This window comes from Podarcis vaucheri (genome assembly GCF_965113315.1).
Source record: "Podarcis vaucheri genome assembly, chromosome: 3".
Classification (NCBI taxonomy): Eukaryota; Metazoa; Chordata; class Lepidosauria; order Squamata; family Lacertidae; genus Podarcis; species Podarcis vaucheri.
The window spans coordinates 100,745,510-100,878,747 of record NC_138761.1 but is presented as its reverse complement, the minus strand read 5'-3'; the positions used below and the strand labels follow the sequence as shown (position 1 = coordinate 100,878,747).

At 41.8% G+C, this 133,238-nt stretch overlaps 2 protein-coding genes and 3 long non-coding RNA genes across 7 annotated transcripts; 1 reads left to right on the top strand and 4 right to left on the bottom strand.

Annotated features, from left to right (window-relative positions):
• Positions 1 to 38,912: 38,912 nt before the first annotated feature.
• Positions 38,913 to 40,407, bottom strand: LOC309528366. The gene is made up of 3 exons (XR_014217713.1): positions 40,130 to 40,407; positions 39,655 to 39,754; positions 38,913 to 39,612 (listed from the first exon to the last, which is right to left on the bottom strand). It is a non-coding gene; the product is annotated as an uncharacterized lncRNA (long non-coding RNA).
• A 153-nt stretch (positions 40,408 to 40,560) lies between these two features.
• Positions 40,561 to 73,407, top strand: TDRP (testis development related protein). Its single transcript, XM_082215696.1, has 4 exons — positions 40,561 to 40,707; positions 41,378 to 41,584; positions 69,356 to 69,459; positions 70,249 to 73,407. The coding sequence occupies exons 2-4, from the start codon at positions 41,477 to 41,479 to the stop codon at positions 70,592 to 70,594; spliced, it is 558 nt and encodes a 185-aa protein (XP_082071822.1). The 5' UTR covers positions 40,561 to 40,707; positions 41,378 to 41,476; the 3' UTR covers positions 70,595 to 73,407.
• Positions 72,650 to 77,248, bottom strand: LOC309528381. Its single transcript, XR_014217728.1, has 2 exons — positions 77,120 to 77,248; positions 72,650 to 74,861 (listed from the first exon to the last, which is right to left on the bottom strand). It is a non-coding gene; the product is annotated as an uncharacterized lncRNA (long non-coding RNA).
• Positions 77,249 to 82,158: 4,910 nt separating this feature from the next.
• On the bottom strand, positions 82,159 to 102,007 carry FBXO25 (F-box protein 25). Of its 3 annotated transcripts, none has more exons than XM_082215610.1 (11): positions 101,876 to 102,007; positions 99,845 to 99,987; positions 93,882 to 93,982; positions 92,751 to 92,800; positions 92,134 to 92,226; positions 90,057 to 90,150; positions 89,403 to 89,587; positions 87,358 to 87,540; positions 86,698 to 86,841; positions 84,858 to 84,884; positions 82,159 to 83,279 (listed from the first exon to the last, which is right to left on the bottom strand). In XM_082215610.1, exons 2-11 carry the CDS (start codon positions 99,979 to 99,981, stop codon positions 83,190 to 83,192), a joined length of 1,104 nt encoding a protein of 367 aa, XP_082071736.1. In that variant the 5' UTR covers positions 99,982 to 99,987; positions 101,876 to 102,007; the 3' UTR covers positions 82,159 to 83,189. The 3 variants fall into 3 exon arrangements, with proteins under 3 accessions (XP_082071736.1, XP_082071737.1, XP_082071738.1); XM_082215611.1 differs by having other exon boundaries at positions 101,859 to 101,938; XM_082215612.1 differs by lacking the exon at positions 84,858 to 84,884.
• Positions 102,008 to 127,040: 25,033 nt separating this feature from the next.
• LOC309528320 lies at positions 127,041 to 128,874 on the bottom strand. Its single transcript, XR_014217658.1, has 2 exons — positions 128,760 to 128,874; positions 127,041 to 127,795 (listed from the first exon to the last, which is right to left on the bottom strand). It is a non-coding gene; the product is annotated as an uncharacterized lncRNA (long non-coding RNA).
• Positions 128,875 to 133,238: the final 4,364 nt, after the last annotated feature.

Genomic DNA, 133,238 nt, shown 5'->3' with positions numbered 1-133,238 from the left:
CCCACTTTTCTTTAATACTGGGATAGTTGGAAACATGGATGTGGTTCCCAGGAAGTCTCCCATACCTGCTTAGCAAAGGAATGACCTCACATCCTTCAGCTCATACCCTGGGATTTGCCCCCTTACTTTAGTTCTCCTCCTCATTCTGGTGCCTTTTGAGGAGTGTACCTGAAGGCAGGTATTGAAGATACAGCTTAAGTTTCACCATACAGCTCTCAAAGCTTTTCAAGGCCGTGCTGGGTCTGTTACCTGGAGCATCTGTAACCTGAAGCGTCTATAACCCGAGGTACCACTGTATTAGAGCCACAGCTAAGAGCCGAGTGCAGGGTGGGGAACAAAAGTGAAGAAACTACCCCAGAAGGAGCATGATGTGTTCCCCACTGGAGGTACTACCCCTCCCTTATCACCCCTAACACCCCTAGATCCTGACATTCGTTAATTTATTGGGTTTAAGGACGTTTCCCTCCCCCCCAAACTTACAACTTCATATATTAAAAAGTATCTTTGTTTCTTCATGACCTCTGTTTTGTGACTTCTGTTCCTACAAAGATTAAAGCAAGATCGCACTCTCATTTTTCTATGATCTTCCAGATAAAAAAGGTTAAGGCCTAGTAAAGAAGGGTTAGAGGACAGCTAAATACAGACAGAAAGAAACACAATGAGAAAGAGGATTTGTGACACTTAGGGAAGAAAAATATGAGCTTGTCCGATTTGTCAAATCAGGATGCAAGAAAATAACGTCAGAAGAGGCATTGAAGTGTGGCATAGTTCTTAGTCATGTCCAAACCATGTGACAGTGGTAAATCTTTTCCACCACACCCCATAAAGCAGCTCCTTCCCTCCTGCCCCCCCCGACAGATTTTCTGCTAAAATGCTAAACAGCCCACTATTTCTCAAAATCCCCTACATCTTCATTTTCCTCAGGCACAATCTGAAGTGTAGATTTTAATTGTTTCCTTTCTCCTCCACCACCACCACCATGCTATTATTTTTATATTCTCTCATCATCGGTTCCTCTTGTCCATATCCCAAAAGGTCAATCATAATTAAAATCTGTCAAAATCAAAACAAAATATTGTGGGGATGCATTTTCTGCTTTACAATTAATGCATTTTCTGCTACGAAGAATTCTTGAATTAGCCACGGAAAAGAAGAGTTCAGCCAAAGGGCAGCATAATATCCCTCTTACTGAAGATCATTTCTAAGAATACCAGCCTGATCCAGTAGTCCCCAACTAGGCTGGCCCAGCAATGCTATTCCACAAATAGGTACCCTTGTTTTAACAGATTAGGATATTTATCCATTCAACAAGAATATATTATTCATTTGGAAAAGAGAAATAAGTCATCAGCGTTGTTGATAGCAATCCCACTGCGAACACTGGAGAAGAAAATCCATTCCTAAAAGAATGATTCCTTATTCAGTCCATTTAAGCACATTTGGCCCACCTCCAAACCAGAAATCATAATTCATATTAGTAGCATGAGGCTGGAAAGCTGAGCAGATACTTCGTAGATGCAGTCCAAGCATTCTTGGCTAGATTAAAATTTTAAGAAGTATTTTAGAATGCACGAAACATTGGCACTGACAGCTGAGTGCAAAGAATGCTGTAATTGTGCATTTGGAAGTCTAATCACTCTTTGGTAATGCTTGTACAAACAGAGCTCCTGAGTGGCCGCCTTCGTGCAGCAGCCAATGGAAGAGGTGGCTTCCACCCCAATTTGTTAATCCATAGCGTGAGCACTCACACTGGGCATCTATCCAGCCAAAGGTAAGCACATTTCGAGTCTCATCGATTTGAGCAGCAGAGATTTAAACACATGCTTAGCTCTTCCCAATCAATGGGACTTCGGAGTGTTCAGCCTTGGCTGGAGCATGCCTAAGATAGGTCAGAACACCTTAAAATACAGAACAAATGCCACTGTTCTAGGCACAGTGCCCAATCTACCCCCATCCTCTGCACAGTAGCAGCAAGGCGGCCAGAGGTGCAACTATCAGCTCATTAATTTCCAACCATCCCACCGCAATTGCTGGCAATGTTAGTTTCCATTCATATGGTGCCTTGGACTTCAGACTCCGAAAGGCACTTAACAAATGACCTACATTAATCCACACAACCAGTACCCAAAAATGCAACTGTCTGGGCTGCAGCCAGATTGCCATTATATATCAAAGGGCATTTAAGGAAAGAAGAATTTTGTGCACCTTAAATCTTGCAGGAAAGGAAAGGAAACAAGCCTGGAAACGCAGGTGTTCAGACTGAAGATTAAAGAGTGAAACACTCATGGGGGGCATCTACTGAGGGCCCACTCCCCAGCAGGGAACCACTAGCCCCACAGACTTGCTGCAGAGAAGTGGATAGGGGGAAGGATGCTAATCGAGGGGACCTTGCTCAAGAACTCTCCAAAATCTGGAGCCAGCAGTGCCCTCTCTCCACTTCAGTAATAAATCCTCTTCAGTAATAAATCGATCAAAAATGGTGGGATCCTTAATCATTATTGTTGTTATTCTCTAGGGCATGAGACTCTTAATCTCAGGGTTGTGGGTTCAAGCCCCACATTGGGCAAAAGTTTCCCACATTGCAGGGGATTAGACTAGATGATCCTTGTGGTCCAACTCTACAGTTCTACCATTCTGTCATTTGATTTATATACAGCTTAAGGCAAAATAGGCTCCTGTGAGATTTACAAGCACAAAAATCAATGACACAAACATTAAAATATAAACATCCATAATAAAAAGAGGGGTTAAAACAATCCCATTAAAACCGCTATTAAAACATGGAACTCAGCTGGGGTATCAAGAAAATGCCTTTATGAGCAAGGACATATTCAAAAGCCGGTGGAATGCCAATACTGATGGGGCCTCTCATATTTCAGCAGAAAGTGCATTGCATAACACCAGCACCAGCATTGAAAACGCCTGCTTCCACATCACCACAAGCTGAGGATTTTAGGCCATTGCAAGACTTTTTTTGGGGGGCAGAATCCTCGTTGTTCATCTTTAGCACATCTCAGGGCCACTGATTTCATATGACTGTGTTGAATGACCCTGGACTTTGATGGATAACTTGGTCAGTGTTTATAATAAAACATCTATTCTGTATATGAATGTCTCAAAGATGTCATTGCACCCTGCTTGTAAGTTTTCAAGAAGCACCTGGCAAGCTACTGCTTTGGGAAGGGCAGAAGCCCTCAATTCGACTGATCTTAGTTTTGACCCAGCAAAACTCTCCTTATGTTATGTTTTTTACTATTATTATTATTATTATTATTATTATTATTATTATTATTATTTATACCCCACCCATCTGGCTGGGTTTCTTCAGCCACTCTGGGTGACTTCCAACAAAATATAAAAAATAATAAAATGTCAAACATTAAAAACTTCAGATGTTTTATAGAAGTTGTCTAATTCTTTATCTCCATGACATCTGATGGGAGGGCGTTCCACAGTGAGGACACCACTTCCAAGAAGGCCCTCTGCCTCTGAATGTTTTATTCTCCCTTTTTTCTCTTCTTTTTTTGTCTATTGCTGCCTGCATGTGCTGGAGACATACTTACATAGCTATGAAAGCTGACATAAAAGGATATTTCAGACAACCTGGAGATCACATTGCATTCATTCTTAGAATATAGAAAGCTTGGCAATCACCCTACTAATGGTACAAACCTCGCTAAGGTTGCTGTCCCTAGCATAATTTTTTGGAATCAGCTCCATTAAAAATCAACGGGACTTGCTTCCTAAATAAATACGCTTCTCAGCATCAGGGTGACTTTGCTGAAGACATGCTCTCTGCCCATTTCTTACACTGGACAGCAGCATCTAAGCACTTGAAGTTGGCTCACTTCCTTTGTGATAATATTCTTGTTTAAGGGATTAATGTCCTAATCCATTAAAACCACAGTGCTTATTTGGGGAACGGCATTGTTGTGCCAGCTCAGTTGGGGACAACTAGATCAGATCCTTATTCTTGGAGATAATCCGCAGGAAGAGGTACATTATGTTGCCTTTTGGTTGAACTCTACTTTTCTGTGGCTAATGCAAGAATGGTCCATGGCAGAAAATGCATTAATTGTAAATTAAACCTTTTGAATAGAGGAAATGGGGGGAATGCTTTTGTATAATGTCTGGCTTTCATTTAGACAGATCTTCACTATGATTGACCTCTGCAGGCGTGGGCAGGAGACTCTATAACATGGGTAGGCAAACTAAGGCCCGGGGCCTGGATCTGGCCCAATCGCCTTCTAAATCTGGCCCTGGGATGGTCCAGGAATCAGCATGTTTTTACATGAGTAGAATGTGTCCTTTTATTTAAAATGCATCTCTGGGTTATTTGTGGGGCCTGCCTGGTGTTTTTACATGAGTAGAATTATCCTTCTATTTAAAATGCATCTCTGGGTTATTTCTGGGGCATAGGAATTCGTTCATTTCCCCCCCCCAAAAAAAAATAGTCCGGCCCCCACAAGGTCTGAGGGACAGTGGACCGGCCCCCTACTGAAAAAGTTTGCTGATCCCTGCTCTATAAAATCAAAACAGCTGCTTGCCAATAGGTTGTAGTTATACAACAGGTTGTTTAAATATATAGGTTGGCACAGAGGATTCAAATCCAGAGGCAGTTTTAGAGTGGAATTAATAAAAATAAATCAATTCTTAGGCTGTTGCGCTGGGATCTTGTACTCAACTAACTTTTAATCAGAGCAGAACCCCTGCAATTAATAGACTTTAGTTAGCCATGGCCATTAATTTAATTGGGTCTACAAAACTAGCTGAATATAATACGTAGAAATATATATTGCTGTCTACCTTTCAGAGTAGGGTCAATGCGTGAGTTACTTACAGGCTTCTTAAGAGTGGAAGTAGAAGTGACTAGCCTTTTTCGGTTTCCCAAAAGAAGTTTTGCCCTTCAAAAAGAAAAGCCAGCAATGTCAAGCTGGCCAAGTTTTAGCCATCATGTTAAATCTAGGCTATGTTCATCACACGGTCTATGGATGGACACACCTGGTGTTACTGCTATCCCACAGGGCTGGGGGTAATGAAGAGGGGTGGCCATGGACTTCTGCCAATCTCTTGGGCAGCTGCCAGGATGTTTAGAATAAAGCAGAAGTGTTTCATTTTGTTTCATGAAAACCACCAGCATTATTCTCACCTAGCAACGTGCTCACAGATGCATCCCCCCACCCCCAAAAGCTCAACTCCAGCTCATCATTTCACATATTGCAGTTTGAGAGTCCACCTGCGACCTTCTCCTTCTTTTGTAGCCACTTTCTGTGAGTTCTGTTGAGTCAAAGGAAGGCGGTTGCCAAGCAAGTGTAGCATAGCAACACAAGAAGGTGCCTTATACCATTGATCCAGATTCTTCAGTATTGTCTCTACACCGACTGGTAGACCTTGACACTACAGGGGCTAGCACTTCTGAGACGTTCTCCATGCAAACCTTGAACTCTACTCCTGAGCTACAGGCCTCCCTCTAATGGCAGTGGCTGCTATCAGGATTACTCTTGTGCCCAGATTCTTCTGCAGCGTCTTCAACCCACACTACAAAGCACAGGTTTAGGCTACTGTATCAGCTATCATTTGCCACTGGAATAATTGTTGCCATTGGCTCTGCTCATATTAAGAGTCCACCAAGTTTCACCACCATCCTGACTAGTCCCAGGCTCACTCACTCACTAACAGAATATCTGAAGTTCTAAATAACCTCCAATAGGGATGTTGATTTTGTTACCTGTTTGCCATATTCCCAATCTTCAGTTCTCCACATGTCCATGATTTTCCCATTTCTTTTTCACAAGACATCATGAAAATTCACCAGCCTCTTTGTGCGAATTGCTCCTAAAATATACATTTTTGTGCTACAAAACTATGTGCATGGTCTCTTTTTTCAGGTCACAAAATCTTTAATAAAAATTTTGTGTGTGTGCGTGCGTGTGTGTGTGTGCAATTTTGCCTGATTCACACATTTTTTGCAAAATGTTTTCCTGGTGTAATGCATTTTTGTACAGCGTTTTCTTGACTATATGCATATTTTTATGCAAACTTTGCCCCAGTATGTGCATTTTTATGCACTTTATATGGCTGGAGAAATTCATTGCAAAATTCAGAGAAGATGGCTCTTTTTCAGTTCATTTATTGTTTCAGAAAGTAAAAATAGGGTAGGCACACCTTTAGAGGCAAACTGAATCAAATTTATCCCCCATCCCCAGTACAGACCAAAAAAATGACATGGCACTGCTGTAAGAGACAGGGCAATTTGCAATGTTGCAGCTGCTTCCTTTTTTAAAAAGAAGAACTGTGTAAGTGGCCCAGCAGGGCAGTGCTCAGCCTCAAAAGAGTGGCTTAATAACTCAGACCTAGCGGGAAATGAGAACTGGCATTTGCTATAAATGTGACAGAGCAAAATGGAAACAGTTTACCTTTCCACACCTGAACAAGTTTATCAAACACTAATTTTAGTTCATCCTCTTAAAAGCTCCATGCATAATACACAGACAACAGCGAAGCCCATAAGTCAGCGCAATCCAATTTGTATTGTTACATCTCTTCAATGACCTTCTTTCTTCTCTCCCCTTCCTTACCTTCTTCAGCACAATATATAACCTTTCTGTCAAAGGCTTCAGCCCTTTTGCCCCTAAAGCTCATTAACCCTTTATTTGCTTTCCTAATGAGCTTGGTACATACCAAAAGAGCTTTCTGATATTGTCAACATACCTTGCTCCAGGCAGGAGTGTCAAGGCCTTCTGCCAATATTTAAGCTTTGCAGATGGATGACATGTGACAGCTTATATAATTGGCTTGGGCTTTATATACTAGTTGGACACTGGGATGCAGAGGAAGATCTGTTTCCAGGTCTGGGGGGGGGAATACATGTTTGTCCAACCTGTACAGATCTCTCTGATAATGCTGAGTGAAGTGTTTTCAGGGGAATAATAATATATACCTGCATTATATACCTATGTGGAATTCTTGATTTCATCTACCAACTAATCCTAAAAAATAATTCTGGTATCTTAGAAACTGAAAGTCCACTAAAGACTTGGATAAAATGGTTATACTTCTGCGGAGGATCACACCAGGCTATATCAGATTACTGCAGGTAAGACAGTTGTATCTACCTCTCCCTATCCGTCTGTTTCTGACTATCTATTTTATTTACGCTTCTGAAATGCCTCTGTGTTGCTCACGCAGCTTATAATATGTGCTCCACCCACCAGAATGACTTGGTGAAACTAAATTTCCCATCTATTCATGAATGTCCAATTAAACCTTTTCCGGGAAGTGCATTTGCTATAATGCATGGTAATTGGTATCATTCTAGGTCACACAACGCAAGAACGTGTATGTTGGCACTTTCTCTGGATTTAAGCAAGGGCTGTATTTTCCTGGAGGCAAACTGCAAAGAAAATGGGCATTTAATATGTGAAGAAAATGTTAATAACGTTAGTATGGCAAGACTCCAAACCCATTAACACAGACAAGCGGTGAAATGTTTCAGTCTTTAGCTGATGATGATCTGATCTTTAACAAATACAGATGAATCACAGCCTAGGGGAAACCAAATGATTTAGTAGTGTACACACACACACAGAGAGAGAGAGAGAGAGAGAGAGAGAGAGAGAGAGAGAGAGAGAGAAATTCCCTTAGGTAAATGTAGCAGTTGAGAATACAGTAGCAGCATCAAAGATCTGAATTGAGGACTTTGAGGCATCTCCCACTATTCAATTTCACGGCATTTACAAGCACTCAGTATTCATTGATCAGGATGTTCCACAAATGTTGGCAGAATAGTTTATTATGCCAACAGTTAGGGTTTCTATAACAATTAATATAGAATGACTTTCTCGTCACCTTGTATGTCTCTGTCTCTTATTAACTAGAACGCTCACTCTGTAGCCTGTGCATGTCCTTATGAATCCTTGTTTATAATGCCTTAAAGCATCAGGGGCATTCACCAAGGCTAAAGCCATAAACTCTCGTTCTTTAAACTGGCGAGGAATGATGATGAACCAGGCCTATGGGGCGGGGGCAGCGAAAAAAACTAAAAAACTCTCCCTGGCACTCTGCTTCATTAAAACAGAGTTCAGCAACACACTGGTAGTGTCTGCGCGAAGATGCTGATTCACACAAAGTTTCTGCTTAGGAAACCTGGGCAAACTTGACATTCCATAATACTCCATAATGTACACACTCCTGTTTACATCATGGTGTACACACACACAGTGGTGTAGCGTGGGGGGTGCAGGGGGGCCGGGCGCACTGGGCACAACATCTGGGGGTTAGGGTTAGGGGGCGCAAATCCACGGGTTAGGGGGCGCAAATTACTTGCCTTGCCCCGGGTGCTGACAACCCACGCTACGCCACTGCACACACAGTCCATATCTATCCTGTAACCAGCCTGTCTTTTCTTATGGAATACTGTGTTTTGATATGTTTTTTTCTGGGGGGACGCATACCCCTAAACTTTTTGTGAATCTAAGTTTGGCCCTCATTGAGGGGCAGTATTTCAATGCGAGTAGGAAAGTGAGAGTACCCATAGACTTTTTTAAAAAAAGAAAAGGCGCTGGTTTAACCCCCAAACCAATTTCAATCCAAATTGAGAAAAAGAATGACCTAGCTGGGTTTTAAGCCAGTTGGTCACAACTGGACCTAATGGTCAGGGGTCCCTTTACCTTTACCTTTTTATGTATACAGCCAAAGTCAAAGAATGAGGAAAATAAGCAGCGGCTAGATACTTTTTCCAGTTTTCTTTGAGTAAAGAGGAGACTGAAGAGTATTCAGCAAACTGGACATACAACTTTTCATTTTTTTGATGGATGATGTTAGGTCGGAGTACAAGCCAGTGAAAGGAGATGGGGTGGTGGAAATCAACTTTCCCTGTATTAGGGAACTCAGATGATGAGAGCCAGCATGATTTGGCATTTACATGGCCACTGAGAAACAAGAGGAGGGGTTTATCAAAATGCATGGGGAAACAGTGAGGGAGCAACCCCTAATTAAACCAACTCAATGAGAACTGAGCATGCTCAGAAGCTGCAGAATGTTGAGTGCAAACAGGGGCTGGGGGAGTGGAATGCCAGGCTCTGATTGGAAGGAATGGCTTCCTTGACACTGAACATCACAGCTGTTCTGAGGGAGAATTCCTGGCCACATTTGGTTGCGGGTCCCGCTGCATATTCCAAGTTCAAAAAACATATCGTATTTTTTGCTCTATAAGACTCACTTTTTCCCTCCTAAAAAGTAAGGGAAATGTGTGTGCGTCTTATGGGGCAAATGCAGGCTGCGCAGCAATCCCAGAAGCCAGAACAGCAAGAGGGATCGCTGCTTTCGCAGCGGTCCCTCTTGTTGTTCTGACTTCTGAGATTCAGAATATTCTTTTTCTTGTTTTCCTCCTCCAAAAACTAGGTGCGTCTTCTGGTCTGGTGCGTTTTATAGAGCGAAAAATATGGTATATATTTCTCTTTGCATCACCTTCAGATGATTCCAACCTATCATGTGCCATGCTCTCTTGCAGACCCAAGCTGCTGGGAAAATTGTCATCAACACGACAGACACCGTGATGCAACGTGCAGCTGTGCTCTTGGGCATGTTTGGAGTCAGTATGTCCACCTACAGCTCACTTCAGCTTGCCCATAAGAAGCGATTCCCACTGACCTTTTGACCCGCGTCCTGGGAACTGAGGCTGAAAAGCACCCATTTATTCCTACCAACTGCTTCAAGCCAGTGCGAGGAGGCAAATATGTCAGTGAAGAGGAAGCCCTGTCCTCCGCTATCATTATGGAGGTCATGAGCCCTCAGTCTTGTGCTCATCTATTTCCTTTCTGAACTTAAAGCGATGGAAGAAGAACTGCAGATCTTCCCAGGAGAAAAATAAATGACTGCTGACTGAGAGAGACATTAGATTTTACCACAAGACAGAGTGCCTCCAGAATGTGATGGATTTCTTTTGCTCTACACAATACGTATAGATAGACCTTTATACCCAAACAGGAAAAATGAATAGGCAAGCAAGTACAGGCTGATCGTCTCTCTCTCTCTGTGTTGCTATGTTCAATTAGGATAATCTCATTATTTAGCCTCAGAAAGTCATTTTGAACAGAAGGTCTTGCTTGGAAAGGGAGGAAATGCTTAAGACGATCTTGGCAAGACAGAGGAAGAATACCCACAGTCACCTTTTTCCTTGTATTTTTTTTTTTTTAAAAAAACATTGTAAACATTGGGGAAGATCAGTACAGTAAGAGACTTCAAATGGCGTTGGCCAGCAATACAGTTAACCTGGGAGTTTTGTGCAAAGTAACATTCTAAGAAAATGCAAAGAAAATGAACGGACTTAAACCACTCTGCACATGTCAAGAGATCTGTGCTTACTAGCCGGCACAGTTAACTTTGAAGGTGCACATTGCCTGTAAGGTTGAGGGTTTGGGAGCCTGAAACCTCTGGCCATCGTTTGGGCAGTGAATTTGCAGCGCAGGAACACTATGTCGCCTCCCACGACCACTTCCAGATTTCCCTTAGGTGCCATTGTTTTGCAGGAACAAAATCACTCTCAGAAGAGTGATCTATGCACACAAAATACATTGAGAGGCACTGAAAACATAGAAATACCAAAAATTTCTGGAATTTTAAAAACCGAACTTATGCTTTGACTTGTGGTTTTGCACTTCAGTACTCTGCTTCAGTAAGATGAGGACAGCATGCTTGATCACTTTCCCTCCTGTAGCCTGTAGATCTGACAATACATCTTGATTCAACTGGGAATTGAGTTTGCCTCTTCGATGCATCATATTCACAACAATATGGTACAGAGAGACAGCAATCATTATTTTGCAGGCATCTTGCACAAAGACTGCTTTCATCTGTGTTTATAACATTGATGTTCAGTGAAACAATATTTTTTTCTTTTGTTAATGATACAAATTATTTCCTTTTGTAAACAGTATTTATGTTCAACCACTGTGGGGCATCACACATGTCTTTTTTTTTTCCTTAAAAAAAATATAGACTTCAGCGTTGTTTAATGCGGCTTTATAAATCACAGAAAGGCTTATCCTTAAACGCTGCAGTGCTTTTTCTTTATATTTGGAGTATTATTGGATTCAAATAAATTAGAAAATTAGGTTTTCAGAGTTAATTCTCTGGAAAATTGTCTAATTCATTGTATGTTTTGTTTCTGCTCCTTAGAATTATTTGACGAAATGTTCCTTCTTCCATCTCTACTCTTAAGCAAGCAGACAAAGATAATACATACCATCTAGGAGTATTTGGAAATACTTAGCAATAGTGGATATTACAACTTGTCCTAGCAGACAGGATTTTTAAAAAACAACAACAACAATGTTTTTACATCAATGCAAACAATTTTAAAAAGTTAAATTGTTGTGGGGAACTTATTTTCCAAATATTTCTCTCTAGCACAAAGGTGACGATTAAACTGCCAGAGCGTCACCATGTTCAGTTCCTTATTTATAATGGATTTGATTTTTCCTTAGCTGGGACACATCATGCATCTCATCTGCTTTCAAGTCTTGCAAATGCAATCAAATAAACATTCCACAGTGGGGTGAGGTGGCTTGTGATAATATGTGCTTGTTTCATTTTGTTATTTTTAAGTTCTAATCCTTTGGGGGAAAGTTCCTAATTACAAAACAGGTCTGATGCTTTGATTGAACCATGGTGGGCTTAATAACTCGGCGTACTAAAGACACTGATTAACAACATAGTGAAGATATTAGTTTTATATTTATTCCGTATGCACACAGAGACACAGGCCTGGGGTTGTACATACCCCATTGGGAATAGTAAGCAATCGAGGGCATAGCAAATACAGCACCCACTGGACTTCTGCATCCAGCCTCCAGGGCTGTACGTGCAGTTCCTGCTACTGAATTCGGAATCCAGTTTGCATTCTTGATCTGCTCATCGGCAGGGCAGATTTAACAGAACTACCAAGCACTGATCCTGCAGAGAAGAACAAAGGCAGCTAACTCCAAACTCTCAACCACTCCCAGGACTCAGCTATACAGCTGCAAATACAGTGGTGCCCCGCAAGACCAATGCCTCGCAAGACGAAAAACTCGCTAGACGAAAGGGTTTTGCGGTTTTTGAGCTGCTTCGCCAGACGAATTTCCCTATGGCCTTGCTTCACAAGACAAAAACGTCTTGCGTTTTTTGCAAGTTTGTTTCCTTTTTCTTAACACCCTTAATACAGTTGCGACTTGACTTCGAGGAGCAACTCATAGAACACGGTGTGGTAGCCTTTTTTGAGGTTTTTGGCGATTTTTGAAGCTTTTCCAAAACTTTTCCGAGACCGTGCTTCGCAAGACGAAAAATTCGCTAGACGAAAAAACTCGCGGAACAAATTAATTTTGTCTTGTGAGGCACCACTGTAAAACGTTTTAAGTGTGTTATAAGTGCAATATACAGTTTGACACTAGATAGCGATAGTGAGCCTTATGGAAAATTCAATGTATTTTAAAAAACACTAAAAAAAACATTTTCAGAATGATTTTTATATATGTGTAGATTCCACGCCAATCCTTCTCAACAGGCTTATCAGGTATACAGATGCTGCAACATGTCGCTGCTCAGGGCTGAATGCATACTTCACTGACTCAAAGTCACTGTATATACACGTCACAGGTGGCACTGTGGTCTAAACCACTGAGCCTCTTGGGCTTTGCCAATCAGAAGGTCGGCAGTTCGAATCCTCACGACGGAGTGAGCTCATGTTGCTCTGTCCCAGCTCCTGCCAACCTAGCAGTTTGAAAGCATGCCAGTGCGAGTAGATAAATATGTAGCACTGTGGCGGGAAGGTGAACAGTGTTTTTGTGCGCTCTGGTTTCTGTCACGGTGTTCTGTTGCACCAAAAGCGGTTTAGTCATGCTGGCCACATGACCCGGAAAGCTGTCTGTGGACAAACGCCAGCTCCCTCGGCCTGAGAGCGAGATAAGCAACCCTATAGTCACCTTTGACTGGACTTAACCATCCAGGGGTTCTTTACCTTTTTGCAGGGCTACGTGCTGGTGTTATTCATCGTCTGGGTGTGAGACCCTTTCACATGACAACTCATACCCCGTGCACTATTACCGAATTGGAGAAAGCATCCCAGAGAGTAGGTGTCACAGCAGAAAAGACCCTATCTTACGCGGTAACTCACTGCACTTATCTTGGAAGGGGAATACAGAGCAGAACATCTGAGGATCCTAATATGGGCCAGGCTGGAGCAAGGCTTGTTGTGATTTATTCAAGGTGTTTTCATGTGCCCGGGAGAGGGCTCTGAACACAGGCCTGCAACAGCTGGGTTTGCCTTTGTTCAAGGGATGAGAGGGAGGGGGGGAGGAAGGAAGTGGATGGATTGCCCTTAAAGAGACAGTGCATAGTGAATTCATTGTGCCTGAGAGCACAGAAAATGGCTTCCCATTGGTTTTGTTGTATCGGAAGCTTCCTTATATATCCATCTAAAGGAGGACAGCCAGCTAGATCAAGCATCCATTCAAGGTCAAGATCAAATTACAGCAGACTGCTAATGAAGAGGTGAGAAGGAGAATGTCACTGTTGTAACCCAAGGGCACTTCAAATTCTTAAGAAGAAGACAAAGGCCTCCCTTGGGTCTCAGTTTGGGCTGCTGCTTGGCTCTGGCAAGAGATCTCTCATCAAGCAACTCCATTTTTCTATCCCCCTCCCCTGCTTGTCTTTTAATTTGCTCGCTGATTAAACACATTGCTCTAGGCCTTGAGCTTGCCTAGAGGATTATTTTTCTACATTCTTCTCTTTCTGAGAATCTGATGCTTAATTTGATAATATTCAGTGGGTTGGGTGCTGAGTGAATGAATGTAATACAAAACCCAGAAAGGGATAAGGGGGCACCTTCCAGATCTGCCCCCCCCCCGATATTTAAAATTACAATTCTGCCTGTAGGAAGTCAGTGCCAAACTTAATTCTCACGTGCCCATATAGGCCACTTTCTCGCCACCTCTTTCCTTTATTAACTCTTTTCCTTTCTCAGATGCAGCTCCCAGAATTAAGAGCACCGCAGCACTGCTATGCCAAGGGGTGAACATAAAGGAAATGAGTCCCCTTGCTACTGGACTGAGGACCATACTGTGGGAGTACAAATTATTCACATATAATGGGAGACTTATGCTGGAGGTTAGCTCAGTGAAAACATAATATCCTCTCCCAGGAAAGTTACTTGGCACAATCAGACTGAGCCTTCAAGTGTTATTGGTCCAGGCTTGCAGATGCTCTTTCAGTAGTGATTAGCAGGCATCTTCAGAATTGATTTTGAAATGTTTACTAAAAAAAACAACCATATTGTTTATGTTGTCAGTCTCAGGCAGAGAATTAAATTGGGGGCGTTGTTGTTACAGTTAGCCAGTCATCTGCAATTTTGATTTTTAATCTGTACATATGTATATACACGATTTTAAAAAATGAAATTGCAGTATAGAAGGTGGGTTTTTTTTACAAATAAATAAAAATATCTTCTTCTTTTCCTCCATATTGGGGAAATATAGTTATTTACGAGGGCATTTCAGTGATGCTGTGTGCCACTACTGATGCTCACCTCTGGCTGCTGTTGGTCGTGAAATGCATTTTTATTTAGAGGTGGTTCCTCCCTCCCACATCTTTCACTGGTTTTTGAGGTTTGTTTTAGGTGACTGCCATTGCTCTGAGCCCTCTTGAATATTAAAACTGAATAGAAAGTCAGGATGCATGATCATCTAAAGCAGGGGTCTGCAACCTGCGGCTCCGGAGCTGCATGTGGCTCTTTTACACCTTTGCCGCGGCTCCGGGGCGGATACTAGCGAGGGGAGGAGGCGCATTGTGCGCCCCGACACTCCCCACTGTGGTGGGTGCTGTACTGGCTGTGACGTCGCATGGGGGCAGTGCGTGTGTTAGTCACACACCATCCCGACGTCACCTTCCCGCCCGCCCGCTACATTGTAAGGGGCATGTACGCTGGTCACTGCATTGAAAGGGGGCATGTACGCTGGTCACTGTTTTGAAGGGGAGTGAAAAACACACACACAGAAAAAAGTAACTTGTTAATTTAACGTTTATTTCTATGAGGAGGAGTAATTCTGAGGGGTCAAACAAAGAAATAATAAAAAGTGACAAAAAAGTTATTTTTATAATGACGAGTTTTGTGGCTCCCAGTTTTTTTTTCTTCGGAAACGGGTCCAAGTGGCTCTTTTTGTCTTAAAGGTTGCAGACCCCTGGTCTAAAGGAATTGATAAAAGCCTTCCAGTTCCAAACCCTCAGACTCTCCTAGCACCCTTGCTAAATGCTGCTACTCTGAGAGCCTTTTCACATATGAGACTCAAATAAGTTTGCTTCGAAACTGTCCCCTGCATTGTTTCCCAGCTGGATTCTCGAGCCACCTTAAGAAAGGTGGCATGCAAATACCAAAAACCAAACAGCCAAAGTATAATGTTTTATAAAGAAACTTTAGGACCGCCTATGTATCTGGTCGGCTCACTGGATCTGCATAAGGTAAAGGGACCCCTAACCATTAGGTCCAGTCGTGGCCAACTCTGGGGTTGTGGCGCTCATCTCGCTTTATTGGCCGAGGGAGCCGGCGTACAGCTTCCGGGTCATGTGGCCAGCATGACTAAGCCGCTTCTGGCGAACCAGAGCAGTGCACGGAAACACCGTTTACCTTCCCACCGGAGCGGTACCTATTTATCTACCGTATTTTTTGCTCTATAAGACACACCAGACCACAAGATGCACCTAGTTTTTGGAGGAGGAAAACAAGAAAAAAAATATTCTGAATCTCAGAAGCCAGAACAGCAAGAGGGATCGCTGTGCAGTGAAAGCAGCGATCCCTGTTGCTGTTCTGGCTTCTGGGATAGCTGCGGAGCCTGCATTCGCTCCATAAGACGCACACACATTTCCCCTTGCTTTTTAGGAGGGGAAAAGTGCGTCTTATAGAGCAAAAAATACGGTACTTGCACTTTGACGTGCTTTCAAACTGCTAGGTTGGCAGGAGCAGGGACCGAGCAACAGGAGCTCACCCCGTTGCGGGGATTCGAACCGCCGACCTTCCGATCGGCAAGTCCTAGGCTCTGTGGTTTAACCCACAGCGCCACCTGCATCCCTTTCGGATCTGCATAGCAGGGAGCTATTATTATAATCAATTAAATTGTCCTATGTACTAATGCACACACCAAAAGTCACAAATCCTTCCTTTTTCCGTCTTCGCTTGTGCAGACAGCATTGCTATAATTATACAGTGGTACTTCGGGTTAAGAACTTAATTCGTTCTGGAGGTCCTTTCTTAACCTGAAACCGTTTTTAACCTGAGGTACCACTTTAGCTAATGGAGCCTCCCGCTGCCACGCCACTGCTGCACGATTTCTGTTCTCATCCTGAAGCAAAGTTCTTAACCCAAGGTACTATTTCTGGGTTAGCGGAGTCTGTAACCTGAAGCGTCTGTAACCCGAGGTACCACTGTATAGGAAACGATCACCAAGAATACCTTTAAAAAAATACCCTGCTCTTTCACAAGTCGACCTTGAATGACTTAAGAACTGGCTTTTGGACTTTGCTGAGTCTTACCCTCTCCTTGCAACACCTATTCACTGAAATCTGAAACAGGCTACCAGCAGAGACGTCAGACTTTATTCAGTTTAACAGTGGCCAAGAAGATGATCTCCTAAACTGGGAACAACACACCCTCTTCCTTTCTTTCTATCAGAATGGAGAAGCACATATAATGGCAGTACCTGTGTTTAAATCTGTTTGCCTTGGAGGTGCTTTGTCTCTCTTTTCTGTATTTGATTGCCTTTCCATTAAAAGGTATATGGTGCTGTGCAAAAGGCACACTCCTCCTTTTCCCCCTTAAGGCTTTGCCATCTATAATCTTTTCTGTGTCTCTATTCTGGGTGTTCAAAAGCCACTTGCTCTACAGTGATTGCTCCTTAAATGCAGTTCCTCAAAGGCTCTCTATAAAAATTATTCCCACCCACCCCAATTTCTTTTTGACTTCTGCTCCTCTGTGTACCTCCAGGTACAGTACATTTGTAGGAGCAAGGCCTCCGGTTCTGTATGGCATTACAAAAAAGCATTGTGCCTTTTATGGATCAGATGTTCAGGGCTGCGACTTAGGGAGGGCGCAAGCACCCCCTCTGCCTTCTTCCCAGTGTTTGATGATCTATTATTTGTTAGGACCGTGTATAATTCTGGCTAGCTAAGGGGTTCTGTCCACTAAGATAGCGCCTTCATATTAGAGTGCCTCTATAAGTGAGCACAACAAACACTTGCTCAAAATCTTAAAACACAGTGGGGCTTCCCACATTTTTTCCTTTGCAACTTTGTCCATTTTCAATAGAGGGAACTTTTGGACACAAATAAATATTGGCTTTCCCCCTCCAACACAGAAATTTATTTGCTTCTTCCCTACTGCCTCTGAAATGGCACCCCTGGAGACGACAAGAATACCGAAGGATAGAACAGCCTCCTAGCGAAGCTTGGAGAATGAAACATCACAGAATAGTCCTCAGGTTTTCTAGTCGGTTTTTGGTTTTTTTAATCGTAGCCCTTGTTACAATAAGTGTTAAGTTTAAGGTTACCAGATTTTTTTCAATGAATCCGGGGACACTTTTCAACTTCAGCAGGAATGATGGGATTTTGTATGGGGACTGATTTGTAAATCCGGGGACTGTCCCCAGGAAACGGGGACATCTGGTAACCTTAGTTAAGTTACAACATGAGAGCGAGCAGAAGGGGTGAGCACACTGTGCCCAAACGTCATCACCATTCTCATCACCATCCGACTCACGGAAAGCAATCTTTTGAAAAAGGGAACATCCTGTACTCTCTCCCCCCCCCCCCATAAATGGACCCTGGAGACTCAGGGTTGCAAAATACATTGAAATACCCTCCAAGTGTCCCGGTGTTCCAGGGACAGTCCCGGAATTACGAAAGCCATCCCGACTTCTGATTTGATCCCAGATTCTACCTCTTTCCTCCACCAGTGCTGCCTCAGCTGAACTTGGGGAGGAGGAGCTGGCACATGTCCTGAGTGACAGGAGCTGTGAGAGGGCATCCTGTTGCCTCTCCATGGCCTCTCTGCTGCTGGTGGTCTCTTCCCGTGGGAAGTTCATCGTGGCAGCTGGAGAGCAGGTTGAGGAGGAAGAGAAGCAGACACTGCCAAGGCCCCGCCCCCCCCCCCCGTGATGTGCCAGCTCTGAGAGACAGGTAGGAGGCAGGGCCACCCTGGGGAACAGAAAGGGGAATGATAATAATAATAATAATAATACCCCACCCATCTGGCTGAGTTTCCTCAGCCACTCTGGGCAGTTCCCAATCGCATGTTAAAAACAATACAGCATTAAATATTAAAAACTTCCCTAAACAGGGCTGCCTTCAGATGTCTTTTAAAGATAGGATAGCTGCTTATTTCCTTCACATCTGATGGGAGGGAGGGAAGAAGAGTGGAGCACAAGAAGTCTTGATTTATTTTTATTTTTTTGAAAAAATGCTTTGTGCACCCATATCTAATCTTGCCCCTTTCTAAAATTTATTTATTGGCTTTTTTATAAATATTTTTTAATTAATTTTTTATTAATAATACTCCAATTAATACAATACCGAATCTTACCACAGCATAATGCAAATAATGAAGCCAATTATACATTCCAAGCTATAAATTTTAAAAAGACTTCCCATGTTCTGGGAAAACTGCCAAACGCCATGGCGGACGCACTCTGTGTGTTTTACTTATTGTAAATCTACCAAAGACGAAAATAAAACAAAATCAGGATTAAGGGGTTTTCTCAGGATGGCGGAGGGTGTGCACGCTGTAGTCCATTGGTGAGATGATGGTGGCAGTTGCTCTTCTTCTGATAGGAAATGCTCAGGGGGAGGACAAAAAACGGGGCGTCAAAGAGGGTCAGTTGTGGGGGAGTGAGAAATGTCCCTATTTTCATCTGAGGAATGTTGGAAGGAATGATAGAAGACCTATACAAGTAGACAGTACTCCTTGTTTTACAAGATGGGAGTGATTGTCACTGTCCCTCTCATGTGGTGACACCATTTGGTAAATCCTGAAGCGACCTTGTGCATCCAGGAGGAAATGCCTAACTTCCTTTATATTTTCGAAACAGTTAGACATAATGCCGCTTTCAGCCCTAGAGAAACATGTTTCACTGAAGTATTGCTGCTGACGGAAGCATGCTCACTTGTTAATCAGCCCGTTATCAGCACAGACTCATAGTTCCAAGTCATTCAGTGGTTTGCATATCAGAAAATGAACTGGCGCTTTTGTCAAGGTCCTCTTGCGCTGCCAAGTCAAGATCATGAATGATTCAGGGAGACCATCTGGTTCTATGGAATTTCATACATCTTGGCTAAGTGACTGTAGCGCTCGTTTTTACGGTTACGAGATATTCTAAACGGAGAGATTTGGAGGATGCCTTCTGGCAGGGGGTTCCTGTGTGAATGTAATTGAGGCACCTGATGCTTCATCTTTAAGAGAGTCACACAAACAAGTATTTTAATCTCCCCAGATCTTCTGAATTAACACCGAGTAAAACTGCTTGAGAAAAAACAAGCAGCAGAAGATCAAGTGTCTGCAGCCAGCAGCTCCTTTTCTGGAAGAAAATATATGAAGGATGCAGCCTTGAGGTCTCTGTTCAGAACTTTGATGACATTGCTTCCAACAAAATTATGGCTTCAGCTTACTTTACTTCCCTTTAGCTGGCAAAGGATGCACTTAAAAATAAAAACAATCAATGGAAGTGCCCAGTACATCTGGCACCTGTTCTAGAAAAATGCTTTTTTATTATTTCTATTTTCTATTTTTACACAATGGCTTCTTTCCACATCTCAATGCACTATCAAAGCAGGATCTCACTAGACTATTCCTTAGGGATGTTGAAGAAAGACAGTTGGGAATCGTATGACAACGGCAACCACCGCCAAATATTGGCTTACCCTTTGAAAACAGATCACTTTGCTTGTTTAGCAGCCTGACTCGTCAATTCCTCCTGGCTACTACTTTTTCAATGCACACACAGAACTTCCTTGAGTGAAAGGATTTCTCTATTTGCTTTGTTAGAGGACACAAGTGCACAAAGTCACAAAGAGATGCAAATGTACAGCTACCCGTTCCATTGAAGGGAGATGTGCTTTAATTCAGTGGCGGAATATCTGCTTTGCATCTCCCTGGTTTTGTTGGGTTCAAAGGACCTGAGGCTCTTAGGTCACATCCACACCAGACCTTCATAGCACCCTAATACCTCTTTAACAGTCATGGAGAATTCTGGGAACTGTAGTTTAAGGGTGCTGACCTCACAGAACTGCCATTCCCAGCACCCTTAGCAAACTACATTTCCCATAATTCTCCCATGACTGTTCAAGTGGCATAAGAATGTTCTTAATGTCTGGTATGTGAGAAATAAGAAGCAGGATGCAGAATAAGCTTATCGGCTGTAGGGATTAATGTCTGGGTTCTCCTCTTCTTCACTACTGGCCCAAAGAAGAATCCATTTCAGAATTGCTTTGGCTAGCTCAAAGTAAGGGTTGTTCAAATAGTTTTAAACAAATAAAATAACCATTTTCCTTAAACCTCAAGGTGGGTGGGTGAGGAATGCTACCATCCTCAATATTGACTGACACATCCAGACTATAATTTAAAACTATAGTGCCAATATTGACACCACGTTCTTGTTACCACTGAAGGTTATTGCTCCATATCTAGACACAGGGAAGGTCATAACACCAATGTAAATTCCAATTGAAATGTCAAGTTGTTATAAGCTGGCTATTTAAATTAATATTTTTTTAAAAATAGTGGGTGTCAACTGCTGGAAGGAAGGAAGGTTCCAGAGTTACATAATCTCTTTTTGACACTCGCTCTGGCAGTGGATACATAAAGGAGGTATCAACATAAAGAACAGAACATTTAGATTTCCAGGAGAGAGAGAGAAAAGGTTTGCTCTTGCTACTCAGAGTGGGTGGGATGTCACCCAGATAGAATGAAAAAAGTGAAATAAATGCAAGCTGAAGTCCTTTAAATATTATTTTATTTTTTTATTTTTATTAGCTAGGCCCCTAGGGCATTGACTGAACAGTTAGAATATTGCAGAATGCATCGCTCTAATGAGCATTTTAATTGAATGGTTCAGGTGTTCAACCTGTAAGCACAACGGACCTAAAGACAGCTGGGGTTGCATGCTATTGACGGAGAGGTATGCCGGGAAGGGATACTGATCGCCATGGTATTATTCCATTATTTCATGCTGCTTACTGCTGCATTCCAGTTTTCCCATACATTCAGAAACAAACCTGAATGTTGCTATATGCCAGCAAAAAATGGATGCTCAAACCTTTGAGTAGCTTCTGTGCTTCTGTTCCCAAATGGAACTGAACACCACCCTTGCACATATATTTCTTCAGAATACACATATTTCCTCTCTGCTGATCCCACATATCACTACATTTTTAAAAATAAATTTTATTTAACATAATTGTTTCAAAATCTAAGCAAAACACAGCAAATACGTACACACATATACACTTCAAATAAGCACATATACGTGAAAAAAGAACAAAAGAGAAGAAAAGAAGAAAAGAAAAAAGAAGAAGAAGAAATAAAGAGAAAAGCAGAAAAGTTGGAAGAATTTCTTCCCAATGTATTCTACAAATATCTCGATATGAAAATAATAATAAAATTTCATTGATTGACTTCCATCGCTTACACTGCACTTCCTATATACATTTTTTAATGTTACACAGAACATCCACACAAATACCACAACTCATAGAATTTAAGAAGTAAGAACATAAGAAGAGCTCTGCAGGATTAGTCCAAAGACCTATCACAGTCTGGCATCCTGATGTCACACTGAAGCCATTTTAAGCTTCCTGTACCTGGCAGAGATAATATTGCTGCCCCACTCTTAAGCATTTCCTAGCTAGGTATTTGGATCTAATACTGGCATTCTTTCAGCTAATTAGCTATGGAGATAAACACTAATGTTATTTAGCACTCTGATGCTATGACTGAATAGGTTTAGGCTTCCAAACATGCATATGGAGAAAGCATTCAAAATAGTCCTCTGCTTTCTATCATGCATAAGGGGGAACTAAAAAAATTAAAATACAGAATTTCCATAGTCTATGGCTATAGGAATCTCTTCTGATTTTAGCATCTAGCAATTTGATTCCTGAAAATCCCAGCTTTCACTAAAATGTTTTTTGAATGCTTTATTGAAGTTAAAGAAAAGCAATGAACAGAAATTCATCTAGAAAGAAAACAGTAATAAATGTTACATCAAACTGCAATAAATTCTTCTTACATCTATGACTACAGTGGTACCTCGGGTTAAGTAATTAATTTGTTCCGGAGGTCCGTTCTTAACCTGAAACTGTTCTTAACCTGAGGTACCACTTTAGCTAATGGGGCCTCCTGCTGCTGCTGCGCACACGATTTCTGTTCTCATCCTGAAGCAAAGTTCTTAACCTGAGGTACTATTTCTGGGTTAGCGAAGTCTGTAACTTGAAGCGCCTGTAACCCGAGGTACCACTGTACTTCCCGTGACCCCATCATGCATCTACCACTTATTTTTTTCTAACACACTATCCATTTTCCTTTATTAATTTCCATTAAAGACTTATTCTCCTATAAGTATCCTCAATATCGCAGAAGTCATTCAAGACCTGCCATTGATGTCATATTATTACAATGTTCCTTAAGGTATTTTCTGTACATGTCCCATTCTTTAATAAATGTCTGTTCACTATGACCTCTCAGTTTCCCTGTCATTTTTGCCAACTCGGCGTATTCTAGCAGTTTACTTTGCCACTCCAGTTTATTCAGGATTTTTTCCCCTTTGTAGCAATTAATAATCTTGCAGCTACCGTGGCGTACAAGAATATTTCCCTCACTTTTTTCGGTATATCTATGCCTAGTATCCCCAGGAGGAAGGCTTCCATTTTTTTTTTTTAAATAAAGGAGATCTTAAACATTCTTTTGAGTTCGTTACAGATTACATCCCAAAATTCTTTATTTTCTTACAGGTCCACCACATATGTAGGATTGAACCTTCATCTTCCCCACATCTCCAACATTTACTTGAAGTGTTTTTATATATTTTAGATAATTTTAATGGCATCAGGTACCAGCAGAATTGCATCTTCATAAAATTTTCTTTCAAGGCATAACATGCGGTGAACTTCATATCTACCTTCCATAGCTTTTCGCCAGGCATCCATAGGGATGTTGTAACCAAAATCCTGAGCCCATTTAACCATTACTGATTTTACCTCCTCCTTCTTGACTTCCCAGTCAAGGAGGAATCGGTACATTTTAGAGAAAACTCTCTCTAAAATTATTTTCCCCCAAGATCTCATGATTGTGGAGATAGGTGTGAGGAACAGAATGTGTGCAAAATGACCAAATTATTTCCCAGCGTGACCTTATCACACATAATTACCTTCCTGCAAGGATCTGACACTATTAATTAATCTCCTCATCAAACTCCAGAATATGGCGGGATGTTCATCTGTAATTTAATAATAGTTCCACTGAAATATTAAAAATGTGTTCACATACTTGTCCGCCTGTTCAAATTCTTGCTGTTCCGTAAACAGGCAGATTTTGTTATGAATCACACTTTGCATTTGTGGTGACTGTCAGAAGTTGCAGTTGCAAACGAAAGACAGGGCTCTTACTCAGTGAATTCCTTCCATGTGTGTTTACATGACAAAGGAAGCAAGTGAGAGAAAGAGTAAGCAAGTCATGCACATAAAATAAACCAGTGAGTAGGATTTAGCAGTCTGGTTGATTTCTTATTTCAAAAAGTGTGATACACTCAGTTAAATGGTCCTCAGGGTTTTGCTCATGCTCATGCTCATGCTCATGCTCATAGCTCATAGATTAGATGATCACCATATATGACAGGGTATAGCCAATGTGCTACTCTCCAAATACTGTTGGAATCCGACTCTCATAATTCTTGACCATTGGCCATGCTAGCTGGGGCTGATAGGAGTTGGAGTCCAATGATATTTGGAGGGTGCTGCATTGTAGCCAGTGGGATGGGGCAGGAATATGGCAGCAACTCTTAAGATTTGGCCTCTGAACTATTTGTTATCTATGTGCTTTCGTCAGAGGACTCACACTCTCAGTTTCATTGCTTGAAATGACACAGGATGATAGAGGAATATTCATGGTGACTGGGGGCGGCCGCCAAGACCACATAACACCAGTCTTGAAAGACCTACATTGGCTCCCATAATGTTTCCGAGCACAATTCAAAGTGTTGGCGTTGACTTTTAAAGCCCTAAACGGCCTTGGCCTGGTATACCTGAAGGAGCGTCTCCACCCCCATCGTTTTGCCTTGACACTGAGGTCCAGTGCCGAGGGCCTTCTGGCGGTTCCCTCACTGCTATAAGCAAAGTTACAGGGAATCAGGAAGAGGTCTTTCTTGGTAGAGGCACCCGCCTTGTGGAACGCCCTCCCACCAGCTATCAAAGAGATAAACAACTACCTGACATTCACACAGCAAAGCTGATGGTAAAGACCCCTTTCTGAAACCCTGAATAGCCACAGCCTGTCAGAGTGAGCTAGAACGCCCTCCCATCAGATGTCAAGGAGATTGGTAAGTATGTAACCTTTAGAAGACATCTGAAGGCAGCCCTGTTCAGGGAAGTTTTTAATATGTGACATTTTAATGTATTTTTGGTCTTTGTTGGAAGCCGCCCAGAGTGGCAGGCGAAACCCAGCCAGATGGGTGGGGTACAAATAAATTATTATTATTATTATTATTATTATTATTATTAAGGTCAGGGTTAAACTAAATGGCCTTTAAAAAAACCCCAAACCCCTTCCTATCTTGCAATTCTAAAACCTTGCATTTTTTTTTTCTTACAAGCACCTAGTTGTCCACTGTGGGAACTGGATGCTGGACTAAATGGTGCTGTTGGTCTGATCCAACTGGGCTCTTCCATTTTTATGGTGCAGAGCTAACCTTCTTTAATAGAATGCTGCACGTAGGAAGCTAACTTCTACCAGGTCCATCAATGATGATGATGATGATATTTATACCCCACCCATCTGACTGGGTTGCCCCAACCACTCTGGGCAGCTTCCAACATATATAAAGATATACACATTACACATTACACATTAAAAAGCTTCCCTATACGGGGCTGCCTTCAGATGTCTTCTAAAGGTTACATAGTTACCAATCTCCTTGACATCTGATCGGAGGGCGTTCTAGCTCACTCTGACAGGCTGTGGCTATTCAGGCTGTGGCTATTCAGAAAGGGGTCTTTACCATCAGCTGTGCAGGCCTATTTTAGAAACACTTTCAGATTTAATTGCATAATTCCAAGTGATGAGGAATCCATTGATTGTTGGTAACTTGCAGGTGCAAGGCAATATCCATATGCTGAACACACTCAGCTCTATTTCTCCATAACATCTGAATCAAGGGAGGCCATTTTGCTTGCTTTCTGCTTTGCTGCACAACTATTCAGTTCTGGCATAACAATGGTGTTATGCATAGCAGCTGCTGGACAACGAGGACCACAGTATTGTTAGTGATGGTTATGATATAAATGCTATTGATGGTTTTGAACTGCTCTTCTAGAAAAATCTGAATAGTGTTGGCTGTTCCTTTTAGACTCCAAATATTATCAGTTCCTAGAAAATAGCATAATGCATTCTCTGTAAAAGAGCGATCATAGAATAATTATGCCTGGTATTTAATCTCTGTGTTATTGCCTGAGAAATTAATGCATTTGCCAAAGAAAGAGATAAACAGTGAAACAAAAATGTCAGAGTCAGTGATTCACAGAAGTATGTCATTAAAGGAAACTGAAATTTTATATTCTGTCATATCCTTTTATTACTTCAATAACAGCATGTTGCACATCAATTTATCATAAATCATACTAGAGATTTTAGAGGGAGGATGCAGTTTTATGAAAATGAGAGTCTAGTAGCCTCATATCAACCAAAAACAAAAAACAAAAAACCCACACACTATAGCAGGTGAATTATATATGCTGTTCTGTTAAAATAGAGAGATTTATCATCACATTTTTAAAAACAAAACAAAACAAAACAACCTAGAACAACTGAGACACTTATATGGGAGTAAAAGTAGGAACACCATATTTATTTAATAGAGTCTAGCAAATCAATGAGCTCTCCCACAGGTAGGGATATATGAGTTCCATCTCATTCTGTGTTCATTGCAATCAGTGCTGATTTCGTTCTGCTACAGTTCAGCTTTGACTAAAACCTATGTTATTTTTCTCACTACCCCTAATGGCCAAAAGGAATGCACTCACTGTTCTGGTTAGCTTATTAAGGACAGGCTGTAGGTTGGGAAGTAACACTCATCACAGAAACACCAAGAGAAGCAGCTGCAGCCATTGCAAACATCATTTCCCAGAGCGGTCCCAGGGTGGTGCTGGTGGGGAAGTCCGGGAGGGCAACTTGCCATGGCCTCCTCAAACCTTGTGATGGGCCTGCTTACAGTGCAATTCTACATAGAAGTGTGCCCCATTGAGTTCAGTGGGCCTTCCCCCAAGGAAAATGTGTTTAGAATTGCAGCCTCATGCTGATTCAAAATGGTATCCAGTTGTATCCAAATATAGGCAAAAACCAGCTCCTTAATCTCAGGAACCATCATGAGGAATCTTAAGAGGTGTCCAAACTGAAACGTTCAAAAATTTATGGCAGATAAATGGATCTTCAGGCCGACATTCAGAGGAGACAATTCTGGCTCTTTCTGTTAGGGCTTGAGGTATGGAGTGATGCCAACATTATTCTCTGGACCACTAGGCCTTCTGTTTTACTTATAATAAATTGGCAAGACCTGCTGCTTATGTACCATTTACCTTAACCCCTATGCCTCTCTAGGACACGCACACATCCCTCATCCTCCAGCCTATTCAACTACAGTGGTACCTCAGTTCAAGAACAGTCCTGTTCACTACAGTCACTACAGAGCCAGTGTGGTGTAGTGGTTAAGAGTGGTGGACTCGTAATCTGGTGAACCGGGTTCGCGTCTCCGCTCCTCCACATGCAGCTGCTGGGTGACCTTGGGCCAGTCACACTTCTCTGAAGTCTCTCAGCCCCACTCACCTCACAGAGTGTTTGTTGTGGGGGAGGAAGGGAAAGGAGAATGTTAGCCGCTTTGAGACTCCTGAAGGGGAGTGAAAGGCGGGATATCAAATCCAAACTCTTCTTCTTCTTCTGTTTACGAACAAATCGGTTTACAAACTCCGCAAAACCGGAAGTAGTGTCCCGGTTTGCAAACTTTACCTCGGTCCACAAACAGAAACCGAATGGTGGAAGGGCACCGGTGGCGCGAGGCCTCATGAGGGAAAGCGCACCTCAGTTTAAGAACGGATTCGGTTTAGGAACGGACTTCCAGAACGGATTAAGTTCGTAAACCGAGGTACCACTGTATACATCACACCCTCCAACTCCTTGAAGACAAAATCCAGGACACCATCTTCCTGTTTTTAATTATGGGAGGACAGTGGCCATTTGGGTTGGTGTGATCTCACATGATTTTGCACTGCAGCCCCCCCCCAAAAAAGTGCTTTTTCAGGCACCCCAAAAGTGCACACTTTACTGCACTACGTGAGATACTTTTTTCAAGTGCAAAATTGCACTTTTTGCACTTATTTCAAGTGCAAAATTGCATGAGATCATAGCAACCCAAATGGCCATTCTCTTGTGATAAAAAACAAGATGTCCCAGTTTTTCCAGGACACTTGCAGGGTATGCTATATCTGCCTCTGAGCAGATTAAGATGGTAAGTGTCTGGATGTCAATACCACTGTGATAGATGCAGGGCTCAGCACAAAAGTCCCAGGGCTCAGGCACCATGGGCTACCCTCTGACATTGCCCCTGGAGTTCAGCATCCTTAGCTATCCATCAAAATATCAGGCAATTTGGAGAGGACACCTGCATTCAGATCTGCAGAGGAGAGCAGAGGTTTCATCGCACAAACAATGTGTGACCATTCAGTTCTGAGACCTTCCCGCAACTCTAGGAATGTTCTGTTTTGTACACAGTGCCGTGTGTTCTCAATAATACGCATGAGAGTAAATGTGGTTAAAAAGAAAATACTGTTGCAGTACATTCTGTCATCTTTCTTAATGCAGTTAGAGAAGGGCGCAGCTGGAAGGAAGCTTGACAGATTTCCAAGCTCCAGGGTTGCCAGGTCAAAATATCTAAGTTAAGTGAAACGGCAGTGCAGTTGTCTTTGTTCAGCACAGCTTTGCAGAGCCAGAATGTACTGAAACAAGAGTTGGTCATTCTGTCCAGCGCAAGGGATGTCTCTTACAAATAGGCTTGTGGTCTCAAGCAGCCCCAGCTACAAATTCTAAAGCAATGCTTCCTAACAATTTTGGTATGATGACTCACAAGTTTGTTGTCACATTGATTTTTATAAAGTCAGTGACCCACTTGTGGGTTGCAGCACACAGATTGGGAACACACTGATCGGAAGCACAATTACTGCAGGAGAAACAAAAGCTAACATATGGGGACCTATGTACCCTCCCAAATTGCTCCAGGAAACTCTCCTACAACCTATCAATTACAATGACAATCACTGAGAGTGACTTCACATGGAAAGCAGAGAATGACAGAAGGCAATGGCCAAATTCTCTGTGAATCCGCCTTATTTGGGACACAATGTATACCGTACCTGTCACCCATTGCATCAAGGCTTTGTCGCTGAAATGTTATTGTTTGATTGCTGTTTTGTGGTTTGACATTTAACATATGTTTTATTAACTGCTTTGTGGGCCTGAGGGTCAAAGATTTAGGATATAAATGAATCTATAAATAAATAAAATAACACTGTCGAGACACAGTGCATCGCCTCCTTTGTTGCAATGTAAATAGCTAACTAACAATACCAAAGAGTAGCAAAGAGTAACATTCCAAAACCTAGAGAACTTTGCCCCCAATCTGACTTTTGTTATTCTTTCCTTCATGGCAGCTCCTGCTTGTTTGGTAAATTATAGCTCAAAGCACTTTAGTAATTTATTAATTTCCATCTATTATTTATTGCTAGTGTTATTTTTCATCGGTGAGGAGAGATGCTCTTTCAAGTAAAGATGTTTAGGTCAAGGCCCTTTAATTATTTCACGATTAATGATGCTATCTTAATCCCAAACTGCCATTTGAATATTGGAGAGGGGCACAGGCATCTGGAGAAGTAGTCTTTATTGCAAGCTAAAGTAAACAAAGCGGAACCCAGATGATCTGGCTTGCAGTGAAAGTGTCTGACTGCTAGCTAAAGCCAGCACAGAATTAGACTCACTAATTCCACATAGTCATGTGATGGTGGCATCTTGATCCTCTTCTCAACTAAGAGGTTAACCTTCTTCAAACTCTTCTGAAAGTATTATAAGAAGCTAATTTGTGTGATGTGCTTTCCCATCTTTGTGCCAAAGTATTATCGGGGAGAATGCTTTTTCCAGTCTGGAAGTGGGGCAAATTATTATGTTTGTGAGAACTCATCATTCCATGTGAAAAGCCTGATGTTGTGTGTGTGTGTGTGTGTGTGAAGGAAGAGTTGTGTCAGCATGGCACTTTTAAAGACTAGGCTCTGTATTTGATAATGAGACAATATGCAGGTTTCACGATATACATTATGTTTTCTTACTGGGTAAATTATATTGAATGGATGCTTCATCATCATAATCAACAATAACAGCAACTAGTATTATACATGAAAGTACTTTAGGTTAGTTGAATAGTCTACAGTGAAGGATTAGAATTCAATTACTGTTCCCTCAACCTGGAATCCCACTGAACTGAAGGAGGGAGCCCTTGTACAGTTGAGAGCTCTGTGTGCACATTGGAATATTAACAACACCAATAGCAAGATCTCAGCATCCCTGTTCCAGAGCCTCCCATAATATCACAAATTCTGCTAGAAACTGGGGATGACGACAACGGCAAACAGCAGGGCAAAGTAAACCTTCAGTCACCTACTGTACCCATCTCCATTTCAGCCTGTCTAACCCATCTTAATTCTGTCACTGTAATCTGAGGTTCTGTGAGATGGTTTGGCACAAAGTTTAGAAACTAAGATATCCTTTTAAACACTGTCATACGTAAGGCTGCAAGATTACGATGCTGCTCTCACATCTTTAAACTATTCCATTATCAGTATGATGCAAATGTTTTAAAATATCTTTGTTCATTAGCCAACCTGTTATTGTGCAATAAAAAAACAACGTTCTGTAGCATCTTAAAGACATAAACAGATGAATGGATTTTTGTGGACCTAGAAACTGTGCTGGGAGAGAAAAAGAGAAAAGATAAGAAAAATACAGAAGATGCAGTACTCTGATCTAATCAGAGTTAGTTATGCCCCTAGACGCTTGACATTGTGTAGGGTGCTCTTTCTGAAGATATCTTAGAGATGCAGTGAAGGGGAAAGTGAAAAATGTCAAAGCATTGCCATGCCCTTCAGTAGGCAAAAGAAGAAAAGAAGCACATGAGCTGTTGATGATTGTTGACATGGTATCCTACCCATCATCTTGAAGGAGCCCAGGGTAAAAGAAGAAGAAGAGTTTGGATTTGATATCCCACTTTATCACTACCCGAAAGAGTCTCAAAGCAGCTAACAATCTCCTTTCCCTTCCTCCCCCACAACAAACACTCTGTGAGGTGAGTGGGGCTGAGAGACTTCAGAGAAGTGTGACTAGCCCAAGGTCACTCAGCAGCTGCATGTGGAGGAGTGGGGAAGCGAACCCAGTTCACCAGATTACAAGTCCACCGCTCTTAACCACTACACCACACTGGCTCTCTGGTAGCTAACAATTACAACACAAACAAAATGAGCATAAAACAAACTTTTCCTTTCCAAATGCTAATATTTTTAGAATTTCAAAACTCAGTACATAATGACTTAGTTGCAAGGGATGGGGGCTGCAGGGGCTTATATTTTTGAGAACATATTTTAGCAGAGTGCAGATGCCAGAGTGTGGTACTTGAGCAGCCAACAGTGTTTTACATGAGTCAGCAGTGTCGTCAGCCTGTACCTATGCAGAGTACTACCAATAACTTTCCAAGCATCATATTGTTGTGGCTATATCCTGATGGTTTTGTGTCTACTGGTTTAAATGGAGCTAACCTCCAAACAAGTGACTGAGGATCACTACTGAGAATTAAAATACAGATTTTCAGCACTACTGAAAATGTTCACATGGCACAATGGGTATTTTCAGCTCAGTCTTGTTTAGAATTGGTCATAGTATCTAAACTATGGAATTATGAATAGTAATATATGTAGGAATATGTATTGGAATTATAAGTAGCATATATAGTATCTTAGAAGAACTTGAAGTTCGTTCTTTGCAATATGCAAGAGAAATAATGCTATACTTTATTAACAAATGTTTCATAGCAGTTCTCCAAGTAAAGCATTCATTAGGTTAATGCCACATACTAGGAGTAGATTTCTTTCTTTCTTTCTTTTTTGTAGGCTTAGTAATTACTAGGAGGGCTGCTATTTATGTTTGTATAGAAAACATGCTCTGACATCAGCTTCACTTGTTAGGAGGAAACACTGTTGGGACATATTAATGTGTTCCTTGCTTTGAATTATACATTTCAACAAAGAAACTTTCCTAAAATGAAAAATGAAAATGTCACCCAAGAAGCCTATTCCGTTTCCTGATTTTGACCACAAGTTTGTGTTTGTATCTGTAGCTGGAAGCTATGATAGCTATTTGTAAGATGTAGGGGTTTTCAGCAAGGGGTCAAAACACTGTGACACCCAGGAGCATGCTGATTTTAATTACCAGTGTTGGCTTGTTGTGGAATGATGTCAAATAAACTTGCAAGGTCATTGGCACTTCAGATATCCTTGCACAATTACTTCTGGATTAACCCTGTAACCTAAGCAAGCTAAATCTCTTCTACTGAGAACCAATGATACGACATCGGCATTTGATAACACCTATATACCTTAGTGCCAGGTTTGTTCTAGGGTCATTGCTAGGTTCTTTAAAGTCTCTGGGCACAGGCGAATGGAGGAGCTGAAGGAAGAGGAGAGGACAGAGGGGGGAAGAAAAGCTGTGAGTGGAGGGGAGCCCTTTCCCCATCCTTTGGGCTTCCTGGAAAACCGAACAAACCTGCTATACCTGGAACTGGGCATGGAAAGTGCAGCGTTTGCAGAATGAGAGTTTGTTTGGACCCTGGGTGAGAACTCAGAAGCTGCGTGGGAAGGTGTGTCAGAAGGAAAATGAATTGAGAGTGATTTTTACATATTAGTAACTTTGTATGTAACTGTGTGTTTTTGTAATATTTTGTTTAAGTTGTCTGTTGCTACTTCAGTTTTTTGCACATTGCTTATTTTTAACATATTAAGTGGTATAGAAATTAAATAATTACTCAATAATCAACAAACGAACTTTGCGTATGCTAACTAATGTCTATAGATGATGCTGGGTAATTTAGATGGTGGCTTAATAAGATCTTATCAGCACTGTGTTTACAGTGCACTAGCCATTTAAAAAAGAGGGGAGGGGCAAGATATTTGTGGCTCACTACAAAAGACCCAGGGCTCAGGTTCCCTGGGCAGGATCAGCTGCATGAGGGATGGGGAGTGAACAGAACTATGTGTATGATGTAATAAAGCCCTGCAGTCCCTAAGCTGGTGCACTGGAGGCTGCTGTCTCAGAGTGTTGAAATAAGAATCAGTTGCCAATCTGGTCAGATTTTGTACATGGAAAGGTCCTTCAACCTGGGTGTCAAAATGTCTTGGACTGGTTCTGCTCCTGGATCACTCCCAAAAAAATGCCCCAGGCTTTGTTACCTTTGAACTAATTCTGCTTTCCACAGTTGATCATTGCAGTGGCAAATGGAGATGAAATGCTCTCCACCATTTTGGCATGATGGTGTCATTGTGCAGGGACACTGGAGAGGTTCTTCTCGGTGGCTGCTCCCAGACTTTGGAATTCCCTTCCTAGAGATGTTGAAGGTGAAGACCTTCTTGTTCCAACAGGAAGTCTCAAAAAGGCTATCACATTGAATTTTTGGTAATGTGCACATTTATTTGAATATTTCAAAAAAACATATCCTCCCTGGAAATTTCAATATTAATCTGCTTCCATTGACAGACCTGGTGCTCAAAGGGGATTTTTAAGCAGACGACACTGGTCACCAAAACCGTGACTTCCCCAATCTCATCCAATAAATGTATTTAAAGTTTATCCTGTATCACCTGTGTCTAGTCATTTCGGATTTATTCTAGCATTCAAAATCTCTGAACAGCTTCAGTGAAGCTATCAAAGCCTTACATATTTTCTATATATCTTCCAAAAAGTATATTGATTTGAGGCCAAGGAAGAATGAGATTGAATCTTGGGCAGCAACTATTTTGCAGTACATAAAATTGTTATGGCTTTGAACACAGGCATCTCACTGCTACAAACTGTTGTATTGCGACAAAACGAGTTTCCCCGCCCTCCTTAGAACAGGAAACTGACAGTTTTTCTACAGAACCCATTTATCCCTTCTAACCTTGGGAATACTTTAGATAACTGTACTTTAAAGAAGTTACAGGAAACCTTTTACAATATTTTGCTATCTGTTCCTCAACTGGAGATATTCAAGTGCCGTGTTTCCTCCCCAAACCTGGCCAATATCCAAACAAAGAACTTCACAACTACTTTCATTCACCGAAAGTGGTCTGGACAAGAGTTCCTCTCTAGAGCAAGGCCCCCCTGCCACGTGGCAAACTGCTTTTAAACTTGAGGGGAACTTCACATATAAAAGCAGTTTATATGTGAGGGTCTGATGCTGAAAAATATTTAAGGACACAGCTAAGTTAGTTCTTTAGGTCCGTAATAAAGCTACAAATTTACAGCATGAATCAGTTTCACCACCAAGACCATCTCTATGCATTTCTATCAGGCTCAGTGGAGCATCTTCCTTCCTTCACCTTCCATATCAGGCCCTCATGTGATCAATGATCCTTATTCACAAGAGGAGGAAATGTCTATAACAGGGATCAATCCCTTCTGCTCCTTCCCAGAGTTCCAGTCTGAAAATCACTCCTGTCCTAAAATAATGTTTTCAATAAATATGATTAAACTGAGAGGTTGCTTCTCTAAATAGCCAACACATATGGGGGCAAACCCCATTAAGTTGAATTTCATGTTCTGCTGAGAAACTTTATTTTTATTTCTTGTATTTATTAATATAATTTCTAAGCTGCTCTTCCTCAAAAGTGACCCTACAAATTTCTGAAATAATAGGGGTACCAGTGCCTTCAGACCCCCAACTGTGTCTTCTATCAATTCTGGGAGTTGAATATGGAGTTATTATGTAAACCACATATATTTTTTTCTATTAGTAGCTATTCGTATAACCATATCACAGGGCTGGAATGAGTCATTGGGCTTTTCCTTAAACATTTGGTTCAATAAAATAAAGTTTATCCTTTTTTCAGAAAAATTGTCTCATAAATTAAGGTTATCTTGTGATGCACCTAAACCTATGGATATATATGACAAGTCGATCACAGAGATGACATGTCCCAATGGAATATGTTTTTATTCATAGCACTTGTTTTGTATTCTCTTTATATCAGATTGGTTTTTGTTGCAACATCTAATTTATTGTGTGGTCTCTTGAGAATGTACTTTATTTTATGTGAGAAAGGCTGTGGACCCAGGGGGTTTTTTTTGTAGCTTTTCTTTCTTTTTTTGTTATTTTATACATACATACATGCATATGTATATGTATGTATATAGTGGTACCTCAGGTTACATACAATTCAGGTTACAGACTCCGCTAACCCAGAAATATTACCTCGGGTTAAGAACTTTGCTTCAGGATGAGAACAGAAATCGTGCAGTGGCAGTGCAGTGGCAGCAGGAGGCCCCATTAGCTAAAGTGGTGCTTCAGGTTAAGAACAGTTTTAAGTTAAGAACGGACCTCCGAAATGAATTAAGTTCTTAACTTGAGGTACCACTGTGTATGTGTGTGTGTGTGTGTGTGTGTGTGTGTGTGTGTGTGTACACCAAATTGTTATTTTAACTTCATAATAGAGTTTTTAAAAAGGAGATCTTAGAATGATATCCACATGTGGACAATTAAAAACACGAATTATATAATAAAATGAAAATATCAAAATGTCATTCCACTTCAAGTACAGTAGTCCAATCAACTGAACAAAACTACAGCAGAAATCCTGCATCACAGAAAGTCAGGTAGTGCCATTCTGACCTGGATGCTTTAAGAGGTATGTCTTCACACCATACCAGAATCTCAAGAAGGAAGGAAAGACTGAATTGGGATGGGAGGGAACGCCCCACAGATGGGGATCCACACCCCAGAAGGTCCAGTGTCATGAACAGCCACTAAGTTCATAATTGTTATGATGATAACTTGGACCATGGAGATCTGGGTTCAGGTCCTACCTGATCACAAGTGGTCTCTCCAGTTCCATTAGTAGCCAAGGCTGGTTTCCTTCAGTAATTTAGAAAGTATGTGGTTGAACTATACCTGTTTCAGAGAATGAAAACACTGCATTTATCTATTGCATTTATCCTTTACAAAAGGATAATATAGTTGCACTAAGCATGACACAATGCGCTCATCTCATGAAGCTACTTTGCTTGAAGCACTGATATTAATCAGAGAGAAGAAGAAAAAACTTCCTGGCGATTCATACTGTTCCATCACCTTAGAAGTATGTGAAGGCTAAAAGAACAAAATGTCTTCCCCAAGGCAAAATATTTACGCACACAGAAGAAAAAGAATTTGTAAGTTTACATGTCACTGGAACCAGATATAAGACTATTATTTTAGCACCCACTTAAACATGTTTATCCACAGGAGGGAATGTTTTAAGAGTTTGGGGTTTACAGGCCTAATATTAAACATAAGATGAAGGAAGATTAGAAACAGAAATGAGAGATGAACCCACAAGGCTTGGTACTTAATGCAAAGCATGCACTTTATGGAAAAACTAAAATAAAAGAAAGAAGAAAGAAAGAAAGAAAGAAAGAAAGAGAGTTTACTTTTAAGATTGATTTACTGCACGCTGGAAATGTTATATGTTGTCTATTTCCTTCCTTAATATTTGTGCATTGAGCCTGAATGAGGAACAAAAGGCGTTGCAAGATATTTTCATAGTAATTTAATTACTGTGGAAAGTCTCTAGCCTAGTGGCACAGCATACATTTTGGATGTAGAAGATTGCAGGTTCAATGGAAGGGCTTCAAAAGACTCCTGTCTGAAACCCTGAAGAGCTGCTACCAAGTTAGCATAGACAGTGCTGAGCTAAATGGACCAGTGGAGTGATTTAATAGAAGAAAGCTTCCTATGACCATACCTCAAAATATTATTACTGGGCAATCCCCAGGACTGGTCCGCCCACGAGGCACAGTGAAGCAGCTGTTTTGGGTGGCAGAATCAAATGGGGAGGTAGAAATAAAGAAAATTAACTAACTACCGTATTTTTCCGTGTATAACATGCCCCCATGTATAACACCCCCCCTATTTTGGGGGACTCCAAATAAAGAAATCCCCCATATGCACTATCCGTGTATAAGACGAGCGCCCCCCCCCATTTTAAATTTGAAAAAAATGGGGGGGGAATATAGTTTTACACACGGAAAAATACAGTCAATAAAATAAATATAACAAACTTTCAGAGGAGTAACCTTATTAGTCTGTTTTAGCAAAAATAGCAAAGTCTTATAACTTTGTTGCAGCATAAGCCTTTGTGCACTAGACTAGAGCTTACTTGATGATATGCATAAAGTGTTTTACACACACACACACAGAGAGAGAGAGAGAGAGAGAGTTATACATTGTAAAAAGATGGCCAAATAACCATGAAATGCAAGATGTGCAGTCTGTGACAATTCGATGTAAGATTAAGTGTATACCGGATTTTTAAGAAATGACTTTTCTTAACAGCAATAACAAGTAATAATGCAATATTCCTAACTTTGTCATGCTGTTTGAACACCTGATACAAAAGAAAAGAAAAACATTATTTCAATTAAGACCTAAGTAAAGTTGATCAAACATACTAATAAATTGTATTTCAGCAATTTCTAGTTCAGAGAGTTAAGAGCTGGAGTTATCAAAGTAGTTACAAGGGCTTAAATCTGGCTGAAATGGTTGAAAAATTAGCTCTTTTTGTTTCATAAAATCACCTGAATGTGGGGTATAGGTTTTAAAAATTAGTAAAGCAGTTGAAACCTTTATTTTACTTTTTATTTTTTGAATTTGGAGTGAACCAGTGATTATGCACAGGATTTTTTAAATGGAGAAATTATACAATCTGTAGAAAAGATAATTAGAAGTAGGTTACTGTATGACCCAATTATGTTCTTATTAACCTAAAGCATACTACCATAGAAACAGGAATTAATTTCAGTATTATAACAGTTGCACAGCTTTGTAATGTTATGTACTGGAAATCATTTATAAAAAAACCACCATCACTAGGCGAATGGAGCAACAAATTTTATAACGTTGCTGTAGCTGAACAATTTATAATAGCAATAGTGGTAGTAGTAGTAGTAGTAGTAGTAGTAATTTATTTGTACTCTGCCCATCCAGTTGGGTTTCCCCAGCGACTCTGGGCTGCTTCCACAAAGATTAAAAATACATTAAAATGTCACACATTAAAAACTTCCCCAAACAGGGCTGCCTTCAGATGTCTTCTAAATGTCAGGTACAGTGGTACCTCAGGTTACATACGCTTCAGGTTACAGACGCTTCAGGTTACAGACTGCGCTAACCCAGAAATAGTACTTCGGGTTAAGAACTTTGCTTCAGGATGAGAACAGAAATTGTGCTCCGGTGGTGCGGCGGCAGCAGGAGGCCCCATTAGCTAAAGTGGTGCTTCAGGTTAAGAACAGTTTCAGGTTAAGAATGGACCTCTGGAACGAATAAAGTTCTTAACCCGAGGTACCACTGAAATTGTTTATCTCTTCGACATCGGATGGGAGGGCGTTTCACAGGGCGGGCGCCACTACCAAGAAGGCCCTCTGCCTGCTTCCCTGTAACTTTGCTTCTTGCAGTGAGGGAACCGCCAGAAGGCCCTCGGTGCTGGACCTAAGCTACACACAGTTACAGCAGGACACCTCGCCCCAAGTGGTCCACATACATTAATTACTGAAGAGAGAAACCACATTCCTCAAATATATTACTTATTTTTTTAATTTGTTGTGATGCTTACTAAGTGGGTAAGAAGATATTTCTGTATTTGCTGGAAATTAGTTGGATTCAATGCTGATAATGAGCTTAAATACAAACTACTTTTATACCCTGTATTTTTTTTATGTTTATATATATATAAATACTAGCAAATGGAAAATGGATCACCATGGGAGCTGTCCTAGCTTGTATGGGAACTCATGGGATGGATAAACAGTGAAGGACGAGACAAAACACCTTCAATGTCTCTTTGGTCCATGGAGGGGGGGGGCGGGAGTAACAACTTTGGGAGGAGCTGTGTTTTAGTTTCTTGCAGAACAAATAACACCAAGCAGCCTTGTGACACACCTTGTAGGCTGGCTCTTTGATTCATGAGCAGAGTCTACAAAAATCGCAGCCTGGCTCCTGCCACACCGAGCATGCAACGCCCTTTTCACATGCCACGGGACACCTTGTCCGTGTGCAATGTGCAGGGCCGGATTTAGGTTTGATGAGGCCCTAAGCTGCTGAAAGTAATGGGGCCCAGCTGTCCTTTGTCAACAACAAATCGTTGCTGTTTTTGGTGTTGGATCAGTGGCGTAGCGTGGGTTGTCAGCACCCGGGGCAAGGCAAGTAATTTTTGCCCCCTAACCCGTGGATTTGCGCCCCCTAACCCTAACCCCCAGGTGTTGCGCCCGGTGCGGCCGGCCCCCCCCTGCACCCCCCATGCTACGCCACTGTGTTGGATATATGCTATATGGTAATTTATGGACCTAATAGGTATCTAAAGCCATTTGCCACTGTTGCTGTATGTAGGTTTTATTTTATTTGTTTTTTTATCTTATATTTTGGAAATGTACATCTAGGCTTTTTTCCCTTTAAGTTTTTTGGGGGGACCCCAAGAAAGTGGGGTCCTAAGCTATAGCTTGTTTAGCTTATACATCAATCCGGCACTGTTCATGAGCAGAGTCTACAAAATCGCAGCCTGACTCCTGCCACACCAAGTGTGTGACACCCTTTTCACATGCCACAGGACTTCTTGTTCATGTGCAATGTGTGCGTTATGTATGCACACACACCCTTCTCTTTGCCTACCAGCCTTTCTCAACCTGTGGTTCCCCAGATGTTGTTGAACTACAACTCCCATCACCCCTAGCTAGCAAGGCCAGAGCTCAGGGATGATGGCAGTTGTAGTCCAACAACATCTGGGGTTGAGAACCGTGATGTGTCCCTGCTCACAAGTTCGAGACACGCATTGAACTCATCTGGAGGAGCTGGATGGAGCTGGGGGGGGGGAGCCTTGTGTGAACCTGTAGGTGGGAGCGTGTATCTATATATGCACAATGTTGGAGGGGGAGTGGAGAAAGAAGGAGTGTAATTGGGAGGTGCTGCTGAATGAGCTAAGTGAGCCCTGTGCTCCTGGTTGTGAGTCAGAAGGGGACGGGGGCTAGTGGAATCGAAACTGGGGTGTGTGTGCATAGGAGGCAACTCCTAGAGACGGAGGGGGCTAATAAAATATTTGAGGTGGCTGGGTCGCACCTCTCCCCCCCCCCATTTTTTTTTTATGGGCATTGCATTGCGTGTGTGCCCTGTTGTTATGTACTGAGTTGAATAGGATCCAAACTGAAGCAGTCTGATTGGTCCTAGAACAATAGGATCCAAATTGCAGCAGTCTGATTGGTCCTAGAACAATAGGATTCAGAATGCAGCAGTCTGATTGGTCCTAGAACAATGCAGCAGTATAATTGGTTGGCAGGAACCACCCAATCCTGCTCCAGATAGAAGTGAATCCACAACCTGATTGGCTTACAGTAGAATTCCAGAATTAGCCAATCATGTGCAGCCCATTGTGTAAATAATGTATATAAAGCAGATACTTTGAGGGGACATTCATTCATTCCTCCTCACCACTATGAGCTGAATAAAGAGCATGAAATCACTTTGCGACTCTGAGTATATTTCACCTGTCATGTGATTGATTAGGCAAGGCGGCGCTGACCTGCCCACCCCCACCCCCACTATTCCATTCAAGCTGGCCCCCCTGTGTGTGTATGAGGGAGGAAAGGGGGAGGGGGTGCAGGGGTGCCAACTTGAGTAAAATATGGGGGGGGCAGGTAAACGCCACCCTACATAATGGATCACATTTACGCGCACCATTTGAACGGCAATGGCTATCAACTTTTTGACGAGGCCAAAAGGGACCTCGGGCCCTAGGAGTTGGCGCCTATGCCAGGGTGTGTGGGGGAAAAGGTGATGCGTCGACTTTAAATATATATTTAAACACACGGGCAGCTCCGGTTATCCTGCAGGCTTCACCTCCTTCCACAAGGCCCAGCGGTTGCCATGGCGACGAGGCAAGCCCGCTCGAACGCCCTCCCTCCTCCCCCTCGCGCGCCCGCCACCCCAACGGCTCTCGCTCCCCTCGCGCCGCCCAGTCAGCCGCAGACATGGCAGCGGCCGCTCGGAGGCTCCGCGCTGCTGCTGCTGCAGCTGCGGTGCTGCTGGCGGCTGGGACGGCGACGGCCGCGAAGGAAGGTCACAGGTGAGGCGAGCGGGGCGGGGAATGGAGGTGGCAAGGCAGCCCCGGCCAGGCCTTCTCCTCCTTCCTTTCTTTCTCCTTCCCTCCCATCCTCTCCCCTCGACTCTCAGACAGCGGCGCCCTCTCAGGCTGAGCAGCTCCTACCGCCTCTCCTTCCCCACCGGAGAGGAGGAAGGGGAGGCGTGGCCGTGGGGGGGGGGAGGTCAGGACTCAGCCCCACACTCCTCCAAACCCCTCATTCCGGCATCGGGGCTCCTTCCGGGCTCTTTGGCTCCCCCTGAGTATGTACAGAGTGCATCCCACCCCCAACCCCCCCTTGCCCACATCACAGCCACATTGGGGAGGTTTCTGCACTTCTTGCTTGAGGGGATCAAACTTGGGCCCCCAGTATTTTTAAGGTGGGGGCCGTGAACTGTGAGGCAGGGGAGGTCTGATGGTGTGGGTTTTGTTTTTTTAGTGGGGTGCATTGCCTGCACAGGGAAGGGGTTGTGTCCCCCCACTTTCTCACACCTTGTGCCTGTCCCATGTCTATCTTGCATTGGGATCCCCTTTCCTGGACCATGTGTCTCTGTGAAAGCTTATTTTCTCTCAAGAAGGGCTGGTTGAGCTGAAGAGCAAAGTCATCTCCTTTAAAAAAAAAAAATTGACCCTCTTTCTTTTCTTCTACTCTCAGGAATAAATAAGACCGGAGTCGCCTGTCCGCTACACCTCTTCCTCCTCCCCTCCCCTCCCCCTCCCCACATCCCTCTCTTCTCCTCGCCACCCTCTAATAATGTGGAAACTCAACAAGAGCGGCAAAGTTCTCCTGGATGATTCTCCGGAGGAAGAAGAGAGCCAGTCCCCACCTCCAGCGACACCAGCAGCTACCTTCTCAGCACAGGTAAAAGGCACCAGACTGCTGGCTCTGTGCATCTTTGTATTTTTAGTACCTTTGCAGCCCTGGCGTCTGTCACCTTTCCTTCAGTTTTGTAGGACAGTCTCTTTCTCGCCTTCCGCCACCCCTTTTTACCCATGCCAGAATCTTGGCATTTTTATCTCTGATCTGGCATTATGAGTAATCACTTTCCATTCCCCTTGGATGCCTTAATAATGAGTCTTGTGGCAAGGAGGAATCAGTATGAACTACTGCTGTTTTGTACATACCCTCTGGGAAGCTGGTGTCAGTCTCTCTCTAAAACTTCATGCTCAGCAGTGTTAGGACTCCTGTAGTCCAGTGACTTCATACTTAAGGCCACTCTCTTTTGTCCCTGTCTTCATCCTTAGGCATAGTCAGCGAAGGCACAAGCTCAGTTAAACACAGCAAAAACAGAAGTGCGTTCTGGCATAGCTGTCAACGTTTTCCCTTTTTTAAAGGGAAATTCCCTTATTCCGAATAGGATTCCTCGCAAGAAAAGGGAAAAGTTGACAGCTATGCGTTCTGGTCTGTTGAAAATTTTTATGATTCTGTTGAAAAGCCTTATGATTATGATTAAAGCAAAGAGGCTTAAGATTTGAGATGGAATCTCCTTGCATTTTAACATAAGTTGTTTATGTTTGAAATATGTAAGTAGTTTTGTCTCAAGTTTCCTTTATGTTTAAAGTCTCTTCTTTTACCTTTTTGTACAAATGCAAGTTCCATATCTGCACTATAGTCTACTGAAAGCATTACAATTTATTGTTACAGTTTACTTTTTAAACAGAAGGGTGTGAAAGAGGAGGAAAATGAATTATATCATAAATGGATGGATGTATGACATGTCCTGATCCAAAACATTGATTTCAAAACTTATTTAACTTAGTGAAACGTAAGTGGTGTACCTGGAGTATAAGTTTAGATCCATTAATTATAAATAGCTCATGTATTAAGACACTACTAATTTAATTGGGATGTATGGGGGTTTTTTAATGTAAAGTTTAAAGAATTCTGAACAGTACAAAATGTTGAAGGTAACTTGGGCAGTATCCAATGCTCCTGTTCTTCTAGCACAATGGATGTGTACTAGCAGAACTTTTCCGCCCTCTTCTCTCTACTGCAGCCCTTTGTGTGCCCCTAAAATCAGATCCAGAGGGTTGGGGACCCCTTTAAAGAATGTTGGGTTGGGGGGAGGGGATGGAAGAATTGGAAATAGAGGTGCCACTGCACTGAAGGCACTGCTTTAGAGACAACCCCTTGTATTTAAAACTTTTAAAGGTTGGATTTAGGTTAATGTTTGAAAATATGAAGATTATTTAGAATTAAGAAATATTTATCCGACTCTGAATCCAACCATTTAGGTCTCAGTTCCAGCACTTCATATTTTGACCTGCTTTAAAAACAAAATCCTTGTAAAATACTCATAATCAGGAAATATGAGCACTGAAAAACAGGATAAAGACAAGTGAACAATTTGGAGACTGAATTGGTGGCCTGCACATTCTCACCCCAATTCAGATAAGAAGAGTCATCATGTGTAGGCTTCTACTACATATCACTTGTTAGATCAGGAACTGTGGGTGCAGATAGGATGTGAATCTAAATGCACATCCAAATTTGGACATTCTCTATCCAAGCTTCCACAATGCTTTACTTTTCCTCATACAGTATCTACAACTCCACCCACATTCTGCATAGGACTAGAGGTGTGTCAGAATGCTTATTTGTTGCTGAGCAAATTCCTTTTACTAGAACTGCAGCCCTATGCACATTTACTTAGGAATTAGACTCACTGAACTCAGTGAGACTTATTTCTGAATAAACATGCAGAGGATCAACCTGCAGATACATTGCAAAGAGAACTGCTGTCCTGGCTCTACAAGCCTGAGATGCCACAGAAGTTGTGAAATCAAGTACGCGAGGCATCCTAATGCAGAATTAGTTCACTAACAACAAGTACTCACTCCTTGTAATTCCAAGCTTCTTGTCTTAGATAGTTCTGACAACAATAATAATTACCTGAATGTATGTTGTATGTAATTGTTCATGAGGAATATGATTAGGATTTGTTGATAAAAGATAATGAAGCTGCTTGCCTGTTTTGCTGGCTAATCCACAACATGGTTACAGTAAAGTGCTTGGATTTAGGTTGATCAGAAGTTTATATTAATTTGGGCTGTAGATAAGTAGTAGCTTGCCTGCAGTGTGGAGGAGGTAGAAATGGGAGAGTGCATGTCGCTCCCCTTCTCCTTGGATTCAGAGATGGACAGAGTTGGGTGGGATTGGATTCTATTACAGTTGTACTTTCAAAATTGTTTGCTTTGGTCTGCTTTGGTATTTTTGTTAAAAAAGTTTTCCATTACTAGGTTCTATAATAAGTACATTTTTGAATAGCAGATTAATGTTCAAAACATTCAGTAACTAAGCCAGTAATAAAGTGCTATAATAATGCCAATAACACGGAGAGCTGTCTGCTTGGTTTCCAAAGACCAACAGAGAGCTACTACTGTGAACAGTAACAAGGACTCAACCTGCCATCTTTAATTTCCTCATTGGATAGTAGGTACAAAACAAATGTGGCTTGAGACTCATTTGCTTCTAGAATCAATGGTTAACTGGCTACTAGAAATGGTTGACTACTAATCCCAGCCAAAATATGTGGACCTTTCCACTCTACTCAATCAGGAGATTTGTTCCTAATAGCAAACTAGCAACTAGTGAACTCAGCTTTTTCATTTTTTGATGTGTAGCAATCTTACTCCTCCAGTCCATGACATGTTTGCCGTCTTCCATCACATGGCACATCCTCAAGGCTCTGTGAGACAAAGGCATTCCTTAGTGAAACCTACTATGCATAGTAGCTCCATAGGTCATCCTCTTTGCTGGTTGTGCATTAATGAGCTCTTTTGGAAAAAAATGGGGAAATGAAACTTTACACAGTATTACTAACTTCTGTTTAATCAACTGATATTATACTCTGCTTCCCCTCATAGGTGCTTGATGTGAAATCATACATGTTGCCAAATAATTTGAGGAAACACATTTCATAAACCTATCTAATGTCTGGGATCTTGGGATAGCAAGAAGCCTTTTAATGGTCTCCTCTATATCATGGTTGCACAATTTCTCCTTTATGTAGTCAGCATCTGCATGTTACTCCACAATTTTCACCTGAAGTCGTTGCCAAATCTTCTGTTATATAGAATCATAATCACTGGGGGATTTTGCCATATCATTTTAATATAACATCAACAATGAATGTTGTAAAAAAGCATTCTGATGGAATGAAAGCAACTATTTACCGTGCCAAAATGGACACATGAGGACTAAGGGCCAAACTAGTCAAGTTCCTGTCACTTTAAATATGGTTAAGTGTGTGTGTTGTGGAGAGAAAAGTGTAGTTAAAAGGCATACTTGATAAATTGGTGTGGATTGTATTTTGGATTTGCAGTAGATCTCCTAATGCATCATTTTATTATAAGCTGTTTCATTATAAGCTGTTTTGATTGGTATAATAAAAGAAAAAAGTGAAGGGTATACTACTGCTGGCCCTGGATGCACAAACGGTCATATGGAGACACCCCATAGAAGCTTTTAAATAGCCTTCCTGGATCATTGCCAGGTTGCTTTAACATTGCTGTTTCATATAGCATTGCAGCCACATTGTAATCCCCAAGTGAAGGTCTTTATCGCTTCTTCTGGGCATTTTGAACTTCTTTGCTGTCCAGGCTACTCCTGGAAAAATGGGAACAGAGCCATATCTGGAGCCATGAAGAACAAGATACTGGATATTCCCAAGGGAGGTGCATGAGACTTTGTCCTGGAGTGTAGGGACTGGATGCTATATTGCAGCCCCAGTGTTACGGCAGCTACTGGCGTCTATGGGGAAGCTCAGCACAGTCTTCTTGCTTTCAGGGCCACAGGACTGCACCCGTCATCTTTTCAGCTATTCACTTAATCAAAAAGGTTAATGTTACAGACACAGCAATAAGAGAGCCAGCAGGATTTCAGTCACTATTATGCTCAGTCCGAAATAAAACATCCCAGCTCCTTCATATTCAATCATATTAATGGAGTTCCTGTATAGATAGTGTGTGTGTGTGTGTGTGTGTGTGTGTGTGTGTGTGTAGGGGCTGTCTTCTAAAGCTGCTTATATATTATAGAGTGGGAGGCTGTGTTTGTCCCTGCTAGTGTACTGCAGCCTGTGAAAGTTGTCAGTGATGTGTCAAACTCTAATACTTGTATTGACAGGGTGTGTTTTTTAATTTAGTTAATGTAATAAGATAAATATTGAAAGCAGACTTTAATTTTGAACTTTGAGAATGAGCTGCCAGCTTGATTCTCCTACCCTGAAATTAAAGAAAGTGAAAAAGATAGAAAAAGAGCTGAAATTTATTGATGTTTCCCTTTGACCTGTTTTCCTTTGATCTTGTATTATGTTGTACTTAAGCAGCAGAAGTGCAGAGACATGTTTCATATTAATTGCAGCTTATGACTGCTCAGTGAATGTTTCATAAGTTGGCCATGCAATTTTATCTGTATATTAATTAATGACTTTAAAAGTTTTTTTAATACAATTTTGACACTAGCTTTTATGTTAACTGAAAGAACTTCAAGAGAGTCCCTGAGGGTATAGGAGGAGATCAGTACCTTCCAGATGTACTTTAGAAAGATACATCAAATGAGAGTAATGAAGTCAGATTTTTATACAGTACGCAACAAATAAATTGTTTGAATTGGGAAAGAAACATTTTGGGCAAAATCCAGATGAAATTACCAGTAAATAAATTCTCTTGAAATCGGAGAATTCCAAATGTGAACTACATGCATTGATAAGATGTACCTAATATTCCCTAGATTGCACAATTTGTCTTTTTACCTTCAGAAGTAGCGTGTGATATGCAACAAAAATTCCTTTGCAATGTATTTTCATCCCCCTGTAAGAATTCAGAGCTCCTGTTCCAGCCAATCAGCCACACCTTCCTCCAGGACACTAAAGATTGCCAATTCACTCTCCCTATCCCCCACATTTCTCTATTTTCCCCCCAAAGTGACAGTCAACATTCCCTAGTTCCTAAAGGCTACTGAACATGCTTAGTCCCCCCTGGACTGATTTGGGGTGATGGTGGCTCAGCCCTTTTTGGTGGTTTCAAAAATCCCCCCAACAGTAATATTTATTAAATTTATATGTTGTCTAACTTTCAACTAAAACAAGAATGACACAAATACATTTTAAAAAATCAATGCAATAACACTGATGCTACAATGTTGTTAATTCCTTCCTCTTGTTTCTCACTTCCTTTTTTTTTTTTTTTTTTACTGCAAACCTGCCAGCACAAGACTTTGTGCTTACTATTAGAAGTGATATTCTGCCAGCAGGTACTTTTAACACTTGTAAAGTGAGGGAAAGGAAGTTGAAGGAGTGGCTGCAAGCACAAGTGTAGAAGTGGGGTGCTTGCCTGGGTTGAGGGGGGCTGTTTTTTGTTTCACCCACCACCACCATCACCTTACAAGTGCTTAGTCATTATCCCTATCTCAAGGCTGTCATGTTTATCATAATCCTGAGGCTATGTCTTCTTAGTGTCCAAAATTCTAACTCTTAAGTACATATCCCAAATTCTCTATCAGAATTAACTGTGCAAATAAAATTCTTGACTTATGTACTGATATTTTTGCTTCATTTAATTCCTGTCAATCAGGCATGTAACCTGAGAGTTGTTTTCATCTCTCAGACCTACACTTTTTTGTAAGCTTAACTCATTTTTGCTGACCTTATTGTTTTGTGTAGCTGTAAGAATGAGATATTGCACCCAAGATCAAATATTTCTGAGCACTGTGCTTTAGTAGTGGCCCACTGCTAAGATCTTAGGGAAGCCTACATCTGGGAAGGAGATGCTTTATTGAGATGGATTAATTACTATCCCTTCATCTTAACCACCCTTTTGTGAGTGGTAAAACTACTTGTAAGAAGTGTGTGGTCTAAGGCAGAGGCTTGGCCCTTAATATAGGCAATAAAAGATACTGTGGTCACATTTACTGACCAATGTGACCACAGATCCCTTTTCAAGTTAGAGATGGTTGCTCCAAGATGCCTTTTGTTTTAAGTACTTCCAGGCTGGGCAAAGCTTTCCTTGGAGACAGGAGCTCCAAAGTGTCATAAGCAAAAAGTGGGAACTGATGCTGTATTCTTTCAGGAAATATACCGTATTTTTTGCACCATAACACTCACTTTTTTCCTCCTAAAAAGTAAGGGGAAATGTCTGCGTGTTATGGAGGGAATGCCTATGGGTGGCATGCCTACGGATTTTCCTCCTCTAAAAACTACGTGCGTGTTATGGTCGGGTGCGTGTTATAGAGCGAAAAATATGGTACTTTATCCCTATGTGTGTGCATGGCATAATATAAGGGCTGGAATTGCCTTACTCTTCATCTTACAGATTCATAGAGTGACACTACATGTTACTTCAGCAAATGCATTTGCTAGTACTGGGGCTGGGGTATCCAAAAGGAAGAATCAATGGTGGGAAAGGAGTATTTGAATCTTCATTTGCCTGCATTTCCCCCCCATGCAACTCCTACCTCACAGGCTTTTTCTCTCACTTATTTCCACAGACTTTCCCTCACTCTTAGAACTGGGGGGCAGGCGGGGGGGGTCCACTGGAAGGATTGCGGGTGAGAATTGTCAGGCAGGAACATGTTAAATAATACTCTCCTGTCCACTGATTCTCCCCCTGCTAATAGTGATGCCCCTCCCCACTCCACTGTGCATAAGCATTATGGGACAGACACAGAGTTGTGAATTTTCTAAACCAAATAAAAAAAAAGATATAAAATGCTTAACCAGGTTTCCATTTATGATTATCCAGACAAGGAATTCTCTATTTTTACAGCCAATAAATTTGTGCAAGAGAGAAGGTGCAGGAGAGAAACATATTGGAAAGGATAAACTTTATTTAGGATGCCCCCCCCCAATTTTCCAAATCAGTTATATCTTGATTAATGGTGCGCTTTTGAATTTTAACATCCAGACCTTGTTGTATGAGGGTCCACAATTTGTTTTTCAGTGCAGACCCAACTATTAAAGTGAATGATCAAACAAGACTGGTTTATTATTTAACCACAAAAGAAGCAGAGGAAAAGTAGATCTAGAGTGTAATCTGTATACAAAAGAGATCTGTGTGCTTGTTGAATTAATCCCTCGAGCACCTTATGGTTTGCAGAATACTCAAGAAAAGAGCATTTGCACATTCCTCTGGAAGCACGCTGAATGTACTGGCACTATATTGCCAGAAGTGGAAGGTTGTTGCCAAGGCGTTAAATCAGGATTTCTTTACTGCATAGAAAGCAGCCATTAGTTACCTGTTCATTAACAAAAGAATGTTAAAATGTTCAGTAGTAAAAACACTGTTCAAAATAAAAGTAAGAGGCAATTTCAAGCTCTCGTCATAACCAAAACATACTAGCATAAGGGAAACTAAATCTTAGATACACAGATAAAAAACTAATATCCTCATAATATTTGGGGAAAGAAATACAATCTGTTAATAGATATGTGTTAACATTAGGGCACTAGCTTAAAATAGGCCATTGAAAACATAGCTGCATATCCTGAGTGTTGCCCATCACATCCATTGGTGTGTGGGAACTTTGTTGCATACTTGGGCCTTCCCTGCCTGCAATAATTTCTAATGGAGGAATATACCATTTCTTTGGAAACACTGATCTGCTTCTTACGTTGGAATGATTAGAATGGCTTCCGAGCAAGAGGCCCAAAAGTGTATTTGAGAATGCATGAATCTCTTGAATTGATGTAATTTGCAGAACGTTCCTGCAGGAAACATTCCATATTTAGGTGTGCTTGAAATTTCCTCATAACCATTGCATTTGCTACAGAATCATCACCCTGGTTTTCCTTCAAGGAAAGTAATATAGATTACTACTGCTCATAAGGAAGAACTCTGAATGAGAACTTGGCTTGAATGCTGTGGACAGAATTGCTAATCGGTAGTAAGACTGTTCCCTAAACATAATGCCCCTGCCATTTTATTGTTGTCATATTCTGTGGCTTACCTCAGACAGAGATAAAGAATGCCACATATTGAATTGTTATTACTACTTCCTGCGGTGCTTTGTTTTTATTGGAAATATGCATTTAGTCTTAGAAACAGGCACAGCCTGTTGAGCAGGCTTGACCCAGGCAACCAAATTTATGAGAGCTACATGGATTTTGCTTGAGGAAATATACCCATCAGTGTGAAAAGGCTATCTGCAAAATATGGTGCTCAAAATAGTTCCCTGTCCCCCGCCCTGAGGTAATTTATAACTACATCTATTGTAATTTTTTGAAAATCTGTTACTATGTTTTACTTCTCAGATAGGAGCAGGAGTGTGTGTGTGTGTGTGTGTGTGTGTGGTCCTTCACCTTTTCCTTACCTGGTAATTTTACACTCAAAATCCACAAGCTCCTCTTTCTACCATCCAGGGAGAAGATACCCATGACCCCATGGAAAGGCCAGTAGCTTTGAGAGGGGGTTTTTTTTGTTTGCAGAAAAATAGTATTTGGGAGAAAAGGTTTAGGCAGCCTTTCTTCCCATAAAAGAGCAGCATAGGAAACTTAATATAAAAGTAAAGGTAAAGAACCCCTGACAGTTAAGTCCAGTTGTGGACGACTCTGGGGTTGCGGCACTCAACTCGCTTTACTGGCTGAGGGAGCTGACGTTTGTCCACAGACAGCTTCCGGGTCATGACTAAGCTGCTTCTGGCGAACCAGAGCAGCGCACGGAAACTCCATTTACCTTCCTGCCAGAGCAGTACCTATTTATCTGTTTGCACTTGATGTGCTTTTGAACTACTAGGTTGGCAGTTAATATAGGGATGCTTAAATATATTCTCCTAAGCGCTGTGGCCTAAACCACTGAGCCTTGGTCTTGCCAATCAGAAGGTCAGCGGTTCGAATCCCCGCAACGGTGTGAGCTCCCATTGCTCGGTCCCAGCTGCTGCCAACCTAGCAGTTTGACAGCACACCAAAAAGTGCAAGTAGATTACCACTCCGGCGGGAAGGTAAATGGCGTTTCTGTGTGCTGCTCTGATGTTGGTGTTCCGCTGCGCTAGAAGCGGCTTAGTCATGCTGGCCACATGACCTGGAAAAACTGTCTGTGAAGTGGACAAACGCTGGCTCCCTTGACCTGTAAAGTGAGATGAGCGCCCCAACCCCAGAGTCGTTCACAACTGGACTTAACTGTCAGGGGTCCCTTCACCTTTACCTTTACGCAATTAAAACATGCAAGTCTCTATAGCTGCTTTACATTAAAAACAAAATCTGCCAGAAGACATGTCTCCTGTACAGCATTTAGTTTTTTACTTGTGTGTATCCGAAAGTGAGGCTATAGAAAGGCACTGTAGATCAGAAGTATCCCTGAGATGTTTCTGCAAGGTTGGGAGGGTTTATCTGGATCAGTGGTCGCAATTTGCTTTGTTTATTTTTTCTTGGGCATAATGTTGCTCTTCAGTAGTTTAAATGGGTGTGTACAGTGACCTTTTTTGTTTGTTAAATAGCAGTCCTTCCAATGTTATTCAGAGCATAAAGTTTACTGAGTGACTTTCAGCCTGTCATTTTCTCTCAGCCTAACCTGCCTTCCAGGATTGTTGTGAGCATGAGGTAGGAAAGGGAGATATTATTAAGCTCTGTAGTGAGTATATGTTTAGAAGTATGAGGTAAGCATGAGTGAAGGTTAGCACCTGAGATACCATCTACAACAACTGTAATTGGAGAGGAAAAGTTTGATTTAGGAAATTTCCAAATTGCAAAAGAAAATGGATTGTTATCAGATCTGAACTGGATATACACATTTGAGCAAGCTGCAGAAAAGTTAGAGGAATCTACCCTTTTCAGTTTTTACAAATAACCTCTTATCTAAATGAGATCAGGAAAAATTACCAGCTAGATAGAGAAAATACTTACAGTGAAACTATATTATAAAAATCTATCAAATGCTCATAAAAATATCGTTGGAGAACATTACAAAACATTTATTAGAAAAACCAATACAGTGAAGTGGAAAGCATTTTATATTTTATATACTATAACTGTCATTATATCTAAAGGCTGTAGGATTGTCCAGCTTGTTTTGAAGGTTCATTTGGCTGCTCATATTTAGCTAATCAGGAAAATATCAAGGTATATTTTTATAGTGATATGAAGATAGTTTTAAAAGGACTTGAAGTGCATTTCATGTTGTGCCAAGCCAGGAATAGAATGGAAAAGTTGGTTTTACAGTGCAGTACAATTCTGAGCCTCTGGCTGCATTTTCTGTGAATTACACACTTTGGTATCTGCATTAATTATAATAATGGGTTTAGCCAGAAAGGTGTGCTGTTTCATCTTTGATACTGGATATGGTAGCATAAAGTTCATATACAAGGGAGTGCCTGCATTTTGTTTAAATCAGAATACTACTCACTTTTCCAAAGTTTGGTTCATTAGTCTATAGATGTAGGGAGAAGGTGGTAGCTGAATGCAGCCCATTTATTACATGCACCCAATTTAAAACATGGCTGAGATAACGAACAAGGAACAAATTGTACTACTTAAATGCTTACCAAAGGAGGCTGTGATCTGAAGCATATATGTTTGGAAGCAACTTCCATCAGTTATAATGCACTTCAAAACAGAAATGGTTAGAACTGGAATGCCAATGTGTAATATATAGTGGTGCTTTAATTTAGCAGATTAGGACTCCCTTAGGTGATTCTAAGCACATTTCAGAAAAGCTATGGCAGCATCTATTGCTTGCATACAAACTGTACTGACAGTAGACCTTCGTAAAACTGCTACCTGGGCATAGATCCACATATTTAGAAAACATTTTTCTTTGGCTCCTGTTCAGATGCCAAATTTGGAAGAACAATTTTACAGTCGCCGTTTGCCTTGTACTCCTCAGTCACCATCTGGAGAGTATGCTGCTGTTTGAGCCTCCATCTGTGCGACTATTAAGAGGTTGTCAATGAAAGGGGGAAATTGTTACTGATAACCGCTCTTTTAATGAGAGATACTCTGTATACCATTTCAGAACCTTCTAAGTTAAAGGTTGCTCAGTTTAAGACTGAGTTGAGAGATGAAAGAACTGAGATACTGTATAAGCACCCAACTCTTCCCTATATTTGTTTGCTCTTACACATGTTTGAAGGTGAAGGGAATGCTTTCTAATGGATATTCTGAATTGGCTGTGGTTTCAAGCCACAGAAGAGTAGTTACATGTTAGAAATTGTGATGGCTATAAAATCATTTTTGAAGACCAAGCATCATGTGGTAAGCACAATTGCTGCATATACATCCAGAACTATTTGTGGCTACTGGTCATTGCTTCACTGACCCTGACCCATATTCCTTAGTGACCTACCCACCCACCCATTTAAAGCGATACATCCTGGCTGTCTGGATTCTTGAATCTTAAGAGGAACTTCTGCTGGGGAATCTTTTTAGCATATTAAGTGAAGGGGAATACTCCTTCATCACTTAACTATGGGACACTGGTGAACACAGACTTTTGCTAGAAGCTGGTGCCCCAGATGCTAGTGAGAAAGCTTTTGAGTTCCCCACAACACTTTTAAAGTTGGATATTAAGCAAAACAGCAATAGTGGGGAGAGGAGAGAACAGCTGGACATGATGTAAATGATCCTAAGTCTGCAGTCTGTAACAGTCTTAGGACAAAGTGCAGGAGATGCCACAGAGACATAATAAGACCTAGGGGCAAAACAGATTTCAGGTTGCACCAAGGACAATTTTGATGAAGAAGCAACAATGGCTGTTCCACTATCTGTATGTGTAAAGACCAGCAGTTAGTTGGATCTACTTCCAGCACTCAACTAGTTCTACAGTTTTTGTGTGTATTGGAGAGCGCCGAAAATAGTTGACCAAAGCTACTACTGAAATATAGAATTTAGCTTTTGAGCATTCAATGGCCTCTGGCCATTAGATGACACTACCCAATTTGGCTTGTAATGATTCTTTAGAACAGGGCTCAGCAAACTTTTTCAGCAGGGGGCCAGTCCACTGCCCCTCAGACCTTGTGGGGGGCCAGACTGTATTTTGAAAAAAATCAACAACCCAGAGTGAATTCCTGTGCCCCACAAATAACCCAGAGATGCATTTTAAATAAAAGCACACATTCTGTTCATGTAAAAACACCAGGCAGGTCCCACAAATAACCCAGAGATGCATTTTAAATAAAAGGATACATTCTACTCATGTAAAAATACGCTGATTCCCAGACCATCTGTGGGCCGGATTTAGAAGGGGATTGGGCCGGATCCTGCCCCCCGGCCTTAGTTTGCCTACCCCTGCTTTAGAAGGTACACCATCTAAAATTATTATCCAGCTCTACTGCTGCTTCGGAGAATCTCTGTATGCAGAAAAGGTGCCCAGCACAGTGAAGTGTATATTTGATTTAAATTGAAGAATGGGAGTTTCTATGGAAGAAAGTAAACTATGGACATTTAATCTATGCATTTATAGAAATATCTGTGGTTCTAATTAGTGCTTAATCATTATAAAAGTTTCATGAACTCTCTGAAACTGAAAACTGATTACAGTTTCTAATTTTTCTTTTTCTTTGAAGAATAAAGATCCATGTCTTCATAATGAAGTTACATCCTCTGTTTCACAAATTGCAACAAAGGTATAAGCTTAATATTGAGATATGAATTCAAACTTGTTTCACACAGTATTTCCTTTTCCTGGATATTTTACAGTGCACCAACTTTATCTGGGTAGGCTGACAAACAACATTCCTCTATTACGTCTTCAGTGACTCGACTTAATTGTTTTGGTATTAGAGTCACAAGCATTTTGGCCTTTGGTTTTTCATATGTTCATCACATGGTTTAACGTTTGAAAAAAATATGAATAAATAAAGAATCCTAATAGGAGTTCATTAAAACAGTTGCAGCACTGATTTATTTTGCCCTTTGAATCTTAATTTTAATGCTTTGATGTTTAACCTTTGTACTGAAAGAGCTAAGATTGCTGTGAATAAAATTACATATGGATATGTAGTTAACAGGCTGATCTTAAACTTCATATTTCAACTTCTAGCCGATTCGCATTTAGGAAGAAACACAACAGTAGCTATGATTTCACAAAACATTTTATTATGGCAGTAATAGAGAAATTTTTTTGGCACGACAAGCCGACCTGCAAGATTGCAGGTACAAATATTTCGAGTCCATGTGTCAGTATAATTAAATAATACACAGTGAAAGGTCAAATTAAGTGTGTGCAAGTAAAAATTTGACATTTTCTGACTTTCAGATGATTAATCTTACAGTATATTTATTATTATTATTATTTTAAGTATAATTTTTCTTTTCAAAATTAGAAATGATAGAATTGCAATGCTTTCTTTCCTCTCCACTCATGAGATTCATGAATCACCAGCTGGTGTCTTTTTTACAGTCTTAATTATAACATTTACTGCCTGAAAGTACTGAAATAATTAACACTCGAGACTGGGATTACACAACAAGGTTCTTATAATAATGTAACTTTTACATAATGTGGTGTTACATGAGCATGGCTGCTGCCTTCCATTTCTGATTCTTCAAAGTGCTCTGTTCTAGTGGCACATCACCTGAACACCAGAATGCCCACTTTAGGCTGCAGATCATTTGCATGCCCAACAGAGTCAGACTGAGAGTGTATCTTTCCACAATACCTCCCACTTCTGAAACCTTTACTTTTAAGCTTACTCTTTTTTTCTTCTTTTTTTAAAGTCGTTTAGCAATTCACAATAAAAGCCACAAAAGGATATGGAATGTCTCCCATTCTTCCCTACTTCCTGTCTTCCATACGCATTCCTTTGAAATGTGTTATTCTTAGGTGTTCTCAAAGTAGTGCTTTTCCTTTTGTTCTGAAGTTTGAATGAGGCCTCTAGGTGTTTGTATTCTGTTATTATTCTGAAATGCTGCCAATTTCAGCATTTTAATCTATGTTTTAATCTAAGACTCAGATTTTTACCAATTCATTATTCACAGGAATGTCTTGAGGACACATATTGTCATTTCCAGAGACCTTAAACCTAGGGAATTGTCAAGTCTTCTCCTTGAAGCAGTTTTCTTAGGTGCCAGACATATGGACATGATTTTGTGAGAAGCATGATAGTTAGTGTGGAAACTGCAGTGTCACAAATAGTGGCCAAGGACCTTTAAAAAGAATATGTAAGTTCACGTTCTGTGTGTGAGGATATGGGGCACAGCTGCTATATCAGAGTTTCATTCTTACTCAGTGAAACATGGTTTGCTTCTCTAGCACATGTTGTTTGCTTTTTGTAGGTAGAAGAAGCCTATTCATTGTAAGAAGTGGCACTTGTGTGACTTGGATCTGACTAGAACATTTCTTAAGAAGAAACTTTCTCAGAATCTCAAGGCAGACTTCATGAGCTAATCACTGTAAATCAAGCGTGACAATATGTTCAAACCCTGTCAAATGGTTTAATATTAATGAAGAGCTTAGGCCAATCAGTCTGATCTCGATGTCTGACACATAGGTGCTAGACCTCAGGACGCAGTCAGTGATCTAGAGTTTCCTCCTGAAGGACACCTCACTGTAAGGTGGAGTTCAAGTTGAGGTCTGACATTCAGACTCCGAGAATGAGTGAACAGGAGATATCTGGCCACATGTTACCCATTGGCTGTCTGATGCAGATGAATTAAGGTAGGCTAGCAATGGTTTTCAGTTGGTGCGTTGGGATTCACTCACAGCCTAATCTAAGGTGGGTCACAACAGCAGTACTGCCACCATACAAATAGACGGTTAATAATAATAATAATAATAATAATAATAATAATAATAATAATAAAATTTTACCCTTCCTATCTGACTGGGTTGCCCCAGTCACTTTGGGTGGCTTCCAACATATATGAAAACATAATAAAGCATTACATATTAAAAGTCCACAAATACATTTGGGGCCACAAATTTGGGTCTATAAATATATGTTTAGGTTAGAGGTGGGTCCCAGGTCAGGAAAGCTTGAAGGGCTTATCCTAGTAACAGCCCTTTCCCCAGCCAGGAAGGCAATACTTTCTCACCAGCAACATGTATGCAAGTCTGCCCTTCCCCTTGTTTTGTATTACTTCTTTTTCCTTGTTGTTTTCTACAGAATGTTTTTGCTGGCATTTCAACATCAAATTATACTAGCTTTCTTCTTGTTTTGCAGCTTGTAACTTATGACACTGAAAAAATATGACACCTTGTTGTGGCCCAGGACTTGTAAACATTTCCTCAGACATGATCTAGATTTTAGTCTGGCATGCTCCCAGGAAACAAGATAATCCACATACCTGCTCAATAGAAGAGGGATTTTTTTTGGGGGGGGGTCACAGTAGGGATTGCTATAGAAGATATGCTAGACCAAAGGTAAAGAGTGTTGTAATTGAGGGGAGGAGTTTGTTAGTAACAGGTAAAAGTACCTACAATAGAAGAGTTTTGTATTCAGGAGAGAAATGAGCAGCATTGCAGTACTTAGGCGTCGGTGAATGCTGAATCCTAAGTATGCTGGTAAGAATTGATTTATTTAGGAATAGAACTTCAGTTGGAGACTAAGTATGAGTCTCTGTCTGTCTGTCTGTCTGTCTCTTTCTCTTTTTCTTACTGGAATTCTACCAAAATAATGTATGTTTTCAAGGATCCGTGGGCTACAATTCTATACTCACTTACCTGGGAGTGAGCTCCATTGAACTCAGTGAGACTTACTTCTCTCTATGTGTGATTGCATTGTTAATCTGAGGTGAAATAGTTGAAATATCTGTTTCCTTTTGTGGCACAGAAAAAATGAATTCTGTATTTATCCAGTGATGGAAGGAGGAAGGACAACTTCACTACCCAAGAGGATGGGAAGCAGTTGAAAAGTAGAAGTTGCTTTTTCCATTCAGCCATTGCTAGGCTGGTCCAGGTGCATGGTTGTGTTGAAAAGAAGGATTTGATGCCAAAGCATTTTATGTTTGAGTATATCACTACTAGAATATATCTGGGAGAGCTACAACCCTAGGCAAAAAAAGGCACCCATTCTGTTAAGTGATCAATCTGTGTGTTCCAGAGTCATACAAGTAACATCTAAAACAGCAGAAGCACATCACAATTATACCACTTCAGAGTCTGTCCATATTGCATTTGTAGAGTTGACAGTCTTTAACTTTACTGTTACTAAGTCTTTGTTACTTTAGTTTGGTATCAAGGGAAAGAAATGCCTCTAGTTCCAGCTCTGTATTGTTATAGCCAAATTAAGCCTTGATAAAACAGGCCTAGTTCAATAATAACGGATTCTCTTGTTAGTTGTGGTTTTTCTTTTCTCCATAGAACAAGATTCTTACTAGTATTTCCATAATTATTTATTTAATATTTGTTTTTCAAGTCCCAGGAACAATACTGAAAACTTATGCTCGAGTTACATAAAAGAATGGAGGCACGCTCCAGTACATGCCAAATGGGTATTGCAGAGGCAGTTCAGGATCCGTCCATTGTTTCCATTGGAGTTCTGCTAAGCTAACCAAACATTAAACATTAGGCACTCCAACATGGCTGTAGTGAGGGAGAAATTACTCTTTTTACGCCCCTGGATAACACTAGCTTTTGTGGTCTTTTTATTCATGTGGCTTCAGTGAAGCTCCAATGGACATTGCTCGGGCTTAGAGGATAATATTTTTTAGAAATAGAGAGAGAATTGATCTAGGTTTCGTATGAACAAGAACTGTGCACAACAGGGGCTCAAAACTGTTAAGGATTGTGAGGCCCATTGATTTCGATAGCAGTGACATAAGCATGCTTTAATTTTCTCATTAGCACCAGAGCAACTTAAAACACTTTGGTTGAATCATGCCATAGAAGTTTTTGTAATAATAAACAACAATTTCATAACATTATACTCACATTTGTTAATCTGGAATAACTACCATATTATCTCTCCATGGCAGAGAGTGCCTATCAGCAGCTTCAGCTGGTACATCAACTGCACCCTTTCATAGACAGGGATAGCTAAGCCACTATGATACCTGCACTATTAACCTCATGTTTAGACTACTATAACATGCTCTATGCAGGGCTTCCCTTAAAGTTAGTTTGGTTCAGAATGCCACAACCTGAGTGGTGGGTGGTATCCCTTTTGGGGCACAGATCATACTCATAGGAAGGGATCTTCACAGGCTAATTTTAAGGTCTTGCCGCTTACATAGGTAAAGGTACCCCTGCCCGTACGGGCCAGTCTTGCCAGACTCTAGGGTTGTGCGCTCATCTCACTCTATAGGCCGGGAGCCAGCGCTGTCCGCAGACACTTCCGGGTCACGTGGCCAGCATGACAAGCTGCATCTGGCGAGCCAGCGCAGCACATGGAACGCCGTTTACCTTCCCGCTGGTAAGCGGTCCCTATTTATCTACTTGCACCCGGGGGTGCTTTCGAACTGCTAGGTTGGCAGGCGCTGGGACCGAACGACGGGAGCGCACCCCGCCGCGGGGATTCGAACCGCCGACCATGCCATCGGCAAGTCCTAGGCGCTGAGGTTTTACCCACAGCGCCACCCGCGTCCCTGCCACCCGCGTCCCTTATATATACGCTTACATATAAATCCTTAAACAACTCTGGACTAGGTTACCTGAAAAACTAGTTCCCCTCCATTGCGCTATAGGAGCATTAAGATAATCAAACAGAACCCCTTTTGTCTTGCTATGGCCTGAGGATAACTGACTTGTGGTGATGTGGAGGCAACCTATTCGCTGGTGGTGCCAGTGTTATGGAATGCAGTCCCCACTGAAATATAGGAGGCCCCAAATGTATTTACATTCCGCCAACTGTTAAAGATTCACCTGTTTAGACAGACCTTCCCTTGATCTCCCAACTTGAGTCTTCTGTTTTAATGACTATGTTCTTTTAATTGGATTTTTATTGTGCATTTTAATTATGAATAGTTATATTTTAATGCTTGTGTAATCAGTTTTTAAACAACTTTGAAGCCTATTTTGGCCCGTGATGTACAAAATTCATCTGTAAATACTTCCAAATATTGGTTATAAAGATGTTCATTCTTAACACACAGAATCTGAAAGTGCTAGCTGGTGCATTAAGCTATACCGTCCATCTTTATAAGATAATAATTGCAGCGTCACTGGCTGCATTGTTGCCCCTGTGTTTCGCAAGGTGACATCCCCCATTCTTGAAGAAAGGCGAGGCTTGGAGCAGCTCTGTACTAGGCTCACCTTGAAGTAATTGTTCCAGCCTCTCGTGGTTGTCATATTGTATAGCTGCCACAAACAAATATCGTGCATTAGCTGTGTCAAGGGCAGAAGGGTGGGAGGGGGGAGCAGGATTTCCAAATCAGCACAGTTAAAACTTCTCTCCTTTTGCAAACTGAGGAGGTGGCTCTTCCTTAAGCTGCTTCAACGCCTAGTTCAACAGTGGCCACCAAGCTCAGAGTAACTCTACAAGAGATATGAGCCCTCTGCTAGACAACCTTTGAAAGAATGTCAGTGTGAAGCAATATTCTGGGAAGGCAATCATCTAACAGGTTCAGCCTATTGCCTACTTTGTTTCTACCCTCTCCTGGAAGCTGTAACCCTGGAAACTAGTAATTGTGAACTGGACTAAGTATTTTTGTCATCCCTCCCCAGAGGCTATGCTCAGCCCAAGGACTGAGCAAAAGCCTAATACCACCCCTTTAAGGTGGGGCTTTGTAAAATCTAGTTCCATGAGACTTTCTAGCTCATTTAAAACTGTAGTCAAGATTTTACATAGGGCTACAACGATAATAAATTACGTAGCTGAAATCACTGGCAGTATATGATAATAAATCCTTGAGAATTGTTACTTTTGCGTTGTCTGTGATTTTACTATATTTACAAAGTCAGACCTATTAATTAACAGTATTTATAAACCATATGAAGACAGAAGTGCCTGGCGTGCTCTGGTCCATGGGGTCACGAAGAGTCGGACATGACTAAACGACTAATCAACAACAACATAAACCATATTTCACCCAAAGGTCCCAGGGAAGCATACACACACACATATTTATAGCCAAATAGTATGTCAGCTGAAATCAAAATAAACAAATCGTTATATAATTTTAGAGAGAGAGAGAGAGAGTTAGTTGGCAGTGGGAACTAGAAACAACATATTTACAGGGATAACCATACTTCATAAGGTTTCATAAAGGCTGGGCAAAGAGATGCATCTTCATCTGATGCTGGTAGGAGAATACTTTTGAAGCATGATGCACCTCAGAGTGGCACATCTTAATATATGATGAGGACAATAGGGGAAAAGGTGTTAATGCAGCTATTTGGGGTTTAAGATTTTAGGATATCATTAGTGCTTTGAATTGGGCCTGGATGATAACTGGCAACTTACACACACTAGCCATTATCAAGAGATACATGCAGTGTATGATTCAACGGAGGTCTCATTGGATGACTTGCCTCTAGCCATAGGAGCCAACTCCAGTGGGCTGTGGGTGCTTGGGCATCCACAATAATATAATTGTGGGGGCTGGGCACCCCCAAGGTCAATCATCAAAGCCAGAGAGAGGCAGCCAGCCAGCCTCTGCCGCACGCCCTCCAAGAGACCAGTTCAGCGCTGCCCACGACAGCCAGCCAGTGAGTTACCCTTTTCTGGGCGAAGGCTCAGATGTGGGGGCAGAGTCTCTCTGAGTCTGAGCCCTCTCCAGAGAAAAGGGTGTCGCTGGTTGTGGAGAGAAAGAGGAGATGCCACCGGCAGCTGCAACACAGGCGTGTGACGTCACATGCACATGCCTACACGTAGCCCCCCTCTCCAAAAACGCAATGCAATGTTGTGTGTCGTGTGTGTGATATCACATGCACTACTTAAAGGCAAGTGTGTGTGACATCGAACGTCTGTGTTACAGTGGCGGGCACCCACAATCCTGAGGGTGAGATGGTGGCCTTGCCTCTAGCTGCCCATTGTAATGCAGATTTATGTTCGCTCTGTACATGCAGTTTCTTTCAAAAAAACCTGTTTGGTATGTGGATCTCTTCAGGAGCAATTATTAGTCAAATTTCCATTCCATTGTATCTAATCAGCTAAAATGAGTATCTGTTTTCAAAAAGGCTTTGAGTCTCTAAACTGTCATAAATAATTTAAAGATAGAATTCTGAGCACGTGATGTAAATGGAGATAAATGATTCTTAACAGAACCGATTTATATTTACAGTATTTTTTTAAGAAAACATATCTTTAAAAAGCTTTCTACTTGTGGAAACACATATGGCAACCTTACGAAAAATAGACTAGGATTCTATTACAGTGGTACCTTGGGTTACGAACTTAATTCATTCAGGAGGTCTGTTCTTAACCCGAAACTGTTCTTAACCTGAGGTGCACGTTCACTAATGGAGCCTGCCACTGCTGCCGCGCCACCGCCACACAATTTCCGTAATCATCCTGGGGCAAAGTTTGCAACTCGGGGTACTACTTCCGGGCTAGCAGAGTTTGCAACCTGAAGTGTTTGTAGCCCGAAGCATTTGTAACCTGAGGTACCACTGTATCTCTGTGTGAAACCCATAGGCTGTTATGGAGGGAGTACAGTTTCTTGTTCCATTACAATCTTCAGTTCCTTTCCCCAGTTTTTAATTAATTACTAAATAAGAAGTTTCTTAAGTCTAGGAAGCACCTTTAGATGCTTGCAGGTTGAAAATCTGTTTATTATTTTTATTTTTTAATTATTTTATTTTAATAATTTTTTATTGTTAAAATAATTCAACATTAATACACATACAAACATACATTTCATACAACATGCCTACATACATACAACATACCTACACTCAATCCCACAGATAATTCCCATCACCATCCACCACCCCTCACCCTTTGTGTTAGACTTCCAATCTACTCAATTGCAATTTCTTTCCACTTCTATTACTTTCTTTCACACACCTTTAACCTAATTTCATACTTCTTTTTCTATTACACATTGTTATCCATCTTATTTAGTATTCCAATATTTGAAATGAAACTTGTTTATTCTAATAGGAGTTCTGATTTTTCGATAAAGTTTTGCAAGTATCTTTTAAACACCTTCCAGTCCCTGTCTGCCTTCTCTTTTGAGATACTTCCAATTTCTCCCATTGTTTTGGATATATTGTAGTACTCCAATAATTTGGCAAGCCATTCTATCTTTGTTGGTACAGTACCACTTTTCCAATTTTTCACAATCAATAGCCTTGCGGCTACTGTTGCGTATAAATATAAGGTCTTGTCTTCTTTCTTTAGGCTTCCTGGTACTATTCCCAATAAAAAACCTTCTGGTGTTTTCCTAAATGAATATCTGAACATTTTTTTCATTTCGTTATATACTGTTTCCCAAAATTGTTTGATGTTTAAACAATTCCACCATATATGTATCATAGTACCTTTTCCAGTGTTGCATCGCCAGCAGACATCACTACAATTTTTATTCATTTTTGCTATTCTTTCAGGTGTTAAATACCACCTGTGTTGCATTTTGAGATAGTTTTCTTTCAATGTATAACACATAGTGAATTTCATATCTTCCTTCCACAATTTTCCCCATTGTTTAAACATAATATTTTTCCCAATATCTTGCGCCCATTTGATCATTGATGCTTTAACCAATTCATCCTTTGTTTCCCACTCTAAGATCAAATTATACAATTTAGATATATATTTTATTTTTATTGTATTAAGTATTTATCGAATTTTGATATTTCTTTTTCAAATCCTAACTTTTTGTCTTTCGCTAATCTGTACTTAATTTGAATATATTGAAACCAATCACTAATATGAGCTTTAATTTCTGTATAATCCTTTAATTCCAATTCTCCATTTTCTTCCTTTAATACCATTTTATAGGTAGCCCAGTTTTCTTTCATATTTAATTTTTTCACTGCGACAATTTCTGCTGGCGATGCCCACCAAGGAGTTTTCGGTTCTAGGAGTCTTTTATATTTCTCCCATATTTTATATATATACTTTCTGACTATATGCCCTAGGAAGCCTTTATGCACTTTGACTTTTTCATCTGTTAGATAGGCATGCCATCCAAATCTCGTCTCTACTCCCTCTAAATCCAATACGTCCGAGTCATCTAATTTGATCCATTCATTTAGCCAGGTCAGACCCACCGCATCATGATATAACTCCATGTCAGGGAGGCCAAATCCTCCTCTCTCCTTCTTATCTATCATTATTTTGTGTTTTATTCTTAGTTTTTTCCCTGACCACACGAATTTAGCCAAATCTCTTTTCCAATTATTAAAACATTTCTCTCCTCCTAGTATTGGGATACTTTGAAATAAAAACATCATCCTTGGTAATATGTTCATATTTATTACCGATATTTTCCCTAGTAAGGAAAGATTTAATTTCCCCCATATTTGCAAATCATTTTTTATTTCATTCCATGTTTTCCCATAATTCTCTTTACTTAAATCTATAGTGTTTGATGTTAAATTTATTCCAAGATACCTTATTTTCTTTTTAATTTCCAATCCTGTAATTTCTTGTAATTTCACTTTATCTTTTTCTTCCATATTTTTCACTAGTATTTTGGTTTTCCCATAGTTTAATTTGAATCCTGCTAATCTGCCGTATTCATTTATACATTCCAATATTCTAGGTGTGCATTGTAGGGGATTTTCTGTTGTGATCATAACGTCATCTGCAAAGGCTCTTAACTTCTATCTGTTTATTTTTCGTTGTTGTTTCACATCATGAATTCAGACTGTTCTTCCTAGGATTTCATTATGCATTTGGTGTTAAGAACATCTATAAATTATTCTGAGCTAATGATCTTGTATCAACACTACAAAAATTGCATTCAGGGCCATCTTACCCATTAGGGTTAGTGGCACCCTGTGCCACAGTGCCTGCCCATCAGGGGTGCCCAGCAGCAGGAGTCCAGGACTGACCAGGAACAGCCGCGAGGGCATGCTGGGTAGTGACGATGGCTCTTCCTACGGCCAGCCGTGCTCTCTTGCTTCCTGCCTGGGAGAGGAGGCAGCGGTGGCGGCGGCACAAAGCTACGCGGTGCCCTTCTCCCTCCTGCCCCCCCCGCGGCAGTAGCGGGACTGCTGAGAACGCCCGCGTGGCAAGCAAGCCTTGAGCTGCCCATCGCAGGGGGCAGGGAGGGGGCGTGCGGAGAACGTCACCCCCACCTCTTCTGTCGAGGAAAAAGGTGGAGGAGGGATACATTCAGATTTGGGGTGGTGGGAGGGGAAAGCTGGGGGGGGCGCACTACCATTAGGACTCAGTTCGGAGGTAAGGATGGACTTGAGAGCGTGTTCTCCATGCAGTTAGTGGTTAAAAACAAACAAACACCAACAAAAAGTTCTTAAAAAGTGGGTGTGGGTTTGTACTTAAACACAAATTGGCCAGGAGCTTCATTCTCTGTCTTCATCAATTTATTTAAAGAACAAGCTGGTGATTGCTTTAAATTTTTGATGTGTGGTGATGTGAATCATGAGGATGAATTAGAAGAACTTATGAGTCTTGAATGAGTCTTGCTTTGGAATTAGATTTTCTTCTGCCTTTTCATTTTATTTGTTCTAAGGGCTTGTTGTTAGAGATAATGTGTAAGCGTGGTGTCAGCTCCCTAAAAAAAAAGGTCAACAGCTTTGGGGTCCCCCCCTTAAAAAAGGTTGACAACTCTTGGAAACGGCGGGGGGGGGGCGCTGGAGGGATCTTTGCACCATGGCGCCGGATATGCTTAAGACGTCCCTGATCGCATTGCAACCCTATTTCTTTGGAGATACCAGAGTTCTATTCTGAAATGTTCTTCTGTAATATTCTGAATATTAATGACCTATATTTGATATTCTTCATTTCACAATATTCCCCAATCTTACTATTTGATTCACTGCATTGTTTGTGTGGGATCTTTTCCTTCCAAATGACAGTCACCTCTGTTTCCCTCTCCTATCTTGAACAAAATGCTTTCAGGGAAGGTTTGTCATGCACATGTTATAACTTGAGCAGCGCATTTGGATATATATATATTTTTTTTTTAGCTGATGTACCTTATGATTCAGGGCCTCTTGATTTCACTGCTGATACAAGTAGAATCAAAATTGTCATCTTCATTTGTTTTCCTTTAACAGTGACACATAGCTGTTCATATTTCTTGTTTCACAAGCTGTGCTCATTAAATTACAATTACTTGATGGCAGAAGATTATTTTGGGGAGCTGGGAAGTTGGCTACTGAAAGTGTAGAAACCTGCTCCAAGAAGCTGTGTGAAGTTGAAAAATAAGAAGACAAAATGGCCTTTCAAGAATCTTCAGTTAGACTTTCACTACACAATCAGTTCAAGCACACTTGTGAAAGATCAGTCATGAAAACAATATAATGTATTATACTTGCTCATCTACTACTTCTACTACTTCTGCTACTACTAGTAATAGTAATGATGATATTGCTTCATAAGGCTGAAATTATATAGTGTAGCATTGAATTATTTGAACATTCAGGGGAAATAAGTCAATTTAAATTAAGTTTTACATTTGGATTTTAAAAGGCTCCCATAGTGTACTCTAGGGGGCACCAGAATAGCACCCGTGAGAGTGCGTGTTAATTCCTTAAATAGCACCCACATATTATTTAAGTATTCCCTTAGAAATCTACAATGCATGGGATATTATTTGCTCTTCCTACTCAGTTCCCGTTTACACTGGTTTAGTAATCTCCTATACTGCATCCCTACAGTATAGGGATAAAGGTAAAGGTAAAGGTACCCCTGCCCGAACATAGCCACATTTCATTGAATTCCAGGATTGGATGTGCACCTTTCCTTCCCCATTCTGGACAGAGGGGTGGTGCAAATAGCTTCTCTCTGTGAGCAAATGCAGTTGTTCCTTTCTCTCATTGATGGTGGTAGGGCATACAAGTACCATTTTTGTGGCCCTGTCTCTTTCTCTGCTCTTTTAGATGTGCAGCTATTATGTGTTATGCCACAATCCCATGGCAGCAATTATGCAACTGGCATTGGCACCACTCTCAGGAAATTTCAAATGTGTCCACTAGCCCTCCAAAGGTTGGTGAACAGTGTTTGAATGGGCCATGAGCAGCAGTCTGAAGAGACTCAGAAGCTGAGAACTAGCAGCCAGAACCAAAGGGCAATCAGGATCTTAAGGCAACTAGGAGGAAGGGCTGGAGAACAAGCTTAGAGCCAGGATGAAGGAGCAAGACCAGATAGAGTTCATGAACGCCTTGTTGCTCTAAGCCAAGCCCAGCTTGGGGGGGGGGACTAGTTCTTTATAAACCTTTCTAGCCTGCAGGAGACAATGGCCAACCTGAGCAGGTGGAGCCAGACCAGAACTGGAAAGTTCCTACTTGAGAGGCTGCAGTTACGTGGCTCATCTCATGGGGCAGTGCTCAGCAGTTCCTAAAAGTGGCCATGGATGTTGACTCTTTGGCAAAGACAGGTGACAGTAGAATGGAATGGGAGTATGGATGGCTGACTTGGAACAGTAGAAGGAGCACTCCACATGGCAACACGTTTTAAACAGCACAACCTATATGCTAGAGTAAGGTATCAACAAGCATGGGGGAACCTTGAGGTTTGCGGAAGTAAAAAATATCTTTAGAGCATGCCCCTCCCCCAAGCTAAGCAGACAAATAAAGACTGAGTGTACTTAATGGACAAAGAATGCTGGTAGAATGGAGCTACTTAAATCCTGCACAGCAGCATACCACACACACGGTTTGGTTGCACACCCAATTGGTTGCTTCCTGTTAATAGTTCACAGCAGAGGAGCCTCTTGGTATGCCCCATTTGCCTCAGTGTAGAAGGCAACCAAGCTTGAGGTGAATTCCAGTGTGCATTCAGTAACCTTAGCCATAAAGGCAACAAATTTGATGTTTTATGTCATCAGCCAAGTAGGGGTGAACAGAACCAAGTGGTTCCCCTCCAGAAAATTCATGCAAAATTCACTGCATGGAATGGATTGCAGAACAGCTAGAATGGATTCTGTAGTTAATTTAAGGCATGCATCAAGAGCCCTAGCTGGCCTACTCCAGGAGGCTATGTTGCAAGGTAAGCCATGTACGGTGAAAAGATGCTTTCATACTCTAGCCATAATCAGGGCAAGCAAAAAGGTCTCAGTGCTCCATACAGGGTGGTAGCATTTTTGAAATGTGCCACAATATTTCTCCAAATATCAGTGATTGCTGTGACTATTCATTGGCTATAAAGACTGAAATGTGGGAGCCAGCTGATTTCTCTCAGAACTCACGAACAGGTTAGGCCCATTTTGCTTTGCACCTTGGGTTCTACAAGGGCTAGAGACTTCCTATTTTTTTTTTAAAAAAAAGAAAGCTGGGAATCTGGAATGGCTATTCTCTCAGGCTCCTCTGTCATACTGTCTTCTAGACCAAACAAAAAAGGAACCTATCCCACTGTAAAAGCTTTCTTATTGTAAAATAATCTGGTAATTTCCACTACCTCAAGCGAGTTCTCTTATCAGCAAAGGTGATCAGCTCTAAAGACAATTGAGAATTCCTTGGTTTCATTACAGTAGGCAGCATTCTATAGCCTTCTTTTATAACAACACTTTCAACCTGATAATATCGGTGAACAGATTAGCAAATGAGTGGCAATAGGCTTTAACTCAGTAAGGAACTTTTAAACATTTGGTTAACAGGTGGGTTTTTATTTTTTTTACTTTAAAAAATGGAGGAGCAGCTGATGTAATTTCTTCATTCCAGCAGTCATAGGTGCAACCTGAAACCTACATACCAACTAGAAGAGCCTAATTTAAATGTCTCCTACCTCCCACCTTCCATTTTAAGACTGCAACTAAATGCAGCCTCCATGCTTTCAACACCAGAGGTTTTCTCCCTCCCCTTCCCTGCTTTATTTTGCCAGCTATCCCGGTAAAGAGTTATCAAGAACTCAAAAACTTCTACATTATTCTGTGACATCTTGGTTGGTCTGATACGTGTATTAACCTAATGTGGATTTTGGAACTATGCATTTAAATATCCACATTATGGATCAAAATGAAGACATAATTCTTTAAGGCAAAGAAATGAATCAAAAATATTCGTAGCTAATTCCTGATTAGTGTTGGAGAGTTAAACACGCATATTTAACATTTCAAAGTCCCATCATTTGAGTTAGTAGCCAAGGCTCTCTTGCATTCTCCCTGGGTCACAATTGGTGGAGCAGAGAGAATAGACAAAAATCCCCTTTGAGAGCAGGAATCCTAATGAGGGTTCATGTTTGGCAGTTGTTCAGTTTTAATGCAAAGTTACTTTAGAGATCTAACATGCTGACATTATTGTTCTGCCAGGATTGTGGGAGGAACGAAGCAAAAACTTTTCAGCAGCACGTACTAGTATACTGTACGTATGCATTAAACCATAATTTATTTTTAACTATGGTTTAATGTGCCATTTTCTACAGCGGTGTTGTATATTGTAAATGGCATTTCCATGCGCTCTGGCTTCCGTCACGGTGTTCCATTGTGCCAGAAGCGGTTTAGTCATGTTGGCCACATAACTCAGAAAGCTGTCTGCAGACAAACGCCGGCTCCCTCAGCCTGAAGCGAGATGAGCACCGCACCCCATAGTTGCCTTTGACTGGACCTAACTGTCCAGGGGTCCTTTACCTACCTTATAGTTTGCATACATTAAATTTTACCTTTACCTACCTTATAGTTTGCATACATTAAATTTTACCTTTACCTACCTTATATTTTGCATACATTAAATTAATTTGTAAAACTCTCATTTTTAGGTTCAAGGAGCAGGTTTTCGAGGTTGGAAGGAAGTAACATCCATATTTAATAAGGATGATGAACAACAGTTACTTACAGGATGTAAATCTCCAAAATCTAAAGGGTATGTATAATGGGGAGTGGGAAGTGATATAAATATGGAGTAAATTATCAAAGTACCAAGGCTGCTAGAGGTGTTAAGGCTAGAATCAAGATAATCAGGTAAAAAAACAATTTAAAGTTTAGAAGGCAAGAGAGTTCTTACGTCATATTTATATTATTTTTCAGCTTGTAAGATTCTGTTTAAGTTAAGGATCCACATGGGGCAGAAAAAGCAGTTATTGTAGACAATCTACTGAAGTGCAGTGGGATTTTTTAAAGACAGTTGGGTGGAAGCAAAGTACATAATCTTCTTTGAGGGCCATCAGCACAAGTCAGTCTTTGTCTTTCAACCATCTGATGCAAATTCTGTAAGTTTCAATTGAAACAATATGCTCATTATGGTATCAAATAGAGGAGCAGATAAGCCCAAAATGACAGACACATGTGCATTGCCTACCTTACCTTTCACACACAGATCATCAACACTATTCCTTATAAGACTTAGGCTGGTTGCACATAGGAATCTACAGCTTCTCTTTCCTATTTGGGAGAAAGGGTAGGATACAAGTTTAATACATAATAATGTATTCCGTTCTGATAAATTCTGTATTATTTTATTCTCTGTTTAGCCATTTTTCTAGAGTAGAAATGTAAAACGTTTAAATAAAAATACATTTCTAGTGAGACTTGATCAGTTATACAAGGATAACGACAAAATTGTTCTGGTCTTCCTCTGTCTTAAAAGTAAATATGTCAAACTTTCTTCCCCTAAAATGTGTTCCAATAAGAACAAATTTTTATTGTTCCCTAGAACAAGCTTAAAATTAAAAGAGGATGTGAAATCCGAAAAGAAAGCTGGATTTTGGGACAGTTTGGTGATAAAACAGAACATTCAGTCCAGGAAGCCAGACGAAATTGAAGGATGGGAGCCACCACAGATCCCTGCCAGTGATAACCTCAGCGACGCTGGAAGTACTCTGAGTGACTATCCATCTTGGTCAGGTTGGGAAGACGAAACCAAAGGCTCCACAAAATACACCAACCTGGCAAGCTCAGGAAATACGTCAAGATGGAGCATCAGATCAGCTGGAAGGTTGGTTAGCATAAGGCGACAAAGCAAAGGCAACCTTACTGATAACTGGGAAGAACTAGAATGACATACAAAATGTGAAATGTTCTATAAGTGATGATAAGCGACATGGTTATGTATATCTTCAAACCAAAATCAAAACTGCTTAATATTGCACCTTTACAGAAGAGTATTCAAATTGTCCAACCATCTGCTCACCTTATCCTATGTTTCTTAGTTCTTCCGTTTTCCATATTGAATGAAGTCGAGCACCTACTTTGTGCCTATATTTCACACATATTCTATAGCACCTTGGCTCGCTTTTTTAAAAAACAAAACAAACCCCCCACAATTTAATGAATGTATACACTGGTTGAATATTTGACTGCCTTACATAAGAACTTCTCTAGTTTGAAGTTCTCTCTTTCCTAGTTTTCAGACATCAAAGATCTATAGTTTGAATGCTGACCCTGTTGTGTAGAAATGATGATTTGCCGTTTGACACTGCATTGTTTCAGCTTGATACATTGCTTTCTTTGTCCTGAACATGAACACATGATTCTCAGGCTGGAACGTCGAAGATCCTGCATTTCCCCTAAAGTCCTGAATTGCACATGACTTGTAAGAACCCCACACGTACGTGTTTCTTCTTCCGTTACAAAATCTTCGCTGATGAATTTCAGGCTTCCTTGTATTATGTTGATTAATCAATAATACGGCTAAAACAGGTTTGCAATCATCCCAAACCACATAACCACAGATGAATGAGGTGACCGCTAAGATCTGATTTATGTATTCCCTAAGTGCTGTAGCAGGCAACAAAAGTAGCTTTTATATGCTTGGGCTTCACATTGCAGTAACAACATACAAAAGGGCCCATCGCTTCAATAACCTAGGTCACACAGGTACTTTCTATACTAGTACAGTCTGAAATGGGTCTCTGTGTGCATTACCAATGCAGTAGGGAGCCTACCCTTATGACCATGAGTGCTGTCAGCATCTAATACATCATTTAGGAAATGTAGGAATCAGACCCGATTGTCAGAAAACTATCTGTTTGAAGGGTTATCATTGCTTTTTTCCTTCTGTCCCCATTCCCTCAAAATATGATTCCATGTTGCTCTTTTGCAGGACGTGTTTGATGTTCTCTTGGCATTTACAGAATGACAGTAGTTAATGCTCTGTCTCTGCTATGTACAAGGATTATTTAAGTATGTGTATTTGCTGTTGTGAGGTTTAGTCTTACTGTTTGCTGCTACTTTTTTATTAATAACAAAGAGCTATGCATTATAGTGCACATGGGAAGTTGGAAATGTACTATAGGTAAAGTTTAGGGTATCTCACACCCCCGAGTACTTTCACCTATTCATTTTATTTAAAATTGTCCAATTTATGAGATTGGAGTGACATAAAAGCACTGTAATTCAGTGTACTCGCACCACTGTGACAGAAGAAGTCCAATACATCAATTTAACGTCTCCTTTCAAGCATAACATAAGATATACACATATGTGTTACATGTGTGCCATTTTTGCATCTGTGATAGCCAAATTCTAACATTTAGCTATATGATACAAGATAATCTGCTGCATGGAAGACAAATTGTTAATGGTCAGAATAACCGAGCACCACAACTTTCATTTCTTATGACTTGGCTCTGCGTACAACTTCCTTCAATGGCTGGAGATCTAACTGGCTCAGAATGATTCTGCCCAATTCTTCAGTTCTTGCAAAAGGAAGTCTTAGCCCTGACACTACTTGGATGAAAGTAGCAAATTGTCAGTAAAAGAGGAAAAATAGTAAGACAGGAATCACCAGAGAGCCATCTGTTCGTCTAGCTGCCACTATTACTGATCTGAATATGAAAAAAACCATGTTGAAAGTGCCTTGTTCTATAATACTGCACCATAAATGCTCAAACCTTTTAATTACTCCCTTGTTCCTTGTGAACACTTGTTTAATACTCTGTAAAACGAATATCAATCCAAGATGCTAGACTTACCTGTTTCTCCCAAATTATGAATCTTTACTTGACACTGATGCTGAGCCTATGTACCACAACTTGTGTAATACCTTATTCAGCAATATGGACACCTTTAAAAAATTCAAGATTTGCTTCCAGTGAGATCAGCAATTTTTAAACAAAATGAAATGTTTTATAACTATGCAGACTATCCATTTTATGTTTTCATAATTTAATAGCCCATTCCACATAAAAAGTTGTCACCCAGTGACAACAGCTGATGGTAAAGTTTCTGTCACTGGTGGATACAACCCAAAGATTTTACAGTACTCTTGTGCAGGTTGCAGGATTCTGTGGACTGGTCTGTCACAGCTAGAGAGTGCTTGTGGAACAAGAGCTGTCCTCCTGTTCTGTTCAAGTAGCCTGCAGATTGGAATTGCACTATTAGTCCAACTCTTCTTGCTCTCCCCGCCCCGCCCCCCGAAATGTATTGCATTTGTGCTATTTTGACAGGAGGCCACAAAAAGCTTGTATCCTTTCCAACACCAAACTGTACCCGCTTGCTATGGCAATACAATATTGTGCTTTGTAGGGTTGGGATTTTCAGCTGTCACACAACTGAACCTGTATTGAAAAATGCAGATTTGTTTAGGCAAGCTAAAAGCAGAGGATGCAAACCAGTCAAAGCTGATGCTTGTAAGTCTCATTCGGTTGAATGGAAAAGTGAAATGCATGTTTAACTTTCACACATAGAAATAAGTAAGACTTAACACTGCTTAACTTTGGCTAGACCCATGTTCTGAATTTTATGTCTTAGATATAATTGCAGAATATAGCCATTTTCTTTATGCAAAGATTTCTATAGTTTACAGTCCTTTGGAGGGCCTTCATACAGCAGGAGCTGAATTGTGGGACGTTGGCACTGAGCTCTGTCTTGGGGGAAAACCCCAGGAACGATGGGGCAAATGTGGTTAGAAGCTCAGTGTTCACCACCTGTGGAAGCTTCCTTATACTGTGATAGGTAGGGGTTATGCCTTGCACATTATACTGTCAAGTGCCTGTACTTTACCTTGATGACATGTTCGTGATGCTACGGCTTGATTCCACGTGAAAGAAATGTTCACACATTTGTGCTGCATTTAGATACCAATGAAGACAAAGAAACATCCATCACTCTAGATCCTGTGTGTTGGCTTAAGCTGTTAAATAGTCTCATTTGTGCTGACGCAGTGCGAGCTTATGCACAGATTCTGACCCACTTCTCAGAAAACAGTTCCCGTTGCTCCTCTCAGTCACATGACAGGCAAGCCTTTGCTTTAGCTTCTACAAGGCCGGCAGACCGCAAGGCGTGCCTAGCCCTGCTTTTCTACCTTCCCACCACAACCTATGCTGCCATGAACAGCAGGAGCTCTGCAGGAAGCACTAGCAGCCTGCTGCTGAGCTTGATCCCGTCCCAAGCACTGATGTGAGGGGAGATGTTTCCTTCTTGATCTGTGTGCTCTGGAGGTGGGTGGCAGGCCCACAGGATCAGGCCTCAAGCGGGAATCTGAGATCCATAAAGTATCATCTGATTTTTAAGCTAGGGGAGATATTTGTAAAAATGGGACACAATCCAACAAAAGTTCTGCACTTTCATACCTCATTGATTTCCATGCTATTTAATGTGTTTCTCTCTCATTGAAATCAGTGAGATGCAAGTGTCCTTCAGTTTGGCTGGATCATGCTCATATTTTCCTAAAGCATCATTCTTTAATTTTAAGGGCAGTGGTTAAATTTTAATGTAATTTATGGTTGTGCTTTTGTAGGATTATTTGTTTGAAATGAGATTACTCTTTTGTGGTATTTTATGTGTTGGGCAAATTTTTATTCTTTCAATTCTTTTAAAATATCCACGATGTAGATGTTTGTGGACCTTCCTTTTTTAAAAAAAGGCATATATCCTTCTTTGCTTTGTAAACAGTTGATTTTATGTCCACTGGTTTTAAAGACACCATTACGATTGTATTCCAAGATTGCACATATGTAATGATTTAAATGTTTATATTGCCTTTTCGCTGCACATAAGCATAAATCTTGGCTTGAACTCCATGAAGGTGAAAACGCTTTATGTGGCTGTAACAAGTCACAATGCTCACAGTTTCTCTGGTATTTTATTAGTTTCACTTCAAATATAGTATTTTCACAGATGAATTAAAAAAAAAAATTGAAACCAAGCTGTTGAATTATTTCAATTCAATCTATTTCTCTTAAGACAGGAAAACCTGTCTGTATTAGTCACTGAGATCCCGCCCGCCCATCTGACTGCCATACTTCTCAAAGTGCCATTGGTCAATTTGTTTGATTTCACAATAGAGCTATAGAAGTCAGTTTCATGGTCCTAGAGTTTCCACATCTGCAAAAAGAACAAAGGTCCAGGGTATTACTTCCCCTGTGGTTACCATAGGTTTAGGTACTCCAATGTCAAATACTCAGCTGCAACAATGCATAAGTGTTTGAGTAAGCCATGGGCTTTTAAATCACCTCTGGCAAATGCGGATTAGTTTAACAGAGCATTTTGGAAGAAAACTACAGATCACTTGCTGCTTATTTTCTACATTTATTCTTTGCCTTCAGCCTTTCACTTACATGAAAAAATGATACACATAACAAACACAATAAACCACACTAATTTGAAAATAGCTGTAAGACATGGTAGATAAAGGCACAATAAAATACGCTACCCTCTTCCGCTTACAAGATTAAAAAGACTGGGGGGAAAGGTATTTGTCCGATGTTGAAATCACATCAAGAAAAGCACCGAACAAATTCTCCCTAGCAAAAGCACTGCAGAAGGTGCCACCCTGAAAAATACTCTCTCCCCATTCATATTGGCACAAATAAGAGAACAGCCTCTGATGATGTGAACAGGAAGAGGTTCAGTACAAGATGTCCAACAGATACTGGGGTCCATAGCTGTACCCTGCTTACGGCGCAAGGTACTTTAAAAAGTCACATAGCTCACAGCTCTCAGCTTTAAAAAATATGATTAAAAACATTTATCAGTTCTGAAAGATGGCCTGCATTACTTTCTCTGGTATCTGTCTCTGTTCAAGAAGGGCGGAAAACCTTGCTGGTGGTATTTATTTCTTGTTTGGCTTTGATGGGAATCTTTATGTAAATACTGGTCAAGGCGCAGTGTGGTTATGCCTCCCCTTTACACATAGCAGCAAGTGGCCATTTATCTCAGCCAGCCATATTGGGAAGGGTTTTGCTTCCCTGAGCATTAGAAGTCAAAAATCCCCACCAGGGAGCTGCGATGTTATCCCTGGCTACTTCGTTGTTTTGTACAATGCAATAGCTACTGGGCAGCTTGTCTGATACCTGCTCTGGAGTCACCACTATGGGGGTTTGCATAAATATCGAAAATAAACCAGGGACTGATGGTTGCTTCATGACTATGTATGCAAATAGAGATCTGTGGCACCTTAAAGGCTGACAGATCCATTATGTCAAGGCAAGCATCTCCCAAACTTCCAGAGCAAATATTTGTGGTGCACGTGGGATTGCAGATGAAGGAGAGAAAGGAAAAGTCCCATTGCCTCGAACTCAAACATGGGCAGCACTGAAATCCACCCAAAATGTTGACTCTCTGCCCCTTCCACTACTTAATTAAAAGCTTAATGTTGCAGTTCCTGCCTGTTTTACTGCTTCCTTTTTGAGAAAGAAAGATTTTTCCACAACAGACAAGCTGGTGCTACAATTGTTTGCAAAAGTATAATGTCCCGCCCGCCAAAAGAGTCAACATGAACAGGCCTGGGAAAAAACCTAGGATGACAAATAAAAACACAGGACTGCAACAATTTGACAATTTCTTCATCGCCTGGTCTCTATAAAAAACAAGAAAATCAAAGATAGTGTGGCAGCCACTGAGGCCCTTACTAATAATGAAATTATTTGCCTTAAAATAAGCAATGCTGGCTACTGTACCCATGTGCACAAAACTACAAACCAGAGCTGCATACACATATTCAAAGTACATTCTTTCCCTCAAAGAGTTCTGGGCACTGTGTTTAACCCCTCAGAATTCCAATTCCAAGCAACCCTTAACAACCTACAATACGCAGATAATTATTTGAGGTGGGAAATGTCCTCCTAGCATCCTTTAAAGGTATATCATGCACACAGCCTTTTGCCACCGGGTTTCTTTGCAGGAAGATTTCCTTGGCACTGCAGGAAGATGCCAATCACAAAGGTGCTACATTTGTTTCTGCTTGGGGTGTTGCTAAACCGAACTGCTCTTTGACCAACCGTTATGGATTAAACTGCAGCCCTCGGCTATTCGGTGTATCTCAGAAGATACCAGAATGCCCTAAAAATGCTTCTTGAGAAAGAAACCCTCTTTAAATGATCTCCAGAAAGATTTCACAATGGTATTTTGTACTCTGTATGTTATAACCAACTCTATTTTCCCCTCCTTTGCATGCAAACTCCCTTTTGAAACATGTTTAAACAATCGGACCAGCCCTTTTTAGAGCTGTCTGATTTCCCCCCACAAAAAACCACAGCAGAATATTGGTGAGATGTGGGGAAATTCACTACATGATTGTGTGCCCAGGGGCAGTTTGCAGAGGGAAGGGAAATGACCATATAAACCCAGAGAGAAAACATTACCTTGTGACCCATTTTCTGTGAACAACAAGAAGAAAAGTTAAACAAAGGCCTTCTACTGATCTCCGATTTTCTTTATCCGCCCCTGCTGCTCAAGGACCTCGACCCTCCTCACTTTCGCCTGCTGTAAACAACAGACTCATGATAATGTCTTGGCAGTACAGTATGGCAGCTGTAAACAAGAAGGAAAACAAATCAGCCTTCGCTTCCCATTAGGAAGCAAGCTATTGTTTGATAAAGATCTATGGGTTGATTCCCTTCAGCTCGAAACAGCCCTATGGAAGATTTATTTTTTTCCATTTCCCCACCTCAACAGCAGAGTAATTAACATTCCTAATGTAAATAGATTTCATATAAAATAAATCAGCTGCCGCTCCTAAGAAATGTAAAAACTATTCAGATCCGCGGGACGAGGTTGTGGCATTGTCAAACATGCCCTGTTACTATTTTATTCTTACTGTTCCCAGCTGTGTATTGGGACTTGAGCCAGGGTCAATTCTAGGTGAGCATAAAAGCCTCCTTTCCATTTGCTGGTGGGGTTTTTTTTATGAGTTTGTCCTTGAGAACTTTGATTAGCTTTGCAGAGGAGAGAGAAGAAATGCCAGGCTAGCGGGGCCTAAATGAGCTCAGCCTTCTGTTTCAGACTGAAGTCACCTCATTCAGATGCCCACAAGAAATTCCACACAACTAAGGCCATCCTGTTTAACTAACCCCGTCATTTGACTCCTGCAGCACGGGGGTTTTCAGAAAAAGACTCTGAAGCCTAGGACCAAAACGAGACAGTGGGTTGGCTCCAAGTAAGTCATTGTGCAAGTGGAACGACTTCTGTTTGTGCAGTGGAACTTCCTCTCCTATCGCCACCACGCATATGTGCCCACACACACACACACACACACACACACCACACACAGCAAATATGCTCCAGGGTTTCCTTCACCCCCAAGAGCAAATTTGGGGGGCAGAATGTTCAGGAGAAGTCATTCCACTCACATAATGACTTAAAGAGTCAACCCTGTTAACTGAACTTAAGTCCAATTGATGTGAATGGCTCCCACTGATTTCAAAGATATGATATATTGGGACCCACTGAAATCAGTGGGACCCATTTCAGCTAGGTTAATCTGGAGCCATTGGCTCATACATCAGAATCTGGTCCGCCAAAGAATCTCTATAAAGGAGATGGCGTAGGCTTGGGCTGCTATTTAAAGAGTGTTAGGCACTGATAGGAAGATGCTCAAATCGCCCTCCTTACCCAAACTGCTATTTTAAAGTGGTTTACACCATCTTGTACACCATGTATGCCATCTTGAGATCCTTGGACTATAAAGGTAGTATACAAATGTAGTAAAAAATAAATGTAATAAATAAATAAAAATGATGTAATAAATATTGTCTCCTGTGGGTGGTCCCAAGACTGGAATTAATCCCCATGTGAATAAGAGGGGTTTTAAAAGAAAAGAAAAACTCAGGCTGGAAGAGAGGTTTCAGAATCTTCCCTTCTCAGTGTAGGGAAATCCCATTGGAAATGATGGAAATTCTCCAACCTTAACTGACTGTGATCTGAGCAACTACAACATCCTACCAGAGCAGTTCAAGCCCAGCCTTTATGTGTTAATTACTCCCACACAGTCCTCTGGTTATTCCAAGGCCACTGGAAGAACATCTCTTTCCTTCTTTCTCTTCTTACCAAACATGGTAGGAAATGGACATTATTGCTGCAGGAACTTTGGCACAATTGCTGGAAGTCATGTGCATATGAATCATCCAACTCTGTTCACTCATGTCTTCATTGTACCAGGTCCAGAGGGCACACCTCTGAAGACCTTAAAAAAAAAAACAACCTAAGAAGGGTGCATCAATATCTTTACTGTGGAAAAAAATCACTCCAGTTTCCACCCTTCTGCACCCCAGTCTTTCAACCACTGCTTCTACAGATGGTACAGACTAGCTGACTTCATTTGCTAGGAAAATGAGTATCATCCCTGCTATTGGAAGGCCCACAGCTTTGTGATAGACCTAGCAGAGTTTGCATGCATATTACCGGTATGTATACTGTAAGGTTCAAAACCATCTGCCATATAGAAACCACAGCCAGTCTCAAGAAACAATACTGCACCAGATGCACCAGAGGTTAGATTTATATAGACTCAGAGACACAACATGACCACATTCATACATCATGATAAACCATGGTTCTGAGCTTGCACATTACTTTTTGAGTGATACATGCTACCTGATCACTCTTACTACGCTCCTCCCCTGGAACAATCAAGAGAAACAAACCAGGAAGGCGCAGTTAAGCTTTGCTCCTAGTTGCAACCAAACTAGGGTTCATGGTTTCTTGCTTCCCAATAAGCCATACTCCGTAAACCAACCATGGTTTAAAAAGGTGGCTAGCATTTGTGGCTTATTTCAGAGGATCCCAGGTCTGGATGTAACAGGAAGCCAAGCTTCTGATTGTGACTTGTAAATGTGGCCACCAACTCAACAGCAGAAACACAGATGCAATGATGTAGGCTTTTGTTCTCATATCTTCAACATTCCACATAAAGGAGAGAATGTGCCATAAATAAAAACAAGTCAAGTGTACACTTTGTTGTCCAGGCTTGCCTTCTCTCCAGTCATCTCAAGCCATGCCAAAACTTTGCCCCAATGTCCTTTTATTTTGTAAAGAGTACCTACACTCTAGGCTACCAAAGTAGTTTCTCCTAGCCATATGAGAAACTATTGGTCCTCAGAGCCATTATTAGACACATCTCAACTTGAATTTAATCAAAATCACAGAATCATAGAGTTGGAAGAGACCACAAGGGCCATCGAGTCCAACCCCCTGCCAAGCAGGAAATCCATTTTTCAGGACAAAACAAGACTGCTGTGGTTAAGACCATGCTAAAGCTTGCTTCTTCACTTGAGTATTCTCCAGATCTTGTTGGACAGCCATTCCCACCACCCATAGATACTGATTATGGAGATCCTGTCAAACCATGCTGGGCGTCGTGTGCACAGGCTTCCTATCCTAGCTCTATCTCAGGAGTAGCAAGCCTGTTGGCTTCTGGATGTTGTTGGGACTCCTGCTCCCATCATCCCTCACCATGGACAATGCTGGCTAGGACAGATGACCACATAGACAGCACCACATAGACTACCTTTGATTTAACTTCCACCTCCTTCCACTGCCCTTGACTGCTCCAGTTTGCAATCAGTTTGCACCTTGGATTATTCATATTTTAAGCCTGAAAACAAGATCTGCATTTTATATAGCATCTTGTTGATCTAAGGCAGGGATAGGCAACCTAAGGCCCGTGGGCTGGATGCGGCCCAATCACCACCTCAGTCTGGCTCGCAGACGGTCCAGGAATCAGCGTGTTTTTACATGAGTAGAATGTGTGCTTTTATTTAAAATGCATCTCTGGCTTATTTGTGAGGCATAGGAATTTGTTCATCCCCCCCCCAAACATAGTCCGGCCTCTCACATGGTCTGAGGGACGGTGGACTGGCCCACAGCTGAAAAAAGGTTGTTGACCCCTGATCTAAGGGCAATGTGGGTTGTGGGGAAACGTATTTTATTTCCGATCAGGCTGCAACGTAAGACACTTCTTATAAGGGAAAGTTAAATCCACACATGGTAAAATTGCTTAGGCAATTGCTGTCATCACTTTTCTGTCACACGGGAAACTCAAGCTGTGCTTCGTTTCTTTATTGTCTCTGCTTCAAGCACTTCCCAGTATTCCCTACAGGCTTTTGTTTGCAGTTCACAAGATGGAGACATACATATAACTGTGGCCAGGACATTAGAAACTGATTGCTCCAAAATACAATCTAATTGAACTCAAACACAATCCAAGTCAGCAGCACCCTTTGTGGCCTCCAGGGATAGGAAGACCATTAGCACGGAGGACAGATGACAACATTTCAGAAGATAAGCCCTAACACCACCTTCCAGGCATAACTGAAGGTTGCTATTTTTACTCTCAGCAGCACCCCAACTTTGGTATGTTTTCCCTTCTGAGGGCAAACAAAGCCTGAATCCAGGTATCTTGCAGGAATAATAAAATAACTCATAAATCAGGCAAGCAGCATTTATGTTGGAGATAAGCAACAGGTTCACAGTACAAGTAGTTCCCTCTCATCTTTAGACACTGGTAGGTCACACAACAGAATGCTAGATGCCCAAAGGCCTGGGTTAATATATACTTGTTTCCACCATCTGTTCCCTCAACCATACAGTCCTGCTTCCACGTTGCTATAGCCAAGTATGACTGTAGTTGCTTGGAAACTGGAATGAGCCAGACAGAGGGGGCTAATGGGCAGTAAATCCCCTTCTTTCATCCTTTATTCATCAAGAAAAATTGTTGTATTAGGGTTGCTGTATTTTTGAGCTCTGGAGCTTTTAAAGAGATTTTTGGCATGATTTAACCCCTGTTGCCAGTTTTCCAGGACATTTGCCCCACTTCTGAAAAATAATCCAGGACGCCATTTTCAGAGGCGAATTCCAGGACATGTCCTGGAAAATCAAGACATATGTCAGCCCTAGTTGTATGCTAGTATTAGTGAGAAGAGATAGCTATTAGGGGGCACTCATAGGGTCTAACTACACAAATGCATATAGCAAGCATCCAAATACTTTAAGAAAAGATTATTGTGAAAAAATGGGGAAACTAGAGAAGCAGCCAGGGTTTTGGTGTTGGATAGGTTAAATCTTCCCCTGCCTGCTGCTTCTCCATTCTAAAACCACTTCTCTTTTGGCTATTAAAAAGCCAAAGACTTGTTTGAGCTCTTAGGGAAGCCACTCTCCTTCCACTCCTCATATGGGGATAATAGCGACATCTCACAAGTGAATGTGACATGCAATTATCAAGATGCAGAGGATTGTTATCACATGGCCAACTCAGCCACTTTCCTGTAGATCCAATAGCCACAATAAGCCAATAGGATGATAGATGCATTTTTAAGCGTTCATGCTTGAAGAAAATCACATTGATCTCAATCAAATCAAATATCAAGAAGCACTGGGTGCCAAGAAAAAGAATTCCAGACAAGAATTAATAGGCAAAAAACATGATTTATTTGTGTACAAAACTAGATTCAAAACACACTGTGGTATGCAACGTAAGGCCTGTACTCACATGTATACATTATATTGGAATGATTGTTTCAAGATTTTCAGAACACGCTGCAAGTTGTTTTAAATTTGCCCTTTCTGAACTACACTATTACATATCAAGGTGGGGTGGGGGAGTGCCAGCCATTATTAGGCTATTTTCAGTTCCTCTGGAGTTAGCCAATAGTTTCCACAGCAGTACCACGTAGCATTGCTGTACTTGTTACGAGAAACCACCACCATATAAAAGGATGGGACTACCATCAGAAAACTTCATCGCACTGCAGGAGCCAGCAATCAGCAGCTCACATTATTTAGGACACAATTAGGTTTGACATAATTAATAAAATATATTTTAAGAAAAATAAATATTCTGCATAATGTATTTACAAAATGGAGTTGGCTTCTTTCACAAGAGGATGCACAACAGGTACACAAAACTATGTTTTTTACTGATGTGCAGAACTCAATAGCTGACATGGTATGTACAAAGAAGCCTACAGAGAATCTCCTAACATTTATAGGATGTGCAAATTGTGCACAATTGAAATAGGATGTGAAGGGGATGAAGACAAAGATCAAATAAGCAGGTTGTTTTTGGTCACCAAAAAGGAAACTGCATACAGTTATCAACTAAAAATCACTATCGCCCTAACAAAAATGTTGTAAATCATCGATGTATTAACAGTTCCAAAATTTGACTAAAACTCCAATGATTCCTTTTGTAGACACCTTCTCCAGCTTCCACCGTACATCTTCCCTTGCAAAATGAAATATTCCTTCGATTTGCCTGCTGCAAACTGAACATCTTACATGATGCTCTGGTCAGTATTCTCTCCTTTTGACCCTATGACATCCCTTTATAACTACAAAGCACATTCTGGGAAATATTGCACAAAAAGCATTATACATATACTGCATGACTGTACAAAAATATGTATGAAGAAATCACCAAGAATTAATGGATTGCACTTAAAATTTGAAGAGGTCTATGAAGTGCTGAGGAGAAACTGGCATGAAGCAGCTGTTGGGATCATTGGCTGTGCAGGGATGTCCTGTATCCTAAAAAAATGAAGGGCACAGTTATTCTCTCTTTGCATAGGCAGGCAGACTATTACTGGTTGCGAAGCAGTATCCAAAGCCAACAGTTTATACATAGTAGCTGCTACTATTTATAGATATCAAAATATTGCAACAGCAGTGCCGTTTTGAGAGAAAGATGTGTATCTTGTTCAAGGTCTCTTGCTTCTATCTTTAAATCACATATGAGGCAAGGCCTGGAGCCTCTTGGGAGCTCCAGTTGTACGTGCCCAGTGACCAATCCCATAGTTGCTCATGAAGGAAGTGCTTTTGTGACTGTAAGAACATAGTAAGCTGCCTCTTACAGAGTCAGACACTTTAGGTCTGTCTAGTATTGTATTGACTACATTGACCAGCAGATCTGCAGGGTCTTGAACCTTTGGGACATTTACATGCAAAGCACGAGCTCTTCCACTGAACTGTGGTCATCCTAAAGTGTACTTGTGCATGGTCTTCCTAAAATGCACTTGTGCATTATACAGTACACATTTTTCTTTAGGCAGGCAGTGTAAAGAATCATGCATCCTTGCTTACTGAAGTATCATGATGAGGAAAAGGGTGCAAGTATAGGCAATGTATTTGCTTTACAGCTTGCTTGCTGGAGTGCAATACACCCTGTTCTTCATCTGAAACACACAGTGGCTTTGACAGTGTAGGGTGAGGTGCAGGAGACCTGTGGTGCTGATGGTGGTCATCAAGATTAGCCCTTTTGTGCAGCAATCTGTTTTAAGACAGATGCAGAACAAATAAAAGGGATTCCAGTAAAAGTTTGATAAGGTGTTACAATGTAATGCTTATATGTCCTCTTACTAGTTATACCGAACATTTCTCCTTCATGTATTGTTTGCACATTCCCTTTCTGTTGTATAGTACAGTGGTACCTCTACTTACGTTCACCTCCGGTTATGTATCCTTCAGGATACATGCGCGGCAAACCCGGAAGTGTTTTTCCAGGTTTTGCTGTGTGTGCATGCGCAAAAGCGCTCTATGTGCCACACGCATGCGCAGAAGCGGCACCTCCGGATACGCACACCTTGGGATCTGACCAGAGCTCCGGAACGGATCCTGTGCGCAACCGGAGGTACCACTGTAAATGCGCATGGCTATAAACCTTGTAAATAAAAATGAAACCATGCAAATTTTTCCATGCCTATTTAAATGTAAGCCAGAATGAGTTCAATGGGACTTTCTTTCTCCTGGATAAGTGCAATATATAGGATTGCAGCCTAAATAAATGAAAGCATTCCTGGTCATTGGCAACCTAAAAAACACAGCCTTTAAACATAATACAACTTCTCAGGAGAATTAGCTACATTCCTGTGACAAAGTTTAAGAGAGGAGTTCATTGGAAACTTCATTTGATTACATCAGACACTGAATCTTTTTTATGTAAGATTTAAAAAGCAGCATTTTATAGCCAAGAAAAGAATTCTAGAAATCTCAATTAAGTGAGAGAACAACATGTTCAGGGCTGTGACATTACAGTAACAAGGATCTTATTTGCTTCAGCTATGTAACATGGATACAGAAGAAAGGCAGGATGAAATACACATAAAGTACCTTGAGTAACAAAGCAAGGTGGTAGTCCTTTTGAGGAAGTCATGAAGGAAGAAACAGGTAGAGGGGCAGAGACGTAAAAGAGAGGAAGATTTTATTCGATAGAATGACAAGCAGCAGAGTTCAGTACATGATATACAACAGCTTTCTGTAGGGCATTCCTATCTAGACAATTTTACTGGTTAGAAAAGTTATCCTGCTTATAAGAAATGAAAAATGGAAAAAAAAAAGGTCAGGAATTGGCATCAATCATGTGAAAGAAATTTCTTGCACTGTATGTCTGTGATAATTAAAGTCCTTGATCAGGAAACAAAAAGGGAAAATTTACTTTGCCACTCTGACCCCAGCAGATATTTAAAGAATTCGGCCACCTTCATTATCTCAAACACCAAAGATTTTCTCATAAGATGCCCGTAGGGGGACATCATATCCTCAAAGCAGTACCTGGAAGCATGTTCTGCTAAAGCAACAGAGCTTGAGTCCAAGAAAGCAGACATGAGATCTCATTGCAAGTACCTTAGAACACTATGAGAATTAAACATCAGCGACTGCGAATGAATTATATTGAATACTTCGCATCTCATATCTTTACCCTTTTCAGAGTTTCTTTATTACCACATTTCCACATGAGGTTCTTCAACTACCTCTGAGCTTGTACTGTATTATTTGTGTTAAAAGTCCAATAAGTGCCCATGCAGATAGACATAAGATTCTAGCACATGCTCTTACTGCAAACATGATTCAAGCAAAAGCTGCAATATGCCACATGTAAATACATTCTTTGGAGCAACTTCTGTTGCTGCTAGATGTGCTAGTAAGTGGGATACTGGAGTACCTTGAACGTACAGCTTTTGTGAGCTTCTGATGTAATGATTAAAGGGAAACTCACGCTGGAGAAATCTACATGGTCCTGAAGCTTGTACAACTAAGAGTTTGTAAAATTGCTATTTTGCTATTTGATACCTCTGAATAAGGATAGGCAAATGTCAATTTTTGTTTCTCGTTTTCCCAGTCTTACGTTCTTCATTCTTCATATCAGGTTGTGATTTTTCTCTTTAAAAACTTCTCTTGACAATTCACCTGCATTTTAGTGCTATTTTCTCCCAATATACATATTTTTTGCAAAGAAATTTTCCTTGTTCTACTGTATTTTTTGTCTGTTATTTTCACTAATATATGCATTTCTATGCATTTTTTTGTATGAATTACTTGGCTGGAGAACTGCATTGCAAAATTCAGAAAAGTATGAATTTGGAAAATAGCTACATTTTTGTTTGTGTATTGTTTCATAACATTAAACAGATTTCCCTTCAAACTGAATTAAAATCTCTCCCCCCATCTCTATATCTGACAAGAAAGAATCACAACCAGGCAACTTGGAAAGGAAACTTTTTGCAAATGCCCATTTGTCTTTTTAGACCACAAATCATTAAAAAGGAAAACACAGGAGCAGGCAGCATAACAAGAGCTAAGGAACAACTAACTTTTTCAGACCTATCTATAAGTCAAGTTCCCCCACTGTAATCCCCCTTTTGGTTATTACGCACAGGCTCAGGAAGTGGAAGCTTCCATTTGCAAATATTTAAGTTGCTTTCAGTGTTGTGTTTGGCAGGCCCCTGATGTGCTCTAAAAATAAATTCCCCAAATATTTAATTGTTAAACATAGTACAAAGCTGAACTTTTACATTCTGAATTTGTTTTGAAAGCTATTCATATTTCAGACCAGCAGACTATTCTAGTTTGTGAAACGGAAACTCTATATATAAGACTACTCCTCCCTCTGATTGTTTCCTCAGTTACTGAATAGTTTCCAACCTAATATTCTAGGTATTTCATTTCTTACCTTCCAGAAGAGAATACTGCAATGGCGACAGAAATGCAAGGTATCTCCATATTGTTCCTTTATAGGGTAACATTTCTGAAGTGCAAAGAACATCAGCTTCCAGTCAATATGACCTTTTTCTGACAGAATAGGGTGCCTATAGAACTGAAGAGAAAGGTAACATTTGAAGGCTATTGTGCTGTTTTAACCAGCATCTGACTCAGATTTTTTTAAAAAACTATTTAGCTATGAAAAGTAATGGGAAGTCAGATGTGAAATATTTTAAGAGACTGTGCAGATGTCGACGCCCATTTCCCATCATTTTTGACCATTGCCCATTCTGGAGGGCTGTAGGGTATAGTCCCCGTGCTAAAAAAAAAAAGGTTATTATTTACAAATGGTTATACTCTACATATTTGATGTGATCAAAGCTAGTTGTAGGACTATGCATGCTTATTACAGAGCAGGTCCAAATTCAGGAAGATTTACTGAGCAGTAAACATCAGACTGTGCCATGCATTTACACTCATATGCACTCTTAATTGGAAGCAGTTCCACTGAAACCAATGGGATTGATTTCCAAATACATTTGCTTATAATGAACACATGAGAACACTCCCATGTGTTTTCTGTTGGTATACACAGCCTCTCTCAACCCTAAAATAACAAAGTTCCTCTAACCTGTTTTTCAGCGAAATGGTACAGGCAAAGCTTTTTCCATAACTGCCTGTCTTCACTGAGCATATACAATGTGGGAGACACTTGGCCCAAAGTGATAATGTCCCAGCAGTCGGAGAATCTATACAAGATGTTGTTCAGCATATGTAAAGGGAGATCGCAGAGTGTAAGTCCACTGGTGACCTGCTGAAAAACAAGTTAACAACAGTTAGTTATAAGTTCAAAAGTAAACTCACGATTCAGTTTGAGCAGCCTTAGGTGTGTTTGTTTTCTCCCCCCCAAACACTCAAATCTAAACAGCTAAATTCATCTGAAGGTTGCAATCCTAATGCTACATAAAGGTAAGGTAAGGTAAATGACCTCTGGATGGTTAAGTCCAGTCAAAGGCAACTATGGTGTCCAGCGCTCATCTCGCTTTCGGGCCAAGGGAGCAGGCGCTTGCCCACAGCTTTCCGGGTCATGCGGCCAGCATGACTAAACCACTTCTGGTGCAATGGGACACCGTGACGAGTGTCAGAGTGCACGGAAACGTCATTTGTCTTCCCGTCTCAGGAATACCTATTTATCTACTTGCACTGGTATGCTTTCAAACTGCTAGGCTGGCAGAAGCTGGGACAGAGCAACAGGTGCTCACCGTGTCATGCGGATTCAAACTGCTGACCTTCTGATCAGCAAGCCCAAGAGGCTCTGCACCACCCGAGACCCCTAATGCCACATACCTGGAAACAAGCCCCATCAAACTCAATGGGACTTGCTTCTCAGTAGATATAGCTAGGATTGCACTGTAATTCATCATAAAACTTGTTGAGTATACGCTTTATTGTGAAAAGAAAAAGGCAACAGTTGTTAAAGTGGTCCCCAATTTTGGACCCATTTGCCTGGATCCAAAGTGGTGTGGCTTGTCCTGCAACATCTGCTGCATCCAGATGTTGTGGAGGATGCTGTCCTGTCCCTGTCTGCCAGTCTGTATGCAGAACGGGGAAGGGGCACCATCTTGCGATTTGCTTCAGGTAGTTAAGTGTCTTTGGGGCTGGTCCTAAATGCCAACTATTAATGCATTTTTAATGGTTCTGACTAAACCTATAAAATATACCGTTAGAGGACCAAATAAATATTTTCATACAGCCACAGTACATTTTTGAAGGCTTAAATATCAGCAGCACAGCTGTCAACTTACAGATTTGAAAATAAGGGACCAGCAGCCAAAATAAGGGACCTGCAGCCTCACCTGTTCCAGGCACTCCAGTCTTCCTGTCCTCCTGCAGTCTGGTCAAACTCATGCTGGTAGCTCCGAGAACACTGTCCAACCAACTTTGTAACCAGAGGTTCAACTGAATAGAATCTGAATCACATGCACCACAAGGCCTATGCAGCCTCAACTTAAGATGGCTCCCCGGCCTGGCTTTGCACTGCAAAGTTTGCAGCAGCACGTGCAACAAAATGGCGTCCAGCATTCAAAAAACCCCTCAGCTTGCATTAACTAGCCACACACAAGGCACGCAAGCGCCACCCTCCAGTCGTTCTTAGACTTCTTATTGGGTGAGCAACACAGCCAAGCAACACAGTTGGAGCCTCCCTCCTCCCTGGCCGGCAGGGAGGGAGGGAGAGGAGCTGCTTCCTTTGAAATTTAAGGGACATCATTTAAGGGACATTTAAGGGACATCCATCAATAAGGGACAGCAGCGGGACATGGCGCTGGAATAAGGGACTGCCCCTTCAAATAAGGGACACTTGACAGCTATGATCAGCAGATACCCAGTACTTTTTTGGAAGCAACTTGGTACAGGATGATGTCTTGAAATCAAGCACTGAAAACAAAACATTGCCTATTTCACCATCACAGTTTAATTATCTTGGTGTCCGCTCTACTCAACAAATGTTGATTTTTTTTTTAAAAAAACCTGCTTTATGCCTGTTTATAATTCCGTATCAGAGAGGAGGGGGAGGACAGAGAGAGGCAGACAGATGACACCCTGGTGACACCGACAGATAAAAGGACTTCACAGCTCAAACATCACATTTAACAGAGCCATAAAAGCTGGGTATACCTTGGGTATTTGAAGATTATTGAGCTGCTGCTGCCACAGAAGGATGGTTTCCAACCGGCAAATCCAAATATTGATGTTTCCTACTAGCACCGATTTCCCCACGCCCCGTATTAATATGCACAGCGCAGAACTCAGCTCCTGAAGAAGGTCTTTGATTAGACGTGGGTTGTATTGGTCCTCCAGAACTTCAAGTGGGAATTTAGAAACACACGTGAGAATTCTTGCTTTCCTACTACACTCTACATTTATTTTAAAGAGCTGAAAAGCTGATCCATTGTCGTTTTATAGTCTTAAAGGTAACAGCCAAGAATTGCTGCCCCAGCAAATAAATGCATATGGCAGGACCAAGGATCTGGGGTTTCCAGCATGATGGCCTTGTTCACACAACATGGCAAGCTGAACTATAGCTTAGCTGGACCAACTAGATGTGGGAGCTCTTGGAGAGGAGCATGCAAATGTGGTGATCTGCCGCTGTCTTTTTTATTTCCACACTGCGCTAAGCCAGTGCATTCCGCCTCCAACAACCCCACTCACTGACCTGCATGCAGTTTCTTGTTATCCATGGCTACTAGGCAAGTGCTTTCTTAAAACCTAAACAGCAATTGATCAAAATGCTGAAGTGTCATTTGCAGCTATGGAAATTTGTGTCCTTACCTTTGCGAACAATTTTGTCCAAGATATTGAAATAGTTCTTTTGAGCTGCACCGCTCAATGAAGTTAACTGGGATTTTGCTATTAATTGCAAAAGCTAAAAGATAATAATTGTGTATTAGAAGATGTGTAACAAATAAGCCACAATTAGTTATGTTCTTTAGATTCCTCAACATACAGCATAGGCGGGGGAGGAAGGGGTAGAGTCCCTTCCCTTACTCCATTTCTCCCACGTCAAGTTTTAGTTTGTTAGCTCCTTGGGGCAGGGAAATAGCAATCAGGTGGGCAGGCAGATGAGCTGCCCTCATGATATTTGTGTCACTGTGGCTTACCTGCATGGGGCAGGGTGGCAGCAAGATCAGTGCTGTGCAGATGTGACAGCATGTTTACTCATAAGTGAGGTATCACTGTGTTCAATGGGGCTTTATATTACTCTTTCTAGGCTTCTCATAGTATATGTTTAAGATAAACACACATAAACACACTTTCTCAGGCAACGTTCACATTTAAGCATGAAGTTCAGAGTTGTCGTGCCAATGTCTTCTTAGCCTTAACTGTGATTACTGCCGCCGCCAATATAATAGTTGGCTTGTGGTCAAGCTCTAGAAGGGAGCTGGTTGAGTGGAGGAATGTACAACCTCTCTATTTGGCTTAGCTATGGTTGAGCAAATTATTATTATTAAATTTGTATACCACCCTTCATTCTAGGATCAGATGGTGGTTCACAACATAGTATAGTTGATCCTTAGCAGCAGTATGTCTGCATTAGCCTACAAATGTGAGCTACATTCAAAACAAAGCTACTCCCAGGAGTCACCTTTGACAGAGAAATCTGACCACCATGGTGACTATCCTCGTGTCTTTGGGAACATGAATAGACACTAAACAAAAAAATAAGATCACATTTGGTCACTTGAAGGCTCATTTTGTTTGTTGGCAGAAAGTGGCAGATAAATTATAGTAAAACAGCATGAACTAAAATGCAGACTCCTAACCAAAGCTGTTTAATACATCAGTTTACAGAATGGAAATGAGTAAAATAAAGTCCAGTATCCAAAGAGATGCTTTAGGCAGGCTCAAAGATTTGTGTACAACCGATTCTGAAATTTTCATTTTCTAAATGTAGCTTGCCAGGTGACACATGGGGGGTGCCACTGTAGAAACAAGTCTAAAGTCCTTGTAGGGAGCACAGGTATAGCCAAGTAGTCCTTTGGTACTGGTCTATAATAGTTCAGAACCACAAAGAGCATCATGGTAAGACTCTCAGAGATATCACACAAAGGACCCCTGGAGAACTCTTTTCTGATTGCTTGAGACATTGTCACTTTGTCACTTTACAATAAAACCCAATGTCAGTTTTTAATCTGAGAAATGGAGGTAATTCTTTGGCTCTAGTTTAAGATGAACTTTCTTAATGTTAGCAACCTTCTGAATATACAGATTATATATATATATATATATATATATATATATATATATGCTTTCGTAGATTTTCACGGGTACAGGAATGCAGGTTTTGGTGTCTTCGGGTGTCTTCCCGTGTAAGAGTCGGGGTGTCTGTGCGACGTTTCGACGAGGTCTCACTCGTCATCTTCAGGCTGGTGCTTTCGGCACAAGACACAAAAGCTTTAGCAACTAATCTACACTTAATGACCCACCCAGTGGTATTCAGAATATCACTCATGAAATCACTCAAGATATCCCTCAAGTAATTAAGGAACAAAAGAAGAAAAGGCACACTAATCTAGGAACTTCCTCTCTGCCCAGAATGTTGGAGGCTATACACCACACCCCTCAACAGTATTTATAGGAACTCAAACACCAGATTCTGCTCTGTTCCAGTAACAAGAAGCCGAAAGCACCAGCCTGAAGATGACGAGTGAGACCTCGTCGAAACGTCGCACAGACACCCCGACTCTTACACGGGAAGACACCCGAAGACACCAAAACCTGCATATATATATATATATACACACACACACACACACAGAGAGAGAGAGAGAGAGAGAGAGAGAATATATATATATACTACAGTAAGTTAAATTCAATCACAGAACTACATAGTACAAGAGCATCTTACTTTTACCACGTAATTGAACCTTCTGATGTCCTGAATTGCACTTGAAAAATCTAAGCGATTAAAAGCTTCTCCCAGCGTGCAATAGCCATGTCTCTTGAAAAGAAAAATGGGGGAGGGGGAGAAACATGTTAGAGTCACAAAAGAAGCCTTCCTAGAGAGGATAAATGTGCAAGCCTGGAATGTACCACCCACACAAATCACATAGCTGCTAATGTCCCACAGTCACCTAGCTACCCATTTCCCCAATACTCATGACATATGGGCTGGAAAGTAGAAGGAAAGAAATAAGTTGCTGCTTTGGGAGCCGTTGTTCATGCTGCCTCCTACATTCACCAGTGGCCATTCTCTCCATCTGTCTACATATGGAAAGTATTATGCAGTAGTATTGTGCTTTAGTATGTTCAAGCTAGCATATGGAAGGTATGAGGAAAAACCCACAACACTGAAGCCTTGAAATCTGAATTACTCTTCCCTATGCAACTGCTATCTGATGCTGACTCTCTCCCAACAGACTAGCTAAATAAATAAGTGTGCAGCTAGCTAATAAATACATTAGCGTGTGTGGATTAATTAAATGGATAATTACCAAAAGCACATAAATCATGCCCACCACTTACTTCTTTAGTACTTTCTTTATGAACATATATCCATTTTTCACGATAGAAGCCTGGAAGCAAGATAAGGAACACCTTTTTTAATATTCTGCTGCAGATGTATTGATTTACGAGTAAAGAAGACAAAGATTCCCCATCAAAAACTAGTAGGAAATCATAGGCAAATTCTTTTGCAAAAAGGTTCTAACAATCTTTAATAATATGTGAGGGAAAGGTTTTCCACCAATTTTTAAAAAACCAAAACTACTGTCCTGTCCACCTGTGGCACTATGCATATGAAAGCAGATTTCTCTGTGTGTATCCCTGCCTAAAGCCATGGTTTAGAGTTACAAAGACAAGTCAGTGATCTTTCTACCTCCTCTTCCAGTGCAGCTACAGAGGAGTTTGGAAGCTTCCACTTCTGACTACCTGCAGTTTGTCATGTAATAGACTTCACCCTAGTTAGCAGAAACAAGTCCATTTCAAACCAAATTTTTGATGCTAGTTTATTTTCTCTAAGTGTAGTTAAGATTAGCCACAATTTAGGGCTCAGACACAACACTGTAGTTAATCAAGAATGGAAGTAAAAACATCCAATCTCAGCAATTCTGTGGGATAAGCATGGCCAACACCACATTAATGAACAATCCCATCAGACACAGTTATGTGAAGGATTGCTTGGAAGAATCATGAAAGCCACTGTGATGCAAAGAATCATGCAAGGGAATCATTTAAGGGAAGTACATTTTCAAGTAGATTTCTGTAAGTCCTGGGTACATTTTAGAAATATTTGAAATGAGCTCCTGATTTTACCTCCCACCAGCAGGCTACATACACCCACAATCAAAATTGCACAGATGCTAGTTTACTAAAGTTCACTGCTGGTAAAAGTAAGCCTCCCTATTATTATGTTAAGAACAAAACCCTCAACCAAAATTATTTTTTCATTGCTTTCCCTTACTATTTTTACATGGAGTGTGTGCAGATGATTAGCATGTTACACATGTCATTTGTTTCCACTGAAATAATTCTTAGCTACTCTAGCATTCTCAAATACATAAGTATTTGCATTATGTATAGGTTCTGCTGAAATACGCTGGAAAGCAAACTTACACTGTCAATGATTCTCAGAACTAAAAAATAGTTTAGTCTTACACTGAGATTTTGCATTGTTCCTAAAATGATCCTTTTTCCTTTTCTTGCTTGCAAATTCACAGTCATCAGCACAGTATATTTCTTCATCATTATCTAAGATGCTGAAAGGAAAAAAAATCTATTTAAAGAACCAATCCCTCAGATACAATTGAACAAACCACAGTATGTGAAGGTAGGAATGAGTCATTTGCATTTCAGAGTTTCATGTTGTTTTGATGGCTGTTGGTTTTACCAGCGCAACAACTCAATCCTATGCATGTATACTTGAAGGTAAATCCCACCATACTGAGTTGTGCTTACTCTCAAGTAAGTGTTTGTGATTTCAGCCTAAGGGTTCATGTACACTTATCTGAGCATAAGCCCCATTGAACATAATGGGCCTTTATTTTCAATCAAACATGTAAAATCACACCTAGATCAGCAGTCTGTTTTCACCATTGCCAAGATGACGCCATATGGGAAGCCTGCAAAAAAGACATGAGCAAAATACCCTTGCCTCATTTCTGTTCCCAAGGAACTGGTGCAGAGAATCATGCTGCCTCTGCAGGTACCATTCAGAGCCTTATTCTCTACTGAAATCTGCCATTGTGAATAATTACATGTCATCTGAAAACTGGACCACACACCAACTCCAGAAAAATAAAAATGAACACGTTAGTGTTCATATTAGTAGAGATTAAAATAGAGGAAAGATGGGTAATCATAGGAAAAATGCCCCAAATGAACAAGAATCGTCTTTCTACCAAAAAATAAAAAATAAACATTAGAAGAGTGTCTTTGAAGGCCCACGCCATGTCTAATCTATTGGAACTATTTTGATATCTTCAATGGAAAGTACAGTCACATTCTGTTAGGTGTTTAAATCTCCATAGATCTATTAGCTCCATATGCCTTCCCTTCATTGGACCTTATCATTTGATTTTATCTATCATATTCTGGGAATACTACCTCATTCAAGTCTCCAATTATTATTATTTTTCCATCGTACAATTCAAATAACCCCTCTTCTAGCAAATTGGATTAAAAAGAGGTGGATCACGTGGAGTAGTAGAAAAGCAAAAGGAACCAGGAAAAGTGTGGAAGGACAGTCATATGGTATATGCACATATGCTGTATTTAGTATGGTTGTTAGCGGGACAGGGAGAGGGGAAGGAGGGGGTTAAATATGCTCTCTGTTCCTGTTTTGAAAATGCAAATATTTTTTTTTTTAAATGAACAAGTTAGAAAGCACCCATCTCAATACAGATCCTGGAGAACCCTACCTATTAACATGCCACAATTGTGAAATCCGCCTGTAGGTTCCTACTCTGCTTCCTGTTCTTTAACCCAGTAGTCTTCAACCTTTTCAGAGTCAGGGCCCACTTTTAATCCAAACATGCATTGCGAGACCCTTTTCCTAACCTTTTACCTTATATTTGCATGGTGGTAGTGCTCCTGTTGCGACCCACCTTGGATCAGGCCATGAAGACCAGTGCTTTAACCAATTACTTATGAGAAGACAAAAATTTTGGTCTTCTCGAATGGCTGGAAACTAGAGAAATGGAAAATAAGAGGGCAAGAAATCCAACAAGTAAAAATCTATAGGTATTTGGGAATCTTATTCCAGAGCAATTTAGGGTGGGCAAATCATCGCACAAACGCCATAAAAACAGGCAAAGTGCACCTCATCAGCAGTTGCCCGTTTTTATTATCAGAAAGGTAATCAATTTATTCCTGCGGCCAATCAGATATTTCAAACAAAAGTGCAAGCCCAGATACTCTATGGAATCCCACTATGGGTCCAAGCATATAACAGTGATTTAAAAAAGATTCACTCCAGCTTTCTGAGACGTATTCTTGGACTCCCAGCTGTGATCAAATATGAAACAATGTGTGCAGAAATAGGCATACACACAATGGAATACTGGGCCTGGTCCACCTCAATAAAGTACTGGTTACGCTGCCATTTTCGCTGCCCTCCATCAAGCCTGCTCGCTGATTTGCTCGAAGACTCCTATAAATCAAGATGGTATCAGTACCTTGAAAAAAAGATTGAATCTTTAGGCATCGAGCTGGAGCCCCTGTACAATTCTAATGAGCAATACATTTTCCATAATATCCTAACTAGACTAAAGGATGTCGAGAGACAAAATATTATGGCAGCTGTAAACAAAATTTGCTCCCCCATATTCTATGATTTAAATATCTTAGATAGCAGAGCCAATTACGTCACTAAATTAATAATCCCAGCCCAACGTAGGGCTTTTATGCTGGCCCGGTTGAATGTTTTTCCCTCAGCATTTGTCTGGGGAAGATATCAAAACATCCCTAGAAACAAGAGATTCTGCAGATGTTCTATGAATGTCCCGGACACTGTAGAGCATATTCTCTTTCATTGCCCATTGTACAGTACGCTCCGTCAACGCCTGCTGTCCCCTCTTTTGGGTGGTCTGGAACCCCAGCAAGGTGAATGTGTGGGATTCTGCCTATCCAACGTTGACCAAAGGGTAACGGCGGGGGTAGCTGAGTTTTTGGTAGCAGCCCTCCAAGGAGCAGGTTAACAAGGAAAACCACTGACTCTATATGTATATATATATATATGTATGTAGCCAACCGCTGCCTTTTTATATATATTTCAAGTCACTTACATGTTATTTTCTCTTTTATGGGTTTATTTGTACAATGCCTAATAAAGGTTTGATTTCAACAACAATTACTATTCCAAATGAGGACCCACCCTCTTATCCCGTAATAGGATACTATCATGGAGTCTTGGGTGAGGGACTTGGTTTAAAAATATTGAAAGTCTAAGTACAGAAGGTCTCCTAGATCACCCCTGTCCACATGCTTGTTGACTCACAAAGAAACAAATGCATGTGTTTATTTACAAACTGCTTTTACGTAGCCTTGTGAATCAATTACCAAGGAAGCAATTTCATTTATCATTCACATACGTAAAACACAGAAAATATCTGTGGTAAATAATGCTAAAATAATTCATATTTTTCTGTTGTGAATTGTTTTGAATTATTTCAATAGTGTTGTTATATTATTATAAATCCTCTAGATATTCTTATAAAATCTACAACTACTCAGACTGATCCAGTCCCAGTAATCACTACTTTAAAAATCACCCACCACCCAAAAAACCCTCATATGCAATATGTTAGTTTTTTGCAAGCTATGAAAGGGTTCCCTCCAGATGATCAGTATTTTGCAGGAGGGCTTCAAGGACATACCCACACCATGCTAAGCCTCTTCAGCACTCAAAATCAGGGGTTGGCATAACACTACCTGTAATATGTCAAGGCCTCTGAAAGAGATGACAACCCAGTCACAATGCCCTAGAGGCTCAGTTTATTGACAATCTTTTTGCAAGTTTAAAAAGAACCTAGGATATAGAAAATAAAATTGCTAAAAATGAGTTTGATGTGGAAAGCTATTTAGAATGTTTACAACAACTTGTAAATTAAAGCTTTTTATTTTCACACAGAAAACTGAAAGATGCACTAGTTATATCAACAAAAGACAAAGCACTCAGTTTTCCAAAACACTGATAACCTGAGATTGTTTCCTTTGCAAAGAAGTTAGCCTCACACAGATAAGCAAAACTGCTGAAGCTTTACAGCACAAAGTGTACAAAAGGAAAGTAAAATTACTTTTATCTTCCCATCTTTATTCTGACAGGAAAATTGTATACATGCATTTTCCCCCACTCACCAGTGTTCACTTTTATTAAAACAGCTGAGTTTGTCAAATGAAGGTATTTATCACTGTCAATTCAGAGTTTTAAAAAGCACCCACAATATAGCCTGGATGTTGTAAATCACCAAGACAAGAAAAATAAAGATTTTTTTGGGGGGGGAGGGGAGAGGAGGAGGAAAATCACACACTAATCTGGAGGATTAAACAGCAAATATTAAAATGTTATTGCACATCAAGAATTTAACAAAGCATCTCACCAACTTTCCAAATGAATCAGAGAGATCTAGCATAGTATTGAATAAATTTTGAAGTCTCTTCTAGTTGGGCATGGGTCTTTTTTTACAGTGGACTAGCCACTATTTGATGAGCTGTCAGAGAACAGAGATCAATTTAAAGGAGACCTCTATTTGAAAGACTGAATCATCAGAAGGGGGATTATGGTCCTTGAAGTTGGCTACCAATAGTCAGTGGTACTGGACAGGAGACCCTGAAGGCACATAGGCCACCTGATTCCCACATACTTTCCAGTGATGGTGAGATGCATCTCCACTTAAGTTATGGAAAATATTTCTAAATTTGTATATTCTGTGCAATTTTTTTCCAGCTAGAAGTTGTCCAATAGAAACCTGAATTAAGCAACAGCCTACAATCCACATTTGAAGAAGTTTAACACAGCCTTGCACTGGCAAAAACTTGTATCAAAGTCAAATTTCCCTGATTTTCTAAGACAACTGAGGCAGAGCCATTCAATTCTACCCTGCTTGCCTTACACAAGTCATGTCGCCACAGCTGGAAGCTGTGAGCAGTATGCCTGTTCAAAAGTTGTTTCATTGCAAGTCATCCAGGCAAGAAACTGTTTCAGTGTAGGAGCACAATCTCTTATATAGGTCTAGGTCTGAGCAACACCTGGCACACTGCTGACACAAAACAAATATAAGGGCTTATCTTTTGCCAGTTTGGGGAAATAACAACACAAACAAAGGGGCAAGACAAAATACCAGCCCGTGATTTTAGAACTGCCATTTTATTATGAATACCACTTTACCATTAGAATTGTCTGGGACTGTTAACTATGTGGTTTATGTGAACGCATGATGTGCTTATTTAGATCATCGAATGTCTGCATGCCACACAATATAAAAGCCATCCTAATATACACACTTCCTGATTCCCCCCCCCCCCCCGAAAGAAGGCTTGATTGGCCTGTTTGTTGCCACCAGCAAAACAGGTGCTTAGGTTTTCAAACATATGCATCCTTCATGCCCTTGTAGTGAAGATCACATAGCAAGTCCCTCCAAGCCTGTAATTTCAAGCTTTTCACAACAATGACCTAGTTTTACCAAAATGGATCTAATAGCCCACCTTATATTTAAAACAGGCAAGTCTCCATGACAACACTGCATCAAATAATTAGGTTGTTACATTTCTTCTGAAAGCCATATTATTTTAAATAACTAAAAAACAGCTTTTAGTTCCCCTGCTCTTAAATAAAAGGTGGTGTCCCTTCTCCACAGAATAATCAGTGCATGTACCACCACACCCTATCCCTACTGCATAGGGAAAAGAACAGGATATTATTTTGCAATATTCACAGAACTGTTACTTGTGTCATCCCACAAAATCCCACATAACCCAATGCAAAATCCAATAGCAAATTATTTTAAGTCAGTAACAGTAAGACACCTAACACTCTTTGTAGCTAGATGCAAAATCCAAGTGATTTAACAATGCTGACAAATGTTTTACGTGGAAAAAAATTATACTGCCTACGTCCAAAAGCAACAGCTTTACTTCTAAAATGATTTTCACCCCAAATCCTTAAAACTATGCTTTGTTTCTAATTCCACAAACTACTGCATTTCAACTTTCTGGGCTTTAAGTGGGCACAATAAATTGTCTCTGCACTCTTCTCTTACCTCCCATTCCTTGAACAAAAGTTTTCAATGCTATTTGTTTTGTATCCTGGTGGCACTAATGGTCATGTGCTGTTGTTGTTTTTAAATCTAAGTGACAGCTATGCAACACTTTACATAAAGAGGGCATCAGAAACTGCCCCTGCACGACTACTGTTCCTGACTGTACCTGTAACTTGAGCATCAAATCACTACATGAATTTGAGGAAAAGGTTCCTGCCATGCTTAAGATCAGCAAATAAACAGCCGGTTTCCTCTGTGTGTTAAATACAGCCCTGAGATACATGCCCACCTAGAGAAAAATAGGCATTGATTTATAGCAGTATTAAGCTAATGAGAAGGGGCCCCTTCTTTTTCTTCTCTTACACATTATGACTGATGTTGTTAAGCTGATTGTTTTCATCCTCAAGTTCTGAGCTGCAGGGCTCACATCGCTTCCAACCATCTTCTGTCTTCATCCATCTCCACCCTGGAGATCGCCAATCCTGGCCCAGAAAAGGCATGGTTTCCTTAAAGGCAACAATGCAACTTTTAACAATGTTGTTATGTCAGCAGGATGATATTTAGAAATTAACATCAAGAGAAACATTGTGGCAAAAGATGGCAACAAAATAAAAGACATAGCCATGAAGATGAGAATATAAATGGCTATTAACCAATTTGGTCAGAGCATGCCTCCTTGTGTGCAGTATTACGCTAAACATTTCCTTGCAAGAAGATGGGAGGCAACATGAAAGGAACAGAGGCCATGCCATTAGCATCCTGAACTAGTGCACACTTTTAGTTGTCCTAAGAGATCTTGGCTCCCATTACGTTTCTGAGCACAATTCAAAGTGTTGGTGCTGACCTTTAAAGCCCTAAACGGCCTCGGTCCTGTATACCTGAAGGAGCGTCTCCACCCCCATCGTTCAGCCCGGACACTGAGGTCCAGCACCGAGGGCCTTCTGGTGGTTCCCTCATTGCGAGAAGTGAGGTTACAGGGAACCAGACAGAGGGCCTTCTCGGTAGTGGCGCCCTCCCTATGGAACGCCCTCCCTTCATGTGAAGGAAATAAGCAGCTATCTTCTTTTTAAAAGACATCTGAAGGCAGCCCTGTTTAGGGAAGTTTTTAATATTTAATGCTCTCCCCGGACCCCTTTTGAACCAAGGGGCGGCAACGGGGAGAAGCGATTCTCCCCGCTGCCCCTTCCCTTGCTTTAAAACAGGTCCGGGGACAGAGGGGAAGGTCCACGGCGCTTCCCCTCTGTCCCCGGACGGTCTCCATAGGAACGCATTGATTGATTTTCAATGCATTCCTATGGGAAACCGTGCTTCGCAAGACGAAAAACTCGCAAGAAGAAAAAACTTGCGGAACGAATTAGTTTCGTCTTGCGAGGCACAACTGTATTTCTGTTTTAATTGATATTTTTATACTGAGCACAATGCACATCGCTTGGAGGATTTTAAAAAACACAAATCTCTTTAGAAATGTTCTTAAATAAATAAAGTTTCAATGACCTCTACTCCTGGCTACACGCACACACACACGGGACGCGGGTGGCGCTGTGGGTTAAACCACAGAGCCTAGGACTTGCCGATCAGAAGGTTGGCGGTTCGAATCCCCATGACGGGGTGAGCTCCCGTTGCTCGGTCCTGCTCCTGCCTACCTAGCAGTTCGAAAGCACGTCAAAGTGCAAGTAGATACCTTCTGGCGGGAAGGTAAATGGCGTTTCCGTGAACTGCTCTGGTTCGCCAGAAGTGGCTTAGTCATGCTGGCCACATGACCCGGAAGCTGTACGCCGGCTCCCTCGACCAATAAAGCGAGATGAGCGCCGCAACCCCAGAGTCGGTCACGACTGGACCGAATGGTCAGGGGTCCGTGTACCTTTACTTTATACACACACACGCACACACACGTATATAACGTAAATTATTCTGTGTATAAAATATGCATATACAGAGTAGAAAACCGCACCTAAGGACAGAACTGTAGGGGGGGAACCAACACCCCCCTCACTGCTATGGGATATGTACCCTTCCCAATAACTTTTGAGGGGGCACCACATTCATTTTGGGGGAGGGGGCTATACTACAGGCCAGGGGCTTGGGGGGCCACTTAGAGGCAGGGTTTTTTTTATAAGAGACCAGAGGATTTGTATAAAACCTGGGGGGGGGAGAGGAACAAACTGAAGCCCCCCACCCATTGGAAGGGCTCTTGTCCAAAATAATGAAGACGCTAAAAGCAACACACACACACCCTCTTGGCAGCCCCTGCCAGACACAGCCTCCCCCCTGCCTGCCCCTTTCTCCCCTGAGGGGACCCTCCTCTGACCGTTGGCCTTCCAACGGCCGCCTCCCCTCCCCCTCCAACGGCTCCCACACAACCTCCCCCCCCCCTCGCCTTCTGGGCCTCCTCACCACAATCGCTCCCAGCCAAGGCTGATACTGTCTCTATTGACCGAGACGTCGACGACAACAAGGAACTTCGCTTTCTCCGCCCCCCCCCTTCTTCGCTTTCCCCCCATTGGCCCTCCCGAGCGGCGCTTGTTGCCACCCGGCATCCCGGCCGCCGGTTGGCTGCTCGGGGCGTTGTGACGTCCCAGGTTCCACCTCCCACACATGTCACGTGACGAGGAGGGACCGGAGCACGTGTCAATGTTTTGGTCAGGAGGAGGAGGCTGGGAGAAGGAGGCGGGGCGGGGGCGGGGCCGCGCTCCTCCCACCGCCCCCTGGGCGGAGCTAGGAGAACTCTGAGAAGCGAGAGACGCGAGTCGCGCTGAACCGGCTCGGAGCGGCGTCGCTGCTTTGCATCGGGTTGCAATTCATAGAACCGGCTTTAGGAACAACGTCCCGTAGAAGCAGCGCGTAGTAGGATGGAGCTCCGCAGAACATTTGCAGCAGCAAGTTCCATAGGGTTGTGTGCGTGCTAAATTTTGCAACCTTACGGGTGTTTCTCTCCAGTAGCACCTTAAAGACCAACTAAGTTAGTTCTTGGTATGAGCTTTCGTGTGCATGCACACTTCTTCAGATGCAGTGTGGATGCACACGAAAGCTCATACCAAGAACTAACTTAGTTGGTCTTTAAGGTGCTACTGGAAGGAGAGAAAAAAATATTTTATTTTATTTTATTTTATTTTTTGACTATGGCAGACCAACACGGCTACCTACCTGTAACGGGTGTTTCTCTGTAACCTTTCAAATTTCTTCTTCTTCTTCTTCTTCTTCTTCTTCTTCTTCTTCTTCTTCTTCTTCTGTATGTTTACTTATACTCCCACTTTCCCCTGTACAGGTACTGAAGGCGGCTTGCAGATTAAACATAGAGACAGAGAGAAAACAATTATTAAAAAGAAATTAAACATTAATAGAATATGTGTGTGTGTATATATATGTACATGCACACATATATACATAAATACACACACACACACATCAGTTTTAATGAACATATCAGAGTGCTCTGTAAATGATAGTTAAAGCCTTTATATATCAGCCTTTTGTGCTCTTCCACACCTGCCCCGTGTTCCTGGCCCTTATTTTGGATTCTTTTAGCTTCTTTTAAATTCTTACAGACTTTTATATTCACCTTGTGTTTTAATACCTTTTAGCTTTCTAAAGCACTTTTTAGATTTTAAATGCTGGTCTATGACCGTAATAAAGATTTGTGTTGTGGCGGGGGGCAGAACAAAGTTTTAGTTGAGTTTTGTTTTTTGTTTTTTACTTCATAGGGGGTCAGGTAGGTGTGTTTGTGTATCTATGTGAGAGCTTTTGTTTGTTTGTTTGTAAGTCACTTTGGGTTGCCCTTGCCAAGACAAGGCAACTCACAAATTTAATAAATAAATAAAAGAAATCTATTAAAAACATACAGTCACAAGAAAAACAGCACAGCGCCAGCCCCTCTCATTAAAAACTACATAGCAGGCAGGGATTCAGGAGCTATAGCATTTCTCATATTGAGGTGTGACAATAGGAAAGTGAGCCTCATTGGCAGTCATGCTGCAATTAAGAGTACAGGGCCTCTAGGGAGGTAGAAACATTGGCAACGCTGATATCCTGGCAAAGCGTAGGCAGATCCACTTTGTATTTGGTCAGCAGTTTATTAGGATATAGGCCTAATTTTGCAGCATCATATATCACCATGCCTGCTCACCTGTATAAACACAAGAAGCAGTGTGAGAAGAGGGCACTACCTTGCTTCTGATAAACACATATTACACATATGCTTGGATTGGAATTCAAGGGAACTTTCAAGCTGTCCCTTGGTTAAGGCTGCAGTTCTTCATCCCTAACCATTGGTGGCGCTGGCTGGGGTTGATGGTACTTGGAGTCCAACAACTTCTGAAGGGACTCAGCTTCCTCATCCTTACCATATACACTTACATGGGAGTAATTTAATTCAAGAGGACTTCTGTGTACGCATGGCTGGGATTATGCTGTTAGGCAATAATTTAACTCACAATTCTAAACTCATTTTACTTGGAAGTATATGATTTCCTTGGAAGATTCAGGGAAGCTTACTTCCAAATAGGTGTGATATCAGGATTTGCTTCCTGTTAATCCCCATGCATTCCATTCTGTCCCAGAGAACCTTTGTTTTGGCAGAGAAATTTGCCCAGAGGGCAACATGATTTATAAATGAACTTGAATGTCTTCTTTCTGTCGTGTATTTAAATCTCCGACTGTATAAAACGTATTCACTGACACTAGGCATTAATTATCACTGTTAACCTCTCCCATCAGATTAATTCTTTGGCTTTAGAAGGATGCTCCAATTACATATTGATCGAAAGATTCATCATGTCAATGAATGTCCACTCCAGGGATCAGTTTAAACTATAGACAAGGCCAGGGATATTAAGCAAGGCAGCCAGATAGGTAACCCCTTTATTTACTGCTGCAGCAGGACAGCACCACTAGAGTAAGGCTGAAGAAAACTGTCTTCAGAAAAGGGTTCTTACAGCTTTTATACATTTCCATAAATGGCAAAATAAATCAGAGCAAGGCACACGCGCATATCAGTTCCCTTTGCATTTGTTATATGACATCTCTTTCCTGATGTTTGAGTTTCTCAACCTTTGCCATATGTCATCCTCAAGGCCTTCAGCTGGTACGTGGCACAAGGTACTTGACTGTGTACACAACAAGCAATAAACCTTTAGTCAGAGACATTAAACAGAAAGTTAAAAATTAAACAGACAATCGCACAGGAAATTTTCTATTCTTCTCTTCACAATTACTTTTTTTTATTTGCACCTTGGAAAGATGTCATCTGAATGAGCAGAAATGGGACAGAATAGCTAATGCCAAATTAGAAACCAATGGCTGCTTTCTTGAATTAATCTGAATTAATTCAAATACCAATGAAATATGCACCAGACCTCTTTAGTGTTTGGTGTGTATTGTATGTATCTAATGCAGCTTTGCACCCCCACCAGCAACTGGCAGGACACTTGACCCTACTTACAGCAGCCCTGCCCCCATGCCTCCCAAAAAACTGCTCCTGTGGGTTTGAGGATCTTGTGGAATAGTCAGGTATATGACACAGAGAATTGAAGAAGATAGACGGGAATTGGAAAAAAAACAGGTGCCTTCCTTATTGTAGTAGATGCAGCTATAGAAAGGGAATAAAAAGGTAAAGGTAACCCTGACCATTAGGTCCAGTTGCGGACGACTCTAGGGTTGTGGCGCTCATCTTGCTTTATTGGCCAAGGGACCTGGCGTTTGTCCACAGACAGCTTCTGGGTCATGTGGCCAGCATGACTAAGCCACTTCTGGCGAACCAGAGCAGCTGTGATGGCCTGGGAATCTGATTCAGAAGCTGAATCTGAGGAGTCCCAGCCTGCACAGGAGTCCCCGCCTCCAGGGCCGGCTGAGCTGGGGCTTGAATCTTAAGGGCCTGCACCTGTGCCGGGTCCTCAGGAGCAGACACCAGATGTATCCACTCTGGCTCCGGAGGTGATTGAGGACCCATTGCCTGCAGGTGCGCCTCTCACAGCCCTGTCATGGGAAGGTGAAGCTGCCCCTGGGTCCAGTAACCCTCCAGCTTCTCCTGGGCTGCAGAGGCTCAGGGCAGAGAGACGGAGGGAACTAAGTTCTCTCAGGAGGAGTGCTCGTCTTAAGGCCAGGAGAGGTGGGTCACCTGTGGGCCGGGACCGCCCCTGGCCTCAGAGGAGATAAAGGCCAGTCAGCCCAGTCCCAGGTTGCAGGAGCAACGATGTTGGAAACCTGTTTCTGCCAGCACCCAGACCTGTTCTTCCGGAGTTTCTGACCACGCCTGGCTTCTTGCTTTGGACCCCACTTCGCCCTTGGTGGACAGTCTCCAGACCCTCAACCCAGGACCGGACTCTGACCACGCCTCTTGGTAACCCCCCCCCCCGGGTCCAGCACAGCAGCGCATGGAAGTGCTGTTTACCTTCCCGCTGGAGCGGTACCTATTTATCTACTTGCACTTGACGTGCTTTCAAACTGCTAGGTGGGCAGGAGCTGGGACTGAACAACGGGAGCTCACCCTGTCACGGGGATTCAAACTGCTGACCTTCTGATCAGCAAGCCCTGGGCTCTGTGGTTTAAACCACAGTGCCACCCGTGTCCCATATAGAAAGGGAATAGTACCTGCTTAAGCATTGTGCAGGATACTATATGTTAGTTTTTATATGCCTGACTGGATTGGTTTGTCTGTTTCCTTGTTTTATAGGCATTGGGGGAGGGGCAGTACTTTTGGTCGGGGACACATTGTGCTCCTTTTGGGGTAGTTGCCCACCTTAAGTCCCCACCCTGGACTCAGCTCTCAACTGTGACTCCTAGAAGCTGTCAGCATGTTGCAGCAGCCACACCCCAGGAATAATGGCTTCAACTGACTGGCTAAACCAGGTGAGGGTAGCCAATGGGCCTCAAACCCTCAGCAAGTTATGGACTTCCCCTGCATGTGAAGACAGGCTCTGGTGGATTAAGTGGGTGAGACTAATAGTGGGTCCAATGGTCAAGAAGGCGGTTTCTGTATGTGCTGTAGAGAGAAGTGAGGGCTCATCAACCTGGGAGGTAGCCCATCTAAGAAGGAAAACTCTGATCCTAAACCTCTGCTGCCTTGTGGGATATCTTTGGGAGAAGAAAAGACTAAGAAGCAAAGCCTACAGGCAACCAGAGTGGAGTCCCTAAGATGGTTGGATGGTGTCTTGTATGCCTCCTTCCAGTAACTCGTGCACCCAAACTGGTGCCAAGCATATTGTTCTGCTTTCTTTTAGACCACACCAACAAAAGCATGAGCAGGGGATTGTTGCTTGGACAACCTAGAACCTCATACACTGCCCAGCCTTGTGCACCATGGAAAGTCACTTGATGTTGCTAAAGCAGCCCTTGATACTGGTCACTGACTGTAATAAAATGATGGGACCGCCTCTCCTGGTATGCCCCGCAGAGGACCTTAAGGTCCATGAATCATCATAGTTTAGAGGCACCGAGCCCTAAGGAAGTTAGATTATCCTCCACCAGGGCCAAGGCCTTCTCAGTGATAGCTCCGACCTAATGGAATGCTCTGTCCCATGAGACCAGGGCCCTGCAGGATTTAACTTCCTTCCGCAGGGCCTGTAAGACAGAGCTATTCTGCCTGGCTTTCAATTTGAACTTAGCCTGATCTTTTATTCCCCTTCCTTCCCTCCCTCTCCCCTCTTTATGAAGATTACCCACTCTGGGATCCCACAGCTAATTCTCCCCTGGTCTCCTCGCTGGCCCAAATAGGACTAATTTAGCCAGCTAGCCCTGGTGATCATCTAGTGTTTATTGGATGGATTTCCCCCCTAAATTGTTTTTTTAATTCTGAATTTATTGTTATTCATGTTTTATACTGTATTTTATGCTGTTTTTTGTTGCATCAATTAAGTGTTTTAAATTTGTTGTTAGCCGTCCTGAGCCCGGTTTTCTGAACCAGGGAGGGCGGGGTATAAATAAAAATTTATTATTATTATTATTTATTATTAAAGCGTTCCGTGTGCGGCTCTGGCTCGCCAGAGCAGCGTTGTCACGCTGGCCACGTGACCCGGAAGTGTCTGCGGACAGCGCTGGCCCCCGGCCAATAGATGTGAGATGGGCGCACAAACCCCAGAGTCTGTCAAGACTGGCCCGTTCGGGCAGGGGTACCTTTACCTTTACCTTATTATTAAAGCAGCAGTTTGACTTCACTCCACTGTCTCTCAAGAAAGATGGATACCAAGCAACATGCCCTGACCCTCAATAAAATTATCAGAGCAGCCTACAGAACACAAGAAAAAGAAACTAATATACAACTCCCCCCAGCAAAATCAGTAGGAGCTGTATAAAACATTTGAATCCCAACCAAGATCCCATGACTGGCTCAAGTGATGTTTCCGTGTTTTGCATCTGTGTCCACTTAGCAGATCTTGGAGTTCTAAATAAAACACAAAGTGGATCTCACATGCTTGAAGTCAGCCCAACTGTGTCAAGGTTTTATAATTGGATGACAAGAACTACCATGTTTGTTACAGCTGCAATAAGGAAATCCTCTTTTACTAAAGGCAAAAAAGCATTTTCATCCAAAGTAGTTAATAGGGGGAAATGTTTTCAGGTATAGGACAGATTACAGTGGTGCCTCGCAAGACGAAATTAATCCGTTCCGCGAGTCTCTTCGTCTAGCGGTTTTTTCGTCTTGCGAAGCAACCCTATTAGCGGCTTTTAAAGGCTTAGCGGCTATTAAAGGCTTAGCGGATTAGCGGCTAAAAGGCTATTAGCGGCTTAGCGGCTTAGAAAAAGGGGGGGGACGGAAAAAAAATCAGAACACTCGCAAGACGTTTTCGTCTTGCAAAGCAAGCCCATAGGGAAAATTGTCTTGCGAAGCAGCTCAAAAACGGAAAACCCTTTCGTCTAGCGGGTTTTCCGTCTTGCGAGGCATTCGTCTTGCAGGGCACCACTGTACTTCAAACAATAAAGCAGCAGAAACCAGACCTTGCACGTAACTGCACAAGGCATCATTTTTTACATAACAGTATCAACTGAGATCTTTCTTTGGTGTATTTAATGATGCATAATTTCAGCCAAACAAGTGTTCCACCACGTGATTTACATTAATGCAGTATTCAGAAGCATGCTGTTAAGGGGGAGAGGGGAACCCGCAGAATCATATTGTACAACAATTGGAGACGGTTGTGAATTCTTCTGGCAGAAATGGGAAGCAGAGGTGGCAGCAATTTTGTGGTTATAAATCTCCGAGACGGGAGGATGGATGAAAAGCATTACAAAAGTGGAACATGCAGTCATTCATTCATCTGTCAATGGAGAATTTGGCATGGTACTTCTTTTCCTTTGACAAAAGACACTTTGCAAAACCATCAGTGTGGATTCTCTGGAAACAAGAGACTGAGATCAAGGTAGTGTTGTCCCTTTTACAAATTGCATCAGTGAGAAGTGGACCTTCTCATTTGCTTTCTCAGCCAACAGGATTTTTTTATTTAAGAAGAAAAAAAGATTAATCACAGCAAGTAAGCACAACCGTTTTGCCACTGCGAAGCACATAGGATAATCATAAAGAAATTAATTGTGACCACTTTTGAGGAGTTCGGTAAAGCACACATAGCTGAAGAAAGTTTGGTTGATGTTCTTAATAGTGGGAGAATTAATGGAAGTGGGAGAAAGACCTTTCCCTTCCTTCCATGATGGCCTGTTTTTGGACACCAGTTGTGCCAGAGGTTGTCAAGTGAGCAGCCAGCACAGCTTTCAGGTGCCTCTTACCAGTTGCTGGAAACTGCAGGAGGGGAATTGAATCCTGTTTACGTGCTTCCCACTGGCACCTGGTTGGTCACTGAGAACAGGATGCTAGACTAGATTGGCCATTGGCCTGATCCAGCAGGCTCCTCTTATGTTCTAAGCCAGGACAGGAGTGCTTTCTGGAAATCCAAGCCAACATTTGCAAGGAGAAGCAGGGTTGGCATCTAGATTATTTGTCCCTCTGCAGAGATCAAGGCAACTTGCTTTTCTCAGTCTTAATACAGTGGTGCCTCGCAAGACAAAAAGAATCCGTTCTGTGATTCTCTTCGTCTAGCGGTTTTTTCGTCTTGCGAAGCAAGCCCATTGAAGGATTAGCGGATTAGTGCTATTAGCGGCTTTTAGCGGCTTATCTGCTGATCGGATCAGCTGATAAGCGGCTTAGCGGCTTAGAAAAAGGGGGGGGGGAAACCAGCAGGAACTCGCAAGACATTGTCGTCTTGCAAAGCAAGCCCATAGGAAATTCGTTTTGCGAAGCACCTCCAAAACGGAAAACTCTTTCGTCTAGCGAGTTTTCCATCTTGCGAGGCATTTGTCTTGCGGGGCACCACTGTACTGTCATGTAATTCTACTCAATAGTGATCCAGAGTAGATTTAAATGAATAGTTAGCAGAATGAATGCCAACCTAGCAGTTCGAAAGCATGTCAGAGTGCAAGTAGATAAATAGGCACTACTCCGGCGGGAAGGTCAATGGTGTTTCCGTGTGCTGCTCTGGTTTGCCAGAAGCAGCTTAGTCATGCTGGCCACATGACCCGGAAGCTGTATGCTGGCTCCCTCGGCCAGTAAAGCCAGATGAGCGCTGCAACCCCAGAGTCGGCCACAACTGGACCTAATGGTCAGGGGTCCCTTTACCTTTACCTTTAGCAGAATGAAAACTTAAACACGTTGCAGGATTCCCAAAATAGAATATTATTATTATTATTATTATTATTATTATTATTATTATTATTATTATTTTATTTATATCCCGCCCATCTGGCTGGGTTTCCCCAGCCACTCTGGGCGGCTTCCAACAAAACATTAAAATACAGTAATGCATCAAACATTAAAAGCTTCCCTAAAAAGGGCTGCCTTCAGATGTCGTCTAAAAGTCTGGTAGTTGTTGTTCTCTTTGACATCTGGTGGTAGGGCGTTTCCACAGGGCGGGTGCCACTACTGAAAAGGCCCTCTGCCTGGTTCCCTGTAACTTGGCTTCTCGCAGTGAGGGAACCGCCAGAAAGCCCTTGGCGCTGGACCTCAGTGTCCGGGTAGAACGATGGGGGTGGAGACCAAAAATTAGACCAGAGGCAATTGTATTTCTGCTACTGAAGTGCCAAATCCAACACATTCAGATGCAGCAGACTTAACTTAAACTTACAATAACTTATAATAAGTCTAAACCTTAATACTAAGCATACATGTACAGAACACCATGGCAGAAGGGAAAGAAAAAGAGAAAGTGAAAGCCAGGCTCCTTCTGGGCCTACTTTTATAGTCAGCATGACCTTGACAGAAGAGATAAGAGAACCAGGTTAAACTAGCTGTACTCAGCTTCTATGAAGGAATAACCCAAACATCGTGAACCTTCTGCTTATTTCTTTCACACAGAGAAGCTTCCAGAACCCTCTTGAATTAATTAGAAAAGAAAAGATCTCTGCATATCACATCAATACTTTCTGCACTAAGAAATGCAAACTGACAAATACAACACTCAAACCACAACACTGCGCTGTAGGGGTGAGGGACCTTTCTAGACCCACCAGCCAGATCCTTATCAGATCCTAGTCTTGTAGGCCAAATTAGACAGGTGAGTGGAGCTGCCCACATCTCAATTATATGATGTCACATATGCCTTACTGGCTCACAAGTCTCTTCAGAATCCTTACAGGTATCCTGCCTTGGTGTTCTGGACACACACACAACAGGAACCTCAGCTCAACTCCTCTGACTGATGCTGCAGAAACAAAGCACACTGCACAGATGAGGGGAGGAGAGCCATGAGCCAAGTACGGAAAAGTAAGTGACCAATGAGGAGTCGGCTGCAGACATTGGCACTGGGTTTTGCATGAACAAAAAGGTTTATTACTGGACTCTTCTGTTATACCAGCAGAAGAATGCAGCTAATACATTAGAAGAATGCAGCTAAATCTGTGACGATATAAACATACTGTATAGAAATCATTTAACATGTGCTAAGCACTGTACAGAAAATTGTGAGCAGGTGCACAATCTGTTACCCATGTCTCTGTGTCATTAATGACGCTCTTGTCGTCATCTGGCTGAACTCATTTGATGATGACCGTTGTGGGTGACCGTTGGCTGTGCAGCTGCAGTTTTCCATTACTAACTTGTCTTTCTTGAGCGATGGTGTGTTGGCACGGCCAATAGTGAGATCAGATTGCTGGTTGCGTAGTCTGAATTCGACCGCATCAAAACAATGGCTTTAAAAGGAGCGGTATGTACATATAAGCAAGCAGAGTTAATGGAAGAAATGGAGGGTGTTAGCAAAGGTTTACAACCTCTCCTGACATAAGAAAGGCAGAAAACGAGAAAGAAAGGACTGTTTCCAGAGGCATACAAATTGTTCAACAGGCAGGTTTTCCACCCGAGTGAGATTGTATGCAGGCTTCAGTCAACAGTGCAAGGGCTTGAAAGAATTATTGTATTCAAAGTCATTTTGTGTCCCCTCAATTGTTTGTTGCAAAACAGAACTGTTCTGCATCTTCAATCATATTGTAAAAACTAGACAGACTCCTTGAAATATTGGAAGGCTTCAATTCTGAACATGCATAAGTGCTTGTTCTGACAGAGGTTTTAGCACAGGTCACAGAAATATACTTTCCATCAGGGAAGGTAATAACTGTTAAGTCATTTTAAATTTGCAGTGCAAGTACAGTGATACCTCGTGTTACAGACGCTTCAAGCTACAGATGCTTCAGGTTACAGACTCTACTAACCCAGAAATAGTACCTCGGGTTAAGAACTTTGCTTCAGGATGAGAACAGAAATCATGCAGCGGCGGCACAACGGCAGCAGGAGGCCCCATTAGCTAAAGTGGTACCTCAGGTTAAGAACAGTTTCAGGTTAAGAACGGACCTCCAGAACGAATTAAGTTCTTAACCCGAGGTACCACTGTATCACCAAATAGTGGTTATTGTTGCAGTGTACAGAAAACAGAACTTTAAGCAAATTGCATATACTTAACACTAGATGGCAACAGCACGCATTGAAAATAAGGGGTTATTTCCTTTGTTTGTTTGTTTTTAAGTATGCGAAAGATAGGAGATAAATCTTTTTACAGCTGGTTTGTGTTTGTTTTTATTCACGAATATGAAATCAAATCAAAGGCAAAGAAAATACATTTCTGCACTGCTCTTGTTGGGATTTCCAGTCAAACTTGTTATATTTCTCAGCTATATTTATATTTCCCCTTGCTTTGACACAACATCATCTAACCTCCCCACAAACAATTCAGAATGAATGCTAATAAAATATCCAATGCCATCTGATCTCCCTTCAAACAAATCACAAAGTTCAATAAACCAGTCATCTCGAAGCTACCCATGAAAGCTTGAAAGAGGGCGGGGGGCAGGCGGGGGCGGGAGGCATAGGAACAAGAGCAGATTTGTGTGTGAGCTCCAGTTCTGGTATGGAAAATAAATTCCTGGGCTAAGCATGCATGCCTTCTTATGCAGTTTTATCCCTACCTTCCTGAGATATTATTTTGCACCTTGCTCCAGATAGACCCCAGGTTTCTAGCGCAAAACAAAGTAGCAAGTCTAAAATCTGTCCACTCCTGTGGTAACAAGTCATTGAGGGCTACCTTTCATTTTATCATTTCTTGTTTTCTGTCATTGTCATCATCATTATCAGCATCAGCATCAGCAGATACCCTTAAGATATCATATCCTAAGATCTTAATTCAACATTTAATTCCCTATCCAGGGCTGGCCTGCCCAGGAGGCAAGGTGGGGTGGTCACCTCTATGGCTGCCCACACCCTCCTCCTCCTCACCCAGCCATACCCTTTGTCACCATTACCACTTGCCTCCACTTGCCAGCGTGGTGTAGTGGTTAAGAGTAGTAGACTCATACCAGGTTAATGTGCCAGCTTAATGGGATAAATGGACTGACAAACCCGGGACCTGGGGGAAGGGACGTTGGACGAAGACTTTTATCTTTTGTTATTAGGACAATTTTATATAATTGATGAATATTAGAAGGATGCATGAAATGATATTGCTTGGCTCTGGTATAAAAGTTTAAGGGATTAGGAAAGAATACAACGGTTAAGAGAAGTTATCAAAAATAAAATTTAGGTTAAGGTTCTTTATAAGACAATGAGGAGAATAGAGTAAGGTAATGTAATGAAGGATCAGAATAGGGTAAAAACTTGATGGTAAGGATTTGCTGAACTAACAAATTGAACTGGAATACAAAAACGGGAGGGATGAGGAGGTCTGGGGAAATAAGTGCATGAAGATATGTTACGAAAATTAATGTGTTTTTAACTGTTTCTATTTTCTATGTTTTTTTTTCTTTTTATTTTTTCATTTGTCTTGTTATAATTTGGAAACTTTAATAAAATATCATTTTTTTTAAAAAAAAAGAGTAGTAGACTCGTAATCTGGGGAACGGGGTTCGCGTCTCCGCTCCTCCACATGCAGCTGCTGGGTGACCTTGGGCTAGTCACACTTCTCTGAAGTCTCTCAGCCCCACTCACCTCACAGAGTGTTTGTTGTGGGGGAGGAAGGGAAAGGAGAATGTTAGCCGCTTTGAGACTCCTTAGGGTAGCGATAAAGTGGGATATCAAATCCAAACTCTTCTTCCTCCTCCTCCTCCTCCTCCTCCTCCTCCTCCTCCTGTGCAGTGCTCAGTGATAGAGGAGGAGGCAGGTACACATGGAGGATGAGGAGATGGCAAAGGGGGCAGCATTTTCAGTTTTGCCTGAAAGTGGCAAGACATCCTGGGTCAGCCCTGTCCCCACTCCAAATACATCTTTGTCTTGTCACAATGCCACCACATGTGAAGGAAATCTCCTTATTCTTTTTGGCACTTCCAACATATATTTGGATATATATTTTTTTGTATCTGGGCTGGAGACCACTTGCTTGTCATCTTAAACCAATTCCCTTTTATTCCTATACTGAAAGAAAACTTGTGAGCATCACCTCAGATATCTAAAGGCCTGTTTCCCCAAATATTTTGATCCCATTTTATCATATAATTGCTTGCTTGCTCCAGTTCTTTATCATATTTGCTGAGCAACAGATATTGCTAGCACCTGTCTCTTGATCTTTGCTATAAGATGCCATTTTTAAAAACCAACATAAAGAATCACAGGTTCCTATACAGCTAAAATATGCTAGTACCCAGTGGAAAGAAGAGTCAACGAGAAAAGAAAAGTAACAATAATATTGAGCACTCATTTTGTAAGTCATTGAAAACCAAGTCTGATCAATCTAGGATCGCTTAAATTCACCTCCAAGGGCTGCTAATGCATTAGATTCAGAAATGTATTATTGAACAAAAGAATAGATTCCTGTAACACTAAAAATAAATAAATGTGATTGTAGGCCTGTCAGTTGTGGAGTTCTCCATCTCACACACAGAATAAAAATGTATTAGCAACATTCTCTTTATGCATCTTAGCAGGAGGCCCAAGGAAGTGCTACCTACAAATCACTAATGCAGATTCCTTCCCAACTCCCTGTTCATGCTTTCTTCTCAATCTGTCAGAAAGATGATAGCAGCTTTGCTCTGATGCTCCTCAGGTGTGCACAATGCGATAGTCCTTGAACGGCACGTAACCAAAACGTACACATTCTCCACTCGATTTCCTCTTGATTAAGAACCATAGTAGAAGATTCTGGGTGTGACTTGGGAGGTGGTATGATTCTCTGCACCAAGGGAGGCAAAGAATAACCAGGCTAGCATATAGAGAACCCAGTGATTACCCAGAGCTGTGCACAGCAAGCCCCCTTTCTGTGCCACACCAAAATCAAAGGGAGGGGGAAAGCAGGGAGAAGGAAAGGCTGATTTCTAGCAAGGATCAACAGCTGCTTTCAGCTTTCTGATGGGGATTCAGCAAAACATCCAGAATGCACTAGGGAAACATATAGGGAATGTGTCAGGGATGTGGTCCGTTGATTCAGCCGCACAATTATCTGCATCTGATTGCACTGTCGGCCACTTGATAACCCATGAGAGGCCGCATGTAACTAGACAAGCTGTACACTCATAGAATCATAGAACTGTAGAAATGGAAAGGGACCCCAAGGGCCATCTAATCAAAACCCCTGCAATGCAGGAATAACGATGGGGAGTCCAACGAAACCTGCATCAGAGCCTGCACCAAATCTTTGATAAAGACATAGAACATTATTGGAATGTCGTTGCTGAAACTGAACCGGTATAAAGAAACCATGTGTCCTACCTTAAAGAGGGTGGTTCTCTATTTGCAGGAATACTTACATCATGTGGTATGGCTTTAATAAGAGGTATGGAGTCAACCTTGTCCGAAATCATACTTGGGACATCCTACATGGAAGCTCTTTTCCTGTCCACGGATGTGCAGAAAATGATTGATGTTGTTTTTTTTAAAGAGAGGAGACAAAGGCACCCTGCACATGTTTCCTAAGTAAGTGCTGTACAAGTCCTATTTGCGAGGAAAACAGGAAGGCTAGAAATTGCAGCCCTACCAAGTCAATATGTTGCCAGCTGCCACTACAGGTGGGAAAGTGATAGGCAGGGCTCCTAACTTTTGATGCGTTGATAAGGGGAGATAAGAAAGCAGCTCAGCCTCTGAGAGGGGAGAAAAGGAAAGAGGAATTATTATTTTTTTAATGGTCAAAGATTCCAAGTCACATCTGTCAGACCAGATTTTTTGGCGCGTGTTCTCGTGATGTGGAGCAGGTGTGACACCTGATTAATGCTTGTTGTTTTGTGTATCTGCAGAAAGCACTGAGGGCATAAAAAAGATGGCCTATTGTACTAAATATTTTAATATGCTTGGAGATTACATCAGCTGCTATTTTAAAAATTAATTTTAAGCATGCAGTTTAGTTCATACCACATATCTTTCTAGTTTGGGAGATGCCATAGCAGATCTGAGGATTTTTTTTGGATATTCATTATCTATTATGGGCAGCTCTGGATTGCAACAAAGAAAGTGTACTAGAAAGAGCTGCAATCCCAGACATTGATTGGGGTGGACCTAAGTGTGCATGCCTGAGGTTATCTTGGACTGCGGCCAGGGTGTTGCAAAAACAAGGAAGAGAATTTCTGGCTGGGATGTAGCTTGCCTTTCAGGCTTGAACTAATGCAAACTTGTAGCCATAAAATATATAAAAACATGTTTGCTTGAAGACGGAACTGCTTAGATTGCATTATAAATGCAGTTGATTTGAACAAAAATGCCAACTCGGATTTTAACGAGTTTTGCAAATTGTTGGGCACAATATATCCCCCTTTGGTAAAATTGGCAAACATAATTTAAACAGCTCACAGCACAATCTAGTAGTGTACTATATGCCTGCTCAGAGAAAAGTCACTGTGCATTCAACAGGATACATGTATCCACATAACTGCACGTCATGTTTGTAAATTCTCCATATCGTTAAGCAGGATGATACGGGAGGACGGTTAGCAAATAGCAACATCCTATGCATTCCATGATTAGTTAATTAATTGACAGTGACTGTATCAGCCTTTTGAGAACAGGTGTGCTACTTGGCAGTTTCTCCAGAAAAATGAAAGTTGTGGCTGGAGTCCACTGGATACAGAATGCAAAGAGGCTAACTTTGGGATAGATAGATGATAGATAGATAGATAGATAGATAGATAGATAGATAGATAGATAGATAGATGATAGATAATAGACAGCAAGTTTCCTCTACTTATAGTTACATATGGGGAGGAGGGGGATGCCCTCAGGTGTGTTTGCAGTGCTCTTGCCATTGGATTTCTCAAACACAGCCACTAAGAGATATTTTCAGCCCCAGAACATCTGTTAGCAAGCAAGCACAACCTGTTACAAGTCTATAAGAGAGCCAATGGGGCCTAAAGTGTAGACTTGTCATCTTTTCAAAAAGGAAGAAAAGATGAGCCAATGCTTATTTGTGTAAATTGGTTCATTTCACCGCTGATTGTAAATTGTCCATTGACTAGCAGTGAGCCCAGTCTTTGGGGCTTTTTTCTTTTCTTTTTTTAGACATCCAGGAGATAACACTCCCTCCTGAGGCTGCCAAACTGATCGGGTTGTGACCTTTGTAAAAAGAGGCCAGAATTTGTTTAAGCTAATGCTGGGAGGAGGGTAGTTGCCTGAAGCAAATGTCAATGCATCCCTCAGTTGATTGCAGGAAAGACCAGAGGATGGAGAAGCATAAGGCTATGTCACAATGGTGAGAGGGTTACCGTGAGATTATGAAAAGTGTTAAAAGTAACAGGGATATGATGCATATTGGGATGCTCACTGGAAGGACAGATCCTGAAGCTGAGGCTCCAATACTTTGGCCACCTCATGAGAAGAGAAGACTCCCTGGAAAAGACCCTGATGTTGGGAAAGATGGAGGGCACAAGGAGAAGGGGACAACAGAGGACAAGATGGCTGGACAGTGTTCTCGAAGCTACCAGCATGAGTCTGACCAAACTGCGGGAGGCAGTGGAAGACAGGAGTGCCTGACGTGCTCTCGTCCATGGGGTCACGAAGAGTCGGACACGACTAAACGACTAAACAACAACAATATCGGGATACAGGAGGTTTGCAGTGAGAAATGATGGAGACTTTATAGAAAGATTGTGCAGAAAAATAGTGAGACATTTGCTGGGGCATTTCACGGCATGTGATAATGTATGGGAAATTTTAAATACTGTGTGATGTTGGCATTCTAAGAGTACACAATGGCTTGCCCCTTAAGTAGCTCAGGGCTTCTTTTGGGTGTGGGTGAGGAGAATAATAATAAGAAAAATTAGCTGCATTGCATACTATGTGAGCACAGCAATCTGTAGCATAATTGACTGTGTGTGTATATCTTCTCTGAGAATATGATTGATGACACAAGAGCCAGTGTGTTGTAGTGGTTAAGAGCAGTAGACTCGTAATCTGGGGAACCGGGTTCGCGTCTCCACTCCCCCACATGCAGCTGCTGGGTGACCTTGGGCCAGCCCCACTCACCTCACAGAGTGTTTGTTGTGGGGGAGGAAGGGAAAGGAGAATGTTAGCTGCTTTGAGACTCCTTCGGGTAGTGATAAAGCGGGATATCACATCCAAACTCCTCCTCCTCCTCCCCCTCCTCCTCCTCCCCCTCCTCCTCCTCCTCCTCCTCCTCCTCCTCTTCTTCTTCTTCTTCTTCTTCGTTCCATCTCAGCATTAGAACTTGAGTGGGCAGTCAGGGGGCCGAGTACAGAAAAAAGAGCTATTTAAAATTAAGCCATTTCAGAGAGGGGACAGCCAGAGGTGGCTGCTTTGTACATTTCAGTGGAGTAATGAAAATTCTGTCCTAGCTGCGCATAGGAAGTTGATTAATCAATGTAGGTTTCTTTCAGTTTCTCAGATTTCCATACATAAATTCAGTTTTCCACATTTCCACAGCAATTTGTGCTTAAAAAAAAATTATCGTGGAAATTAGTCAGGATTTGAGAGTGAATTCCTCTTAATATACACATTCTGCATGCAGTTTTGATTAATATGCACATTTTGAAAGCAATTTCCCCCAGTACAATGCATCTAGTTTTTCTGTAGTTTTTATGCATGCTTTGCCCTAACACATGCATTTTTGCACACAGTGGCTGGCTGAATAACAACAACAACAGCAACAATACTATTAATACTAATAATACTAATACTAATAATTTATTATTTATACCCTGCCTATCTGGCTGGGTTTTCCCAGCCACTCTGGGCGGCTTCCAACTGAATATTAAAAACAGTACAGCATCAGACATTAAAAACTTCCCTAAACAGGGCTGCCTTCAGTTGTCTTTTAAAAGTAAAACAGTTGTTTATTGCCTTGACATCTGCTGGGAAGGCGTTCCAAAGGGCAGGTGCCACTTATGAGAAGGCCCTCTGATTTGTTCCCTGTAACCTCACTTCTCACAGTGAGGGAACCACCAGAAGGCCCTCGGCGCTGGATCTCAGTGTCCGGGCTGAATGATGGGGGTGGAGATGCTCCTTCAGGTATACAGGACCGAGGCCGTTTAGGGTTTTAAAGCTCAGCACCAACACTTTGAATTGTGCTCAGAAATGTACTGGTTGAATAACAGCACTGCAAAATTCAGACGAGTGCGAGTTTCAAAGAACCATTGTGTTTTGGTTCACATATTGCTTCGAGAAGTGCAAATCAGGTCAGTTTCTCCCCCATCCTTAACTTCACAAGGCTGCTTCGGAAGGATGTCCCAGTGCTGTGCAGAAATTTAAGCTGGTTTACTAGATTGTCCTCACATATTCTCTCCTCTGTATTCTCTGGGCATAGATTCCTTATCCCAAGAGAAGCTTGGGCCACCAATTCAGTTGGAGACATCGACTGGCCTGGGGCAGTCACCCATTTTGAATCCTTGCTCCTCTGCTGGTGTGTGGTAGGAGGACTGATATATGGTGGTTGTTTGCTGTTAAGTAGCTCACACATTGGTTTTCACTAGAAAATGGCAGATGGCTCACAGAAACAATTTGACTCGCCTCTTGCAAGATGAAAAGGTTCTGTCGAGTCCAAGAGACATTTATTATGATAGCTTGATGCTGAATGGGATGGAGAAACAGAGCTGAGATTGCGGTGATGAGACAAAATAAAGACCCATTGAGATGTGGCATCTCCTCTGTGATTACATTGTCTCTGAAGCACCATACACCAGGTGTTTCAGCCCCAGATGCCATCAAATGCTTAATACAAATTGGAGTTTTCATACACCTCACAGAAGACACCCTGTATTTTTGGTTTAATACACCTATAATATTGTAAATTATCCAGGGCACTTCAGATACACTGTAATCACAACCCGCTTCAAACGCTCCTAATGGCACACTGTCATGTCATCTTTTTTATTACAGGCACAATTTCATGGAATCGGAAAGACTAGGTGGCATGTCTGGAGATGGAATGGGAAAAAACCCACATGGTGCAAGCAGCTTATGTGGCAAAGCTTGCAGCTGCTCCTGGAGCAGCCACTGTGTGGAATCCGTTTCAAGAAGCCTTTATGTTGGGGTTGCAACATGTAGATTGGGGGTGCAGATCTGCACTGCAAAATTAAGAGGTGTGGATTTCAAAGGATGTTTATGTCTTTGTTTGCATATCGTTTCAGAAAGCATGAGTTAATTATGCCCACTTTTAAATGCAAACTGAATCAACTTTCTTCCCCATCCCTATTCTCCACCTTGCAAATAAGTACTCGCCTGGTAGGCACAGAAAATGGGAAATAACCTGCTGGTAAGATGGCAAGTGAAGGGACGCAGGTGGCGCTGTGGGTTAAACCACAGTGCCTAGGACTTGCCAATCAGAAGGTCGGCGGTTTAAATCCCCATGACAGGGTGAGCTCCCGTTGCTCGGTCCCTGCTCCTGCCAACCTAGCAGTTCGAAAGCACGTCAAAGTGCAAGTAGATAAATAGGGACCGCTCCAGCGGGAAGGTAAACGGCGTTTCCGTGTGCTGCTCTGGTTCGCCAGAAGTGGCTTAGTCATGCTGGCCACATGACCCGGAAGCTGTATGCCAGCTCCCTTGGCCAATAAAGCGAGATGAGCGCGCAACCCCAGAGTCGGTCACGACTGGACCTAATGGTCAGGGGTCCCTTTACCTTTACCTTAAGAGGGCAAGTGGGCACACCATCCCTCCTCAGCAGCCAGTATAAAAACCAAGGGAACAGCAGAAGGAAGCCTCTTCTTCCAGGCCAAGCACAGAAGGGCAGTAAGCAGGTTGCTGCTGCTGCTACCGGAGGAGGACTTGAGCTTACAGTTCCTTTTCTGGTTACCTCCAGTCTGTTGATATTTTGCGGGAGGGGTATGATTGCAGGCTGATTGGTCAGTGCAGTTGGTTCAGTTCAGTTGGTTAGTGCAACTGAAGTGGATCACAGTTAGGAAAGTGATGAGGGAAGGGACTAAAAATTTGGGATAAACAATTGACAGGAAGGTGTATGGCCACCTCTTAACAACAACAACAACAACAACAACAACAACACCAACACCACCAACAATTTATTATTTATACCTCGTCTATCTGGCTGGGTTTCCCCAGCCACTCTGGGCGGCTTCCAACAAAATATTAAAATGCAATAGTCTATTAAACATTAAAAGCTTCCCTAAACAATAAAGATAAATAAAGATGCATGTTTGCCTCCCTGCAAACAGATCAAAGCAAACAGTTCAGTAAAGAATGAGCATCATTTAACCTCAGTGAAAACTTTGTGCAAGCAAATTGGGATCAAAGCTCAATAGACAGGTCATCTGGTGGTAACAAAGGTCAGCCTCCAGCATTCTACTTTTTTTGGGGGGGGCAAGCTAGTGTGTTTTGCAGGCTTATTTGCTAAGCTGTGAATAAAACAGCATGCTACAACACAAAACCAATTTCAGAAAAGATATTCAGAACATACATTGCGAAAGCTCGTTAGAATATCCAAGTCTTCACTGACTATGGAAAACAAGCAGTGATGGAGCCAAGGAGCTCCCCGTGGTTCCAGATTTTTCACGATCCATGCATATTCTCTATTTGTTGGGTAATATTAAATAGACGAGTAAGCTCTGTGCTGAATGATTAGGATGCAAGTGCAATCCTGTATGCCTTTTCTCAGAAGTAAATACTGTTGTGTTCTGTGAGGCTTCCTTACACAGAACGGTGGTTTTTCTAATCCTAATAGTCCCCTCAATCAGCTTTAACTTCAGCGGTGCAAGCAATCCATGGCAAAGTTAATATTCCATGAAGGGGAAACAACATTTTAATGTGGGTCTGGGGGATATATGATTGTGATGCTTGTGATTCCTTTAAAGCTCAAGAATCAAGTCCATCACAGGTAAATTAAGACAGGTCTTATTTTCGTTATTGCTCTCACCTGCCAACTACCCTGCTGTTCTGAGGTCAGCAAAGGTAAGATCTGCCGACTACACACCGAATCAGATGCGTATAGTGTGGCATTGTGAGTGCTCCAGAGACATTTGCCAGCTGTTGCTGAATTGACCCCTGCAGGTAAATCCCGTACCGGGCACACACAATGAAAGCTATAAATTCAGAGAAGTATTTCATTCCTAAAAATGAGGAACACAGCATTACTGACTAGCTGAACAGCCCTGAGAATACAATGGATCCTGGAATTAGCCAAATGCAAATAGGTTCAGGCTCCCCATACCTTTGAAGTGCTGAGCAGTGGAATGAATATTGGCACATGCAGGGGTGGGAGAGGAGCTAGACTTGCTGTTCTCCTTCATTTGAACAAGCACAGAATGAACAATCAGCACTGCAGTAGCACGACTAGCTGGGCAAATCATCACATTTCCCCAAGTGAGAGAATATTGCAGACCAAACGCTTGGAAAATGCAATCTCTCTGCAATGCAAGCGCCAAGTGTTGCCAATTAACAGCTCTCAGGTGGTGCTTGGTATGAAGGCCATGCTAATTCAGGCTCAAGGTTATATTAAGTTGATTTTGCAGGCTTTGAAAGGTCCTATTTTCACAGCTCTCTTCACCTGGATGCTGTAGGGCCGGCTCTACCGTTAGGCAAAGTCTGGTGGCTGAATTTGGGTGTCATTAAAGGGTTGCAAATGCCTTATATTTTAATGTATTATCCTTGTATTTTTACTGGTGGGGATAGGGAAGGGTGTTTGTAGGATTTTCTGTTGCAATATACAGTTACTGACTTTGACTTGAGTGCATGAAAGAGTTTACCTGAGCACCGAGCTCAGGCTGCAAGTGGGTGTGGCTTCGTAGGCTCTCAGCAGCCTATGTTCGCCTCTCCCCAATTCTTCATACTTCCTGGAGCAATTGAGGAAAGAGCCATGTGGTTTGGCTCCCAACTCAGCAAATGCTGCAAGTGAACTGAATTTCTCCAAAAGGGAAATTTCAAAGCCTGCATCTTTGCTAACCCAAAGATTATACGTAGGTACAGAACCAAGTACTTTTTAAGTTGTTTGGAACCTTTTAAATTTTTGTTTTGGTACCAGTGGATGGAGACCTATTTGCTGTAACTTCTGGAAATTCTGTGAGTAAAACCATTTGTTTGCAAAGCTAAGTGTGATTTATTCTAGCCTAAGTATTTTGGTGGGGAACATTTGTTTAAAGGTGGGTGATAGCAGATGTAAATCTAACCAACTTTTAATGTGCTTGGAGCAATTGCCAGTGTGCTTGACTCCGCTATGAGAGAGTAGGAATCTATTTTCCAAACTCTTCTCTCCTACAGTTTCTGCCTCTGATAGTAACATGGCTCACCTTGGGTACCACGCACCTCAACTGTGTATCTGTGTGAGTGTGCCTGTGTGCACAAGGCTGGCCCAATGCATTTTGGCACTTGAGGCAAACCACAAAATGGCATCCTCTTCCCTTCCAGGGAAGGGGGGGGAGTGAAGATCAGCACCAGGAACAAAGAGGGAATAAAGATATACATCAAGATCCACTTCCCTGTGTATTTTGCTGCCTGAAGCGGTCATCTCACCTTGCCTCGTGGGTGAGAAGGCCCAGTGTCATGTATCTGGAGGATGTGACACTTTATCAAAAATGGGGTAGGGGAAGCTGGAAGCAAAGGGTAGGGGACAAGTTTGATACCCAAGAAATTTTGGACCACTCAGGTTGTTCATCAGGGAGTATAACATGGAGAAGTTTAATCTTTTGTTATCCTATCTGTTTGTAGGAGAAAGTACCCCATTGCTTCCCAGTTTGCCTAGGGTTTCCTGATTTTTGCTGCACTTTATCAAGAGTGGACTGTTTCTTGGGTGTTTGGTATTATCCACTCCTTTCTCATTACAACAGCAACCTACCAGCAGGACTTTGAATAGAGAGGATCAGCCTAAGAAAATGCATGAAAAGGTGGATGACTCATCAAGTGTTGCATGGTAGGCTAAACAGAAGCATGACATTTTATCAGGTTTGGTGACTAGACACCGATAGGCAGGCTGTGTTCTTCAATGACGTGAAATTATAGGCCTTGTCTAGTAAAAATAGAAACTGAATGAATCAGTGACAGCTTTGGAGGGGAATTTCCTGTTCCAAATGTCAGTTAATAATACTTGATATGAAGTGTTTGATGCCAGCAGATCAAACCATTTCCAGAATAATCTGTCGTTAGAAACCAGAAGGAGAAGGCCAACACTGAAATTGAGAACGTAGAGGTAAAGAGTGATTTCTCTTAAAATGTATTCCTTCCCTGATACTGGAAATAAGCAGCTATAAATAAGTAAATAAGTAGTTGGGGCAGAAATGCAATTCATCTCACATCTGAAGGTAGATTTACTGAAATTGAAGCAATATGAGAACCAAAACACAACCATCTTTAGAAATTTGTTGTTCTCTAAATTTCAAAATGCAATTTTCTGGCTGAGTAATATGTGCGGAAGTACATCTTTAGAGGAAAATGCAGAAAATGCACACATTAATAAAAGCAAAATGTGTCGCTTTATGGAAAACTGCTTTGCAAAAAATAGTGGGAGAAATTTGCACTAATATGGTAGATTTTCATATGGACTTTGTAAAAATAAATAATTAATACAAACTAATGTGGAAACATGGAGAACTGAACTTGAGACTGGAGAGAAACCCAAATCGTAGAGCTTCCCCTTCTGCCAGTGGCAGCTGATGTTTGGAAAAGCAGAACCTAGTCCCTTATGCGGTAAGCTTTGTGTGTAGTTTTGGAAAGAGAGACATCTATGAAATGAATGTGTAATATGAGAATGTTTCATTTCTGTATGAATTATTGAAAACAATTATGTAATGAAAGCAAATAAGCAAGACTTGGGGGTTCTGCCTATAGGGTATGGCAGCCTTGGCCTGCTTTTGCAGTAAAGAGACCAAAATAAATAAATAAAATGGGCTTTGGCTCCATTTGCGGCTTCTCAGCTCTATAATAATAACATAGGCGTGATTAGGGCCTGAGTTCTATGTTTACTTCTAGCAGGTTTACAGTAGGAAAGAGATGATTACGCCTCTTCAGTTTAATGTGGAAAATATTTACTTATGAATGTCCCCCCATGCAGGGATAGCTGGCACTTGCCCTAGAATAATAACACTTAGCGCTTTTTGAGTGCTCTGAACATGGTGCGTTCATTATCTCAGTAACCCTGAGACTGGCATTACTATTATTACACCCATATTGCAAATGAAGAGCTGACTGGAAGCTTCCCTAAGGCTACTCAAGTGAGTTCATGCTGGAAGTGAAACCTGCATATCAAGGGCTCTGGCAATTCTCAAGTCTTTCCCCTGATGTGGTAAATGCTAGTTGAATTTCACCTCTTTCCCCTGCCATAACCCTGCAAAAGATAGAAAAATGTGACAAGGTTATGTTGTGGAGTAAATGTGAAGATTGGACTTGAGTCATGATGCCTATGGCCCTAGTCACGTTCCCTTGCAGTGCTTCAGATTGCTCTGCTTCTGCATCTTGGCTTGTTACATGTAACATTTTATTGCTCTTGTATGGTATATGGCGTATTATATAGTGTATGAGGTGTTAGAGGACTGGATTGGTTTGTCTGCTTCCTTGTTTATTTTATGGGAGTTGGGGGGGTAGTGCCTCTGGTGGGGGCAATGGTGTAGCATGGGGGCACAGGGATGGTTGCCCTGGGTGCAAAATTGTTAGGGGGCACAAAATTTCAATACCTGGTGCTGCCTCAATAATGCTGGGCATTCTGTTGAATGTGACTTCTCCATACGAACCAGGAAGTGACCTCTCTAGAGAACAGAACAACTCTTCTTTTCTTATCTCTGTGGCTCTGATCTCCTGAATGATGTCCATTTCCCTCCTTTCTACCTCCCTTCCGTGTAGCCCTGGGCACTGGCAACCCATGCTACGTCACTGGCTGGAGAAAATGCAGTGTTCCTTCTGGGGTAGTTTATCTGCCTTTGGCCCCCACCTTGCACTCAGCTCTCACCTGTGACTTCTAGAAGCTGCCAGCATATGACAGCAGCCACACCTTGGGAATGGCCTTGATGGGTTGACTAAACCAGGTGAGGGTAGCTGATGGGTCTCAAACCATCAGTGAGTTAGGGACTTCCCCTGCATGTGAAGACAGGCTCTGGCAGATTGAGCAGATGTGACCAATCGTGGGTCCAACGGTCAAGAAGGCGGTTTTTGCACATGCTGTAGAGGGAAGTGGCATGTCAATAATTCATTTAGGAATGCTTCATTGTTCTCATGCTTGTGATGCATAGTCCAAGGCAACCCCACTTTTAAGTTTGAAATGGGCAATGGTGGTGCATGCCAACTGAGAAGAGGAGGATCAAATGAGCCTCAAGCTTCCAGGCTTCTCAAAGCTTTTGAAAAACCCCGTTACATCAGGAAACATGAATATGTATTCCTAATTGCAGAGTCAAGGTGGGTCTAATGGCTGGCCAATAGAGGAGTATCTTGTAAACCCAGATTTCAAGCTTGGTTCTCCACAGCATAGTCTTGGGACTCTGCCTACTGAATTAAACAAAAGATTGCTCAGGACTGGATTTTGACTGAAACTCAGGGTGTTCAAGGCAAGTTTAGGAAGGGATAATTTAAAATCATGTTGTGGCACCTTTCCCAGAGCTATCTTGTAAGTTCAACAGCGAGGGACATTGAAAATGTTCATTTCAAGATAACAGCTTGTGTCTTTTGAGAGCTTCGCTGGCTGAAATAGCCATCAGCGCTTTCTGATCATGCAAATATGAGTACCGGTCACTGGAGGCAAAGTTCTTAAATGATGACTTTATTGTTCAATAATTCCCATCCCAGTTTTCTTAGCTACAGAGGCCCAAAGCATGAGAGTCACTGCAAACCAGAAGCCTTGCAGACTTGTGTTTTCCATGTTTCATGACTCCTTGAGATACGGTAATTCATTTGGGATTTAGACAGCAGGCAGGAGAATAATAGCTTTAGCTTTTCATTTAATGGGCTTCTTTTCCTTTTCATCATATCCAATGTCAGTAAAATTACATTCGTAGGAGCACATTTACATCAAACATGACTCACTATTTTTAATTAGAAATGCTGGCAGAAAATGATTGGGAACATGTCTTCTGGTAACGTTCATTTCACAAAGTACATTTCAATTGCTGCCTTTTTCTTTCTTTTAGGTCACCCCAGTCAATTGCAAAGTCTCCTGTTGGAAATAGTGCTTTTGGTTTCCCACATGTTCAGGACCAGAGAGAAGGGCAAAACAACAACGCCTCATCCGTTAGCCTGGCTAGGACCATCTGCCATTCTGCTCCTCCCTCCCATGCACAGTCATCATTGGCAGCCTTTACACCTGGCTTCCTCAGAGGCCCCCTTCAATTGGCATCAGAAGATCAGGCAACACATCAAGGAATCCTCCTCTGGTCTGTCTACGGCCAATAGCTCTTTGGCTCTTTGTTGGTGGTAGAAGAAAGCAGTGCAGATCTGAGTTGGATGTGACTTTTATCAGCCACCTGTAGGGCCTTGGAGGTAGTGTGGTCATGTATATAATACTGAAAAAGAGGATATGCTTCACACACCCAGAAAGGAAACAGATTTCCATAAAATGTGCACACACTAATTTGTATGTATAGATGCAAATTCAGGAAGGATGACACTCAGTTGGTTAGAACATGGTGCTTATAACACAAAGGTTGCAGGTTTGATCCCCATATGGGACAGCTGCATATCCCTGCGTTGCGAGGTGGGGTTGGACATAGGTGATCCTCAAGGTCCCTTCCAACTCTATGATGTGTATTGTATTTCTATTTGAATTAAGTGTATACTCAATTCATATAGAAGTACAATACATATCACCATACTGGGGAAGACAATGATGACCAGTATGCCTGCTCAGTCTGCAATCTGACCATTCATGGGCAACTTTAAGGCCCCTCTTGCTGTCTCCCTTATCTTTAGGTAGACTTGGATGGGACAGACCTTCAAACACAGGGGTCTCCTCCATAAAGTTGGTCATAGTAAAGGTAAAGGTAGCCCTGACCGTTAGGTTCAGTCGCGGAAGACTCTGGGGTTGCGGCGCTCATCTTGCTCTATAGGCCAAAGGAGCTGGCGTTTGTCCACAGACCGCTTCCGGGTCATGTGGCCAGCATGACTAAGCCACTTCTGGTGAATCAGAGCAGCGCACGGAAACAACGTTTACCTTCCCACCAGAGCGGTACCTATTTATTTACTTGCATTTTGATGTGCTTTTGAACTGCTAGGTTGGCAGGAGCAGGGACCGAGCAACAGGAGCTCACCCCGCCGCAGGGATTTGAACCACCGACCTTCTGATCGGCAAGCCCTAGGCTCAGTGGTTTACACCACAGCACCACCCGTGTCCCTAAAGTTGGTCATATGGCCACCTTATTTTAAAGTCAAAAGTGGGGTAAATATTCTATAAATAATGTATGCATGCATCCCTTTTGGGGCTTATGATCTTTCCAATTGTATGATTCCATGAATCTTAACTATTGTCACCGGGTAAATGCAGGCTTTTGTAGATGTAAAGGACAGGGCAAAATGACAAATGGATTGAACCAGGAAGATGAATGCTTTGGCTGCAATATATTTGATGTGGAGTGGCACGGTACACAGGCCCGCAAAGGGAGAAAGCAATATGCTACATTAGTCAAAGCAGGATATAATGAAGACTATCAGCCTACAGGCTGGTAAGTAAAGGACAGGTATTGAACATGATGAAGGGTAAAAGACAGCAGAATTGGGCTACGTCCTAGATGTGTGAGTTATGGGCATGGGAAATGTCAAAATAACCTTGAGTCTGTGAGAATGATTGCCGCAGAGGATGTCAATGGCATCAACAGATTTGTCAGAGGAAATTATGGAAATAAATTAAGATTGATGCAGGTATCAAATAAGCCATCAAGCCCCCACTGTATTTAGTGTAAGAAATGACAGGAGCTAAATGAACGTTGTAGAAAGGTTTCTGAGGAGCTAGTGGCTCCAACAAATTCCAAGAAACTCTGCAAAAATCGGGAAAAATATTACAGCAATTAAAATTGCACGAGTCAATTTTTTTCATTATAACCTTAGAATAAATGAGGCTTATATTCCTAAATGTAGTGACAAAGAGCTATATATAGGCGAGGAGTATTAATTATACATCTCTTGGTTGGGGAGTAATAAATCTCAGCTGAGTTAATGTCATTAATTAACACAATTTGATAGGGGACGATATTGAGTTGTGCTGAAACCCTAGGAAAGGCCTTTAAATATTCTTTGCGATTCTGCGTTTGCCTCTTTCAGTGCTCACTTTACCTTCAAATTGGGAAGCTTGTTGATTCATTTTAGTGTGGGGAAACTTTCAGAATCACAAGCAGCTGAGAGTATTTAGCAGAGGAATAGAATATATTTAACATTCTGCTATTGCGTACTGTATTCCATAATACTAGGAAGTGCCTCCCTGTTTGCTCCACTTACCAACTCCATGGAGAAAGAAAAGGAAGAGAAGTCCCTGGTGGGTCATGGTGGCACCTCCTCCTTCTCTTGAGGTGACCCATAGAGAAAAAGTCAATGAGTGACCATTAGTCATGATAGCCATTTGCAGGCCTCCAGTTGCTGGAGAAAAATAATAGGAGAGGATTATTGCCTCCATGCCTTGCTTTTGGGCTTCCAAGAGGCATGTGGTCAGATACTGTGGGAAACAGAATGTTGGACTTGGGACCCTTTGTCTGATCCGAGACAGCTCTTCCGGTGGTCTCACTTTCTAGGAAAACTAATTTAATGTAGATGAAGTATTTCCCAGCTGGCCCAGGTGTCATAGATAGTTCTGTTCAGTGGTGGCTGGTGCCCATTGGCATACCCTCCAACATTTCTCCGATGGAAATGGGGACATCCTATTCAATAATAATAATAATAATAATAATAATAATAATAATAATAATAATTTTATTATTTATATTCCATCTGGGCGGCTTCCAACTTATATAAAAACATAATAAAACATTATTTTTTATTTTATTTTTTTAAAAAACTTCATTTTGTAGGACTGCCTGTCTTCTGAAAGTTGTATAGTTACTTATCTCCTTGGCTTGGGGTTGCATAACACCATACCCTCCAACATTTCTCTTCCTAAGAGACTTCCTAAGGAAAAGTGGGACATTCTGGAATCAAATCAGAAACCAGGACAGGATTTCCCCAGGAAAATAGGGACACGTGTTAGGATTTTTATCCACCCAAGCTTGCTCAGCAAATAGCACTATGTTGTTTATATCATGTGAGTGCCTGAGAGCATGAGACAGGAAGTCTCAGGACTGTTGGAGTATTGCTGGTGAGTTTAGTTTCACTTCTGTGTGTTAGGCTGTTCTGTACTGATGCTGAGAGAGCACAGTCATGCTGGTGTATTCTTTGTATATAGACTGTTAATAAAGTGTGTATATATATATATATATATTTGCTTTCGTAGATTTTCACGGGTACAGGAATGCAGGTTTTGGTGTCTTCGGGTGTCTTCCCGTGTAAGAGTCAGGGTGTCTGGGCGACGTTTCGACGAGGTCTCACTCGTCATCTTCAGGCTGGTGCTTTCGGCTTCTTGTTACGGGAGCGCCCCTCCCCGGCCCCGATCCCGCGGCTGGGCGTCCTCGCAGGCAGCAGACGACGGCGGCCGCCGCCCGGATCCCCTCCTCGCAGCGAGGAGGGGATCCGGGCGGCGGCCGCCGCCGTCTGCTGCCTGCGAGGACGCCCAGCCGCGGGATCGGGGCCGGGGAGGGGCGCTCCCGTAACAAGAAGCCGAAAGCACCAGCCTGAAGATGACGAGTGAGACCTCGTCGAAACGTCGCCCAGACACCCCGACTCTTACACGGGAAGACACCCGAAGACACCAAAACCTGCATATATATATATATATATATATAGAAGCCGAAAGCACCAGCCTGAAGATGACGAGTGAGACCTCGTCGAAACGTCGCCCAGACACCCCGACTCTTACACGGGAAGACACCCGAAGACACCAAAACCTGCATATATATATATATATATATATATATATATATATATATATATAATGTGTGTGTGTGTGTGTGTGTATAAAGACTGTTAATAAAAGGACGCAGGTGGCGCTGTGGGTTAAACCTCAGAGCCTGGAACTTGCCGATCAGAAGTTCAAATCCCCGTGACGGGGTGAGCTCCCGTTGCTCGGTCCCTGCTCCTGCCAACCTAGCAGTTCGAAAGCACGTCAAAGTGCAAGTAGATATATAGGTACCACTCTGGCGGGAAGGTAAACGGTGTTTCTGTGCGCTGCTCTGGTTCACCAGAAGCGGCTTAGTCATGCTGGCCACATGACCTGGAAGCTGTACGCTGGCTCCCTCGGCCAATAAAGCAAGATGAGCGCCACAACCCCAGAGTCGACCACGACTGGACCGAATTGTCAGGGGTCCCTTTACCTTTTAAAAGTAGTTTTAGAGATACTGATTAACTCTTCTTCTGCTATGAGATGCGAGGAGATGAGCGTGCTCCTCTCAGGAGGGAGGGATCTCTTATCACCGGTCTCTCTGGACTGAGGAAGATTTACAGCCAGAGGGTGGCCACCAGAAATATGCCCTGGTGTCTTGGGGGGGGGGAGGTGGTGGCCTACCCGGGTGTTTTTCCAACAACTTGGAGGGTGTGCATTGGGATTGGTAGGGCAGAATTCAGTGAGATCAACAGTAGGTAATGACAGAACCAATGGCAGGCACTTCCTGCACCCTTCACCCCCTGACTTACTATATGTAAGAAGGCTGGCAAGTAGGGCACTAGCTGAGGGCAGGCTGAGGTTGGTGGGTCAGTGAACCAGCCGCCACTGGTTCCGTTCAGGAGGGTGCCTAAAGTGCAGCGATATGAATCCCCCTCCCTCCCTCTCCTCGGTTGTTCAGCACAACTTCCATTACTGATTCCGAGATACTGCTCCGAAGTTTGGAGAAAAGGCCACAGGGCGTTTAAAGATACTGACACTCTTCGGATTTTATGATCCAATCTATTATTATATAAAAAGATAGTTTGTTCAGCTTTGTCTCCAATACTTTACTGTGTCCTGGAGCAGGATATAATTCAGTTGTGGGAAATGTCCTTATGATTCACTGACTGTTACTTTGCTCTGCACATATCTCGATAATTGCCATCTTCTGACCACACAGCTTTAGACAGAAAATATATCCTGTGCCTTCATATTTCATTCACTGGAAGGCTGCAAGGGTTTCCCAGGCCTCGTTTCCCCCCCCTCCCTTTGTGAAGAAAAAGAATACATGTCCTGATTAATTTTAATCTATCTGAAGCCTTTTGGTTAGTAATCCTAATATCAATCAGAGTGCAATTACCATCAGTTGAGAGTGCTAATATTGATCAAGCCATAACTTGTATCATCAAAAGTTTTCTTTATTTCAAACGGCAAGCATGAAACGCCACTGCCTTATAGTCGATGTAAGCCATGTCGCTCCATTGTGGTTCGGAGATCAACGCTTTGTGCTCTTTGAACACATTTTAGACCATTGACTGAAAAGCCAGTCTAGACCAGTGTTTCCCAAACGTTTTTGGGCAACGGCACACCTGTTTACTGAAAAAAAATCTCGCGGCACACCACCATTAAAGCCCCGCCCCGTGACGTCAGCGCGCAGCGTCACGCCGGGAGGGACGCACAAAAGTGAAAGTTTTTTCCCTCGGCAGCTCCTCTCAGCTGCGCTCAATCCGCCTCGGAGCGCAGGAGCGATGCCTCTCTCTGGCTCTCCCTCCGCGCAGGCTGAGGGAGGGAGGGAGGGGCGCGTGTGACCCGTCTCTGCTGGGAGACCAAACCCAGCGAGGCAGAGTCGCGCGGAGGCGCCCAGGCAGCGCTGCCGGCTGCGAGGAGGAGCGCCAGGCAGCAGCAGGAGGTGCGACCTCTCCTCGCCGCCGCCGCCCCGCCTCTCGCCGCCCGACTCCCTCCAGGTATCTCGCGGCACACCAGCCGATGTCTCACGGCACACTCGTGTG

Bases quoted from the DNA above. Each gene is read 5' to 3' on its own strand.
- TDRP (XM_082215696.1), top strand. From the start codon at position 41,477: ATGTGGAAACTCAACAAGAGCGGCAAAGTTCTCCTGGATGATTCTCCG. The intron at 41,585-69,355 runs GTAAAAGGCACC...TCTCATTTTTAG, and splicing joins CAGCTACCTTCTCAGCACAG to GTTCAAGGAGCAGGTTTTCG. The intron at 69,460-70,248 runs GTATGTATAATG...ATTGTTCCCTAG, and splicing joins AAATCTCCAAAATCTAAAGG to AACAAGCTTAAAATTAAAAG.
- FBXO25 (XM_082215610.1), bottom strand. From the start codon at position 99,981: ATGCCTTTTCTGGGCCAGGATTGGCGATCTCCAGGGTGGAGATGGATG. The intron at 92,801-93,881 runs GTAAGACTAAAC...TCTTGCTTCCAG, and splicing joins GAACAATGCAAAATCTCAGT to GCTTCTATCGTGAAAAATGG. The intron at 87,541-89,402 runs GTATACCCAGCT...CTTGTTTTTCAG, and splicing joins ATAATCTTCAAATACCCAAG to CAGGTCACCAGTGGACTTAC.